Here is a 142803-nt window from a genome sequence, read left to right on the forward strand (position 1 = left end):
ATGAAGTCTTTGGTTCTCTGTCCATGCCCATTTATCATTGTTTTTAATACTGTGGTATCATCGAGACAACTCATGTCTTCCAGAAATTAGGGTTTTGAGCCATGCGCCTCTGGAAGTTCTCATACCTGGGGAGAAAGAGACCAAAGGAGCACATGACTTTATGCTTTTGATATAGGAAGCATGTTCAGATCTTTTGCAGTGTCCATGCTTAACTGAGTGATTTGAGCAGTTCCTCCGCAAAATGTTAGTTTCCTTCTTGTAGCCAGCCCAATAACCACAGGTTCCACAAACGTGGGTCAGGCAAATTTTAAAATAATTAATTGGGTTAATTCAAGCAGGTGTTTAAATGGTCTGACTTTGAATAGGACCAACAGGGAATCATTTTACCATTTGAGGATGGAACTGGCAGGGATGAACATTTCTGAGGGGTTTGGAGTCATCTGCGACTGGGAAACAGCAAATGACGAGGAGAAATTATACAAACTGTCCAGCATCTTCTGAGTGAACTGAGGAGAGAGAGTTGAGTTTCAGTGTCAGCTGAGCGTGTAGGTGCTCTTAGCAATGTCAAAATAAAAGTCCTGCACGTTCGCCATAAGTGGACAAAAAAGGAATAACTTGTGGGGGACTTTTATTGACACGAGGTAAGCAGAGAGGAAGTGGCTCTACAACAGACCCACGTTTGAAAAGTCTCTTAATACGATCCTTTAGATATTATCTCAACTTCCCCCAGTCATACTGGCCAACTGTTCTGCCCACCGGCACAGTAAGTTGAAATGGAATTGTATTTAACTCCTGGCTGCCCATGGACTGTTTTTGTGAAACCTAATACGATTGAACACAACGCTTTAGAAAGTCCAACAACCTCCTTCCCTCAGTAAGAGCATTGAAGATGGGTCGTGGCTGGGTCTTCCAGCATGACAACGACCCGAAACACAAAGCCAGGGCAACTAAGGAGTGGCTCCGTAAGAAGCATCTCAAGGTCCTGGAGTGGCCTAGCCAGTCTCCAGACCTGAACCCAATAGAAAATCTTTGGAGGGAGCTGAAAGTCCGTATTGCCCAGCGACAGCCCCGAAACCTGAAGGATCTGGAGAAGGTCTGTATGGAGGAGTGGGCCAAAATCCCTGCTGCAGTGTGTGCAAACCTGGTCAAGACCTACAGGAAACGTATGATCTCTGTAATTGCAAACAAAGGTTTCTGTACCAAATATAAGTTCTGCTTTTCTGATGTATCAAATACTTATGTCATGCAATAAAATGCAAATTAATTACTTAAAAATCATACAATGTGATTTTCTGGATTTTTATTTTAGATTCCGTCTCACAGTTGAAGTGTACCTATGATAAAAATTACAGACCACTACATGCTTTGTAAGTAGGAAAACCTGCAAAATCGGCAGTGTATCAAATACTTGTTCTCCCCACTGTATGTATGTATGGGGGACAGAGGAAAGGGTAGTCATTAAAAAAATGTCAACCGAGTGAGTCTATATAACTTGTGATTTGTTAAGCCAAATTTTACTTCTGGACTAATTTAGGCTTGCCTAAACAAAGGGGTGAATACTTATGTAACTACTTATTTAATTTTTTATGTGTAGTATTTTATTTTCACTTTGACATAGTATTTTCTGTAGATCAATGACCCAAAAAAAATATTGAAATCTATTTCAATCCCACTTTGTAACAGCAATGTGAAAAAAGTTGAAGGGGGTGTAGACTTTCTATAGGCACTGTAAATACACCCGTGTTGCTAGGACACAGCAATCAAAGCAAGCAGCTTGAGTATTGACTCATACATATTATCAAAGGAAGATTACTTTCACTGATTATGTACACTGCAAACCACCCATAATATTCTTCTAACTAACCTGCATGAAAGAGTCAACAGCGGACACAGTGGCACCTGATACAGGCGTCTGTTGGACCAGCTGCTCCAAAGGCTCAATAGATACACCGACTTGGGCCATGGAGGCAAGCTGAGGTACTGCCATCATTCCAAATGGATGCGCTCCACCCTCACCTATAGGAAGACAGCAGAAACAACACCATTTCATTTTCACCGCGACTGGCAATCAGTTTACCCACCTAGTTTTTTACCACTACATCACTGTGTAACACACACATACTGAAAAAACACCTTGTGACAACTGCTAATGTAATAAGAACTTTATTAGCTACATTTGATTGGTTGATACTCACCTGGTTTTAATTGAGATATTTTAAAGATGGCACTTGGTTTTTCGTTGGTGATGAAACCCAGGAGCTGCCAGACCTGCCCACTGACGGGGTCCGGGAAGGAGAAGTAGACGGCGCCACCCATCCCTGCAGGGAAAGGCACTGTGCCCAGCATGAACACCACTACATGGTTCACATTCTCATAGTCTGGTAGGTTGAAGACGAACTTGTCACCAGCAACCTGCTGGGCGTCGGTCTGGACCTAAAATACAATTTTGACTCCTACATGAGGCACAATCTGTTTCTGTATTTCAGCAGTTCGACCCTGCCACTTTTTTTTTGTAAACTGAGGAATTGGGGGGTAGGTAGAGACCAGTGGAGGGTGGTGGGAGGAGTTACAGGAGGACAGGCTCATAATAACTGGAAAGGAGTCGAACGTGGTTTCCATTTCTTTGATGTGTATGATACCTTTCCATTTATTCCATTCCAGCCATTACAATAATAATATACCATTTAGCAGACGCTTGTATCCAAAGCGACTTACAGTCATGCGTGCATACATTTTTTTTGTGTGTGTATGGGTGGTTCCGGGGATCGAACCGACTACCCTGGCGTTACAAGCGCCGTGCTCTACCAGCTGAGCTACAGAGGACCACAATGAGCCTGTCCTTATAGCTCCTCCCACCGGCCTCCTCTGGTAGGGACATCTTGATGTATCTCTATAGGGACAATTCATACATTTACATTTACATTTTAGTCATTTAGCAGACGCTCTTATCCAGAGCGACTTACTCATAGACAGCCATGCATGCTTGCATGTCCATGGACCTGTCATGGTAGTAGGAAATATACTTCAAAGCTATACATTTCCTGTTTATAATGACACAAAAAAACATTGGAGTACAATTTCGGTTATGATACTAGCTAGTTAGGGTAAGAAAAGTTATACAAGCTAAACTGCAGAGCCATGATGTACACAAAACATCTGTTTGGCTCTGCTAAACACATATCATAAAGCATTTATAACTAGCTATAGTGTTCAACAATCAATGGGTATATGTAGCCACGAGTATAAATGACCAGTGAACAGCAGGAATACAATAACACATTGTCCCTTCATATCAAATGTGTAGCTAGCTGTCATTTCAGTCCCAAGTTAGCTTGCTGCCGTTAGCAAGTTACATACTTACCAATCTACCAGCAACCAAACATCCAAACATTTTAATGTCCTTGGTTACTTTATATTTGGGTCAAGATGACTGTTTTACACTCAATCGATAGCACCAGCTGTGCCCATTCCACAAAACTCCCGAGAAATTAGTTAGCTAACTCAAACGTTTTGTTTATTGTATGGTCTGGCTCTGATCACGTGTTTACAAGAGCTTCCGGTTTGATTGACATTTCAAAATAAAAGCGCCCAGATAGAAAGTGATAGAATGTGATATAACGCTTGTGTGGTTCTAATACAGCGAGGGAAAAAAGTATTTGATCCCCTGCTGATTTTGTACGTTTTCCCACTGACAAAGAAATGATCAGTCTATCATTTTTATGGTAGGTTTATTTGAACAGTGAGAGACAGAATAACAACAACAAAAATCCAGAAAAACGCATGTCAAAAACGTTGTAAATTGATTTGCATTTTAATGAGGGAAATAAGTATTTGACCCCCTCTCAATCAGAAAGATTTCTGGCTCCCAGGTGTCTTTTATACAGATAACAAGCTGAGATTAGGAGCACATTCTTAAAGGGAGTGCTCCTAATCTCAGCTTGTTACCTGTACAAAAGACACCTGTCCACAAGCAATCAATCAGATTCCAAACTCTCCACCATGGCCAAGACCGAAGAGCTCTCCAAGGATGTCAGGGACAAGATTGTAGACCTACACAAGGCTGGAATGGGCTACAAGACCATCGCCAAGCAGCTTGGTGAGAAGGTGACAACAGTTGGTGCGATTATTCGCAAATGGAAGAAACACAAAATAACTGTCAATCTCCCTCGGCCTGGGGCTCCATGCAAGATCTCTCCTCGTGGAGTTGCAATGATCATGAGAACGGTGAGGAATCAGCCCAGAACTACACAGGAGGATCTTGTCAATGATCTCAAGGCAGCTGGGACCATAGTCACCAAGAAAACAATTGGTAACACACTACGCCGTGAAGGACTGAAATCTTGCAGCGCCCGCAAGTCCCCCTGCTCAAGAAAGCACATATACATGCCCGTCTGAAGTTTGCCAATGAACATCTGAATGATTCAGAGGAGAACTGGGTGAAAGTGTTGTGGTCAGATGAGACCAAAATGGAGCTCTTTGGCATCAACTCAACTCGCCGTGTTTGGAGGAGGAGGAATGCTGCCTATGACCCCAAGAACACCATCCCCACCGTCAAACATGGAGGTGGAAACATTATGCTTTGGGGGTGTTTTTCTGCTAAGGGGACAGGACAACTTCACCGCATCAAAGGGACGATGGACGGGGCCATGTCCCATCAAATCGTGGGTGAGAACCTCCTTCCCTCAGCCAGGGCATTGAAAATGGGTTGTGGATGGGTATTCCAGCATGCCAATGACCCAAAACACATGGCCAAGGCAACAAAGGAGTGGTTCAAGAAGAAGCACATTAAGGTCCTGGAGTGGCCTAGCCAGTCTCCAGACCTTAATCCCATAGAAAATCTGTGGAGGGAGCTGAAGGTTCGAGTTGCCAAACGTCAGCCTCGAAACCTTAATGACTTGGAGAAGATCTGCAAAGAGGAGTGGGACAAAATCCCTCCTGAGATGTGTGCAAACCTGGTGGCCAACTACAAGAAACGTCTGACCTCTGTCATTGCCAACAAGGGTTTTGCCACCAAGTACTAAGTCATGTTTTTCAGAGGGGTCAAATACTTATTTCCCTCATTAAAATGCAAATAAATTTTTGACATGCGTCTTTCTGGATTTTGTTGTTGTTATTCTGTCTCTCACTGTTCAAATAAACCTACCATTAAAATTATAGACTGATCATGTCTTTGTCAGTGGGCAAACATACAAAATCAGCAGGGGATCAAATACTTTTTTCCCTCACTGTAGGTAGGCTGTTTGTTTAAGAAGGAAAAAACATGTACAAAAATAAAGCACCAGAAACAAGAAATGTCTATAATCTAAGATAAATTATATTGTGATGGGACTGCAGAAAAAATACACAATTTGGGTCCATGAAAGTCTGAAAACAGAAATACTGAGGTGAGTTCCTTGATATTAGGAATTGAAGGAGCATTCAGTAGGAGTCTGTGAAAGGCTTCTTTGTTTGGCCTTTCAATCTGAGGATCTGTTCCAATCACTGATGCTCGGAGGAGAATGTTAGGGTGAATGTGAGCTATTCGTCTGTGACCTCTGGGTCTACTATATTCTTGGTTGGCTTGGAATTAATCCACATTTTAAACAATTGCCATTGAAGTCATGAGCATCCACCTATTATTGGCTTATTGGTCATCTAACATTGGGGTATATTGGGGAAATGTAACTTTGATTTTTTAAATTGACAAGTATTTTATTGAAACTGGTTGCACTGGGTTGAGTAATGTTTGTTGATATGTCAATATAGATTGAATAGCACCAATGCCTGCCACAATGAAACCATTATTGTCAGCCAGACCATAGTCACCAATAACTAATAACTGTCACCAAAAGCTGCCAAGGTAAACCTCCACACCCCTCACTGGACTTTTATCATTATACTCCATCAAACTCTATTGGATGATACTATAGCTTTCTCTTTCCATGAAGTCAAGCACTCCAGCATTCCAGTGATGTGATAGTTTAGAGTTGAAATAATCAGTTACAGACAAAATTGGATAACTGTGACTTGTGTCATGTGGCTCATCCTGTTCAGACTGGAGTTGTCCATTGTTGTCTTGTCTTCAGATCATTTCTCTGAAGAAGACTGCAGAAGACCCCTGATCCAACGGGAGTTCTACCATGTATGGATCCACATGGCCCACTAAGTGGACGAGGAATTGCCTGAACTATGTGAGTAATCTGGATACAGTGTTACCTCTATGTGTTTACATGTTCATGTTATTATCAGGCTTCAGACTACTACTGAATTCAGGAAATATCTATACTCTGATCAATGGCTCTGGTCAATAGACTATTGTGCTACATTTGGGACAACTTCAAGCATATGGATTGTCGAAACATTCATAACCTTCATAGAGCCTTTATTCAATATCTATTACGTGTGAAGTTGTTGAATAGTATGGCATACTCATAAGGCAGACATATTTCTATTATCTGTTTCTGCAATTAACTTTAAAAAATAAACTTAACATTAAAGTATGACAATGAAACAACTGTATGTATTAGTCTAATTGATAAATAACTTAAACAACATAAGTTATTTTTATGCGTATACCATTCTGAAAAGGTTATTTTGAATTCACAGAGTAGGCTTAGGCTAGGCTATGCTGAAGGTGTGGTTGTAGGATTACAGTGAGGGAAAAAAGTATTTGATCCCCTGCTGATTTTGTACGTTTGCCCACTGACGAAGACATGATCAGTCTATAATTTTAATGGTAGGTTTATTTGAACAGTAAGAGACAGAATAACAAAACAAAAATTCCAGAAAAACACATGTCAAAAATGTTATAAATTGATTTACATTTTAATGAGGGAAATACGTATTCCCAGCAATCCCAGAACAACAGCAAAGGACCTTGTGAAGATGCTGGAGGAAACAGGTACAAAAGTATCTATATCCACAGTAAAACGACTCCTATATTGACATACAGTGGGGAAAGAAAGTATTTAGTCAGCCACCAATTGTGCAAGTTCTATATCGTGGAGCTCCGCCCCATAGGGGAGCTCTGCTCCTATTGGTTTACCCACTGCCCTAAGGCAGCATCAGCCTGAGACAAAATTATGCACACACCTGCAGCCAGTACAGGTGTCCCTATAAGAAGGGATGCCTCCCCTCAATCAGCCTCCCTTTATCTTCAGCGACTGGACTAGACTGAAGAAGCCAAGAAGACACGAAGAGAAGACTCAGGACGAAGATAACGCCGTCGATTTCCAGTTCATCGACGTCGTCCTTAGAATGAGCACACCGGGAGATTTCCCATCCCCAAAAGCTCTTTTCAGAGCTCAATGCAGATGCTCCTCCATGGCGGCCGGCGACTCCCACGACTTATGTTTCGTGTGTTTAGGGTCCCTGCATGCCAAAGAGGGCGTCTGCAGTCCCCCTAACTGCGCCTCCTGCGCCCTCCTTTCTATAAAGGAGAGGAAGCAGCGCTGGGCGTTTTTTAGGGAGGATATCCCCCTAGAGGACGTGCTGTCAATTCTAGCCTCTGCTTCAGAGGCTTCGTCTGACGGCGCAGACTCAGGGGACGATAGGGATTATGAGGAGGAGGCTGACATTCCGATGGAACAGTCAGACCCCGTCCCTCATACGTTCAAGCCCCCCTTTCCTTTGGTTAGTGAGAGGGCTTGTAGTCCCTATGGTGATGACGACACGGGCTCTGAGAAATCAGAAGCCCTGTCCTTCGCCGCAGCATCTCTGAGATCGGATTTTCCGGGTCTCATTGAGAGAGCTGCCAGACGGCTGGAGATACCGCTGCCCCCTATTCCCTCCGCACCGGAGGTTGATTTAATGGAGGGCGGCCCTTACTCCAGGCCAAGAAGAGCGGCAGAGCCACTGGCTCCTGCCATGCCTTCATTGGCCAAGTACATCGAGGGCTCATGGGAGGCACCTTTAGTGGCGCGTTCGCCGGCTAAATCTTACCTCCCATTCACTAGGGTGGAGGGGAGGTTCCAGGGCCAAAGCAAGGGAATCCCCAGGTTAGAGAGCGCCATGGCGGCGTATCTTGTACCGGGTTCGAGTCCCTGGCCCTCTTCCCGAAAAGCCCTGTTGCCATCTCAGAAGGACCGTCTCTCAGCACAGCTGTTAGAGAAGTCCTTCAACCTGGGAGCCCAAGCTGTAGCAGCAGCTAACAACATTGCCCTCTTGGCGGCCGCTCTGTCCCGTTTAACCACAGGTAAGACAGAGCTGGAACCAGAGGAGGTGGAGGAGGCGTCCAGGATTTCTGGCGCCATCCTACACCTAACACAGGCATCGGCCGTCTGCTCGGGGAGGTCCATGGCCACCTCGGTGGTCGCGGAGCGACACCTCTGGTTGTCTTTGACAACTATGAAGGAAGCAGACAGGACGTCCCTCTTGAACGCCCCCCTCTCTGACGACGGGCTCTTCGGAGTCGTCGTCAAAGAGGCGACGGAGAGGTTTTCCAAGTTGGACGAGGAGAAGAAGCAGTTGGCCAGACACCTGCCATTGGCAAGGAGGTTAGGCCCTGCGCCGTCACAAAGACCATCGACTTCCGACCCCCAGAGTAGACAGGGGTCTACGGCGAGGCGGCGTATCCGGTGCCAGTCGGCGGCCGCAGGAGGCAGGAGAGCGGGCCCAGCAGCCACGGTGGCCCCGTTGCAGCCGGCAAGGGAAGTGGTGAGGACGCCGACCTGGGCCCCCAGGGGAGGCCACAAGAGGAGGCGCACATGACGGGACGCGGGGGAGCGGATGGAGGACACGTCATCTCTGATCGTGACCACTGTTCCCCCCCACCCTTCGGTTGAAGGGATGGGTGATGATGTTTATGCTGTTGCTGATGTGTTTAATAAAGAGTTGGCTCCACCTGACTTTGTCAAAAAAGAGCCCCTTTTCCATAATACGTCCGAGAGCGTTCAAATCTCACCCTCTCTCACCTACCACTCTAAACGCCGTTCAGCCCACCAGGGGTGCGTTGCTAAACAGGCAGTTAGAGTAGGTACACATAACACTTCAATAAGAAGTGCGTCACAGGGCAGACAGCAGTCTCTGTCAGATTCTGACATGATGACGCAGTCGCTATTTGGGGACGGCGCACTATCACAGACTAAGGTCTCTGTTAGTGCGATTCAGACCCATGCTGCGTTCACGGAGGGCCCGATTACCATGGTCACGAAGGTGCCCAGTGTATCGGCGCCCCCACTTCTCTCTGAACGCGCCAATACTCACCACACTGAGGGTAGTTCAGCCCACCAGAGGTGCAGAGTTGAACGCTCACAGGAGGTGAAAGGAGAAAAGATACCGAGACGCCGTCTTGGTATATCTCAAAGAGACCTCACATTACAGACTCCAAGGAGTATAGTAGTGAGTGCCTCTCATAGCAGGCTACAGCCTCAGTCAGGTGACATGAGGACACAGCCGCTGTTTGGGGATGGCGCACTATCGCAGACTAGGGTCTCGATTAGTGCGATTCAGACCCATGCTGCGTTCACGGAGGGCCGGGTTACGAAGGTTACGGGAATAACTGAAGTATCTGGGAGGTGCAGAGTTGAACACACACAGAAAGTGAAGGCTAAGAAGGTATCAAGGCGCCGCCTTGGGTTACCTCATAGAGACCTCATATTACAGATTCCTAGGGGTGTTGTAGTGAGTGGCTCTAATAGCGAATTGCAGGCATCTACGATGACGCAATCGCTTACTGGGGATGGTGCCCTGTCGCAGGCTGTGGCCTCGTTCAGTGCAATTCAGACCCGTGTTGCGTTCACGGAGGGCAGGAATACGACAGTTACGGGATTAACTGACGTTTCTGCCCCCTCTTTGAGTTCATAACGCACCAATGTTTCCTCTCCCTTTCATGGGAGGCCCGCCTTGGGCTGTTCCACCTCCTCAGTGTCGAGGAACAGCGGCGGCAAGGGCCATAGAGGAATACAGGTCCTTCCTACTGAATGTACCACAGCTTCGCGCTCGGCCGCTTTCTCTGCATTGCTGGCAGTGGCAGCGAAGCTGCACCCTCTCACGCTGGCTAGAACAGACGTTGCAGAAGGGTTATGCTCTCCAATTCCATCAGACCCCACCCCCATTCAGGGGAGTGGTGGAGACGGTGATGAAAACGCCCGTAAAAGTGGCCGCTCTGGTTTCAGAGATTACGGAACTTTTGGCGAAGGAGGCGGTCACAGTGGTTCCCCAGGAGCAAAGGAACAAAGGGCTATATTCACCCTACTTCCTGGTGCCCAAAAAGACGGGGGGAATGAGGCCGATATTGGATTTACGCATTCTCAACGAGAGCGTAACCAAACGGCCCTTTCGAATGCTAACGACAAAACGTCTGCTGGAGTGTGTCCAGAAGGGAGACTTTTGTACGAGCATAGACCTAAAGGACGCGTACTTTCATGTGCCGGTACAGCCGCGTCACAGGAAGTTTCTGCGATTCGCCTTTCAAGGGGTGGCGTACGAATACACGAGGATGCCATTTGGGTACGCCCTGGCACCTCGCACGTTTTCCAAGTGTGTGGAGGCGGCATTGGAACCGTTGCGTCGTCAGGGAATACGGCTATTAGCCTACCTAGACGACCTACTGGTTCTCGCCCCGTCAGCAGAGCTGGCGATCACTCACACAACACAGACAGTGATTCATCTCACACGTCTGGGGTTCGCTGTGAATTGGAAAAAGAGCGCCCCCTGGCCCAGTCATCAGATTGTCTACCTGGGGATACAGCTAGACACTGTAACGATGAGGGCTCGAATTTCGGACCCTCGAAGGGTAGCCTTGTTGCTAGCCCTGAGGAAGTGTCGTCCGAATCACACGGTGACGGCGCTGTCGATCATGTCACTCTTGGGTCTCATGTCGTCAGCCCACTCTGTGGTTCCGCTGGGACTCCTGCACATGCGCAGGATGCAGCGATGGTTCGCCCAACTAAGACTAGACCCAGTGCGTCAACGTCATCGGTTGGTGGTGGTTCCCCTCTCGCTCAGTGCAGATCTGAACTATTGGAGAAACCCGCGCGTTCTCACGCACGGAGTCCTGATAGGCAAAGTGTCTTCCTACATCCCAGTGTTCACAGATGCGTCTCTGACGGGATGGGGAGGGACATGTCAGACCCAAGCGATAGGAGGTGTGTGGCCTCCTTCGAGTCGCCACATCAACCTCTTGGAGTTGGAAACGGTTCGACTGGTTCTGACCCACTTCGCCTCTACCCTACGGGGTCGCGATGTGCTGGCCTGGTCAGACAACCGGACCACAGTAGCCCACATAAATCGCCAGGGAGGAGTCAGGTCTCCTGCTCTCCACAGGGCGGCAGAGGAATTGTGGCTGTGGGCTCACGAGCACCTTCGCTCATTGAGAGCAGCACACATTCCGGGCTACTTGAACGTAGGAGCAGACCTCATGTCAAGAGGGGGTCCTCGAGACGACGAGTGGTGTCTGCATCCGGACATTGTTCTCCAAATTTGGGAACAGTTCGGGAGAGCCGAGGTGGATCTATTCGCATCACGCGTGAACGCGCAATGTCCCCTATGGTTCTCTCTGAGGGAACAGGAGGAACCGCCACTGGGAAGAGACGCTTTTGCGCACCACCCGTGGCCGAGAGTTCTTCTGTATGCATTCCCTCCGCTGTCCTGCATTCTCCCACTGTTAGCCAGGGTGAGGTCAGGAGGGCTGTCAGTGATACTGGTAGCCCCCGATCGCCCAGGGGCTCCTTGGTTTGCGGAGATGAGTCAGATGTTGATTGCGCCACCTTGGCCAATTCCACATCGACAGGACGCGCTGTCTCAGGCGGGGGGCACGATAGGGCAGTTGCCCATAATCGGCCAACCACTGAAGGCCTGGCTGCTGAGAGGGACAGGCTAGAGCGCCGTGGGTTATCTGATGCGGTGATCAGGACCATACAGGGTTCACGTTCCAGTTCCACTTCTAAGATGTATGCCAGTAGATGGAACGTGTTTTCACGATGGTGTGTCACACAAGGTGTAGACACCATGAGTTGTCAGGTTGAGAGTATTCTCTCTTTCCTACAGCTCATGTTTGATAAGCAGCGATCGCCCGCCACCATTAAGGTGTTTGCAGCGTCGATTTCAGCTTGTCATGAGGGGTTTGGCAGAGACAATGTCTTTAGCCACCCTCTAGTGAAACGTTTCCTTTTAGGAACGCGGCGGCTTAGGCCAACACCTAGAGCCACGCTTCCTCAGTGGGATTTGGCTTTGGTACTCGAAGCGCTATGTAAGTCGCCGTTCGAGCCATTGAATCAAATACCCCTCAAGATGCTGTCTATGAAGACGGCACTGTTGCTCGCTTTGACTACGGCTAAGCGTGTTAGTGATTTGTGTGCTCTTTCGACGAGACCCGACTGCCTGGCCATTAATGGCGATCTGAGCAGAGCGGTGTTACGTCCTAACCCTGCATTTGTGCCGAAGGTTATTAGGAGTTCATATAGATCACAGACCGTGGAGCTGTGGGCTTTTTCTCCTCCTCCTCATAGAGAGAGGAGTGAGGAAAGGCTCTATCGCCTGTGCCCGGTACGCGCCTTGGCGTGTTACGTCGAGCGCACAGCAGTGATTAGGTCATCGCCTCAGCTGTTTGTGTGTCACGGTGCGGCTGCACTAGGGAGACCACTTTCAAAACAGCGTCTGTCTCATTGGCTTTGTGAGGGCATTGAGACAGTTTATGAGGCAGCGGGGCGACAATTGCCTCAGGGTATCAGAGCTCACTCCACTCGTGGAGTAGCAGCTTCTACTGCCCTTTTCAGAGGAACAGGGGTAGAGGATATTTGTAGAGCAGCGTCATGGTCGACGCCGTCTCCATTTATCCGTTTCTATCTCTTGGATATGTCTTCTAACTCTTTGGCTCAGTCTGTACTCAGCGTGGCTGAAGGGAGACTTTGAGTTAAATGGAGAGGAATGCAGGACTGTAGAGACAGGGTTTCTATCAGGTCCGCTTCTGATAGGACATATTTTTGGCATGACTCCTGACTGACAGGTTTCAGTACAGTAGAGGGCATGTATTGATCTGCCCACCAGTGATTCACTGGAGTGGGGCGGCATGATGAGGGATAATAGTAGTAACTTGGTTACGATGCTATTAGACCGGTCATGAGAATTTGACGGAATGTGACGTCATCTATCTGTTTGTTCAGATTAGTATGAATCATGTTCTGGGATCTGCCCACTAATCTCTGGGGTTCCATTGATTGAGTGAGGCGGCCTACCGTGTACACAATGTAGAGTGACACTTTGTGTCATTCCATTAGTGGTCGGTAGTATTGTAACAGGATATGAGGTACCATCTATCTGCTAGTACAGATTAGTATGGTTTATATTCTGGTGATCTGCCCACTAGTCATTGGTGTTGCCATTGGACTAGGTGGGGCGGGTTTTTAACCGATGACGCAGTATAGTGTGACACTTGTAGGGTGACAGTGGTTACAGCACTGCGGGAATTGTTTGCAGCCATTGCTAGGCCTGACCTTTTCATTTTGATGGGAAGTGTTGGGCTCGGCAGGGAGTACATTTTGGAGCGCTACGCTCCGCCTTAAACCAATAGGAGCAGAGCTCCCCTATGGGGCGGAGCTCCACGATATAGAACGATTAGTTACCGGAGTGTAACTCCAGTTCTATGAGTGGAGCGGAGCCCCATAGGACTTAAGGCCCTGCCGACCCTCTCTAGTCTCACTTAAGATAAATATCTCGGGAGGCTGATTGAGGGGAGGCATCCCCTCTTATAGGGACACCTGTACTCCTATTGGCTGCAGGTGTGTGCATAATTTTGTCTCAGGCTGATGCTGCCTTAGGGCAGTGGGTAAACCAATAGGAGCAGAGCTCCCCTATGGGGCTCCGCTCCACTCATAGAACTGGAGTTACACTCCGGTAACTAATCGTTCTCCCACTTAAAAAGATGAGAGAGGCCTGTAATTTTCATCATAGGTACACGTCAACTATGACAGACAAATTGAGAAAAAGAAATCCAGAAAATCACATTGTAGGATTTTTTATGAATTTATTTGCAAATTATGGTGGAAAATAAGTATTTGGTCACCTACAAACAAGCAAGATTTCTGGCTCTCACAGACCTGTAACTTCTTCTTTAAGAGGCTCCTCTGTCCTCCACTCGTTACCTGTATTAATGGCACCTGTTTGAACTTGTTATCAGTATAAAAGACACCTGTCCACAACCTCAAACAGTCACACTCCAAACTCCACTATGGCCAAGACCAAAGAGCTGTCAAAGGACACCAGAAACAAAATTGTAGACCTGCACCAGGCTGGGAAGACTGAATCTGCAATAGGTAAGCAGCTTGGTTTGAGGAAATCAACTGTGGGAGCAATTATTAGGAAATGGAAGACATACAAGACCACTGATAATCTCCCTCGATCTGGGGCTCCACGCAAGATCTCACCCCGTGGGGTCAAAATGATCACAAGAACGGTGAGCAATGTCCAGGCCCGTCTGAAGTTTGCTAGAGTGCATTTGGATGATCCAGAAGAGGATTGGGAGAATGTCATATGGTCAGATGAAACCAAAATAGAACTTTTTGGTAAAAACTCAACTCGTTGTGTTTGGAGGACAAAGAATGCTGAGTTGCATCCAAAGAACACCATACCTACATGGAAACATCATGCTTTGGGGCTGTTTTTCTGCAAAGGGACCAGGACGACTGATCCGTGTAAAGGAAAGAATGAATGGGGCCATGTATCGTGAGATTTTGAGTGAAAACCTCCTTCCATCAGCAAGGGCATTGAAGATGAAACGTGGCTGGGTCTTTCAGCATGACAATGATCCCAAACACACCGCCCGGGCAACGAAGGAGTGGCTTCGTAAGAAGCATTTCAAGGTCCTGGAGTGGCCTAGCCAGTCTCCAGATCTCAACCCCATAGAAAATCTTTGGAGGGAGTTGAAAGTCCGTGTTGCCCAGCGACAGCCCCAAAACATCACTCCTCTAGAGGAGATCTGCATGGAGGAATGGGCCAAAATACCAGCAACAGTGTGTGAAAACCTTGTGAAGACTTACAGAAAACGTTTGACCTGTGTCATTGCCAACAAAGGGTATATAACAAAGTATTGAGAAACTTTTGTTATTGACCAAATACTTATTTTACCCCATAATTTGCAAATAAATTCATAAAAAATCCTACAATGTGATTTTCTGGATTTTCTTTTCTCATTTTGTCTGTCATAGTTGACGTGTACCTATGATGAAAATTACAGGCCTCTCTCATCTTTTTAAGTGGGAGAACTTGCACAATTGGTGGCTGACTAAATACTTTTTTTCCCCACTGTAACCTGAAAGGCCGCTCAGCAAGGAAGAAGCCACTGCTCCAAAACCGCCATAAAAAAGCCAGACTACGGTTTGCAACTGCACATGGGGACAAAGATTGTACTTTTTGGAGAAATGTCCTCTGGTCTGATGAAACAAAAATAGAACTGTTTGTCCATAATGACCATCGTTATGTTTGGAGGAAAAAGGGGGTCGATTGCAAGCTGAAGAACTCCATCCCAACTGTGAAGCATGGGGGTGGCAGCATCATGCTGTGGGGGTGCTTTGCTGTAGGAGGGACTGGTGCACTTCACAAAATAGATGGCATCATGAGGAAGGAAAATTATATGGATATATTGAAGCAACATTTCAAGACATCAGTCAGGAAGTTAAAGCTTGGTCGCAAATGGGTCTTCCAAATGGACAATGACCCCAAGCATACTTCCAAAGTTGTGGCAAAATGGCTTAAGGACAACAAAGTCAAGGTATTGGAGTGGCCATCACAAAGCCCTGACCTCAATCCTATAGAACATTTGTGGGAAGAATTGAAAAAGCGTGTGCGAGCAAAGAGGCCTACAAACCTGATTCAGTTACACCAGCTCTGTCAGGAGGAATGGGCCAAAATTCACCCAACTTATTGTGGGAAGCTTGTGGAAGGCTACCCGAAACGTTTGAGCCAAGTTAAACAATTTAAAGGCAATGCTACCAAATACTAATTGAGTGCATGTAAACTTCTGACCCACTGGGAATGTGATGAAAGAAATTAAAGCTGAAATAAATAATTCTCTCTACTATTATTCTGACATTTCACATTCTTAAAATAAAGTGGTGATCCTAACTGACCTAAGACAGGGCATTTTTACTAGGATTAAATATCAGGAATTGTGAAAAACTGAGTTTAAATGTATTTGGCTAAGGTGTATGTAAACTTCCGACTTCAACTGTATTTGCATATTTGTAGCTAATACAAGACACAGCACCGAGTTTGCTACATTGTTGCACTCGTTTCCAGTATAAAGTGCAACGGGAGGGGCTTTGCGCGCGTCCTCTTCTAGCCAGGTTAATGATCTACGAGACAGGCTGCACCTGCACTACAATACAGTAACACAAACACCAAACTAAGCGCCCAGTGCAAAATTGTCATGGGTTTCCGTATTACTGTGGGTGTTCCACAGCTGTGTCATGAATTGTTACGATCATTCAAGTGCCCACTGCTTTTTTTCTTTGTATTAGTACGTGTTATTACTTTTCTATTATTTATATATTTTCTTTCTCTCTGCATTGTTGGGAAGGGCCCGAAGTAATAATGTCACTGTTATTCTACACCTGTTGTATACGAAGCATGTGACTAATAAAATTCGATTAGTCCAAAAGCTGGGCGCAAAATAATGTCATTGTCAGAGGCAGAGGTAGCGGCAAGCAGTGCGACTGGACTTCAATCATGCGCACAGCTCTGCACTCTGCGCTCTCTGACATTGTAGTGGCGTGTTGCCTAATAGAAACGTGAACCACGAACTTTTGCCCTCTCTTGTGTGATGAGAAACAAAAAAAGAACCACAAAGAAGTGACCATGTTTTCGCAAAATCCGATAAGTAGCCTTGCTAAATATGTTTCGAAGCCGTCGGCCGTGGGACTTGTTGAGGTTTGTATGGTTGAATGTCAGTCTTCTTGCGCTGTTAGGACCGTTGTCCCAGACGGAGAAACCGTAGACCATGGGAGCGTAGCAAATCAGGCTGATCTGAAGGTAAGAAGAAACCGGTCAGTTAGTGTTTAACTGTTTAAATGTATATTCCAATTTTAGATATACATGTATGGTGTTATACTGCACACAAAAATTATGAATTGATTTATAAATTATGAATTGATGTATTTGAAATCTGTGAAAATATTGTTTTGAGTCACGACAGTCAGACCATGTTGTGTGTCCATGTCACATCTATCCCTTGACCCTTTGGTTGGAGGTTATTACTGTACTGTACATAGAACGCTCTCTCTCAGTTTACATTCCCATCAACAAACATGGAGTATCTCAGTATTTGTTTAACAGACAGTGTGAGCTGGGGCTTTCCTCATAGGACATACAGTAAAATAATTTTACAAAATGTATTGCCCATATGTGATACAAGGCCACGAGTTCATATTCATCAGATGAGGTGGTGTTATTTGTTATTGTATGGTAGCCTGTAGTTTTACCATGTTAGAAAATGGCATTGGCGGTGTTCACAATGTCTGCCAATGCACCGAATGCTCCCTGGCCTCTCCTCTCCTCCACTTAGCCCGGCACTTGAGTGTCAGATCCAGATGAGCGTTGACTCTAAGCAGAGTCACATTGTTACCGTGTGAGCAGGGTTACTTATGGTCATGTGGTCCTGGACCTGTTAGTAATGCATTGGGCTTTCAACCCCTCTGTTTTACACCAGCAGTCTCTGATCTGTGCGCTCCATCCATTTTAACCCTAACCCTAGCCCTCATATTAAAGCCACACTCCTCCACCTCCACTCCAGAGTAGGTCACTAACAATGTTGACAATGGAGAAATCATTGTGAAGCACCCATGACCTAACTTGCCCTCTGCTTCAAGCCTTTTTAAGGGGCGGCCACAAATCCAAGTCAAGATTTCCTTCAGCTGATTGCAATAAATTTTTTATGGCATCCAGTATTTAAAGGGCTATAAAAAACGTTGCTGCTTTGACTTCTGAAAACACTGAGCCTACATATAACTGACATGATCAAGTATGTGCATCTCTAACTTTTCTCTCTCTCCTGCTCTCATCCTCTACCTCTCTTAAGGAGAAGGTGTGTCCCTGTGAGGCCTGGTGTCTCCAGAAGACGGCATATGAGAACCTGGCCTACGAGCCTGGGAGTCAGACTGAGCTCTACCCCCAACCCCGGGCCCTCTCCCGGGCTGTTTTCCATCTCTCTGGCCTCACCCCCAAGTCCTCCATCCAGGCCATCGAGAGCCCCATCGCTAGCCTGAAGGGAGTGGTGTCTGTCGACTTCTCCGCGGCCAGTGGCCTGGCTCAGGTGGACTATTACGCATCATCTATCTCTACCAGGGAGTTATCTCTGGAGATCCAGGCCATGGGCTACGGCATTGTGGACGTGGCTGGGGAAGAGGTGACTAAGATCGGGGAGACAGAGGCCACAGAGTCTCTGACGAGGATAAGGGTGGAGGGTATGACATGCCAGTCCTGTGTGCACTCCATCGAGGGACGGATAGGGACCCTGCCAGGGGTTCTGCACATCAAGGTGTCTCTGAGCGAGCAAGAGGCAGTAGTACGATTTCAGCCCCACACAGTGACATCTGAGGAGCTAAAGGAACAGATTGAGAATATGGGATTTGGCGCAACTCTTACAAACAAAGACACAAGTATCGATTGTGGGCAAGGGGAGACACCTGCGTCATCCTCCATCTTGGATTCACTGACTCAGACGTCAGTCATTGGGATTGTAGGGATGACCTGTAATTCATGTGTCCGGTCCATAGAGGGGAAGATCTCTGAGATGACTGGGGTGTGTTCTATAGTGGTGTCGTTAAATGAGGAAAAGGGAACCGTCACCTTTGACCCCAATCTGACTCAGCCAGAGGAACTAAGGGCAGCCATTGAAGGCATGGGATTTGATGCTTCACTCATAGGTATGCTTAATTATTTATTTCACCTTAGAAATGTAACAACAATCACAAACTGCACTTTCATAATCACACATTTCTTTCACGTAATATGGTGAGGGGGGCAGCACAACTGAGTACGTACATTGTTGTACAGAATGCAGAGAAATGGATTACTTCAACATTTCAAACCCACCAAATTGGCAGTCTGGCAGTGGGGGGTATACAGTAATACTGCTCTCAATGGACAATGCGGTTCAAAGCATTCCATTTCCATCCAGCCTTGCTATTGGTGGAGAGCAGGCAGCGCTTGGGCACGTCTCCTTGGAAACGAGACAAGTGTGCTTTCTAATGTGGCATCAAGTGTTCTTGAATTACCCAGACTTGGGGCCAGTAAAACAAGCTTATAAACGGATTATGAAACGGTTTGGTTCTTTTATTTCCCCCCCTACACTGAAAGCCCTCTCTCTCCAGCCATGCATAATCCATCCGACCAATGGTCTTGTTAATATGTTGTGTTCTTTTCTTCTAAAGAATCTGCTTCTGCAGAAACTCTACCAACTCCTCCACTTCAAAGACCAAAGACCCCCCTTTCCCCCTACTCCCCCAAAATGGCTCACAGTAGCTCTGACCTTACCAAGACTTCCATTAACGGTAGCTCTGGCTCTACCAAGATGGCCGCTGCCGGTGAGGAGGGGAAGGTTCAGAAGTGCTTCATCCGTGTGACAGGCATGACCTGTGCCTCCTGTGTGGCCAACATTGAGAGGAACTTACTCAAACACAGAGGTGGGTGATGTTATCCTTTAGGTCACTGTCATTACCCATAGAGTCACTAAGCAGAACGCTTGACCTGGCAGTACAGTTTCCATCATGAGGATAAAAAATGATTTTGTGGTGATGCCACTGTCGCTAGCTAGGGGTTAACTGCACAACATTGTGTGTGTGTGTGTGTGTGGTATGTGTGTGTGTGTGTGTGTGTGTTCCAGGTGTCATCTCAGTGCTGGTTGCCCTCATGGCTGGTAAGGCGGAGGTGAAGTATGACCCTGGTTTTGTTGATGCCAAGCGGATAACACAGCTCATAGAGTGCCTAGGCTTCGGTGCCACGCTGATAGAGGACAACGCTGTTATGGACGGGAAACTGGACCTCTCTGTGAGTCCTCTTGTTGGCTGAGACAACATGGAGAAAGAAGAAATACATTTCTATGCTTGGTTAAATACATGTTCTATGCTTTGATGTGTAGTCCAGTCCTACATCGGCCCAAAGTATTGTCTGGTACAGCTGCATTAAGTTTCAATTTGTTTGGCTCATCTCATGTGTAGGTAACTGGGATGACGTGTGCGTCGTGTGTCCATAACATTGAGTCCAAACTCACCAGGACCAAAGGGATTCTAGAAGCCTCAGTTGCACTGGCAACCAACAAAGCCCAGATCAAGTTTGACCCAGAAGTGCTTGGAGCTCGTGACATCATCAGAATGATTGAGGTACAGTGCCTTGCAAATGTATTCATCCCCCTTGGTATTTTTCCTATTTTGTTGCATTACAACCTGTAATTTAAATGGATTTTTATTTGGATTTCATGTAATGGACATACACAGTTGGACAATAGTCCAAATTGGTGAAGTGAAATTAAAAAAATAACTTGTTTCAAAAAAGTATAAAAAATAAATAACGGAAAGGTGGTGCGTGCATATGTATTCACCCCCTTTGCTATGAAGCCCCTAAATAAGATCTGGTGCAACCAATTACCTTCAGAAGTCACATATTTAGTTAAATAAAGTCCACCTGTGTGCAATCTAAGTGTCACATGATCTGTCACATGATCTCAGTATATATACACCTGTTCTGAAAGGCCCCAGAGTCTGCAACACCACTAAGCAACGGGCACCACCAAGCAAGCGGCACCATGAAGACCAAGGAGCTCTCCAAACAGGTCAGGGACAAAGTTGTGGAGAAGTACAGATCAGGGTTGGGTTATAAAAAAAATATCCGAAACTTTTAACATCCCACGGAGCACCATTCAATCCATTATTAAAAAATGGAAAGAATATGGCACCACAACAAACCTGCCAAGAGAGGGCCGCCCACCAAAACTCACGGACCAGGCAAGGAGGGCATCAGAGAGGCAACAAAGAGACCAAAGATAACCCTGAAGGAGCTGCAAAGCTCATCAGCGGAGATTGGAGTATCTGTCCATAGGACCACTTTAAGCCGTACACTCCACAGAGCTGGGCTTTACGGAAGAGTGGCCAGAAAAAAGCCATTGCTTAAAGAAGAAAATAAGCAAACACGTTTGGTGTTCGCCAAAAGCCATGTGGGAGACTCCCCGAACATATGGAAGAAGGTACTCTGGTCAGATGAGACTAAAATTAAGCTTTTTGGCCGTCAAGAAAAACGCTATGTCTGGCGCAAACCCAACACTTCTCATCACCCCAAGAACACCATCCCCACAGTGAAGCATGGTGGTGGCAGCATCATGCTGTGGGGATGTTTTTCATCGGCAGGGACTGGGAAACTGGTCAGAATTGAAGGAATGATGGATGGCGCTAAATATAGGGACATTTTGACTTGAAGAATGGGCAAAAATCCCAGTGACTAGATGTGCCAAGCTTATAGAGACATACCCCAAGAGACTTGCAGCTGTAAAAGGTGGCTCTACAAAGTATTGACTTTGGGGGGGTGAATAGTTATGCACGCTCAAGTTTTCTGTTTTTTTGTCTTATTTCTTGTTTGTTTCACAAAGAATATATATTTTGCATCTTCAACGTGGTAGGCATGTTGTGTAAATCAAATGATACAAACACCCAAAAAATCCATTTTAATTCCAGGTTGTAAGGCAACAAAATAGGAAAAATGTCAAGGGGGGTGAATACTTTCGCAAGCCACTGTAGCTACCTATAACTTGACTTTGCTGTCATGTCTCTTTAAATGTAGTTGTTGAATTTGTTTTTTCCATCACCAACCCCTTGTTGTTGTCCAATAATTGTTTCCAACACCTATGCATTCACATTGTGCAATTACAGTGTTGGTACATATTCTTACAACTGTTATACCTCTGTCTGTGCCAGGGGCTAGGCTTTGGGGCGTCTCTAATGAAAGCTGAAGGCTTTGGGAACAACCTGGATCATGGGGAGGAGATTCAACAGCAAGTATTTGTTTTGGTAGTCTTTAGATTCTGACTTGAGATACGTGTTCTTGAATCAACCTTGATTTGTTTTAACACACTCTCCTCTCTGCATGCGTCCTGTGTGTGTGTGTGTTTGTGTGTGTTCCAGGTGGAAGAACTCATTCCTGTTCAGTCTGGTGTTTGGGGTGCCAGTGATGGGTTTGATGATCTACATGATGGTGATGGACAGTCAGCACGGGGAACACGGTGGCTCTATGCCCGAGGAGCAGAACCTTCTCCCAGGCCTCTCCCTCCTCAACCTGGCCTTCTTCCTCCTCTGTACACCTGTCCAGGTACAGTAAGACCCTACCGAGCCCTACTACTGATTATCTACTGTATGTAGTAGTCCATGATATAATACCTGTAAGTCACATTTATCGCTCTCTCGCAATCTCTCTGTCTCTCCTCTGTCTCTCTTTCTCTCTCTCTCTCTCCTCTGTCTCTCTTTCTCTCTCTCTCTGTCTCTCCTCTCTCTCTCTCTCTCTCTCTCTCTCTCCTCCTCTCTCCCTCCCCCCACCTCCTACTCCTCCATCAGATCTTTGGGGGTCGTTATTTCTACATGCAGGCGTACCGCTCGTTGAGACACCGCACGGCTAACATGGACGTCCTCATCGTCTTGGCAACTTCCATCGCCTACGTCTACTCAGTTGTGGTCCTCGTCGTGGCGATGGCAGAGAGAGCCAATCAAAGCCCTGTCACCTTCTTTGACACCCCGCCCATGCTCTTCGTCTTCATTGCCCTGGGCCGGTGGCTGGAGCACATAGCAAAGGTACCTACTCTACTGTACTCTACTCTACTCTATTATACTCTATTATACTCTATTCTACACTACTCTTCTCTACTCTATTCTATTCTACTCTACTATATTCTACACTACTCTACTCTACGCTATTCTACTCTATTCTACACTACTCTATTCTATTCTACTCTACTCTACTCTATTCTACACTACTCTTCTATTCTACTCTACTCTATTCTACTCTACTCTACTCTATTGTACTCTATTCTACTCAATTCTACACTACTCTATTCTATTCTACTATACTCTATTCTACACTACTCTACTCTACTCTACTCTATTCTACTGTACTCCACTCTATTCTATTCTACTGTACTCTATTTTACTCTATTCTACTCTACTCTATTCTACTCTATTATATTCTGCTGTTCTCTACTCTATTCTACTCTACTCTATTCTATTCTTCTATTCTACTCTATTCTAATCTATTCTACAATACGCTACTATATTCTACTATATTCTACTCTATTCTACACTACTCTATTCTGCTCTACTCTATTCTACACTACTCTATTCTACTCTATTCTACTGTACTCTGCTCTATTCTACTCTATTCTATTATATTATACTCTTCTCTATTCTACACTACTCTACACTACTCTACTCTTTTCTGTTCTACTCTATTCTACACTACTCTATTCTACTCTACTCTATGCTACACTACTCTATTCTACTGTACTCTACTGTACTCTATTCTATTCTATTCTATTCTATTCTACACTACTCTACTATATTCTATTCTACTCTATTCTATTATTTTCTACTTTATTCTACTCTATTCTATTCTACTCTACTCTAGTCTACTCTATTATATTCTACTATATTCTACTCGACTCGACTCTATTCTACTCTACTATATTCTACTCTATTCTAATCTATTCTACACTATTCCATTCTACTTTATTCCATTCTACTCTACTCTGCTCTATTATATTCTACTCTATTCCATTCTATTATATTCTACTCAATTGTATTCTACTCACTCTACTCTATAGTATTCTACTCTATTCCATTCTACTCTACTCTATTATTTTCGACTCCATTCTACTCTATTCCATTCTATTCTACTCTACTCTACTGTACTCTAGTCCATTCTACTCTACTCTACTCTATTCTACTGTACTCTATTCCATTCTACTCTACTCTACTCCATTCCATTCTATTATATTCTACTCTACTCTACTTTACTCCATTCCATTCTATTCTATTCTATTCTACTCAATTCTAATGGCAGTGTTTCCCCTACCATTAGTTATGCGGGTTGCATTCCACTTTCCTTTACCTGGACCACAGCTAAAGGAGTTTTGGTTGGTAGTACTCCTGTTCCTCTCAGCTTTATGGATGGTTGATCACCAGGGGGTTATTGTAGGTCATAAGCTGAAGGCTTATCCTGAGGCGGCTGGTAATTCCCAGGTTTAATCAACAGCCTCTCACCTCATTGTCTCTGTCTGTGTTTCCTGTTCCTGTTCTGCAGAGCAAGACATCTGAGGCACTGGCCAAGCTGATGTCACTGCAGGCTACTGATGCCACTGTGGTCACGTTAGGTCCTGACCACTCCATCCTCAGGTGAACACAAACCCAGACCCATTTTCCCACAGTGAACACTTGTGAAAAATACATGTATTTTATATGATGTTTATTATTATTATATTGGCCTCATTTAATCAAACCTGCCTTAGCCATGATTTCTCTACAATCTGTTTATAGCTGTGTCCATAAACTATTCTGAGAATATTTCACCGCAATAAATCTGTACTGTGTCTGTGCTGTGTGTGTGTGTGCATACGTGCGCGCGCGCGTGTGTGTGTGTGTGCTTGTGTCTGTACTGTGTGTGTCAGTGAGGAGCAGGTGTCGGTGGAGCTGGTCCAGAGAGGGGACATAGTGAAGGTGGTGCCTGGGGGAAAGTTCCCCGTGGACGGGAAGGTGATCGAGGGAAGCTCCATGGCAGATGAGTCCCTCATCACAGGTAAGAGCCGTTTTGTTGGGGAACCAATGGGCCAAAGCGGTTTACTGTCATTATGGTCCTTTTGTGGTCTATTGGTGGTTGACTGTGGTCATCAGTGTTGTAGTGAAGGTAAAGGCATGTAAACGCCGGTTACGCACCTTCTTTTATTTAGCGCTAGCAAAATACCACTAAATGACCCATCTATCATGGAAAAATTCATTGAAAAATATAGGTAGCATTACTTTATTCCCTGCTAACGGTGATCAGCGTTTACCTACTTATTTTCTTAACACTACATCACTGGTAGTCATTGTGGTAATTTAGTGGTCTATATCGGTGGTTGTTGGGAATCATTGTGGTTCTTTGGTGGTCAATGTTCTCTCTGTGGTCAGGTGAGCCCATGCCTGTGAGTAAGAAGCCTGGCAGTTCAGTGATAGCTGGCTCCATCAACGCCCACGGATCTCTACTGGTGCAGGCCACCCACGTAGGAGCAGACACTACCCTCTGTCAGATAGTCAAACTAGTGGAGGAGGCACAGACATCCAAGGTAAACAAACCACTTTATGTCCAAGGTCAAGACTACATGTCTTTGATTGTAGGATACAGCTACCTGTGTAAATATAAGACAAGAACACAAGCTGTAGGTTGCAATATAATCAGTTATTGATGATATTTTCAAAGTATCTGAAACATCTATTTTGTTGGACTAGGCCCCCATCCAGCAGTTTGCAGACAGACTGAGTGGCTACTTTGTCCCATTCATAGTCATTGTCTCAGTGCTAACACTGCTGGTCTGGCTGGTGATCGGCTTTGTCAACTTCCACGTTGTGAAGGAGTACTTTCCTGTGAGTAACCACAAGAGCTTATCAAACTCTTATCAAAGCCTTATGGCCTTATGTACTTTCTGAATGAATGAAGAGATCAGTCCTGAATGATAGTCTTAGTGTGTGTGTGTGTGTCTGTGTGTGTTTGTGTGTTTCCACCTCACAGGGTTACGATGAGAACATCCCCAAGACAGACGTTATTGTCCGCTTCGCCTTCCAGGCCTCCATCACAGTCCTGTCCATCGCCTGCCCCTGCTCTCTGGGCCTGGCGACCCCGACAGCTGTAATGGTGGGCACGGGGGTCGGAGCCCAGAACGGCATCCTCATCAAGGGAGGGGAACCGCTGGAGATGGCCCACAAGGCAATCCACCTCTATTTACTTCCTCCCAACCGAAACATGCTTCCTGTAAACTTCCAGTGTTTTCCAAACTGTAGTGTGGGCCGGGTACAGGGTAGAGTCGGTTATGGTGACTTAGTGTGAAGCTGTACATGTATGATAGGCATTTTCCACTGCTAAAGCTACCACCAGTAACACAGAAAGGAAATGACAGTGTTTTCCGCTTCCTCCTTTCCTCCCCGTTCAGATCGGTGCGGTGATGTTTGATAAGACGGGCACCATCACTAACGGTGTCCCGCGGGTGACGAGGGTGTTGGTGCTGTGGGAGAGGGCACGGCTGCCCCTGCGTAAGGTCCTGGCACTGGTTGGCACAGCGGAGGCCAGCAGCGAACACCCACTGGGGATTGCTGTGGCCAAGCACTGCAAAGAGGTGAGGGTATTTCATTTATATTGAAAAAAATATAAACACAACATGTAAAGTGTTGGTTCTATGTTTCATGAGCTGAAATAAAAGATCCCAGAAATGTTTCCATACGCACAAAAAGCGTATTTCTCTCAAATTTTGTGCACAAATATGTTTACATCCCTGTTAGTGAGCATTTCTCCTTTGCCAAGATAATCCATCCTCCTGACAGGTGTTGCATATCAAGAAGCTGATTAAACAGCATGATCATTACACAGGTGCACTTTGTGCTAGGGACAATAAAAGGCCACTCTAAAATGTCACATAACACAATGCCACAGATGTCTCAAGTTTTGAGGGAGCATTCAATTGGCATGCTGACTGCAGGAATGTCCACCAGAGCTGTTGCCAGAGAATTTGAATCTACCAGAAGCTGCCTCCAACGTCGTTTTAGAGAATTTGTCAATACGTCCAACCGGCCTCACAACCGCAGACCACGTGTAACCATGCCAGCCCAGGACCTCCACATCCGGCTTCTTTACCTGCGGGATCGTCTCAGACCAGCCACACGGACAGCTGATGAAACTGAGGACTATTTCTGTCTGTAATAACGCCCTTTTTTGGGAGGAAAACTCACTCTGATTGGCTGGGCCTGGCCCATGGCTGCGCACATGCCCAGTCATGTGAAATCCATAGATTAGGGCCTAATGAATTGATTTCAATTGACTGATATCCTTATATGAACTGTAACTCAGTAAAATCGTTGCATGTTGTGTTTATATTTTTGTCCAGTGTATATCTACCAGGTATCTGTGCCTTAGCTGCTGTATAAACACAGACAAGTCATTCTCTTTACCCTGGATAGCTTCTCCAGGTCGTTGATATAAATGACAATGAATGTTCTCAGTCAACTTACCTGGTGAAGTAAGGGCTCAAAAGAATTGAATAAAGAACTAATGTGTGTATGTGTTTGTCTGTCTTTGTGTGTGTATGCGTCTGTCCGTATGTATATCAGGAGCTGGAGACAGATGTGCTGGGTTCCTGTAAGGACTTCCAGTCGGTGCCAGGCTGTGGGATCAGCTGTAAGGTGTCTAACATTGAGAAGGTACTGCTGGAGGGTGACCGGGGCTCCTGTCATACCCAGCAGGTCACACTGCAGGGGGCCACGACTGACGAGAGCAGCCTGGTCGGTGACACCGTGTCAGTGTCAGGTCAGTGTTGCTTTACAACATCACGGTTTTTACCGCTTTACTTTGTGGTTGTACTCATGATTTAGTTCCATTTGACCTCCTCTCCTGATGAGTGTGTGAGAGAGACAACAAGAGATAGAGAGAGATATGGAGACGGGGAGAGAGAGCGAGAGACTGTAGAAAGTTGCCTAGACTTGAAGTCCACTCCATTGCTAATAATGTTTTGTGTGTTGTCCAGGTGCCTCTGCTAGCCCCTCCTATTCGGTCCTGATCGGGAACAGAGAGTGGATAAGGCGGAACGGGCTTCATGTAGGAGCTGACGTGGACGACGCCATGTCCAGCCACGAGACCAAGGGGCAGACAGCCATCCTCGTAGCTATAGATGGTACAGTCTCTGTCCAATGACAGACATTTACATTTTTGTCATTTAGCAGACGCTCTTATCCAGAACGACTTACAGTTAGTGCATTCATTGTAAGATAGCTAGGTGGGACAACCACATATCACCATCATAGTAAGTATATTTTTCCTCAATAAAGTAGCTATCAGCAGTCAGTGCTAGTAAGGGGAAAAAGTCAAGTGCGAGTGTTAGTTCACAAAAGGTATAGTTTTTGTTGTTGTTTTTTTGGTCCAACAGAGGAAAAGCCTCCACATCCCACTGGGTCAGGTTATGGACACATACTGTAATAGTCCTGAACTGTGTTCCAACAGTTTATCTATGACCCTCAGGACTGTGTCATACTCTAACAGTGGTTTATCTATGACCCTCAGGACTGTGTCATACTCTAACAGTGGTTTATCTATGACCCTCAGGACTGTGTCATACTCTAACAGTGGTTTATCTATGACCCTCAGGACTGTGTCAAACTCTAACAGTGGTTTATCTATGACCCTCAGGACTGTGTCATACTCTAACAGTGGTTTATCTATGACCCTCAGGACTGTGTCATACTCTAACAGTGGTTTATCTATGACCCTCAGGACTGTGCCATACTCTAACAGTGGTTTATCTATGACCCTCAGGACTGTGTCATACTCGAACAGTGGTTTATCTATGACCCTCAGGACTGTGTCATACTCGCAACAGTGGTTTATCTATGACCCTCAGGACTGTGTCATACTCCAACAGTGGTTTATCTATGACCCTCAGGACTGTGTCATACTCCAACAGTGGTTTATCTATGACCCTCAGGACTGTGTCACACTCCAACAGTGGTTTATCTATGACCCTCAGGACTGTGTCATACTCGCAACAGTGGTTTATCTATGACCCTCAGGACTGTGTCATACTCGCAACAGTGTTTTATCTATGACCCTCAGGACTGTGTCATACTCCAACAGTGGTTTATCTATGACCCTCAGGACTGTGTCATACTCCAACAGTGGTTTATCTATGAGGTACATATACTGAACATGGGCTATGTTTCAATCCCCAGCATCAACCTCACCTTTCCGTGTTGTGGACATGTTCCATCTCCTCTTCCTGTGCGCTAGGTGTACTGTGTGCCATGCTGGCCATAGCAGACACAGTGAAGCCAGAGTCTGCCCTGGCTGTCCATACGTTACTCAGCATGGGGATAGAGGTGGTCATGATCACTGGGGACAACAGACGTACTGCTAAGGCTATAGCCACACAGGTAAGAGAAGGAGAGAGACGGCAGGCGTAGCACCTGGGGATGTGTGAAACGTGCTCCTCATTCTGAAGTGTCGCCACTTGTACCGACAAATTGTTCATTTTCTTGTGGTGCCGACTGGTAAGACGATTCGGGAGGGCGTGTGTTAGCAAGAGGGTTTGTAGCTGAGTCAGGAGGAAGCGGTACTCGCTAAGCAAGCAGCGTGGCGTTCATTACACACACGTCTGCATTGTGTCTCTGTCCCTCCTCCAGGTGGGCATCAGGAAGGTGTTTGCGGAGGTACTGCCGTCCCACAAGGTGGCCAAGGTGCAGGAGCTGCAGGAGAGGGGTCTGAGGGTGGCCATGGTGGGCGACGGGGTCAATGACTCGCCCGCCCTCGCCCGCGCCGACGTTGGCATCGCCATAGGGACGGGCACCGACGTGGCCATAGAGGCAGCTGACGTGGTGCTGATCAGGGTGAGGAGCAGAGTGGGGTTGGGGATGTTAACTACATACTAGTTACTTGTGTTGTGATCTACTTGAAAGGGAGAGATGAGGTCTACAGGCTGTATTTTCTGTCCCAAAGGAACTTTAGTTGTTTGAGTTTTTTCTCCTTTGTACGTAGAATGATCTGTTAGACGTGGTGGCCTGTATTGAGCTGTCCAAGAAGACTGTTCAGAGGATACGCATCAACTTTGTCTTCGCTCTCATCTATAACCTGGTAGGGATTCCCATCGCCGCAGGTGAGTATCAAATCAAATCAAATTGTATTGGTCGCATACACATATTCAGCAGATGTTATTGCGGGTGTAGCGAAATGCTTGTGTTCCTAGCGCCAACAGTGCAGTAGACTGTGTGTGTGTGTATTTGTATTTTGTATTTATTATGGATCCCCATTAGCTGCTGCCAAGACAGCAGCTACTCTTCCTGTAGGTGTCTGTGAGATGCCTGTGTGCATGTATCCATGTAGTAAAGCTGGGTTGTGCACTGTACTCCTCCAGGTGTGTTTCTTCCCGCTGGTCTGGTCCTACAGCCATGGATGGGTTCAGCAGCTATGGCTGCTTCCTCTGTGTCTGTGGTCGTCTCTTCCCTCCTGCTAAAACTGTGAGTGTATGCCTCTGCCCCTCTGTCTGTCCGTCCTTCCATCTATCTCCCTATCGATTTTATTTCAACCAATCAAACTTGCCCTCCATACTTTTCAACATTCCAGATGGGAACTTTTACTGGACGTCATGCGAGCATTTTCATATCACTTTTCAAGTACCTCAATCTCTTCACTGTAAACTCGGTCCATTGAGAAGCGTTTCCATAGTAACCCGAGTAAAGCAGCGGTTGCCTGTAGAGCCGCCCAGGGCAGTGTGTCCATGGTGTCTCTGTTGCAGCAGCAGCCCACTCACTGAACACTACCCAGACTGAACACAGTGCACTTTGACCTCTCCGCTGTTAACGATTTGGAACCACTCCAACGCCCTCTTTATCTATCGCAAACAATGTAAACGTCTCCATCTTTCTCTCCTTTTCGGTTCCTTACATACCACTTAGTTTTATGTGATGTTTGTCTTACTCACTCACACGTTATTTTGCGTATATAAACATGGCACTTGTCCGTTTCAGGTCAAGTCTCTGTCTCTAACACTTTTCTCCCCATCCTCTTACTCACTCTCTTTTACTAAAACTAACCTCAGTCCTCTCCTGCCTCCCCCTGCTCCAGGTATAAGAAAACGTCAATTGAGACGTTTGAGTTCCGGGCCCAGGGGAACATGAAGAGCCTGAGCCCCAGCCAGGTGAGCACCCACGTGGGTCTGGATGACCGGCGACGAACCCCTCCCTCCCTCCGCGGGGCCTGGGAGCGCCTGAGCCAGGGCAGCCGCCTCTCCGTGCCCATCTCCCTCTCCAGCCAGCCGGCCAGCCGAGGTCCATCCACCCACTCTCTCCAGGACCAGGACCGCTGCTCCCTGCTGGACCATGAGAAGGAAGTGGGCCTCATAGTGTAGCAAGGTGCCAGGGAGAGGAGGTTATGTCGAAAGGGAAACTACCTGTCCTATGGAAATCGTCTGATGGAAAGGTCCAAGGGAAACTGTCCACATTCCTTAGTCGTATCCTATTAATTATTATGAGGAAATGTTATTAGTTTTCAACTTTTGGAGGGTGATTGTCATGTGTGGTGTGCCTACCTGTTGTCTGTTATGAGTGTGTTCTAATGATACATTTGTCTCTCCTTTGTCCCTGTAGTCCTTACTGTACAATTACCAAATATATTTCAGTAAAATCCACCAATGTTTCTGCTTTCTACTTCTCTTGCCTTGCTAGCCTATCTCATCACGCTTTTACAATACATCTCCAGCAACATGTACATTTAGGCCTATAACTAGGCCATACGTGTATAATCACCTTCTAATTCAAAGCATTGTGTTTGTAGAACCTCATTGGAAAGACTTCTACTACATCTTCAGAGCTAAAGAGATACATCATTCTGTGTCAGTGAGAGAATTGATCATTCATGTTGCATGGCCTGTCATGTCTTCACACTAGTGGTAGTAGATGGCGAGGACAGGGAATAGGTTCCACCCCTGAAGTACTCCCCTAGGGTGCATCTCAATAGTCTGCATTGGCTTCCTCAACTGTCTATGTCATCTGATTTACATGAGAGAACTGAGATGAATTTGGATTCCTTAGAAGATGTGATTTTCCCCTCTCCTTTACAAAGTTCAGGGTAAGGAGTGGGGTTACCAATCACTGTCTACGTTGCATGATAATGAGGTCCACAAAATGCTCTCATCTTTCATTCAGTAAACTGAGAAGGCTTCTTCTGCTATTAAACTTGTATGTCTATTTCTAAACGATGTTACATAACTGGTTTAACCGGTAGGTGGGCAGCTGCAGGTAGCCTGCGAGAAGAAAAAACAGGATTTTAGGCACAACATTCAGAGAAACACATTTGGACAATATTCCTCCTATTCATGAAAACATTGCACTCATACATGCAGTTGTTTTAATAAACTACTCTGCGGGGGTGGGGGAGGGCGAGACTCTCCCTGATAAAGAAGAGGGGCTCAAGAATGCGGTTTCACAGAAGATGCTCAACTGAAACCGTCCGCATTGTCTCCTCATTCCACTTGTTTTGTTGTGCACTGATTCAAAAACAGAACATTTACACACATTGTCGCAGACTATTTCAGGAAGGCTAGAAGGTAAGTGATTGTAAATTGGTGGAGTTTTTAGGTTATTAACAAGTATTTGCGGAGAGCATTTTTAATTATATCTAAACAGTAAGCTATGCCTTTAAGTCTCTGGGTTGTTTGACATAATTGACCATCCAAGTCATTCGATATAGCCTATTCAGTTATTTCAATTGGATGTGCATGACTAACACTGTCTTCCAGTACGGTCTCCCTCTGTTGTTTGGTCAGTGTGGATGCAACATAATGTTCTGGTGGTTATTAGGTTCTAGGTGACCTGTGCAGAATTCATCATGACTGGTGTGGCGAAGGCATGTCATAACTGTCTGTCTAAAATGGCCAGTAATGGTGAGTGAGACACACACGCACACACACACACACAATGTATTCAGTAACATGAAGAAACTGAATTGCACTGTGGGATATCATGGATGAAATGTTTGGTCCTCTGTAGCTGCACTTTCAATAAAAGCGTCTGCTAAATGGCATATATTATTATTATATATTAAAATAGTGTTGTTGATCACTTTATTAGCACTTCTGATGTGGGCAATAGATACAAATACAAAATATGTTACAATTTCCCCCAGTCTCCCCTAAGTCAGTACATGACACTCAACCAATTTCCCCCAGTCTCCCCTACTAGCTGTGCAAGGAAATTCCAAGGTGCATGACCAGGTTTGAGGATGTGTTTCAACAAAAGTAAAGGACAGTAGGCTAATGTTATGGGTAAAGTAGGAAACCCAGGTTTTAATAGGGTATAAAATATAAATGTGTCATGAAAGGAGTGTGGATATCTGGCCCAGCGAAGTGGTTTTATGCGTTGACTGAAGGGGGGATAATCATTCTGAGTTTTTTACACCACTGGTTTAAGCTGGTCTCAGGAAGAAATGTAAGAGTCGTCGTTGTCCGAGACACTCAATATGTGGTCTCGAGACCGGACTCATCTCGAGTACAACACCGGCAGTGGCGGTTTTACACGGAGGCCGGGGGAGGCCCCGTGCCTCCCTGGAAATGTCCCTGGCCACCCCTGTGGCCACCCCGTGCTGACCAAATAAAAAATTATGAATTTATAACTATTTTACACGCGAGCGCCAAAAGCGGAACTAATGCAACGCTCTACACGGCAACGTTCTACACGGGTAAATTAGAGTGGCGCACCCGAAGGTCGAAGGTAAGCAAAACGATTTAATATCATAAGTGACTTGTTGTTCTTGCACATAGCCTACATGTTCCTTTTGTTCCTCACACATAAATCAAATCAAGTTTTTAAATGTCTGGTCTCGATTTGTTTAGAAATGTAATCATATCTAAGCAAACTCATCGAAGCAGAAGCAAATATCCAAATGTTAGTAGGCTATCCTTGCTAGGTCTACACAATGTTGTGATGTTAACCACGTAACTTCATCCGTCTTGGCTGTTGCATCGCGATAACAAATACATTTTTAGTAAAGTAATCAACAGGTTATCTGCCAGTGTTAAGTAGGGAGGGATGGTTAGGTAACAAAATGTAATGCATGCCCCTACGTTTTTTCTTCTTCTAATAGTTATCATGAAACGAGGAAGGGACATAAAGTCATTTTTTGCCCCAGCAAACAAAAAAGTTAGATAGAGTTTATGATTTTATTCTTTTGAATTATCTCTGCCAAACATCTATGTACTACAAATCTCCAAGCTCCACAGATGTTTTATGGCATCCACTAAACCTCTTTAGATATTTGTAAATTATACAGTGTGATACCTTTCAACGAAAGTTTATTTTATTTTTTACCAACTATGATTTTTCCTTTTGAAAACAAGCAAAGCAAGAAAAAAAAGAAACAAAATCACTCCAATCATTGCACACTTGTGTCGTTCAGACTTTGCAGGTCCAGCTTTGACATGATGATCTAACTAACACTAATATTGTAACTAATATTGTAACTGAAATATGTATGATCCTATGATGAGCGATTGCTTACTTCCCTTTCACTCTTAAAAAATTACTGAAAAAAAATGTGTATAAAAAGGTATATGTAGTATATGTTTGTTTAGTGAGCATTCATGCTGTCATTTTTTCCTAATGTGAACTATGGTGGAAATGTGCTGTCCTAAATGGACTTGCCCATATATGTTGTAAAGCCTTTTTTTTGTACACCTGCTCATCAACTGACAGTGAAGTACACAAAGACACAGACACACACACACACACACACAGACACCTGTAATATTCTTGTTTTCATGTTGTTGCTGATATCCATCAGTGTTGTTCATATTGCTACATTGTGTTGACATGATTGTTGCTTTTAAACGAATGTTAACTTAATGTTTATTGTCTGCATCCTATTGGACTACTGGATGTTAATGTGTAACACGTTTCCCTGTTTATGTGCTTTAGCAATACTGTATGTCAATATGGTCATGCTAGTAAAGCCTCTTTGAATTGAATTTCTTTTCTGATTTGGTTTATTTTACCTAAATGGATACAGGGTAGTGTGTTTTGTTTATAAATCACTCAGAAAGTTTTCTTTCTTAAAACAAAATGTGGAATCAACTGTCCACAGTAGTGGGGCTTCCATAAATAGGAAATGGCACATTGTTGTACCCTTTGTTGTATCCTGGAGTTTTGTTCACATTGAATATGAACCCTGTATTTGTACTTTTTATTTTATTTTTTTATTTTTTCATTTTTATGGCACTATCTCTCTTGCATCTGCACTCTTGTACAAAATACGTGTTATAATAAATGTCATATGATTTTAAAGTAAAATAAAGTTTATAATCTTTGAATATCATGTGTTGCCAGTTTTTTTATGTGTGCCCCCCTGATTAAACACTGGCCCCTCCTTGGCCCCCCTAGTAAAATGTGTCTAGAACCGCCACTGAACACCGGATAGTGGTAATGGTAGTTTAATAAGAGGTTCGATTCAGATTCAGAAAACTTTAATGTCCTCAAGAGGCAATTCATTTTGCAGCGGTCAAAGTGCATACAAAGGAGATCACATATTAAAATTGAAAAACACAACAACAACAGAAAAAAAAAGCTATGGATATTTACACAATTTACTAACAAGTACTTGTTTGAGTGGAGCTGGTTAATGCTTTGCATGTATTTTTCTGGACAGATTTATAACAATTTCTTTTTTTCTAGCCTACTTTGTGGTGGGACTTCTGTTCTTTCTTGCCGTTCCTCTCACCATGGCGTTTGTAGGTAAGACCACAAAATTAGAATACTAGAACGGACATGAACCTTCTTATGATGGGATAAAGGTCAGCCATTTTGGTCAGGGAGTTGTTCAACCATGGTGATAAGATAATGTGTAAAGAAATTGAAGCATTTATCTACACTGTATGTTTGTTAGCTAGCTAGCCAGACAATTTTAGAGGAATGATTCCATTAATTTTTCAGATTAACTGCCAATATGCCAACATTCCATTCAAACAATGCAGTCAAACCACAGCCATACATTGGCTGAAATCAGTTGATGATACTGTAGGACTTAGACAAGTTGTAAATGCAACAAAGTACTGATATTGTGTCATATAATAGCACTCACAGCTTTCTGAGAAAACCAACACTGTTGACAATTATGGTTGTTTACATATAATTTGGAGGCTACTTATACAGAACATTTGCATAAAACCAGTATAAACTGTAGTTAGAATTACTAGTGGCAGCCATCCATATGGACTGTATGTACATCATTTAAATTATTAATTTGATTTAATGCAATCCCCCCTCCTGCAAATCGTAAATGTGTTTATCTGTTTAGCTTTTTGGTCTCTGGATATACCAATATTCTCAACTCCAGAGCATTTAAAAAAAAACTCCCTTAGGTCTATTTCCGTGGGATCATGTCACTTGCTTTCTCTTTAAAATGTAATGTTGGCTTTCCATGAAAAGTATTCAGACCCCTAGACTTTTTCCAAATTTTGTTAGGTTACAGGCTTATTCTAAAATGTCTTAAATTGTATTTTTTCCTTATCAATCTAAACACAATAACCCATAATGACAAAGCAAAAACAGGTATTCTTGGGTATGATGTGTGCAAGCTGTCATCAAGGCAAATGGTGGCTATTTGAAGAATCTCAAATATAAAATATATTTTGATTTGTTTAACACTTTTTTGGTTACTACATGACTCCATATGTGTTATTTCATAGTTTTGATGTCTTCACTATTATTCTACAATGTAAAAAATAGTAAAAATAAAGAAAAACCCTTGAATGAGTAGCTGTGTCCAAACCTTTGACTGGTAGTGTATATATTTTTAAAACGGTATAGGAGGGCTCAGTACTTAAATGTATTCAATAAATTAATTGTTTAATCTAACATGTACAAGCAGGAATGCATGATACATATATTTTGATTTGCAGTAGGCCTACCTAAACCAGGGATTGGCATGAACTTTGGGTTGACAATTAGGCTAATGTTGCTATAATTCTACTGTCAAAATAGGGCTCCAGAATTGCAGATGTATTTTGTTCCATAAAGATTAATTTGCGTAGGTGTACATCTTTTTTGTGTTCAAATAGGCTATCACATAGGCTTATTCACTTGGGGCTAATCACAGAGGAAAGGGAAACCAAAACCACAACAGTAAATTTGCCTACTGTTTTTTTTTCGCAGGATTATATTTTGAAATGTTGCGTAGGCTAGCTAATTACTGAATCTTTCTCTTTCTTCGCTTCTCTCCAGCTAGGCTACTCCGAGCGCGCAGGGAGAAACAGGGGCAGGCAGGGCAAACACTTTCATCCAGGAATCAGGAACTAACTGTTCGACCAAATTATGGTTTTAGCTGACCCCAAAATAGAAAGTGTTGAGTGAAGTGACCAGCCAAAATTTGTAGCTCGCACATCCAAGCGTGGAAGTAGGCCCAATTTCCACCTCTCCACTTTATCTACCAGCTCACGTTTGTTTCCTATGTTTTAGGCCTAGTGCTTAGGCTATATGACGCATTATATATACCTTGCTTTGTTTGACAACATTATTTGAAAGGAGTTGAGGGTTATAAGAGTTGGGTAAAACAGGGCAGCGGGTCATAAGATATGTTGAATATTTTACGCATGTTACCGCCCTAGACTATAAGCGCAGCAGCGCAGTTAATACTGTAGACCAGGGTTCTTCAATTCCGGTCCTGGAGGGCCGAAACACTTCTGTTTTTTATTTCTACCTGGTAGTTAATTGCACTCACCTGGTGTCCCAGGTCTGAATTAGCCCCTGATTAGAAGGAGAGGATGAAAAACAGAGGTGTTTCGGCCCTCCAGGACCGGAATTGAAGAACCCTGCTGTAGACCTATGTGGATTGCGACATTGTCACGGTTTCGGCCGAGGCTGCCTCTCTTCCTTGCTCGGGCAGGCTTCGGCGTTCGTCGTCTCCGGAATACTAGCTGCCACCGTTGTATGTTTCTATGTTCGTTTGGTCTTGTCTGGATTATGTACACCTTTTGTCATTTAGCGTCATTAGTGTCCTATAAGTTCTCGTTGTGTTTGTCAGGTGTTGTGTGTGATTGTTTCGCTGTCGTGTTTGTGCTTCAGTATACCGTTTGCTCGTTGTAGCTTTCCTCCTCTGTTTAGGAGAGTGTTTATTCACACATGTTTAGTGCGCCTTTTGTTTACGCCTGCGTGCGGAGTTACTCGCCTCAGGGCTTTTGGCTCGTGTATTTTGTTTGTGCCTTCACTAAAGTATTTTGGACTTACTTACTGCGTCCTGCGCCTGATTCCAACACCACACCCACCTACAGCAACACTGACAGAATCACACACCTGCCGAATGGAATCAGCAGGAGCCGCAGCAGCACAGGAGACGTTGGAGGATCGGGTCCGGGAGCAGAATGACCAGATCCTGCGGATCGGGACCGCCCTGCAGGATGTGATCAACACTCTCCAACGCTGGGAGACCCGAGGGACACCCCCAACGCCACCTTCCCTGCCATCCCCATCAGCAAGTCAGCCCATTCCCGCTCCGGAACCCAGAGGAATTCGACTCTCGCTCCCGAGGGCCTACGATGGGACCGCTGCCGGGTGTCAGGGCTTCCTTCTCCAGGTGCAGCTTTACCTGGCCACCGTGCACCCGGCGCCCTCGGGACACGAGAGCGTGTCCGCCCTGATCTCCTGCCTTTCCGGCAAGGCGTTAGAATGGGCCAACGCAGAGTGGAGGAGGATAGACGCTACCACCATCACATACGCTGAGTTCTCCCGCCGCTTCAGGGCGGTGTTTGACCATCCACCGGAGGGGAAAGCGGCGGGGGAGCGTCTGTTCTGCCTCCGGCAGGGGAAGAGGAGTGCCCAGGAGTTCGCGTTGGAATTCCGTACTCTAGCGGCGGATGCAGGGTGGAATGAGCGGGCCCTCATCGATCACTACCGCTGTAGTCTACGTGAGGACGTCCGTCGGGAGCTGGCCTGTCGGGACACCAGCCTGTCTTTCGACCAGTTAGTCGACATGTCCATCAGGCTGGACACCCTGCTGGCTACCCGCGGACGTCCCGAGGGAGGTCCGTCCATTTCACCCTCCAGCGCCTCCGAGCCGAGCCCCATGGAGCTTGGGGGCGCTGGCGCTAGAGAGAGGAGGGGTCGGAGTACGAGGGGGTCCATCTCCTGCACCAACTGTGGTCGGGGAGGACACACCGCGGCTAGGTGCTGGGGATGGCCTCCTAGGGGAGAAGACGACAGGCCCCGCACTGGGGAGTCCTTCCAGGTGAGTAGGCGCCCCACTCACCCAGAGCTCTCTGTTGCGCACTTCTGTATACCTGTGCGTTTTCCACAGGTAGCACCTCATTCCCAGTATAAGGCGCTGGTAGATTCAGGCGCGGCTGGGAATTTTGTTGATAGGAAATTTTGTTTAGAGTTAGGGATTCCCCTTCTTCCGGTTGACGTCCCCTTCCCCGTTCATGCCCCAGATAGCCGTCCATTGGGATCGGGCTTGATCAGGGAGGTCACGGCGCCACTGAGGATGTGTGCGCAGGGGGGTCATCAGGAGATGATCCAGCTATTTCTGATCGACTCGCCTGCGTATCCGGTGGTGCTGGGCATGCCCTGGTTGAGTACCCATAACCCGTCTATTTCGTGGCAGGAGAGGGCTCTGATGGAGTGGTCTGCCCAGTGTGTGGGTCGATGTTTAGGCGTTTCCGTAGGGGCTACCTCGGTGGAGAGTCCAAACCAGGTGCCCGCATTGCACGTTCCCCCTGAGTATGGGGATTTGGCTATTGTTTTCAGTAAGTCGAGGGCGACGCAGTTGCCTCCCCATAGACAGGGAGATTGTGCGATAGACCTCCAGGCAGGAGCTGCGCTCCCACGGAGCCATGTGTATCCTCTGTCTCAGGAGGAGAAGAGAGCTATGGAGACTTACATAGACGAATCTCTGAGACAAGGATACATACGGCCTTCCACTTCCCCTGCGTCCTCGAGTTTCTTTTTTGTGAAGAAAAAGCATGGAGGATTACGCCCGTGCATTGATTACCGCAGTCTCAATCAGATCACGGTGAAGTACAGTTATCCACTTCCGCTGATTGCGACCATGACGGAGTCATTGCACGGGGCGCGTTTCTTCACTAAATTAGATCTCAGGAGCGCGTACAACTTGGTGCGCATTAGGGAGGGCGATGAATGGAAGACAGCCTTTAGTACCACCTCGGGCCATTACGAGTATCTTGTCATGCCATACGGGTAGATGAACGCTCCTTCAGTTTTCCAATCATTCGTGGATGAGATTTTCAGGGACATGCAGGGGCAGGGGGTGGTCGTGTACATAGATGACATTCTCGTGTACTCGTCTACCCGAGTCGAGCATGTGGCTCTGGTGCGCCGAGTGCTGCGGAGGCTGTTGGAGCACGACCTGTATGTCAAGGCAGAGAAGTGTCTGTTTTTCCAGGAGTCGGTCTCCTTTTTGGGTTATCAGTTGTCTGCGTCAGGGGTGAAGATGGAGGTAGACCGGGTGTCAGCCGTGCGTAATTGGCAAACGCCAACCACTGTGAAGGAGGTGTAGCAGTTTTTGGGGTTTGCGAATTACTACCGGAGGTTTATCCGGGGTTTTGGACAGGTGGCAGCTCCCATAACGTCTCTTTTGAAGGGGGGTCCGGTGCGCTTGCAGTGGTCAGCCGAGGCGGACAGGGCGTTTGGGAGGCTGAAGGACCTGTTTACCTCGGCTCCGGTGCTGGCGCATCCGGATCCCTCTTTACCATTTCAGGTAGAGGTGGACGCGTCAGAGGCCGGTATAGGAGCCGTGCTTTCGCAACGGTCCGGCACGCCACCTAAACTCCGCCCCTGTGCTTTTTATTCCAAAAAGCTCAGTCCGGCGGAGCGAAATTATGACGTAGGAGACATGGAACGCTGCACATGTCCACCTGCAGCGGGCCCTCCGTCGTCAAAAGGCGAGCGCCGATCTCCACCGCAGTGAGGGACCGGTGTACGCACCTGGTGATCGAGTCTGGCTCTCTACCAGAAACCTGCCCCTCCGCCTGCCCTGTCGGAAACTGGGTCGGCGGTTTGTGGGGCCGTTTAAAGTCCTGAGAAGATTGAACGAGGTGTGTTACAGATTACAACTACCTGTTGAGTATAAAACTATTAACCCCTCGTTCCATGTGTCTCTTCTCAGGCCGGTGGTAGCTGGCCCACTCCAGGAAAATGAGATCATGGAGACTCCTCCGCCCCCATTGGACATCGAGGGGGCACCGGCGTACTCCGTGCGGTCCATCTTGGATTCGAGACGTCGGATGGGGGGTCTCCAATATCTGGTGGAGTGGGAGGGGTACGGCCCGGAGGAACGGTGCTGGGTGCCGAGGAGAGACATTTTGGACCCGTCTCTCCTGACGGAATTCCATCGTAGTCACCCGACGCGCCCTGCTCCGCGTCCTCCTGGTCGTCCCCGAGGCCGGAGTCGGCGCACGTCTGGAGCCACGCGTCAAGGTGGGGGTACTGTCACGGTTTCGGCCGAGGCTGCCTCTCTTCCTTGCTCGGGCAGGCTTCGGCGTTCGTCGTCTCCGGAATACTAGCTGCCACCGTTGTATGTTTCTATGTTCGTTTGGTCTTGTCTGGATTATGTACACCTGTTGTCATTTAGCGTCATTAGTGTCCTATAAGTTCTCGTTGTGTTTGTCAGGTGTTGTGTGTGATTGTTTCGCTGTCGTGTTTGTGCTTCAGTATACCGTTTGCTCGTTGTAGCTTTCCTCCTCTGTTTAGGAGAGTGTTTATTCGCACATGTTTAGTGCGCCTTTTGTTTACGCCTGCGTGCGGAGTTACTCGCCTCAGGGCTTTTGGCTCGTGTATTTTGTTTGTGCCTTCACTAAAGTCTTTTGGACTTACTTACTGCGTCCTGCGCCTGATTCCAACACCACACCCACCTACAGCAACACTGACAGGCATGTTGCAAAATTAATATGACTATTGTGATGCATAATTGCCATGGTAATTTGGAATGTCCAGTCAATGAGCATTATGATTAATAGGCCTAGTCATTCTACAGATCAGATGCTTTATGACAGAAAAAAAAGTAGTTAAAGTTAGTTAGAAGCGCTAATTTTTCTTTAGAAGACTTTGCAGCCCAAAGGACACTTACATAACCCGGTATGTGAGGGACCTAACGTATCCCTTTGCCAACTCTACTCTTGCGCCTAACGGTTGAAGAATATCGGTATATCCAGAGACCAAAAAGCTGAACAGATAAAAACATTTTTGATTTGCAGGAGGAAGGAATTGCATTGAATCAAGTGTTGGGTTCAATTTTTCTCATAATTGGATCTGTATGTGATGAATAACTTAGAAGGAATGCATTAATGAGGAGCATAGGTTTGTACTATACTGATATAAATTGTTTCACATAACAGGCTGTGATTCATGTAAGGAACGTTAGGGGTAGGACAGATAAGACTGTATTTCTTACAGATACGAACACTCTCTCTTTGTTGTCTGTGAAACCGTCCTTGAACGTGGGTACATGGAGTACAGATTGGAGGGGTGTCTTTTGGGTGCTGACTCCACAGGTTATTATGATAGCAACTTATGCCTGGGAACGGTGGAGCGCCAAGGGGTGAAGCGCCAAGGGGTGGGACTAACCCGTGCACCAACGGATTGGCTGAGTAAAGTCTAAACCACACTCAGTCCTTTACTCCGACCGACCGACCGACCGACCGACCGACCGACCGACCGACCGACCGACCGACCGACCGACCGACCGACCGACCGACCGACCGACCGACCGACCGACCGACCGACCGACCGACCGACCGACCGACCGACCGACCGACCGACCGACCGACCGACCGACCGACCGACCGACCGACCGACCGACCGACCGACCGACCGACCGACCGACCGACCGACCGACCGACCGACCGACCGACCGACCGACCGACCGACCGAGATATGACAGAGAGAGAACCAGATATGACAGAGAGAGAACCAGATATGACAGAGAGAGAACCAGATATGACAGAGAGAGAACCAGATATGACAGAGAGAGAACCAGATATGACAGAGAGAGAACCAGATATGACAGAGAGAGAACCAGATAGGACAGACTGACCCTAGCCCCCCGGCGCATAGATACAGGAGACTGAGACAGGTGGGGTTTGGGGAGATGCAGGTATTGGTTTTGGTACAGTATTGGTTCTATCTAGTTATGTTGGCAAACTAATAGACTATTGATGATGTTTTCCCCTGCAGGTGTGAAGTCTATAGACGACTGCCCTGTTCAGCCAACGATTCCTCTCTACCTGCTGGTGGGTGGGGTTGTTGGCAGCGTAAAGGTAATGTCTGCGTTCCAGATCATAGGTTGTAATGTGTCAGCAGGGTAGTTGAACAGGTTCCAAACACTTCCAGGCTGTAAAAATGGTTGAAAGTGCACAACAATATGTAAGGAAGCCAGGCAATGTCACTCTAGTGTTCACCCCAATCTGACCCGTGACCTCTGACCCTGAACCTTCCAGGTCACGCTGCTCGTGTATGACACCACCCGCATGAGGTCGCTCATCTCCAAGTCGGTCGTCATCGGCGACGACGATGCCGACGAGTATCCGTGGCGACAGAACGCAAACAAGTACTACGTGCACATCGCCCTCAGCCTGTTCCTGTTCGTCTGGTTCCTCCTGGGGAACTACTGGGTGTTCTCTGTGTTCCAGCCCAACTTCATCACACCCTTCCACCAGCCACAGGACTACTGCAGGAAGTCTCTGTACCTGTTTGCTGTGTTTGTGTTGGCGCTCAGCCACACCGTGCTGGTTCTACTGCTCTGCTGTGGGGTCTGTCTACGCGTCTGCTCTCAGACCAGCACCAGGGACGACTATGGGGATAGTGATGACGACTGAGTGACTGACTGGCTGGCTGGATGATTGATTCAGAGAAGCATACAGATGTAGGATCTTAATTTGATCATCCTGTTGTTGCAGGAATTGTCCTGCACAGCAGGAAATGCAAGCTTGTAGTGAATTTGAGGTTTAAAAAGACTTCTGAAGTTTGTCATTTCCACTGAAATTTCAGACTTGATTTTCCCTTACAAAAAATGTACTGTATTAACCCCTAAAAATGTTTCCATTAATTATAATCCACATAATAATTTACAATTCCTGTTGCTGCAGGATTATTTTCCTGCTGTAGCAGACTGGCTCAAATTAAGATCCTACATCTTTACAGAAGGATTGTATAGCACTGGGGCATTGCAGTTAGATGGTTCTGTAGTTAGTAGAGTAGTGGGGCGTTGCAGTTAGATGGTTCTATAGTTAGTAGAACAGTGGGGCGTTGCAGTTTGATGGTTCTGTAGTTAGAAGAGCAGAACCACAGGTGAGGTTGAGTGTGCAACGTTGGGGAGATATGAGCGCAGCGAAAGACTCTCACCTTAGCGTATCTAACAGAAGTTATAGGCCTGTATAGGTGACCTAGACACATTAGTCATTCTGATGGCAGCTCCAAAACAAATCTGTGAGTGTTACATGTATCATATGCAACCACACAGGTGGGCCTAGGAGCCTATTGATAACCTGATTGCAACATGTGTGGGTGTTTTTGTGCAATGTAATTGTCATTTTAGATATTATGTTACACAAATGATGCATGTACTACAATTCTACAACTGTTTCATGTATTTTGTAGGGTCTGAAATGCATTTACAAAGCATGTTTTATATACAGTTCCAGATCAACATGTGGGGACAGATGTGAGCATGTACAGTATATTGTGTTTAACTCAATGTAGGATTTTTGCACTAATATTTATTAATTCATGTTTGCACTTTCTGTAATATGTTCAATCATTTTGTTTGTCAGGAGCCAATGTGCACTGTTACATTAGGCTATTGACTTTGAGGAAGATCAGTACAGCAGTACTACTGCACCATCTAGTGGTCAGATCAAGTACTATGAAAGCGTAATCTCATGACAGCTCTTTATTTAGTGTAATTATAATCTTTAGTGGGTGTGATTAATAATCTCTCAATTGAATTGGTATTCAATTTTTATCATAAGGACATTTTAATGCAAATAAATAATACATTTTTCGGAAGTCTTAAATAGTCATTCATTCGTTACATTTATCTTGGAGCGCAGTAGCTAAACATTGATATGTCCACCCAAATTAATTTTGGACGTGCCTCTAAATCTGATTGGTCAATTCGAAGACGCCTTCTGACGAGCTGTCAAAAGAAACGCCAATCCTTCACGCCATTGGCTATGCGCGCCCCATCTCTGCCCGGGTTGGTCCGTGCTATCTGGGATCCTTGGGACGTCCCTACCCGGTAAGGTAAATGTTATGATTAGGGTTAAGGGTAGGGACGACCCAAGGATCCCCGATAGAAATGGTTGGTTGGTGCTGCTACGTCATCAGAGGCGGTCTCACGCATGTGTGTCTGTGAGCTTGAGCGGTCGAAGTGTCAGCAGCGCCCGTGCCGAAGAACCGTAGCTAGCTACAGGCAGCGGCAAAAGAAAACCAGCTACAGTCCAGTGCTAGTCCCGACCACCGCAAGGACACAGGGCACATGAACAGTAGAATGGCTGCGTCTTCGAACAGGGTAATGCTGGGGCCTCTCGTTGCTGCCATCGACCAGGGAACGAGCTCGACGCGGTTCCTGGTGAGTTACAACCCGCGCAGTCGCATTGAATGGTTCTTCTCGCTTAACGGTGAATGTCCTTTAAATAACCTAGTTAGACACCCGGTTGATTCCGTTATAACTCTCCGATCTCCTTTTATAATGTCGCCTATATAGTCGTACACATTCTATTCTAGTCCTATCGACGGAATGTTTGTGCTTTCTGGATATTTATTGTTTAGTAATCGTTCATTCATGCACGGACACGCAGGCCTGTAGTGGGACTAGTTAAGTGATAGTTCACTCAGTTTTCCTAGCTAATTGATAAATTCTATAAGGGTGGTGTCCAATCTCGGTTGTTGCAGCCACTAGGCCTAAATCCGCAACTGGCTGGTGTGGTTGCAGGCTTTTTCTCCAGCCGAAATACTTGATTAAACACTAAGAATAGTTGAATCTGATGTCAATGTTTTGGCTGGAGCGAAAGCCTGCAACCACACACACCAGCCCTTTGTGGATAGGACCACCCTGTTCTAATGTGTAGCCTATAGAAGTGCTGAGTCTGTCATTCATTCATTGTGCAGACCAGCACATCCTCCAGTACCAGAGGTTTGTGTAACAGTAGGCTTGGAGGGACTCTCTCCCTCACTCTGTCCCAGTCTTCCTCCCCTGCTGCTATTCCCCTATGGCATCTTCTCACCCCACATTGAAACCAGCTGTTGTCCTACGGAAGCCGGTTTGGACCAGAGTGGACACGTTTTGACAGGTCACCCCTAAAATCTCAAAATGTTACACTAGCACTCTGAAGGGAAGGCAGGAAAGGAGGTGTGTGTGTATCATAGGGAGGAGCCACCCGTGAAAGCTAATGACTAACAAGGACACTTTGATTTGTTAATGAGCTATCAGTGTTATTGTTGTCATATTTCCTGGAGAGGTATCTGCTGTTGAGGATACTACTGTGATGGGCAATGGAGCTGTCTGCCTGTCTGTCTCTCTCGTCTCCCTTAGTGCTGTCCCCTCTTCTCTACTCTCCCACAACTGATACATGATAACTCTGTGTGCTGTCTCTCCTGTCTTTGTCCGTCTCTCCTGTCTTTGTCCGTCTCTCCCGTCTTTGTCCGTCTCTCCCGTCTTTGTCCGTCTCTCCCGTCTTTGTCCGTCTCTCCCGTCTTTGTCCGTCTCTCCCGTCTTTGTCCGTCTCTCCCGTCTTTGTCCGTCTCTCCTGTTTTCAGCTGAGTTCTTTTTCAGTTTCACTCTGCGGTCTAGGTAGCAGAGATACTTTTGTCCAGATGTTCACTCCTGTTCTCTCGTCTCATCCCCAGGTGTTCAATGCTAAAACAGCCGAGCTCCTCAGTCACCACCAGGTTGAGATCAACCAGAGTTTCCCCAAGGAAGGGTCAGTACATGCAGCTGTGTTGCCTCTACAAATCCCCTATTAGTTCCATTCAAACTGGATGACCTGTAACCTCTGACATCTATTAACCTCTGACCTTTAACCCTCTTATCAGGTGGGTGGAGGAGGATCCCAAAGAGATCCTGCAGTCTGTGTACGAGTGTATGGAGAGAACCTGTGAGAAACTCACCCAGCTCAACATCGACATCTCCAACATCAAAGGTAAGACACACACAACACACCCACACACACAAATGCTTCCTCATAAAACATACTACAGACTGTCACTTTCACTCATCAAACTTGAACCTTTCTAGCCATTGGAGTGACCAATCAGAGAGAGACCACGCTGGTTTGGGACAAAGAGACAGGCGAGCCCCTCTACAATGCTATCGGTGAGTGTTCACATCTCCTTCCTCATGACCTAAAGCTGTTATCTAAGGCCTGGAAGGATTTTAAAGACACAGGTTGTGTTGGTTGTGTGCAGTGTGGCTGGACCTGCGGACCCAGTCGACCGTGGAGCGACTGATCAACAAGACACCTGGGAGAAACAAGAACCATTTGAAGGTGAGATGCCGGGGAACACAGACTGCAGATAACCATGTTTTCATCAGGCCCAGCTTACCCGGAGATAACCATGTTTTCATCAGGCCCAGCTTACCCGGAGATAACCATGTTTTCATCAGGCCCAGCTTACCCGGAGATAACCATGTTTTCATCAGGCCCAGCTTACCCGGAGATAACCATGTTTTCATCAGGCCCAGCATACCCGGAGATAACCATGTTTTCATCAGGCCCAGCATACCCGGAGATAACCATGTTTTCATCAGGCCCAGCTTACCCGGAGATAACCATGTTTTCATCAGGCCCAGCTTACCCGGAGATAACCATGTTTTCATCAGGCCCAGCTTACCCGGAGATAACCATGTTTTCATCAGGCCCAGCATACCCGGAGATAACCATGTTTTCATCAGGCCCAGCTTACCCGGAGATTACCATGTTTTCATCAGGCCCAGCTTACCCGGACGTTAAAGACAAATGTGTCAAAGAAACAATCAAACTATCTGAAGTAAAACAAAAAAACAAAAAAAGTTCCACCTCTCTGAAGTATATGTCCTAATTGTCCCCCCTCTCTGCTCAGCACAAGACGGGTCTCCCCATCAGTACGTACTTCAGTGCTGTGAAGCTTCGCTGGATGATGGATAATGTGGACGAGGTCGCTGAGGCAGTCCGGACACACAGAGCCATGTTTGGCACCGTCGACTCCTGGCTTATCTGGGTAAGACGCAGACACCTCTTTAGATATGGTTTATGATGACTGTGTGTGCGTGTTAAGGATAGGAAAGGCCCACAATGGCCGTCTGTATACTCCAAGCCAAGTTGTCCTCTGTTGTGTTTCTGAGGAAATCTTACGTGTCCAGTATTTTCTCTGTTTGCCCCCCACAATGTCTGAGAGGTGTCTGTGTTTGTTTCCCACAGTGTCTGACAGGTTTCTGTGTTTGCCCCCCACAGTGTCTGAGAGGTGTCTGTGTTTGCCCCCCACAATGTCTGAGAGGTGTCTGTGTTTGCCCCCCACAATGTCTGAGAGGTGTCTGTGTTTGTCTCCCACAGTGTCTGACAGGTGTCTGTGTTTGCCCCCCACAGTGTCTGACAGGTTTCTGTGTTTGCCCCCCACAGTGTCTGACAGGTTTCTGTGTTTGCCCCCCACAGTGTCTGACAGGTTTCTGTGTTTACCCCCCACAGTGTCTGACAGGTTTCTGTGTTTACCCCCCACAGTGTCTGACAGGGGGGAAGAGTGGGGGAGTCCACTGCACAGACGTGACCAACGCCAGCAGGACCATGCTCTTCAACATCCACACCCTGGAATGGGACCCAGAGCTCTGCAAGTAGGTGGACATCTAATATGTACTGTGTACACCCTCATGCATACTGGACATATCCATTCAGTGAGACAAACCATATCCTCTGTTTACACTTGTTCCTGTTTTGACACGTTCTTTCAGATATTTTGATATTCCAATGGAGATTCTCCCAAAAGTGAGGAGTTCCTCAGAAATCTACGGCTTAATGGTAAGTCCCCATTGTCTCTGTCTGAATGTCTGTGGGTTGGGAGGAAGGTGAATTATGAAGTGTTGCACTGTCTATTAAACATGCTTATAATTACTATGGAACTGAATCTGTGCTTAGTTGTGCTTTTATCAGTCATAACCATTTATTCATCATATTCGGAGAGCATTTAGTCTGTTTTTCCTAGTCTGTACTTGTTTGAGGTGTTGTCACAAGCATTATTTTGTGTGCCCCCCTGTTGTCTATAGAAAATATGTTCTAGCCTGGTGAGTATTGGGGTCTTCATCGACGTCCTCATCACTGTTATCGCTATGTCAGATCATGATCCCCAGTCATCTTGCTTCTCTGTGTCAAAGTGACTGAACCATCCAAAGGTGCATTTCCAAGCCATTGATTGAGATAAGACAATGGTTAGATGTGTTGAGCAAGACTTTTAAAGGCTTTGAGACTGATATATCTATTTTCAGGGAGTTAGGCCTCACCCTAAAATTGACCTATATTGATTTTTTCCCCCCTTTATTGTATAGGATATTAAACATTTAAAAAGATGAAACAGATTTTCATGGTACACATATATATATATATATATACACAAAAGTATGTGGACACCCCTTCAAATTAGTGTATCCGGCTATCTCCATAGCCAAACATTAGCAGTAGAATGGCCGTACTGAAGAGATAAGTGACTTTCAACATGGCACCGTCATAGGATGGCACCTTTCCAACAAGTCAGTTCATCTAATTTCTGCCCTGCTAGAGCTGCCCCGGTCAACTGTAAGTGTTGTTATTGCTAAGAGGAACCGTCTAGGAGCAACAACGGCTCAGCCGCGAAGTGGTAGACCACACAAGCTCACAGAATGGGACTGCAGAGTGCTGAAGCACGTAGCGCGTAAAAATTGTCTGTCCTCGGTTGCAACACTCACTACCGAGTTCCAAACTGCCTCTGGAAGCAACGTCAGCACAATAACTGTTTGTCGGGAGCTTCATGAAATAGGTTTCCATGGCTGAGCAGCCGCACACAAGTCTAAGATCACCATGCGCAATGCCAAGCGTTGGCTGGAGTAGTTTAAAGCTCGCCCCCATTGGACTCTGGAGCAGTGGAAACGCGTTCTCTGGAGTGATGAATCACGCTTCACCATCTAGCAGTCCGATGGACGAATCTGGGTTTGGCGGATGCCAGGAGAACGCTACCTGCCCCAATGCATAGTACCAACTGTAAAGTTTGGTGGAGGAGGAATAATGGTCTAGGGCTGTTTTTCATGGTTCAGGCTAGGCTCCTTAGTTCCAGTGAAGGGAAATCTTAACACTACAGCATACAATGACATTCTAGACGATTCTGTGTTTCCAACTTTGTGGCAACAGTTTGGGGAAGGCCCTTTCCTGTTTCAGCATGACAATGCCCCCATGCACAAAGCGAGATCCATACAGAAATGGTTTGTCGAGATCGGTGTGGAAGAACTTGACTGGCCTGCACAGAGCCCTGACCTCAACCCAATCGAACACCTTTGGGATGTGCCTGACCTCGCTAATGCTCTTGTGGCTGAATGGAAGCAAATCCCCATAGCAATATTCCAACATCTAGTGGAAAGCCTTCCCAGAAGAGTGGAGGCTGTTATAGCAGCAAAGGGGGGGACCTACTCCATATCAATGCCCTTGATCTTGGAATGAGATACTCGATGAGCAGGTGTCCACATACTTCTGGTCATGTAGTGTATTTGTAAAACATATCTTGAGTAGTCAGGTCAGACTGAAACAGATACAGACATTCACAAAACCCTCCTGGATAAGCTTGGAATTGTACAGGATGGGCGTGTGCTTCCTTCTCTGCTCCTGTCGTGGCATGCGCGCCGCTCCGCTACTGTGGATGATGCCGGCATACGCCCTACACCTTATTGCAATGCCACACACCTTGCCCAGGTGTTCAGTGGGCTGCTGTCTACTTCCTGTCTGGCTACTCCTCTTCCTGTTGACGTGTTTCTACAAGCTGTTCCGTAAATCTCTTCACTCTTCTACTCAGTTCCATTTCGGTCGGCTCAGTTCCATTTCGATCCCTAGCCCCTTTTGGTGATTTGTGGGTTATATTGAGTTCAATGGGAGTGAAGATATTTTACTCGTGTGCCTTAAACCATTTGATTGTCTCCAAGACAACTGCATTCCTCTGTCTCCTTCATGCTCTTTGATTGGCTGTATTGAGAATGTATGTTCTTTTTTTTAGACTGTGGTTTGAGAAAAGGTGCAATTTGCTGTTGGCTATAGCACCATACTGTATAGTAAAACACTTCTACAGTCTGTCTGTACACAAGCAACACTTCTACGACAGCTTGAAACATCAAACTGGTATGGCGTTTTATACAGTGAAGGGTCTTGCTTTGCTGGGTCTTGTGGTTACGGAGTTGGCCAGAATTAAAGCTGTGAAGCTGTTTCATATTGCTAACATGTTTTGTTTCTTTGACAGAAATCGGGCTCTCTTAGTGGCATACCCATCTCAGGGGTAGGTTTTGAAACATCCTGTCTTACTCAACTCAAGGTCTCCTTATTACATTTCTGGATGTTATGAGGAGTGATTGGCACCTGTTCCCATCAATCTGAAGGGTCTTTGTTTGTTTACAGTGTCTTGGGGACCAATCGGCTGCTCTTGTTGGACAGATGTGCTTTAAGGAAGGGCAGGCCAAAAACACGTAAGACTTCTCTCCATAGGTTTGTCATAGCTGGTGATACAGTGCCTTGCAAAAGTATTCATCCCCCTTCGCATTTTTCCTATTTTGTTGCATTACAACCTATAATTTAAATGGATTTTTATTTGGATTTCATGTAATGGACATACACAAAATAGTCCAAATTGGTGAAGTGAAATGAAAAAAAAACTTGTTTAAAAAAATTCAAACAAATAATTAACGGAAAAGTGGTGCGTGCATATGTATTCACCCCCTTTGCTATGAAGCCCCTAAATAAGATCTGGTGCAACCAATTACCTTCAGAAGTCACATAATTAGTTGGATTGCACACAGGTGGACTTTATTTAAGTTTCTAATGACCATCGAGAGCATCCTGACTGGTTGCATCACCGCCTGGTATGGCAACTGCTTGGCCTCCGACCGCAAGGCACTACAGAGGGTAGTGCGTACGGCCCAGTACATCACTGGGGCAAAGCTTCCTGCCATCCAGGACCTCTATACCAGGCGGTGTCAGAGGAAGGCCCTCAAAATTGTCAAAGACTCCAGCCACCCTAGTCATACACTGTTCTCTCTGCTACCGCACGGCAAGCGGTACCGGAGTGCCAAGTCTAGGTCCAAAAGACTTCTCAACAGCTTCTACCCCCAAGCCATAAGACTCCTGAACAGCTAATCATGGCTACCCGGACTATTTGCACTGCCCCCCCACCCCATCCTTTTTACGCTGCTGCTACTCTGTTAAGTATTTATGCATAGTCACTTTAACTCTATCCACATGTACATATTACCTCAACTACCTCAACTAGCCGGTGCCCCCGCACATTGACTCTGCAACGGTACCCCCCTGTATATATAGCCTCCCTACTGTCACGTTATTTTTCTTCTGCTCTTTTTTTTTCTCAACACTTTTTTTGTTGTTGGTTTATTTTTACTTTTTTTGTTTAAAATAAATGCACTGTTGGTTAAGGGCTGTAAGTAAGCATTTCACTGTAATGTCTGCACCTGTTGTATTCGGCGCATGTGACCAATAAAATTTGATTTGATTTGATCTCAGTATATATACCCCTGTTCTGAAAGGCCCCAGAGTCTGCAACACCACTAAGCAAGGGTCATCACCAAGCAAGCGGCACCATGAAGACCAAGGAGCTCGCCAAACAGGTCAGGGAAAAAGTTGTGGAGAAGTACAGATCAGGGTTGGGTTATAAAAAAATTTATCCGAAACGTTGAACATCCCACGGAGCACCATTAAATCCATTATTAAAATGTAATAAGAATATGGCACCACAACAAACCTGCCAAGAGAGGGCCGCCCACCAAAACTCATGGACCAGGCAAGGAGGGCATTAATCAGAGGCAACAAAGAGACCAAAGATAACCCTGAAGGAGCTGCAAAGCTCCACAGCGGAGATTGGAGTATCTGTCCATAGGACCACTTTAAGCCGTACACCACAGAGCTGGGCTTTACGGAAGAGTGGCCAGAAAAAAGCCATTGCTTAAAGAAAAAAATAAGCAAATACGTTTGGTGTTCGCCAAAAGGCATGTGGGAGACTCCCCAAACATATGGAAGAAGGTACTCTGGTCAGATGAGACTAAAATTGAGCTTTTTGGCCATGAAGGAAAACGCTCAAACCCAACACCTCATCACCCCGAGAACACCATCCCCACAGTGAAGCATGGTGGTGGCAGCATCATGCTCTGGGGATGTTTTTCATCGGCAGGGACTGGGAAACTGGTCAGAATTGAAGGAATGATGGATGGCACTAAATATAGGGAAATTCTTGAGGGAAACCTGTTTCAGTCTTCCAGAGATTTGAGACTGGGACGGAGGTTCACCTTCCAGCAGGACAATGACCCTAAGCATATTGCTAAAGCAACACTCAAGTGGTTTAAGGGGAAACATTTAAATGTCTTGGAATGGCCTAGTCAAAGCCCAGACTTCAATCCAATTGAGAATCTGTGGTATGACTTAAAGATTGCTGTACACCATCGGAACCCATCCAACTTGAAGGAGCTGGAGCAGTTTTGACTTGAAGAATGGGCAAAAATCCCAGTGACTAGATGTGCCAAGCTTATAGAGACATACCCCAAGAGACTTGCAGCTGTAATTGCTGCAAAAGGTGGCTCTACAAAGTATTGACTTTGGGGGGTAAATAGTTATGCACGCTCAAGTTTTCTGTTTTTTTGTCTTATTTCTTGTTTGTTTCACAATAAAAAACATTTTGCATCTTCAAAGTGGTAGGCATGTTGTGTAAATCAAATGATACAAACCCCCCAAAAATCAATTTTAATTCCAGGTTGTAAGGCAACAAAATAGGAAAAATGCCAAGGGGGGGTGTGAATACTTTCACAAGCCACTGTACTGTAAGATAGTTTTGAGATATTCAAACATCAGTGACTATCTTTCAGATATGGAACTGGCTGCTTTCTACTCAGAAACACTGGAGCCAAGGTAATTTTGTTCCCTTATTATTTTATTTTTTTAAAGATGTGGAACATTCCTCTGTGACATCACCCGGCCTAGAAAGGCATTTCTTAACATTTGCCTGTCTCTTGAAATTTCAGTTTTAGCTTATCTGTTTAACTGCTTTAACTGTTATCTCTTCGATCTCTTGCAGCCTGTCATGTCGGACCATGGCCTACTAACCACGGTGGCGTACAAACTGGGTCGAGACAAACCTGCCTGCTACGCACTAGAGGTAGCCATGGATCATGGATTCAACTTGTACAGCACTGTTATGCAGTCATTTCTGACCTGCTTGGTCTGATCCTGTCAAGTTGTTGTCAGTTCTATTTTTCTTGATTGGTCCTTTATTCCCCTACTGATCTATGATTGGTCGTTTCCAGGGCTCGGTGGCCATAGCGGGGGCTGTGGTTCGCTGGCTGAAGGACAACCTGGGGATCATTCAGACTTCCACAGAGCTGGGTAAGGAGGAAGTCCTGTCCTTCACAACACTAGTAGAGGGGTGTGTTCCAGAACACCTGTCCTCCATACCTCTCTCTCTTTTCTTCTCCTTACCTCACTCTCTTCTCCTTACCTCTCTCTCTCTTCTCCATACCTCTCTCTCTTCTCCATACCTCTCTCTCTTCTCCTTACCTCTCTCTCTTCTCCATACCCCTCTCTCTCTTCTCCATACCCCTCTCTCTTCTCCATACCTCTCTCTCTTCTCCTTACCTCTCTCTCTTCTCCATACCCCTCTCTCTTCTCCATACCTCTCTCTTCTCCATACCTCTCTCTCTTCTCCATACCTCTCTCTCTTCTCCATACCTCTCTCTCTCTCTTCTCCATACCTCTCTCTCTCTTCTCCATACCTCTCTCTCTCTTCTCCATACCTCTCTCTCTCTCTTCTCCATACCTCTCTCTCTCTCTTCTACATACCTCTCTCTCTCTCTTCTACATACCTCTCTCTCTCTCTTCTACATACCTCTCTCTCTCTCTTCTACATACCTCTCTCTCTCTCTTCTACATACCTCTCTCTCTCTCTCTACATACCTCTCTCTCTCTCTACATACCGATCTCTCTCTCTCTCTACATACCGATCTCTCTCTCTTCTACATACCGATCTCTCTTCTCCATACCGCTCTCTCTCTTCTACACACCTCTCTCTCTCTCTCTTCTCTATTTATCTCCTTGGTTTCTCCATCCTCAGAGAAACTGGCGGCTTCAGTGGGCACGTCTTACGGTTGTTACTTTGTCCCGGCGTTCTCTGGTCTGTACGCCCCCTACTGGGAGCCCAGTGCACGAGGGTGAGTACTAGAACACCTTGAATTCAGCATAGTTTTACTTTAAATCAGCTCATTCTCTGTCTCTTACATTTGGTAAAGAAGGAACGGTAAGTCAAGAAGTGTAAAATAAAGTTTCTCTCTCTCTCATACACAGGATAATCTGTGGTCTGACTCAGTTCACTAACAAGAGTCACCTGGCCTTCGCTGCGTTGGAAGCTGTCTGTTTCCAGACTCGAGAGATCCTGGATGCGATGAACCAGGACAGTGGCATCCCTCTGACCCAGCTCCAGGTAGACGGGGGCATGACCTCCAACAGACTACTGATGCAGCTGCAAGCTGATATACTCTGCATCCCCGTTGGTAAGAGACTCTCTCTCTCTCTCTCTCTCTCTCTCTCTCTCTCTCTCTCTCTCTCTCTCTCTCTCTCTCTCTCTCTCTCTCTCTCTCTCTCTCTCTCTCTCTCTCTCTCTCTCTCTCTCTCTCTCTCTCTCTCTCTCTCTCTCTCTTCACACACTATGTTTATGATAATGTCCACGATGATGGTGATGAGGACAATGAGGAAGATTGTGTTGTTTGTAGTGAAGCCCTCCATGCCTGAGACCACTGCCCTGGGGGCGGCCATGGCTGCGGGGTCAGCAGAGGGGGTCAGTGTCTGGAGCCTGTGTCCTGAGGACCTCAGTGAGGTCACCTCTGAGAAGTTTGAGCCACAAATCAACCCTGAAGGTAAGGGTCATGTAAAGCACTGTTACCTTATTTCAATACTAGCAGTTCCTTTTTGTTTGAACACAGACATAGGTCAAAAGTATTTGTCTCTATCAACTCTGAAGGTAAGGGACATGTAAAGCACTGTTACCTTATCTCAATGCTAGCAGTTCCTTTTTGTTTGAACACAGACATACAGTACCAGTCAAACGTTTGGACACTGCACTTGAAGAAACTTTCAAAGTTCTTGACATTTTCTGTATTGACTGACCTTCATGTCTTAAAGTAATGATGGACTGTCGTTTCTCTTTGCTTATTTGAGCTGTTCTTGCCATAATATGGACTTGGTCTTTTACCAAATAGGGCTATCTTCTGTATACCACCCCTACCTTGTCACAACACAACTGATTGGCTGAAACGCATTAAGAAGGAAATACATTTCACAAATTAACTTTTAAGAAGGCACACCTGTTAATTGAAATGCATTCCAGGTGACTACCTCATGAAGCTGGTTGAGTGAATGCCAAGAGTGTGCAAAGCTGTCATCAAGGCAAAGGGTGGCTACTTTGAAGAATCTAAAATATAGTTTGATTTGTTTAACACTTTTTTGGTTACTACATGATTCCATATGTGCTATTTCATAGTTTTGTTGTCTTCACTATTATTCTACAATGTAGAACATAGTAAAAAGAAAGAAAACCCCTTGAATGAGTAGGTGTGTCCAAACGTTTGACAAGTACTGTAGGTCAAAAATATTTGTCTGTCTCTCTATCAACCCTTGAGGTAAGGGACATGTAAAGCACTGTTACCTGATCTCATTGCTAGCAGTTCATATTTGTTTGAACACAGACATAGGTAAATATATCTGTATGTCTGTCTCTCTGTCTCTCTATGAACCCTGGAGGTCAGGGAGCCTATGGTAAGGACAATATAATGAACCCAGCAAACAACTCTGCAAAATGTTTGCTGTTGTTTCCATGTAAATGAATGGGATGATGTATTTATTTCTGTCTTGCTTTCTCTCCCCTTGTATTCCTCTCTCCTTCTCTCTCTTTCTCTCTCCTTCTCTCCTTCTCTATCCCCCTGTATTTCTCTCTCCCTCTCTCCTTCTCTCTCCTTCTCTCCTTCTCTATCCCCCTGTATTTCTCTCTCCCTCTCTCCTTCTCTCTCCCTCTCTCCTTCTCTATCCCCCTGTATTTCTCTCTCCCTCTCTCCTTCTCTCTCCCTCTCTCCTTCTCTATCCCCCTGTATTTCTCTCTCCCTCTCTCCTTCTCTCTCCTTCTCTATCCCCCTGTATTTCTCTCTCCTTCTCTATCCCCCTGTATTTCTCTCTCCTTCTCTATCCCCCTGTATTTCTCTCTCCCTCTCTCCTTCTCTCTCCCTCTCTCCTTCTCTCTCCCTCTCTCTCTCTATTGTGCTCTGTAGAGAGTGAGTTTCGATATGCTCGCTGGAAGAAGGCCGTACAGAGAGCCATGAACTGGGAAACCACTGAACCCATCTCTAATGGAAATGGTAGGAACTGTTCTCCACTTTAATACTGACCGGTTTAATGTAGGCTGGTCCATAATAGCAAAGTGTATAATTAAAACAAGGGACAGTAAGACTGACTGAACAGTGACACCCCTAATAAATACAATGACAGACTGGGTGGCTGTTCCAATTCCTAAAAACACAGTCAACTTCTAAGCTGAAGGAAAAAGTCCAAGTCATTGTAATCTAGTGCCAATATTGTTGTTGAGCTGTAGCCTGGTCCCAGGCCTGTTTGTGCTGTCTTGCCAACTCTTGTGGTCATCGTCACCCCAATGACCATAGGAGTTGGCAAGACAGTACAAACAAACAGATCTTGGACCAGGCTAGTTAAGCTGGACCCAGAGGTGGTAATTCTGTGTCCCACTGTGTTTCTCTCTCCTCTGTCTTGCTTGAATTGGACCTGGGTTTGGACATCGTCCAGGTGAAACTAGTATCTTCAGTAGTGTCCCACTGGGCTTTTACATTCTGGGTAGCATGTTAATGTTAATTGGAGCAAAATACATCGCAGGTCAGTGTCCGCTTTAGTGTGGATGTGCTGAGAGGAAGTGTGTTTGTGAGAGATGTACTTTGTATGAGCAAGGATGAATGAATCTATGTGAACATCATGATAGGGGTGTGTGTGTGTGTGTGTGTGTGTGTGTGTGTGAGAGAGAGAGAATTGCTAGTGTCAGTATTGTGTTTTTGAGTTGAGTTTTAAGGATAGGCTAGTACCTACTACCTACCATGTATCATACAGACTAGCTTTTAGTTGATCTGGGGGATAAAGTGGCCTGTTTGAAGTGTTTCTGTGTGTGGTTGATCTGGGGGATAAAGTGGTATGTTTGAAGTGTGTGTGGTTGATCTGGGGGATAAAGTGGCTTGTTTGAAGTGTTTCTGTGTGTGATTGATCTGGGGGATAAAGTGGCTTGTTTGAAGTGTTTCTGTGTGTGGTTGATCTGGGGGATAAAGTGGCTTGTTTGAAGTGTTTCTGTGTGTGGTTGATCTGGGGGATAAAGTGGCTTGTTTGAAGTGTTTCTGTGTGTGGTTGATCTGGGGGATAAAGTGGTATGTTTGAAGTGTGTGTGGTTGATCTGGGGGATAAAGTGGCTTGTTTGAAGTGTTTCTGTGTGTGATTGATCTGGGGGATAAAGTGGCCTGTTTGAAGTGTTTCTGTGTGTGATTGATCTGGGGGATAAAGTGGCCTGTTTGAAGTGTTTGTGTGTGTGGTTGATCTGGGGGATAAAGTGGCCTGTTTGAAGTGTCTGTGTGTGTGGTTGATCTGTATCCTGTGCTCTGTCTAACTCTTGTCCTAACACCGTTAGACAGACTAGCTAGCTCTCCCAACCTGCTCCTACTGCAACAATCACATGCATTGCCTGATAGTCTTTCCTGCAGTAACACCATAGCACCTGCTAGCTCTTCCTTCCAAGACTTGGCGAAACTACCAGGTTGCTTTCTTGCATCAATTGCATGACATTACCCTCATACCCTGTAGTTTCAAACTTTGGCATTCATAGCAAAACAGCCCCTCGTGTGGCTTGGTGGTATAACACTCTTTCTCTGTTTTATGTTTTTACCCTCCCCACAACCAGGCCACAAGTAGACTGTGGCCCATGATGCATTGCGGTGGATGAGAAGAAGGGGCGGGTCCAGGAAAGGACACATCCTGCTATTCTCCAGTTTTACCGGACCACCGCCTCCCCGTTCCTTTGGTTGAATGGCCAAAACACAAACATTGTCAACGCTCCAATCCAACTGTTGACCTGGAGCCCAGGGGCTGATGGGAACTGTAGTGTGGAATGGACCCAGTATGAATAAATCTGGTGTTTAGGAATGATGTTGTTCTTCTCCAGATCCTAACTGCCACTGCTCTTCCTGTGTGACTGAGTGAATGGGGGGTGTACTGTCTGACTGTGGGTGGTGAATATGGGATGGATTGTGTATGCAATGTCTTTCCATGTCATTTTTGGTTCCTTCTTTTTGTCAACGATCAGTTTATCTAAGGACAATCACTAATATAGTGCTATTCACGGAACACCAAATTATTCCTAATCTAATCCAAAAACAATCTGTCAATTCTAACATTGGCCTGCCCTCCTGTCAATCTCACACCTCCCTCACTTCACTGTTGTGCTTGAACGAGTTCTTTCAACGTTATCTTGGAAATGTAGCCTAATGTTGCTAAGGGCCCTCACAATCAACTGCAATGCGGGATTTTGGAGCACTTTATAGATTTAGTTCTGGGTTTTCCTAGTATGTAAATGGCCTAAGAGATAAACCTTTTATAACCCTGTTTGGTTGAACACACTGCCTGCTGAGACTGTTCGGGTTGGAGAGCAGAACTTGAATCTTGTGGCCCCAAGAAATGGTAATGCCTTCTCTTGCATGGGTTATTGTAAAGGACTAGTCTTAAGTATCTCGCTGTACAAATTGTGTTGGTTACTTTTCTAAGTTGCCATGTATATAGACAGACTGATGGTTAAAGATGTAGTTGCCCCTATGCACTGATCTGGGGTTGGTAATGTTCCCCCCATGGAGGACTGGGGTAAGGTAAGCTGATCCTAGATCTGTGCTCTGGGGCAACTTAACTTCTGTCCCATATGGTACCCTATTCCCGATGTAGAGTATTACTTTTGACCAGGACCCATTTGGGAATCAGCCTGAGTAAGGGACCCATTATTTATCTATGATTTCATGTACTAAAAAGAAGTGACCGTCTCTATGGCAACGGTAGAAGTGACCGCCTCTATGGCAACGGTGGAATACTACTGTAAATTTGGCCAATGGATGCCTTTGAATGCGTTGTCCAGAATAAGTGTTTCAAACATGCAAACACATGAAGTGAAACTGATATGAAAGGTTTTGGGTTGGAAAACATCAGACATTAAGGTCTGGATTCAATCTGTATCGCGGAAGATCCGCGTTATAGCTCGATTAAAATTTAAAGGCAATGTTCGCGGAGACTGCATTCACGGGTTAGCTCAATCGCAAATTAACTTTACATTTTAACGCGGATCTTCCGCAATATGGATTGAATCCAGCAAGGCAGCACAATTCTTGCTTCTGACTACTGTGTCTCGAGTCTTTTAATATATTTGCAAGTACTTTACATTCTTACCCTTTTAATATGAAGTAAAATGGAGACCAGTATTGTTCAAGGGAACTTTCAAGCCACTCGAGGATCAATTGAGGTCTTTGGTTACTATTGTCATCAAGTATGATTATGTAGCTATACCCTATACTGTGGATATGTATATTTCTCATGTGTATATGTGTGAGATTAAAGACCAGTTGTCCAAAGGTCAGCCTGTACAGACCTGCATATCAGGGTTAGGAAAATGACATTCATTTTGAACTTCTAATACTGCTGATGATTTTGAATTAACATAAAAAGTGTTCTGGCATTTGAATAAAAAATAAATAAAATGCATTGTTCTTTATTTCAACCCACATTTTAGTATCAGAATTACAATGTTGAGTGACAATCTACAGGATGACAAATATAGAATTGATACTTGGAATCAAATTATATCACGATACTTAACCATAACTATTTCAAGCACAGGAGCTGGTGGCGTTCCAGGTAACTTAACACAAAACTATTAATCACCAGTCATTTTTCAAACCGTTTACTACAAAAAAATAAACACGTTTGCATTGACTTTGTTGTGAATAAGACACTCAAGGTAAGGTGTACTAAATAAACTGGCACAGAGCGCAAGTTAATCCTTTGATGTGGTCTGCTACAGTCCTTCACCACTATCCTCGCCTTTGGCCTGTTGGCGGCCATCTTGATTTCCCAGAAGGCACTGGGAGAAGCCCTGTGTGATGACATCAGTGTCTCTTGGGCTACATTCCAATATCCATCCTAGCATACTACAGTACTTAGAATGCATGCCCAATACATTGCTTCATTCTAAGTGGTATGCTAGTGTGGATATTGGAAGAGAACCTTGTTGAAGCTGCATCACCGTACTCTTGAGTGGCTTCCTCTCCTTGTCTCCATTCCTTTATCAGTGGTTAGATGAACAACTGCAGTGGGTCTCCTTCATACCACTCAACGGTTTTCCCGGCCCTATATTCAGGTCAGAGTGGACGTAGGGAAGTAGACCACTCAAGAGGATGTAGCTGCATCCTACATGAGCATGTCTGTCTCCTCCTCCAGAGAGGCCTCGCTCATCACCTCAGAGTCCTCGCTGACCCCCTCGTCACAGAGAGCGCCCCCCGCCGTCCTCTTCACACCCCTCTGCTTCGACAGGGCGAGCGCGTAGCGGATGGTGTACATGTTCCAGTCACAACTGCACAGGACACAGACAAACGAACACCACCACATTCCACCCTGTGTTACAGGTACACACAGAGGTCTGTAACAGTCTGTACCGAGACAGAGAAAAACAGTTTAAAAGAATAAGAGATGATGTGTAATATATTTGGACTTACAGTTTTGAGAGATCCTCGAAGTGCCTTTGAATGCTCTTCTGCAGAGACTGAATGGTGGGTAGAATAGCCCCAGATCTGTTCACCACAAAACAGTATTTAGCATTCTGCCCTCTGCTGTGGCTTCACAATACTTTGTGGGCACTTTCTCTAAATAACTCTACAAGATGTCATTTCTCCTCTCAGTAAATGTTGAACTGGTTTTGATAAGGAAGATAAGCCTGTTATTTCTATGCTATGGTTATTGGTGTGTTTGTACCCACCTGGTTTTGAGTTTCTGTCCATGCTGTGTGAGGAGAGACTGGGCCCAGCTCAGGTAGAACTGCAGGTGACCACACCGCTCCAGGGCTGATGCTATGAAGCCTAGCAGTTTCTCTACGTACACGTCAGGCAGGGAGCCGCACACCACCGCGACTAACACACACACACACACACACACACACGTGAAGTACACACAGACGCTGAGGACATACTGATCGCGTGTGACTACGACCATGATAATCTACTGGTCTTTGGTTACAAAAAACTAACTCTTACATCCGCCAAGACCCAACCTCTCATTTTTACAAACAAGTACAGATCGCAGCACTTTTGACCAGAAATGAAAGTCACATGACACCTTCACAGAACTAGAAATACCCATGAGCACTCACTCTGGTGGTGTGGCACGGCCTCCAGGACTTCCTGTGTGAGGGCGGTCTCGTTGAGGCGGAACGCCAGCACGATGGCAGCTGCCCACTCGGCCTGGCGCAGCTGGCGGCGGACGCTGACGGGGGTCACGTCCAGGTCAAGGTCGTAGGGGTCAAACACCAGCGCCCCGTCCAGAGAGTAGGTCAGCAGGCCCTCCGTGGAGGTAGCAGCCCAGCTACGACCTGGGAGGGGAAAGAGAGAAGAGAGAGAAGAGAGGAGGGAGGGGAAAGAGAGAAGAGAGGGAGGGAGGGGAAAGAGAGAAGAGAGGGAGGGAGGGGAAAGAGAGAAGAGAGGGAGGGAGGGGAAAGAGAGAAGAGAGGGAGGTAGGGGAAAGAGAGAAGAGAGGGAGGGAGGGGAAAGAGAGAAGAGAGGGAGGGAGGGGAAAGAGAGAAGAGAGGGAGGGAGGGGAAAGAGAGAAGAGAGGGAGGGAGGGGAAAGAGAAGGGAGGGGGGAGGGGAAAGAGAGAAGGGAGGGAGGGGAAAGAGAGAGGGGAAAGAGAGGAGGGAGGGGAAAGAGAGAAGGGAGGGAGGGAGGGAGGGGAAAGAGAGAAGGGAGGGAGGGGAAAGAGAGAAGGGAGGGAGGGAGGGAGGGAGGGGAAAGAGAGAAGGGAGGGAGGGGAAAGAGAGAAGGGAGGAAGGGAGGGGAAAGAGAGAAGGGAGGGGAAAGAGAGAAGGGAGGGAGGGGAAATATAGAAGAGAGGGAGGTGAAATAGAGAAGAGAGGGAGGGAAGGGGAAGAGAGAAGAGAAAAGCGTTAACATTTGACATGGCATAGCCGTGGAACAGAACGATGCACCAGGTGGACTCTTCAGAAGAACAAGCTCAGATAAGACACTTGTAATCCTGATACTAACCAGTAGGAGAGAAGCGGAGAGAGCTCACTCTGATTTCAGGCTTGAAATGGCGAGAGCTCATGTCTCCTTTCCTAACCCCGGGCAGACTGAGCTCTACCCCGTCACCATCGCCCACCCCCTCATCCACCAGCGCCAGACTCCCAAACTCCGTCATTTTCCTCCGGTCCAAGAACTCCTGAAGGAGCCAGAACACACACAAGATCAATCTCACGCAACACATCTGACTAGAAGAGTGCTAGCCACCATTCTACAAGCACAGTATTTATACTATGAAGGTCTGCTCATTCAGAAGTCCATATGGACTGATAGACCAATGCTTTGTAGGTGAACCTGGGGTCAGTTCTGTACCTCCATGGCATCAAGGGACAGGTTGCACGAGATCTCAAACTTCTTCATGAGGATCTGTTCTCTGATGTTGTAGATGCAGACAAACTTGGACTGGCCTCCAGCCAGGATGGACTCCCCGTCTGCAGAGTAGCACAGCGACGTGAAGGACCTGGAATACACAGTACGGGTGGCCACACTTAATGCCTGAAGGGAAACTTGTGAGGTAATTGCTAAGACGCTGATAGGGAAATTAACAGTTGGTCAAATAACCAGAACACTGGCAGAAACACACACACATTATTCCACTCACTTGCCCTTGGCGGACTGTTTGGCGGTGATCTTGTCGGTCTCCTTGCGTCCCATCTCCAGGTCGTGGCGTCCGCTGACCGAGCCCGTCTGATTGGCTGACTGGGGGTTCCAGAAGGAGATCTCTCCGTCCAGCGTGGCTACGGCCAGCTCCTGACCATCCGGTCGGTACGACACTGCCAGTCCTGGACAACCAATCGGAGAGAGACATTCATTCAGTGTTTCCCCTACTACCATTACTTCTGATGAATCCCCAATCGACTCTACACTCAGCCCCACTACTACTAAGTGTCTGTCTATAAACAACTAACAACTCTGGATTAAGATTAAAATGATGAAGAAATGCTAATTTAGCAGGAAACTATCCCATTAACATGACCGTCAGTCAGAGAGCTGTGGAAGGGACTGAGCGGAGACTGAGGCGGGGCTTACCGTCAGAGGTGAGACGGAGCGTCTCTTTGGTCTGCCAGCTGTCCATCATGTCCCAGAGGCGGACCGTTTTGTCCCATGATGCACTGGCCAGGATGGACTGCACCGGGCTGAAGCACAGACAGCTCACCGGGCCCTCGTGGCCCCCCAGGACCTCCAGCAGGCGTCCCGTCTGCATGGACCAGATGAAGACCTCGAAGGAGTCCTGGGCCCCAGCGCTCACCAGGTCCCCGCTCGGGTCCACCGCCAGAGACGAGAACTGGGCCGGCCGCGGAGACGTGAACGTCCGGAAGTTACGGTACCTGGAGAGATGCAGCAGTTACAGACAATCAACTATCAGTATGCTCCACTCATTTACCATAGAGTCTGTTTCTCTATGAAACATTTCAAGTGCATGCAAAGGGAAAACATGTTTCTGGGAAGGTTTCTACAATGTTGCATGCCTAGTTTGTTGCTGTCTTAACTGGACAGGTGAGTATTGTGCATGTCTGTCTTCAACAGGTTTGTGGTGTGTAGGTGTGTTGTGGTGTGTAGGTGTGTTGTGAAGCTACCTTCACCAGGTGTGTTCTCTTACCTGTGCAGGTCGAAGGCTCGGACCGTTCCATCCAGGGAGGCGCTGACGATGACAAAGCCTCTGGAGGTGAAGGTGACGTTAGTGACAGAGCTGGTGTGTTCTGTGAACGTGACGAAGCACAGGCCGCTGGTCGTGTTCCACACTTTCACCTGAAACACAGAACGCCGTCAGCATTCACATGCCTGTTTGAAAACACAGGAAAATCCTGCTGTTGTTACCTAATTATATAATAATTTTGGGGGTGCTTATATTTGTCGTGTTACACACTTGTACAAGTGTTTCTTGCATATCCCAACTCCCTGAGACACCTGCAGGTAATGGGGTCACGGCCAGGTTCACCATTTTCCTGACCTCGGTATTCCAAAAACGTTGTATCATTCAGCCAACACGTGGTTTGGCACTACAGAACAACTGAGACACAGCAGCTACCGGGCCATGGAGAAAAATGTATACGAACTCACTTTCCCATCATCCCCTCCTGTAGCGATGTACTGTCCGTCGGGGGAGTAAGCCAGGGCGGCCATGTTGTTGAAGTGTCCCTGCTGTTTGAACACGTAGGATTCACTCTGCCACTCCCACACCAGCAGCTGGCCCAGACCTGGACAACACACACAAGGCAACATGTCACATGGGTAATGATTATAGTTTGTTCCTTTGTTAAACATTGCAAGCTTGGATGTGGTATTTGGTTATGTTAATTGAGACACCATGAGACCATACCTGAGCAGCCAAAGCCTATCCAGTCACCAGAGCTGTTCATGGACACTGTGGCAATCCTCTGGTCTGAGATACTGAGAGAACACATGAAAACATACAGGCTCAGTTACTGCTACTAGCCAATAATACTAGTACAACAAAACCTAATTGTCCTAACAACTTATGATGAATGACACCCACCAGCAAGAACTGCAGGCTAGGGGTCTGAATGAAACTGGTCATTGAGTGGTTCAACAGTTGAGGAGTTAGTGTGTGTGTGTGTGTGTGTGAACCCTGACCTTAGGGAGTGGATGAGGTTGAACTCGGGCAGTTCGTGGAGATGGAAGATCCCCGAGGCGAACCCAGTCACCAGGATGTGTGTGGGCTTGTGGAACGCTGCAGCCGTCAGGTTGTTGAAGTCCCCCTCCTTGTTGAAGAAGTGTCTGGTGGAGACAAACACAACAGGCAGTGTCCAATCAGAAACCAACCTCACATTGGTAACACTCAGTTGGCCCCAAAACAAATCAATCTTTATTTGTAAATCTCTTGGTTAGAGTTGGTTAGACTCATACTTCAACATATATGTGAGATGACATACTTGCTCCTCTGTTTGTATCTGACGTTCTTGGTCCCCTCCTTCTCTTTGGGTCCTTCTCCTTTCCCTCTGATCACCTCTCCTCTGGGCTCTTCCTCCTCTCCTTCTCCTCCCTCCTCATCTCCTCTCTCCGCTGGTAGCTTTGTCTTCCTCAGAACCAGCCCGTCCAGCTCGGTATCACTCTCCCACACACACAGCGTCCCGTCCTGGCTCACTGTGTACAACTGGGACACACACATATTCAGCAGGTCAGTATGGAAACATGTACATACACCTAAAGGGATACTTCTGGGTTTTGGCATGCTAGCAGATACCCATAGACTTCCAGTCATTGTGCTAACGCTAGTTAGCATTGGCTCGCAAACCTACCTCTAACGTCCTTCATACTGGACACAGAGACATAAAAATGGTCTCCACTAGTTAATCTGACTCTGGGGAAGTAGATAAATGGCATCATTACCAAAATCCTTATGTATCCCTTTAACTCAAATACTATAAATGATGCACAACCACACACAGGTTCCAATCTGCAAACACACACAGGGCACATAGAGAAACCCAGAACATGTTGGACACAGAGAAGGGCTGAGGGGGAAACAGAGAGAGAACACTCACATCTAAACTGTCCTTCTCGAAGAAGCAGCCCACCATGATGTCCTTGTGTCCCCCCAGAGAGTAGTAGATGAGGTTGGACCAGCGCTCGGCTCCAAACACCCAGGTAGACATGTCTTTGCTGCCCACCACGAAGCACCTGCATGGGGGAAACAGAGTTAAGACAGGGGTTCTCTCTCTACTACTACTACTATATAATGAAGGGTCACAAGACAAAACTGTATACTGGGGATGCTAAACTCCAATGATAGGGCTCGGCAGTGTTTGCTGGTTTTTCATTGACAGGTGACATGAAACAGACCATAACGAACAACACATTGTATAAATGTTCTAGGTGGGCCAGTGACTCACTTGGAGTCGTCGGTCCAGTCGATGCAGGTGGTCTCATCGTAGGGTCCATAGTAGCTCTTGTCCAAGACAAAGGCATTGAACTCCCGGTTCCTCCCGGGAGCATGATACATCAGTGCTACATTCTCCTTGGTTACCACAAACTTCCTGAGCACCGGGAAAGAGTCACAACAACAGACATTAGGCTACATCAGTTGATGTAATGATATAGCAATGCAGTGTGTGTGTGTCATAATGTGTGAGGGACTGACCTGCCATCAGGAGAGAAGCGGATACTGGCCACAGGTTTGTGGAAGTGGAAGTGATGCAGAACAGCCCTGGTGATCAGGCTGACCAGCAACGCTGCTCCATCTTCATCCACCAGTATAGCCAGGTTCCCATCAGGGGAGAGGCCGACACAGGTGATGTTCTTGGCAGTGGACACTGGCAGTGTCTCTGACTTGTTGCTGTTAGAAAGAGAAAATGATCAGTTCTCCAAATGCAATAAGTTAAAAATGTATTTTAATCAACACAGTGTTGTAAAGGAATCTAGCTAGCTATTACATGTAGCTAGTGATCAGATACCAGGAATCCTGTAATCAGATGCCATCTTACTTTTTTAGATCAAAGACAGAGATGCGGTTTCCCACCGGACTTATCACAGAGTTGCCATCCTTGGAGAAACTCAGATTCCCATGACGATACACAGCTCCCAACAAATTGGAAAACTAGAGGCAGAAATTAGAAAGATTAGCTAACTAGCTAGCTAAAAAGCTAGCAAGCAGATAAACTCTACTAAGTGATATAAAGTATCACTTACCCTGTAAGCAAACTTCATGTTGGTAGTTGTTCCCTATATTTCTTATTATTTAAATGATCATAAACATTACAGAAAGAGTACATTCATCTCTTTCAAGCATGCTCCACATGTGTTGGTTGTGAAGGCATGTTGACAGTAGTCATTTGCGTGTAAGATAAGGGCAACTTCCGAGTTGAAAGTTGTTAGGGAAATCTACAGAGCCCTCTAGCGTCTAGGAGGATAAATGCACGTGAAAGTGAAAAGTGAAAAATATTATTTTGAGACCATACAAAACTCCTCGAGGTGACTTTTATAAACTGGTATGTTACACAATTTAAATTGCCTCCTATATTGCCATAAATATCCGTGGGAAACCTATAACCTTGAGTCATAAGCAAAGCTTTTGTAGCTTTACATTGTGCAGATGGATAAACATGTAGAGAATGTTAATCCGATTATAAAGTAGGTTAGATGGTGTTTACTCATGACAGATGAACATATTAGGAACAAACACTAAACAATCAGCTCCCTGCAGACAAAGTGCACATTATCTACCTAAAGGCTTGTCAAAGAACGTTGATCATAAGATGTCATTGTGCATCAGAACTGAATGCAGTCTGCTGCATACACCATCCTGTCTGCCCCAATAATTCATTCACAATAGATAGTCCCCATCTACCAGACAACAGAGAGAGGGGGGAGAGAGAGAGGGAGAGAGAGACAGAGAGAGAGAGAGAGAGAGAGAGAGAGAGAGAGAGAGAGAGAGAGAGAGAGAGAGAGGGGGAGAGAGAAGAGAGAGAGAGAGAGAGAGAGAAGAGAGAGAGAGAGAGAGAGAGAGACAGAGCGAGAGAGACAGAGCGAGAGAGACAGAGCGAGAGAGACAGAGAGAGACAGAGAGAGAGACAGAGAGAGAGAGAGAGAGAGAGAGAGAGAGAGAGAGAGAAAGAGAGAGAGAGAGAGAAAGACAGAGAGAGAGTGAGAGAGAGAGAGAGCGTGAGAGAGAGAGAGAGAGAGAGAGCTAGAGAGAGACAGAGAGAGACAGAGAGAGAGAGAGAGAGAGAGAGAGAGAGAGAAGAGAGAGAGAGAGAGCGGAGAGAGGAGCGTGAGAGAGGGAAACGGTCTACAGAACTGATTGAGAAAAACATAATTTTTCAAAGGAATGATGGCGTTCTGGTGGAATACTTTCTGGAAGGAACGGAGCTGGAAGTGTTCTCTCATGTCATGCAGATCATTGATCGTATCGGGGATATCTTGTCACCAGAGCCCACCATAGAGCCCGAGCTTGAGGGAGATGATGACGAGGATGATGAAGAAGAAGAAATAGATTATAGCTCTGATGACAGTGAGGAAGACACGTGTGCAGCTAACACATTAAGGTATGGTGAGGTGGTACAGGGATCATCATCATCATCATCACCACCACATAGGTCACTGTACTCTGAAGTGGGAATTGGTGAGGTGGTCACAGAAAAATCAATGATGACCCTTGTAATGGGGCCACCATGGCTGCTGCCAGCGATTCCATGGTACAAGAGAGCGGGACAGCAGGAACTACAGCCAAAAATCACAGCGGGATTTTTAGTCACTTCACTGGACAATGGTGACCAGAGAGAGAGAGAGAGAGAGAGAGAGAGAGAGAGAGAGACAGAGCGACAGAGAGAGAGCGAGAGAGAGCGAGAGAGAGAGAGAGAGAGAGAGAGAGGGGAGAGAGAGAGCTAGAGAGAGACAGAGAGACAGAGAGAGAGAGAGAGAGAGAGAGAGAGACGAGAGAGAGAGAGAGAGAGAGAGAGAGAAGAGAGAAAGAGAGAGAGAGAGAGAGAGAGAGAGAGAGAGAGAAAGAGAGAGAGAGAGAGAGAGAGAGAGAGAGAGAGAGAGAGAGTTATCTGGGGGGAGCAGTGGGACAGACTGAAACGCAGCAGAGCCCCTAACCAGAGCCCCAGTCACAGTCGCCTCGCTGGCCCCTAGGACTGGCCCCTAGGACGGGGACAGAGCTGCCCTCGGAGTCTCCGGTTACCAGCTAGGAGCTGCTCTGGCCCCCTCAGAGACCTCCAGAGCAACAGAGACAACCTTCCCATCCAGAACCAAAGCCTGGACCAAGCACACAGAGTGACCCAGAGACAGATCTTCACATAGAGCAAGGTGGGAAGCTCCTACAAGGTATTTCAATATGGTTGATTAGAAATGTTAATCAGGGAAGTCTTAAATTGATGTGGTATGATTTTTGTATCTTGACATTATTGAATTATGAAGAAGATAGACTCAGTCAGATAAACTCACAATAATGAGATATTTTGATGCACTTTGACACATGCACATGTCTTATTTATGTCTAGTTGTGTTTATTGTAGATGAATAAAAACAATAAAAAAAAAAAAAAGATTTATTATCACATGTTCTTGGTATTATATGCTGTTGTGTGCGAGTGCGATCGAGATGTATGCGAAGCAGCATATTTTTGCAGGCTCATTGCATACCAACAACTACAGTGCAACAAGTTCTAAACACAAATTAGAGCATCAGGCCTAGCTGGAAGTTGATTAATTAGAATACAAATGTAAATTCCTCAAAGTCGCTCTTCTCATGTAATGCCATGTTGCCAACCATTGATTGTCCAAAGTGGGCAGCAGTGTATCAACAAGCCTCTTTTTTATTGGACAAAAAGCATTTGTGTCTCATCAAGAGAGCTGTAATTATGGGGGATTGTTGACAGAAAAACAACTATTGATAAACAATTGAAATGTTTTGTCTATGTTCACTAGCACCAGTTTCTGCATAACTGGAATAGGAAGTGACATCATCAATGGAGGGGACGCCACAGGAGACAAAGCTGGGGACTGGGGTGTCCACTGGTCAACCTGTAAAAGGGGCGGGACCTAACACATTCACCAAGCCAAGAGAGAACCACGAGGAACCTGAGGAAGAGTGTGAGGAGGAGGAAGAGGAAGAGGGGTCAAATGGTGGTGGGCGCCAGAGTGGTGGGCGGCAGTCCCCTGACGAGAAGCCTGGCAGCAAAAATGCTTCAAAGTACAGCACCGTGTCCTACAGGAAGATACGGAAAGGGAACACCAAACAGAGGATTGATGAGTTTGAGTCCATGCTAAATACATAAACCTGATGTCAAGTATGAGTTTATGAACTTTTTGCCCTGACTTTGTGTCATAATAAATCTTTGTATATTAAAATGTCCAATAATTGCAAGAAATGCTTTTTATACAGTTCATAGGATATAAATATTCTGTATGTTATAGGTTAAGTTGAATAATCTACAGCGGGGGTGTCAAACTCATTCCATGTAGGGCCTGGTTTCTGCTGGTTTTAGATTTTTCCTTTCAATTAAGACATTTTACATTACATTTACATTTTAGTCATTTAGCAGACGCTCTTATCCAGAGCGACTTACAGGAGCAATTAGGGTTAAGTGCCTTGCTCAAGGGCACATTTACGTCATTTAGCAGACGCTCTTATCCAGAACGACTCACCAATTGGTGCGTTCACCCTATTACAAATTTTTTTTTGGGGGGGGGGGGGGGGGGTAGAAGGATTACTTTATCCTATCCCAGGTAATCCTTAAAGAGGTGGGGTTTCAAATGTCTCCGGAAGGTGGTGAGTGACTCCGCTGTCCTGGCGTCGTGAGGGAGCTTGTTCCACCATTGGGGTGCCAGAGCAGCGAACAGTTTTGACTGGGCTGAGCGGGAGCTATGCTTCCGCAGAGGAAGGGGAGCCAGCAGGCCAGAGGTGGATGAACGCAATGCCCTCGTTTGGGTGTAGGGACTGATCAGAGCCCGAAGGTACAGAGGTGCCGTTCCCCTCACTGCTCCATAGGCAAGCACCATGGTCTTGTAGCGGATGCGAGCTTCAACTGGAAGCCAGTGGAGTGTGCGGAGGAGGGGGGTGACGTGAGAGAACTTGGGAAGGTTGAAGCATTCTGGATGAGTTGTAGGGGTTTAATGGCACAGGCAGGGAGGCCAGCCAACAGCGAGTTGCAGTAGTCCAGACGGGAGATGACAAGTGCTTGGATTAGGACCTGTGCCGCTTCCTGTGTAAGGCAGGGTCGTACTCTCCGAATGTTGTAGAGCATGAACCTGCAGGAGCGGGTCACCGCCTTGATGTTGGCGGAGAACGACAGGGTGTTGTCCAGGGTCACGCCTAGGCTCTTCGCACTCTGGGAGGAGGACACAGCGGAGTTGTCAACCGTGATGGCGAGATCATGGAACGGGCAGTCCTTCCCCGGGAGGAAGAGCAGCTCCGTCTTGCCAGGGTTCAGCTTGAGGTGGTGATCCGTCATCCATACTGATATGTCTGCCAGACATGCAGAGATGCGATTCGCCACCTGGTTATCAGAAGGGGGAAAGGAGAAGATTAGTTGTGTATCGTCAGCGTAGCAATGATAGGAGAGGCCATGTGAGGATATGACAGAGCCAAGTGACTTGGTGTATAGGGAGAAAAGGAGAGGGCCTAGAACTGAGCCCTGGGGGACACCAGTGGTGAGAGCACGTGGTGCGGAGACAGCTTCTCGCCACGCCACTTGGTAGGAGCGACCGGTCAGGTAGGACGCAATCCAGGAGTGAGCCGCGCCGGAGATGCCCAGCTCGGAGAGGGTGGAGAGGAGGATCTGATGGTTCACAGTATCAAAGGCAGCAGACAGGTCTAGAAGGACAAGAGCAGAGGAGAGAGAGTTAGCTTTAGCAGTGCGGAGAGCCTCCGTGACACAGAGAAGAGCAGTCTCAGTTGAATGACCAGTCCTGAAACCTGACTGGTTTGGATCAAGAAGGTCATTCTGAGAGAGATAGCAAGAGAGTTGGCTAAAGACGGCACGCTCAATAGTTTTGGAAAGAAAAGAAAGAAGGGATACTGGTCTGTAGTTGTTGACATCAGTGGGATCGAGTGTTGGTTTTTTGAGAAGGGGAGCAACTCTCGCTCTCTTGAAGACGGAAGGGACATGGCCAGCGGTCAAGGATGAGTTGATCAGCGAGGTGAGGTAGGGGAGAAGGTCACCGGAGATGGTCTGGAGAAGAGAGGAGGGGATGGGGTCAAGCGGGCAGGTTGTTGGGCGGCCTGCAGTCACAAGTCGCAGGATTTTATCTGGAGAGAGAGGGGAGAAAGAAGTCAAAGCATAGGGTAGGGCAGTGTGAGTAGGACCAGCAGTGTCATTAGACTTAGCAAACGAGGATCGAATGTCGTCAACCTTCTTTTCAAAGTGGTTGACAACCAGATGAGGGGAGTTCTTTACTAATTAGTGGCCTTAATTAATCAATCAAGTACAAGGGAGCAGCGAAAACCCAGACACTTGGCCCTCTGTGGAATGAGTTTGACACGTGATCTACAGTATTTGCTGTAAACTGGTGTTCAAGTGTGTTTCTTTCGTAGATTGTTCTTAAATGTTGTTTCAGTGATCCCGTGCCGAATACTACAGTGAAACATCTCTTTCCACTCACACAAAACAACACCAAACTGAATCTGATCATCATCATTCTCATTCCAGTGTATTCTATAAGACCATCCTGAAGAATCAGACCAAGAACATAGATTTGGAAGAACAGTGAGCTAACTGCAAAATTTACTTGGCCGATAATTATTCTGTGACTTCTAGACTCACTCTAGATCAGACTTACAGTAAATGAGTTGATGTTGACAGACCTTGGGAAAAGAAGGTCTACATTTACAAAAATATACTTTACATATACACTAAGTGTACAAAACATTAATAACACCTTCCTAATAAAGAGTTGCACCCTCCCCACCACCCCTTTTGCCCTCAGAACAGCCTCAATTCGTCAGGGCATGGACTCTACAAGGTGTCGAAAGCGTTCCACAGGGATGCTGGCCCATGTTGACTCCAATGCTTCCCACTGTTGTGTCAAGTTGGCTGGATGTCCTTTGGGTGGTGGACCATTCTTCATACACACAGGAAACTGTTAAGCGTGAAAAACCCTGCAGCGTTGCAGTTTTTGACACAAACCAGTGCGCCTGGCACCTACTACCATACCCCATTCAAAGGCACTTAAATATTTTGTCTTGCCCATTCACTCTCTGAATGGCACACATACACAATCCATGTCTCAATTGTCTCAAGGCTTAAAAATCCTTCTTTAATCTGTCTCCTCCCTTTCATCTACACTGATTGAAGTGGATTTAACAAGTGACATCAATAAGGGATCATCTTTCACCTGGATTCACCTGGTCAGTCTATCATGGAAAGAGCACTCAGTGTACTTTACATTTACGGACACAAGGTGGCGCTTGGGATCTAGATTAACTAAGGACCAAACAGCAGGCTGTGTGTGTGTGTGTGTGTGTGTGTGTGTGTGTGTGTGTGTGTGTGTGTGTGCGCGTCTTCACATATGGTCTCCCTTCCTGTCCCCCCCCCCCCCCATTGATAATGCTCATTAATTCTCAGTCCCATGGTCAATATCTGTGTGTGAGATAGATAAAGACAGAGAGACAGAGAGAGACAGAGAGAGAGAGAGAGCGAGAGCGAGAGCGAGAGAGAGAGAGAGAGAGAGAGAGAGAGAGAGAGAGAGAGAGAGAGAGAGAGAGAGAGAGAGAGAGAGAGAGAGAGAGAGAGAGAGAGAGAGAGAGAGAGAGAGCGAGAGAGCGAGAGAGAGAGATGAGCCCATTTTGCAATGCAGTATTGTCAGACGGCAGCATAGTTGAGGCTAGACCGCAGTACCACCATCCAGTCAATGAGACATAGAGCCGCGGGAAGTAGGGTGGCTGTTAAATCACAATAACAAAAATATTAACAAATACAAAAATGGTGCACTAGGCCCTTATTACTCCTGTATGAGCGGGAAAAAACACTAGTCAGCAGAGCTGACCCCACAGCACCGCCACCACAAAGCATCTTTCAGTGGCGATGATAGTGCCGTTGGCATTGTAACATAGTGATTGATTGAATTTCAAATTTGAACTACAATGTGGAGGCGTAGATGAAAGTGATTTGTGTGTGAAATTGATCTAAATGTAGCTGATGTCACAGATTAGGGTAGATTGGAATGTGACATTTAAGCCTTCATTAATATTAATATAATGTTTTTCATTCTGACCTTACTGCCTGAGGGATTCATGCAGAATTCACATACTTATCTAAAGAAATGAAAGGACCTATCATGGGCCAATCATGCTCATTAAGAAAGGTAGTGTAAATAAACATCATAGGTCTAATTAGTTGTTTCGCTCCATTCTAATCTTGATTTAGCTGTTATGACCTGGTGAAGTATGACAATTAGATTAATTGCCATTGCTAATTTGTCCCTCAGAAGTTTTTTCTGTGCTTGTAATTAAATGACTGCCTTATGCTGCACGGTGTCGTTACATTTATTTGATGAAATGTTCCAAAGCTAACTCTGTATTCGCCTTAGCATATTGTCAACAATAGAGCCCTTACTTGTCTCTTTTTGAGCAGTGTAGTGCTTGTATTTTATTGAATCCTCTTGGCTGAGACTGGAGAAGGAGAATGCAATGCACATTGTCCGGTTTCATTTGGTGTTGACTAGATGGGACACAGCTTTTGTCAAATTTGACTTTTCGTAGCAGGTTAGGAGAATTAATGTAGCTTGTTAGAATAATTAGGTTAAGATTAGGAAAATGGTTAGGGTTAGGGTTAGCTAAAATGCAAAAAGAATCAACTTTTGACGTTAATTTGACAAAAGCTGTATCCCTTCTAGCATGACCGTTTCATTTGACTAGATGCAAATGTCAGATAATATGGCTGCAGGCTACCTGTTCATTCCATGATGAGCTCAGTTGGGATTCTTCCTGATGTAGCTGGGGGTCACAGAAGGTACCAGGTCACATTCAGCACTCTGGTGGTCTGGGGCCATGCTTGACCTTTAGAGCAGTTGCACAGGACACCATTCCTCCAATGCATAAATAAGAATATCCTTTATATGCTACAAAAATATTATTCTTAACATTGGCTACAGTATGGATACAAAACTCTGACACAGATGACCTTCTACTGCTATACATTTAGCCACGGTAACCAATTCCCACTAAAAAAAAATTATACATTACACACACCTGTTGTGCTTTGGTACTCAATGAGATACAGGTCAAATAAAGAGTTTTATCTCATCTGTAGACCTATGTTCAGCTAGCCATAGAGACAGGGATAGTTACAGTGACACTTCTATGTCATAGTGTTCACACCACCATCATTAACCGAGCAGGGGGAGCAATATGTGAGGGTCTAATTAGCTTTCTGTGGCAGCAGGGTGGCTAACATGATTGGTTCTTCTCATACAATTTCTTTCTTTCTTTCTTTCTTTCTTTCTTTCTTTCTTTCTTTCTTTCTTTCTTTCTTTCTTTCTTTCTTTCTTTCTTTCTTTCTTTCTTTCTTTCTTTCTTTCTTAAATGTATTCATTTATTTATTGTGGAAGAGGAAGATAGTGATGCTGAAATACCACTGCTTACCCTGGGCTTTTGATTCTCACATGCTCTGAACAATGTTCATTGTCTCTCCTGAGGGAATTTCAGTTTGGTTTTTATTTTAAGTTGTATAATATTTCCTGGAAGTTACTTCAACATGTCATAATTAAATAGTCACTACATTACCTAATAATAACAACACAAACTGTGTTTATTTGAATTCAAAATCAAGACAACATCTTGCCATGCAGCACGCTGTTCCAGTTCCTGCTAGTGCTGGCGATTTCCACTTAACGAGCTCTTAATCCAACATACAAAACAGCATGATCTCTGGTGACATCAACGAAGACATTAAACCATGATACGTGAGAACTGTTGGGGAAAGGGTGGTTTCAGGGCAAGACTATGTGACCAGTCCTACAGTGGTTCTAGGATTTTACAGCTCAGGACTCTTTTTAGATTTAATATGGAGATGAACAACAGCCTTACAGGAGACCTTGTGCTATCACAGAATGTGTTCGTTTTAACAGCTTCCTATCTGTTTTAGAGAGCTCTCTACATTGGCAGTCCGTGCTATGTGGAATCCTTGGGACGTCCCTACTCCCCACATTGAAGTTAAAATGTAAAATGGTTAAGGTTAGGGTAGGGGTTAAGGTTAGGTTATAGGGTAGGGACGACCCTACATTGGCTCTAGATTACAGTTCTGAGCATCCACCAACTCTCAGAATGGCAGACCATAATATTTGTGAGCCTTCAGGCCCATGCAGTAAAGCACCTACGTACAAGACTTATGCCATGGGGAAAAAAACGTTGTTTTGGTCATTGTTGTCATGGTTTGAAGTCCAATCACACACTGTATGAATGGTTGGCAGTCTTGGCCCATTTCCTTCTTCAAGTAATAATAATAATAATAATAATAATAATAAGTATGTGTGTTTGAGATACAACCGTAAAAAATACAGTCGTTTCACCATGACCCTTGACACTGAACAATCTTCAAGATTGGAACAATACCATGAACTTCTAATATAAAGTCCTAGTCTGGGTACCAGACTCTGTAACATTCCACTCCTTCTACTCTGTATCATGCACCATTTGCCAAATGACACGGTGTAGGCTACAAGGACAAGTAGTGGAATGTAGCTGAACAGAGATTGGCAACCAGGCTAATAGTCCTTCCAAATGGCCAAACACCTGAAGGATATTTGTTGGTTTACACAGATACCTAAGCCAAGATGGAAGGCAGCCTTCATTCTGTGTTTCTGTTAACTCCATGGCGACCAGTAAAACAGACCTGTGTGGCAGTCAAAACGCTGTAGAATATTCATGACAGGCCTGGAAGGGAGAGATTAGTGAAACACCTAACCTGGTGGCACAGGGACCAATGGTCTTCCTCTAACCCTGAGTCACCTCCCACCTCTGTGGGGCGGCAGGGCTCTGAGTAGGCTTGCAGTGAGGATGACTCAATAACCCAGGAATACTAAGAACCTTCCATTGTGTAAAGATAATAGATAATTGAGCTTACCCAATTCTGTACATTCCGTCTCTTCCTCCTCCCCAATGATGTAATAATACTGGGGTAATTTGGAAGGTGAGCCGGCCTGCATTTATCCAGGCCATCCACAGCCTGACGATAAGAACCAGATAGTGCTGCATATCAATGCTCAAGCAGGAAGCTCTTTCTCTGGCATTTGAAAGGACACCTGTCACTCAGTCTGTTCAGGAAAATAAGATGATTTTCTCTTTATTTTCCTATGTCCTATGTTATTGCCTTACCTCCATAACTTGCTACATTTGCACACACTGTATATATATTTTCTGTTGTGTTTTTGACTTTATGTTTTGTTTTACCCCATATGTAACTCTGTGTTGTTGTTTTTAATCGCACTGCTTTGCTTTATCTTGGCCAGGTCACAGTTGTAAATGAGAACTTGTTCTCAACTGGCTTACCTGGTTAAATAAAGGTGAAATAAAATACAAATAAAAAATCAGCAGTAGAAACAATAACAAAGCGAATCCCCGCCCCTGGTTCGGTACAAAGCTGAGGACTGGGTTGAAGAAATGTCACCACTCTCAAATTCATAGACAGAGCTATGGATGCAAGGACTGACCATCCATGATATCAACATTATAGTTTTAACCATGTTTTGAGGGTAAATAGTGTTTGTTTACATTTTCTTTGTTTACAAACATTGGAATAAAACAAGCTTCTATTTTCGGTTCTGATGGGGTACGACAGTTGAACTAAGCTCATGAGGCATTTATAAGTTATATTCTTCAAGAATCAATGGGTATATATCATTAATTTATAAGTCCAAAAATGGATGTAGCAACTACTGATTGCCCCTTTAAGAGTGACGTTTTGGTTTATAACAGTGGATGTCGAAAAATGTTGCTTTGTTATCATATTAGCCTGTATGGATGGTATTCAGCATCATACAGAGATCTCCATCCTACTGACGTGGATGTTCCATACAACGTGCTGTTGGGACATACTCTGCCATCATACACTGCAACTCATTCCATCTCTTCAGTGAGACACTAGTTTCTCTTGTCCACTGAGGTCCTGCCCTTCCAACCGGCCAGCGTCATCCCAGGATTTCTGTCTCCCCAGAGCACTTATGTGTGGAAACACCGGGGAATGAATGGCCCCCATGTCATCTCTCCCATCACTGTTCTCCCCACGTAGAGAATCAGAGACTGTTGCACTCTGGGTTAAGGAAATCAACACTTCAACTACTTTCCTCACTCCATGTTTCTCCCTCAAATATTTTCCACAGTTTCTCTCCACCCCTCTCAACAATGTCCTCTTTGAGACCGGGGGCGTGCGGGGTTCAAGAACTCACTCAAACCCATGACTGTTCCCCCTGTAACTACTGTAACACCAGACTGAGTGGGCTAGCTAAATGACAGATAGATATGAAGGGATGGCTCCAATACTGCCCAGGCGCCGTTCTGTTTCCTCCCACTCATTTTTGAATGAATTTAGCTGCCATGTTGTTTTTGACAGATTCCAGAACTCTGAGGCTGCAGCATTCAGCTCTCCTTTGGCCATCATGCGGCATCCATCAGTGCTGCCTTATGTCTTATCTGTTGCAGCAACTAGCAAGGCAATGCAGTTTCGACAACCTCTCAGTGCTCTTCTGTACTACAATGTGTCTTAGAGCAACAGTGGTGACCTTGCTATGAATAGCTTCAATGTAGTGGTGGAGATCACGCCTTTGTCACATTGTGACGTCAGCAACTCTAAGACCCTTTGTGTACAGAAGAACGCCCACCTCAACAATGTACTCCCACGGGGGCATAGCCAACTAGTTGTACTTCGAACAAAGGTGGGCCAAGGGCAGAAGGCCTGGGAGCTATGGAGAGCCATTTTGGCTCATAATAACAGAGGTGCTACAAATGAACAGCTATCATTCACACTGAAGACCAAACCTCACAATACTGGCGCCAAAATGGACGACTCTTCTTTTTCAAGTGATGAAAACTGTTATACTCGTGAGATAAAACCTTCTTACAATGAACATTTTACAGTTTTGATAAATTTTTCGGATCAACCCTTCCGTTAAGAGTTTATGGCATGACAGGCAGTATGATTATGTAATATTGTCCTGAATCTGCAGCTGTAGTAGTCTGCTATAGAGAAGACACAAAAAATATACTGCACAGATGCAGAGAAGCCGATAAAGCAGCACTGTTGAATTCCTGCAGCCATTCCCTAATGCCCTTTTCTAGTAGTGTGCACCAGTCAGTCAGACATCACGGTGCACACCAGTCAGTCAGACATCACTGTGCACACCAGTCAGTAAGACATCACTGTGCACACCAGTCAGTCAGACATCACGGTGCACACCAGTCAGTCAGACATCACGGTGCACACCAGTCAGTCAGACATCACGGTGCACACCAGTCAGTCAGACATCACGGTGAACACCAGTCAGTCAGACATCACAGTGCACACCAGTCAGTCAGACATCACAGTGCACACCAGTCAGTCAGACATCACGGTGCACACCAGTCAGTCAGACATCACAGTGCACACCCGTCAGTCAGACATCACGGTGCACACCAGTCAGTCAGACATCACAGTGCACACCAGTCAGTCAGACATCACGGTGCACACCAGTCAGTCAGACATCACAGTGCACACCAGTCAGTCAGACATCACGGTGCACACCAGTCAGTCAGACATCACAGTGCACACCAGTCAGTCAGACATCACGGTGCACACCAGTCAGTCAAAATCACAGTGCACACCAGTCAGTCAGACATCATGGTGCACACCAGTCAGTCAGACATCACAGTGCACACCAGTCAGTAAGACATCATGGTGCACACCAGTCAGTCAGACATCACAGTGCACACCAGTCAGTCAGACATCACAGTGCACACCAGTCAGTCAGACATCATGGTGCACACTAGTCAGTCAGACATCACGGTGCACACTAGTCAGTCAGACATCACAGTGCACACCAGTCAGTCAGACATCACAGTGCACACCAGTCAGTCAGACATCACGGTGCACACCAGTCAGTCAGACATCACAGTGCACACCCGTCAGTCAGACATCACGGTGCACACCAGTCAGTCAGACATCACAGTGCACACCAGTCAGTCAGACATCACGGTGCACACCAGTCAGTCAGACATCACAGTGCACACCAGTCAGTCAGACATCACGGTGCACACCAGTCAGTCAGACATCACAGTGCACACCAGTCAGTCAGACATCACGGTGCACACCAGTCAGTCAAAATCACAGTGCACACCAGTCAGTCAGACATCATGGTGCACACCAGTCAGTCAGACATCACAGTGCACACCAGTCAGTAAGACATCATGGTGCACACCAGTCAGTCAGACATCACAGTGCACACCAGTCAGTCAGACATCACAGTGCACACCAGTCAGTCAGACATCATGGTGCACACTAGTCAGTCAGACATCACGGTGCACACTAGTCAGTCAGACATCACGGTGCACACCAGTCAGTCAGACATCACGGTGAACACCAGTCAGTCAGACATCACGGTGCACACCCGTCAGTCAGACATTTGTAGGTCTATTCTGCCCTTCTCTAATCACGCTGCTGCCGACCTGCTGCCTCCAGAAATGGAGAACGTTAGTGGTCATAATGGCAAGAAGATTTGTCTGATTATTCATTACAATTACTGTAATTGCCTCTGGCCTCGCTCACGCAAGGCTCTTTAAGAGTGGCGCTGGATGGATCTCATAGACTTCCACTGCAAACGCACCAAGTAATATGAACAGAGGACTTAAATCCTGACATTCAAATCTCACATTGACCTTTAGGAAAGCCTGGTTTTGTGTGTGTGTGTGTGTGTGTGTGTGTGTGTGTTCCAAAAGTCTGCTAGCAGTGGTCCTTCCATACTAGTGCTTGTATGTCTGAGCCATTTTGGCCAACCTGACATCTTGTCTCCCCACTCTCCCCGACACATGGCGAGTGTTCAGAGCTGAGGACCTCTATCCGCCTGGTCTGCCCACCCAGTTTCATTAGCAGCCCACATGATTATTCCAGGATCACAGCGCTTGCTATCAAACTGCAGTTCAAATTAGTTCAGGATTAGAGCTCCTCGTCCAACAGCCCCAGGTTGCTTAATTGCATTATACCGTCTGTTGATCACCTAGGAATACCCATTACCTATTCCCCTGGTGCAGGAGAGAGTCCCATGGATTAACACTGGGCTGGGTGACAGGGGGCCAGGGATATTAAGGGCCCTTTATGCAGAGCGAGCCACAGCCACTTGTTCCCTGTTCAAATGAATGAAATCAGCCCCAATGAAACTATAACAGATATCCAAAAGCTTTAGATGGATTTGCGGTTTACACCAATTTGCTTGAGGCAATCAGACTGAACTGAATGACGGAGGTGGTTTCAGCTGGTTGTGGGGTTATTATAGCTGGCTAACTAAATCTATACATGACATTCCTCTTGGAGAAGATTAGGTTGTATGTGGCCAAATGATGAGGTCCTGCACCCAGTGTAGAGAAGCTTATCTGTACCAGTGATCGATAAATCTATCCTTCCCTATTGCAGGATCATCTAAGCCCTATATGCTTCACTCTGACCGGTGTCTTCCATACCTGTAGCATTATAGTGATGCTATACACAGGTGTCATCTCTCATATATACAGTACTGTATGTTGACTGCTCATCAGAACCTGCTCCATGGAAGGCTGCCATATGAATAGATTTAGTGCAAGTGATTTGGCCCTGTTTGTTACAGTTCAGTGGTTATAATGTAGGTAATAATGATCTCAATGCTATGTGTAGTACAGCTCAGGCTGAGTACAGTTCAACATGCAGCCGTTTGCTGTATTATTTTTCATCATACTACTAAGTTCCCGATATGGGAGAATTCTCATGCAAGCTTATTATGCTCAGAAATCTGAATGGCAGTAAGCAGGATTTTTTTTAAACAAGGGTTTGCCGTGAAAACACACAAGAAAACAATGTTATGTTAGCAACCAGATACATTTAATTAGATAATCGCAGTGTATCTCGGAAAAGCTTTTGAGATCGACTTACAGTGTTTGTTGAAAATAGAGGAATATGAATCTAGGAATATGAATCTCTTTCAATCTGGATAAGGCTGGAATTTCATCCAAGCAGACACAAGCAAACATAGACAAGGTTGGCCCTGGCTGTCAAGGCATTGTACTGAAAACTCCCATGTGACAAAAAACTGATACACATGGTTGGATTCAGTTACAGTAACAGTACACAGCGGAAACCTCTGGAATGATTTTCTCAGCCTTTTTAGACAAAACAACAACACACGCATGCTAAGAAGACCAATATTAAGAAACATTCAGAAGACCATCAAAAATTTAAATGTTCCTTTTATCCTTTCGCAAAATACACATTTCCTTTAAAGATTTTCTAGAATATATATCTTTACATGCTTTATAATAACTGCAACATTAAGACAGTTAAAATATGTCAAATATAGAGGAATTAGTTGGAATAGGCTCAATTCATATGACGTCATACCGTGTTTGAAAGCAAGGCACAGATCATACATTCCCCTTCAACTGCTTCACTCTATAAAACTGTAAATAATCAGCAGAACTGCAAGTATTAACTTAGTAATAGTACAAATACAAGCTCAGGTGCACTGCAGACAGAGAAAAAAGAAATTTCCATACAACACTCAAAGGCACAATTTGTAACTTTCTGCAAATGTAACTGGTTAACTCCAGTTTACAAACAAATGCAGCGGCAGCACATTGGACTGGAAATTAAAGCTCCAAATTGTGCCTTTAATCCTATCTCATCACCACTCATTCCTCTAACTATCTTATCAAGTTCACCTCATTGGAAGATGGTAAGAGTGAATAACATTAAAATGAATAAATATCTTTAATTTAAAAATATATATAATGACGTAGCAATAACAGCAATAGTAAAAAAGCATTCATTCTGCCATGATTTTAAAAACAGTAAGGATAAAGCTGGAGTCAGTTACTGAAGGTGCATTATACATATCAGTGTAGGCTAGCAGGCAGCAGATATAGAAATATCTCTGGCACCGGTGTGCCAGGAAAAAAGCCTTATTATAAACCGGGTAGTTTGGTCCTGTGTGCTGATTGGCCGAAACAGAATATCAGCTGTGTGTATATCAGACAATATACCACGGGTATGATGCAAAAATCCATGTTCACTGTTTTATTTATGTTGGTAACTTAACCAGTTTATAATAGCAATAAGGCACCTCAGGGTTTTGAGGTACAGTATATAGCCAATATACCACGGCTAAGGGCTGTATCCAGGCACTCCGCTTCGCGTCGTGACTAACAGCCCTTAGCAGTGGTATATTGGCCATTATAAACTGGGTGGTTCGAGCCCTGAATGCTGATTGGCTCACAGCCGTGGTATATCAGACTGTATACCATGGGTATGATAAACATTTATTTGTACTGCTCTAATTATGTTGGTAACCAGTTTATAATAGCAATAAGGCACCTCGGGGTTTGTGGTATATGGCCAATATACCACGGCTAAGGGCTGTATCCAGGCACTTCGCGTTGCGTCGTGCCTAAGAACAGCCCTTAGCCGTGGTACATTGGCCATATACCACAAACCCCGAGGTGCCTTATTGCTTAATTATACAATGGCACTGCAGCGAGGAACAGTGAGTTAAAGTTACAGTAACATGCTGAAGTCAGAAACGAAGAGGTGGAAACGTTAAGCTTGAGTATGAATAAACTGCATGGTACTGTAATGCCAGTTGTCCACTAAGAGGCGGAACTGGTTCTTGTACTGGTGAACTGGCATAAGAACCACGTCCAAAGTACAGTTCCAGTGAAATGTGGACATCCATAAATCACCGATAACATCAATAAGACTGAACAATAAAAAATATATTACAAAGCCATATAACTGGAGCATAAAAGGCGAAGCAATGATGAGATTATATAAAAACAGTATGAACAGTGAGTTACAGAATTATTCAGAGGCACTGATTGACTTTGTAGTAGTGAGAATCCAGTGTCATGGAAAACTGGCCACATACTCCCTGTCTCCCTCCATGAAAATATGAATTAAAAAAATTATTATAAAAAATGTCTAACATCAAACTACATTTTACATTTACATTTTAGCCATTTAGCAGACGCTCTTATCCAGCGCGACTTACAGGAGCAATTAGGGTAAAGTGCCTTGCTCAAGGGCACACTGACCTTTCGGTTACTGGCCCAACGCTCTTAACCGCTAGGCTATCTGCCGCCCTTATCTAGCTTCAACTTCACAATAAAACACTCAGGGTTGACACATATTAATCTTTAAATTAGGATAAAAATCTAATTTGTACTCTTGTTGTTTACAATACTTATCACCCTATGACTTCTCCCTATCACTGCAACGTTGAACCATAATGACACCAGGTCCAGGCAGTCTTCTTCTTGGCATCCCTTCCATCCATCCCTGCCATCCCTGTCATCCTTAGTACCACAGCTCTGGTTAGTGTGGTGGTACGGTGTAGTGGTGGTGGTAAGTTGTGGTGGTACGGTGTGGTGGTACGGTGTAGTGGTACGGTGTGGTGGTACGGAGTAGTGGTACAGTGTGGTGGTACGGTGTAATGGTACGGTGTGGTGGTACGGTGCGGATGGGTTCCCCTCACACCCCTCCTCCACTGCGGTCCACAGACACAGGTGCCCTCAGGTCCAGGCTCTCCTCAGCTGTCTTCATGAGGATGGCCAACCTGCTGTCAGACACCTGGCCCTTCTTCACAGCACTCATCAGCTGGGAGCAGGGAACAGAGGGAATATAGAGGATGAGGAAACTGGATGTAATGCAAGGTATCAAACTAATGCAACGAGATACGCTGTGTGCATGTGTGTGTGTGTGTGTGTGTGTGTGTGTGTGTGTGTGTGTGTACAGTGCATTTGGAAAGTATTCAGACCCCTTGACTTTTTCCACATTTTGTTACGTTACAGCCTTATTCTAAAATTGATTACATTAATTTTTTCCTCATCAATCTACACACAATACCCTATAATGACAAAGCGAAAAAACTAATGAAAAACAGAAATACCTTATTTACATAAGTATTCAGACCCTTTGCTATGAGACTCGAAATTGAGCTCAGGTGTATCCTGTTTCCAATGATCATGCTTGAGATGTTTCTACAACTTCATTGGAGTCCACCTGTGGTAAATTCAATTGATTGGACATGATTTGGAAAGGCACACACCTGTCTATATAAGGTCCCACAGTTGACAGTGCATGTCAGAGCAAAAAACAACCCATGAGGTCGAAGGAATTGTCCGTAGAGCTCCGAGACAGGATTGTGTCGAGGCACAGATCTGGGGAAGGGTACCAAAAAAAATATGCAGCATTGAAGGTCCCCAAGAACACAGTGGCCTCCATCACTCTTAAATTGAAGAAGTTTGGAACCACCAAGACTCTTCCTAGAGCTGGCCGCCCGGCCAAACTGAGCAATCGGGGGAGAAGGGTCTTGGTCAGGGAGGTGACCAAGAACCCGATGATCACTCTGACAGAGCTCCAGAGTTCCTCTGTGGAGATGGGAGAACCTTCCAGAAGGACAACCATCTCTGCAGCACTCCACCAATCAGGCCTTTACGGTAGAGTGGTCAGATGGAAGCCACTCCTCAGTAAAAGGCACATGACAGCCCACTTGGAGTTTGCCAAAAGGCATTTAAAGGACTCTCAGACCATGAGAAACGAGATTCTCTGGTCTGATGAAACCAAGATTGAACACTTTGGCGTGAATGCCAAGTGTCACGTCTGGAGGAAACCTGGCACCATCTCTATGGTGAATCATGGTGGTGGCAGCATCATGCTGTGGGGATGTTTTTCAGCGGCAGGGACTGGGAGACTAGTCAGGATCAAAGGAAAGATGAACGGAGCAAAGTACAGAGAGATCCTTGATGAAAACCTGCTCCAGAGCGCTTAGGACCTCAGACTGTGGTGAAGGTTCACCTTCCAACAGGACAACGGCCCTAAGCACACAGCCAAGACAACGCAGGAGTGGCTTCGGTACAAGTATCTGAATGTCCTTGAGTGGCCCAGCCAGAGCCCGGATTTGAACCCGATCTAACATCTCTGTAGAGACCTGAAAATAGCTGTGCAGCGACGCTCCCCATCCAACCTGAAAGAGCTTGAGAGGATCTGCAGAGAATGGGAGAAACTCCCCAAATACAGGTGTGCCAAGCTTATAGCGTCATTCCCAAGAAGACTCCAGGCTGTAATGGCTGCCAAAGGTGCTTCAACAAAGTACTGAGTAAAGGGTCTGAATACTTATGTAAATGTGATATATTTCAGTTTTTTATTTGTAATAAATTTGCAAACATTTCTAAAAACATATTTTTGCTTTGTCATTATAGGGTATTGTGTGTAGATTGATGAGGGGGGAAAAACAATTTAATCCATTTTAGAATAAGGCTGTAGCATAACAAAATGTGGATAAAGTCAAGGGGTCTGAATACTTTCCGAATGCACTGTATTTGTATGAGGCAGGGATAGAGATGCATTATAATGCTGGAGCAGGATCTAAACTCCAGGGGTAGTCTGGTCGTGTCTGGACAGAGCACTAATACTACTAACACTGATAGTAGTAGTAGTAGTAGTACACCGGTTTTACAGTACCCCAAACCATTTTGGGATTTTTACTTTACCATGGAAAGTCATCTCCTGTCAACAGTTCTTATAATAAAGGTATTCTATGGTCCTCAGCATTATACTTCCTAATTGATCACATGATGACTACTAACAACCTGGAAGTACTGTAGATCTATCTCACCCTCATTACCTGGAGGCATTGTCATATGTTTCAGCCTCTAATGATCTGTATCAGGTCAGGAGAGAACATACTCCCAGTTAGGCTTTCACACCTACAGCTCCCTTCATAGGAGGGTCTGTCATGCCTTGCCACTCGCACAAGGGAAAAAACACCCAGCGAACAGAATCACCTATTCTCTATTAATTGGAATGTTGTAATCATGTAAAACTAATGGGAGCATCTACCTGTTCTGTAGCTGAGTGTTGGTGTGTGTGTGTGTGTGTGTGTGTGTGTGTGTGTTTGGGGGGGGGGGGGGTTGGGTAATTTATCCTTCTCCCTGAGGAGTGTATTATCATGTTCTCCAGCCTGGTCTGTTTGTTTAGCTTCTCACGGTAAAGAAACAAAGAAAGAAAGAAAGAAAGAAAGAAAGAAAGAAAGAAAGAAAGAAAGAAAGAAAGAAAGAAAGAAAGAAAGAAAGAAAGAAAGAAAGAAAGAAAGAAAGAAAGAAAGAAAGAAAGAAAGAGAGAGCAAGAGAGGAGAGAGAGCGAGAGAGAATATTGACCATGGGCCTGAGAATTAATGAGTCCTCTTATTAGTGGAGGGAGGACAGGGGACACACACACAAATACATACATACACACAAAAAACACCTACCTGTAAAAACTCATTCAGCTCCACCTGTCCATTCTTGTTGAGGTCCACTTCGTTGAGGATTTCATGGAGAGCGTTCTCATCAATCTGAACACTGATGTTCTGGGAGGGGGAGAGAGACCAGTGAGATAACATATCAGGAAATTATGTTCTGAGAGCGGGAGAGAGACCAGTGAGACAAAATATCATGAAATGATGTTCTGAGAGGGGGAGAGAGACCAGTGAGACAAAATATCAGGAAATTATGTTCTGAGAAGGGGAGAGAGACCAGTGAGACAAAATATCAGGAAATTATGTTCTGAGAGGGGGAGAGAGACCAGTGAGACAAAATATCAGGAAATTATGTTCTGGGAGGGGGAGAGAGACCAGTGAGACAAAATATCAGGAAATAACGCCACACCTCTTTTGTTAGTTGCTTAGCAATGGCCTTTGCACACAGTTTACATGAGCCCAGTCTGCACACATGGAAAAAGATTCCAAAGAGAGATGGGAAAGTTTCTCACCTGTAAGACCCTCTGAACGTCCACTGTGGTGATGAAGCCTTTACTGTCTTTGTCAAACTTGTGGAACCGGTTTGTGTACCTGTCAATCAGACAGAGCTATTAATGCAATCATCATCTCAAATCGTGGCAACATCTCAAGGGGAGTGACTTAAGAAGGTCAGATGGGAGGGAGCAACTGCCTGAATTGAGATTGACCCCTTGGTATATCAGGGGTCCATCTCAATCCAGTCAGTTGCTCCCTTAGAACACGTGTCAAACACAAGGCCCGCGGGCAGAATCCGGCCTGTGACACATTTCTATCTGGACCCGCGCAATGATTTGGGTTGTCAATTCATTTTGTCCCGCTTCCATACAGCCACAGTGCGCTGCACTATAAGTCACAGCAAGCACTGTCAACGCGCTGCACGCCAAACGGCAGTGCATTGCCACATAGCGCCTGTTCCAGACCCACACAGCCAGCCAGTGAGCTGTATCATGTCATCACCAATGGCACTGACCAAATCTTCTACCGGACCCAAAGTTTATACGTGTTGTAGGCTACATGTCCATGCCACGTTTCGGTTCCAACGAGTCATTGCTGTAGTCTACAGAAAATGTAATCTTGGTCGTCAAAAAGTTATAAGATAAAGGATTCACACGTGGGTATAAATGACTACTAAAGGACAATAGGACACACAAGCGAGTATAAATGAGTGAACAGTTGAGTCATCTACTTTATGAAATTACAGCCTGATGCACGCTCACGTCGGTGAATTCAACATCAACTGCATTGCGTTCGTGTGTCCCGTTTCCAGCGCGCAGCCGAGGGAAAGTGTCCAGACACATGCCACAGTCCTAGCTAGGCTACTAACATGTTGCAGTCTGGCTTCGGTTTTTAAAGCTTGACAGTGAATAACCAAAAAACTAAACCTGCAACAAAACACCATGCAAAGGAGAAACATGTAGGCCTGTTACAGTGTGGTGGCATAATTTGGGGTGAGCTGTTGTCACTTCTCAAGAGATATGTTCTGTGTTGGACTGTGATGTTATGCCTTTCATAGACTCCTGGTATGTGTGCACCCTAACACAAGGCCATTGTGTTCCGGAACTGTTGCTTGTATAAAATAACTGTTGTGTTAACAATATGATTGTATTATCACCTCACACTATATAAAAGGGAGATTTAACCATCTCCCCTCCAAGTTCTTCCCAGACTGAGATCAGAGACAGCCTTGCAGCTGCTGGTATGCATTAAAGATTTTTCTATTATACAATTAAATAGTCTCTGCCTTAATCTTTGGATCGAGTTTTCCACAACAACAGCAACACTTGAGCAGTAGGCTAGGCTGACTACTCATCTACAAGACATTTTGAGTGCACCATACAGCAATGCTGCATTCAACCGCACCGATAATCCATGCAGTGCAAAAACATTAAACACATGTTTTAAGTTTAAATGTTACAACAACCTAGCTACATTTTTGTTATTTGGAGTTTTTAAATACTTTGTGATGAGGGTCGCAGCATATTATGCACATCTGCAAGCATAGCAGCAGGCTGGACAAATATTACTGAGCTCTTCTTTTGTTTTAATATGTTACAAATGCTATATACAGCATCCTATGTACATACAGTGCCTTTTGAAAGTATTCAGATCCGTTGACTTTTTCCACATTTTGTTTCGTTACAGCCTTATTCTAAAATTGTTTTTTTATTTTTTTTATCCTCAGCAATCTACACACAGTACCCCATAATGACAAAGCGAGAACAGGTTTTTAGACATGTATTAAAAATAAAAAACAGAAATACCTTATTTACATAAGTATTCAGACCCTTTGCTATGAGACTCGAAATTGAGCTCAGGTGCATCCTGTTTCCATTGATCATCCTTGAGATGTTTCTACAACTTGATTGGAGTCCACCTGTGGTAAATTCAATTGATTGGACATGATTTGGAAAGGCACACACCTGTCTATATACGGTCCCACAGTGGCCTCCATCATTCTTAAATGGAATAAGTTTGGAACCACCAAGACTCTTCATAGAGCTGGCCACCCGGCCAAACTGAGCAATTGGGGGAGAAGGGCCTTGGTCAGGGAGGTGACCAAGAACCCGATGGTCAATCTGACAGAGCTCCAGAGTTCCTCTGTGGAGATGGGAGAACCTTCCAGAAGGACAACCATCTCTGCAGCACTCCACCAATCAGGCCTTATGGTAAAGTGGCCAGACAGAAGCCACTCCTCAGTAAAAGGCACATGACAGCCTGCTTGGAGTTTGCCAAAAGACACCTAATGAGTCTCAGACCATGAGAAACAAGATTCTCTGGTCTGATGAAACCAAGATTGAACTCTTTGGCCTGAATGCCAAGCGTCATGTCTGGAGGAAACCTGGCACCATCCCTACGGTGAATCATGGTGGTGGCAGCATCATGCCGTGGGGATGTTTTTCAGCGGCAGGGACTGGGAGACTAGTCAGGATCGAGGCAAAGATGAACGGAGCAAAGTACAGCGAGATCCTTCATAAAAACCTGCTCCAGAGCGCTCGGTTCACCTTCCAACAGGACAACGACCCTAAGCACACAGCCAAGACAACGCAGCAGTGGCTTCGGGACAAGTCTCTGAATGTCCTTGAGTGGCTCAGCCAGAGCCCGGATTTGAACCCGATCGAACATCTCTGGAGAGACCTGAAAATAGCTGTGCAGCGACGCTCCCCATCCAACCTGACAGAGCTTGAGAGGATCTGTAGAGAAGAATGGGAGAAACTCTCCAAATACAGGTGTGCCAAGCTTGTAGTGTCATACTCAAGAAGACAGTACTGAGTAAAGGGTCTGAATACTTATGTAAATGTGATATTTCAGTTTTCTATTTTTAATAAATTAGCAAACATTTCTAAAAACCTGTATTTTCTTTGTCATTTGTCTTTATGGGTTATTGTGTGTAGATTGATGAAAAAACAAACAATTTAATCAATTTTAGAATTGGCTGTGACGTAACAAAATGTGGAAAAAGTCAAGGGGTCTGAATACTTTCCGAAGGCAATGTAAGTGGACATTGTAAAGGGCCATATTTTTTCTAATAAAACAATGGCTTGTTTGGGCCAGTTGTATGCACGTTTGTTTTTGTAAAAAAACATAATAGGCTGGACGCAAATTCGTTTTTTTTGTTTCAATATGGCCCTGGCGCTGATTGAGTTTTACACCCCTGCCTTAGAGAGTAAAGTAGACTGGAAGTAGTGTAAAGTAGACAGGAAGTAGAGAGTAAAGTAAACAGGAAGAAGAGAGTAAAGTAAACAGGAAGTAGAGAGTAAAGTAGACAGGAAGTAGAGTACTTTGCCACTTCCTGTGTGTCCAGTGTGATCTCTGAGGTCCCGGTCAGCTGCTCAGAGCGGGACCTGTAGCCCATCTCAAGGTACAGGAACTTCTTAGCAGCTTCCAGCTCCTCCTAAACAAACCATGGTAGCGAAGATAAGTTACAATACATGACCAAAAGTATGTGGACACCTGCTCGTCAAACATCTCATTCTAACATCATGGGGATTAATATGGAGTTGGTCCCCTCTTTGCTGCTCCACTCTTCTGGGAAGGCTCTCCACTATATATTGGAACATTGCTGCGGGGACTTGCTTCCATTCAGCCACAAGAGCATTAGTGAGGTCGGGCACTGATGTTGGGCGATTAGGCCTGGCTCGCAGTCGGCGTTCCAATTCATCCCAAAGGTGTTCGATTGGGTTGAGGTCAGGGCTCTGTGCAGGCCAGTCAAGTTCTTCCACACCGATCTCGACAAACCATTTCTGTATGGACCGCGCTTTGTGCACGGGGGCATTGTCACGCTGAAACAGGAAAGGGCCTTCCCCAAACTGTTACCACAAAGTTGGAAGCACAGAATCGTCTAGAATGTCATTGTATGCTGTAGCGTTAAGATTTCCCTTCACTGGAACTAGGGGGCCTAGCCCAAACCATGAAAAACAGCCCCAGACCATTATTCCTCCTCCACCTAACTTTACAGTTGGCACTATGCATTGGGGCAGGTAGCGTTCTCCTGGCATCAGCCAAACTCAGATTCGTCCGTCGGACTGCCAGATGGTGAAGCGTGATTCATCACTCCAGAGAACACGTTTCCACTGATCCAGAGTCCAATGCCGGCGAGCTTTACACCACTCCAGCCGACGCTTGGCATTGCGCTAGGTGATCTTAGGCTTGTGTGCGGCTGCTCGGCCATGGAAACCCATTTAATGAAGCTCCCGACGAACAGTTATTGTGCTGACGTTACTTCCAGAGGCAGTTTGGAACTCAGTAGTCAGTGTTGCAACCGAGGACAGAGGATTTTTACGCGCTAGGCGCTTCAGCACTCGGCGGTCCTGTTCTGTGAGCTTGTATGGCCTACCACTTCACGGCTGAGCCGTTGTTGCTCCTAGACGTTTCCACTTCACAATAACAGCACTTACAGTTGACCGGGGCAGCTCTAGCAGGGTACACATTTGACAAACTGACTTGTTGGAAAGGTGGCATCCTATGACGGTGCCACGTTGAAAGTCACTGAGCTCTTCAGTAAGGCCATTCAACTGCCAATATTTGTCTATGGAGATAGCACGGCTGTGTGCTCGATTTTATACACCTGCCAGCAACGGGTGTGGCTGAAATAGCCGAATCCACTAATTTGAAGGGGTGTCCACATACTTTTGTATATATAGTGTATGTTCTTCATAACTTTAATCATAACTCATTTAAGTCATAATTCATGAAAAGGGATCATAGCTAACTGTAACAACAACTTATAAAGTAAAAGGAACTCATGCATCGTGTACTAAACCTGTAAAGAGCAGGACAACAGGAATACCAGAACTGGGGGAAAGTTCACACACACCCCCCTGGAGGGGGAAATCCAGGAAGGGCGTAGCGCCTACTATTATACTCTGATCTAACAGCGGCTCCAGCGCTCCTATAAAACGGAATAGCAGCACATGGATTTAGGGTTGGCCCTACTCAAATCAAAACATTATTATTAGTCCAGTGAGTGAGAATGAGAGAATGCATTGTAGTCACTGAATCATTAAAACAATGGTTGTATTAAAACAGGTCCTAAGTCTTTACTGGACAGGAAATCATACAAAGATGGATTTAAAGATAGATATTAAGGCAAGTTGTTATTTTTAAACATAAAAAAGTATTTCTTTGTTTGTATATGTTATTTAAAAGGTGTTCTAAAATACTTTCTGTAACACTGCCAGACAGTCATTTGAACTACAGTCTAGAAGACGGGAACAACAGTTAGTGACGTACCGTCCTCTTTTCATCACTCCAGTCCAGCATCTTTCCCATGATCTCTACGATGCGTGGCAGTGCCTCATCAGCAGCCTGCACGTTGAGGAAACCCAGCCGTGTGCGCCTGGCGATCACATCGATGGCTGTACAAGCATACTCCTTAATGGCATACCTCACCTGGAGGAGGGTGGGGGGAGTGTTTCAATTGGATAGATAATAGAACATAATAGTCTATGGTCATGATGTGTGTGTGTGTGTGTGTGTGTGTGTGTGTGTGTGTGTACATAAACATGCTGTTTTTTACAAATCTGATGCAGTATTCTGTAGTAGCCTTACTGCACCTCACTCTCAATGTAAGGGAATTCAGAGACCAGTCTCTTCCCTACGATGGGCCACCTCTTCCCAGTGACCCGCGCCATCTTGGCCACGTCGAATGCCTTCCCCCCGTACGTCGCTGCCAGGTGCTGGGCAACCTGTGGAATTATGGGAAACATGGCACTATTCAATCAAAACCGCAATCCATGTTTGAGGTTTTACCAAGACAAAATGGCATTGCACTGTGAGAGGGCATTGTGTGGGGTCATATAATCAATGAAACAAGGTTTAGGGTGACACTTTATGATTGAAGACCAGTTAATGGTTTTGTTTGAATATGACCAACAGCGTTTGCCAAAGACAGTATTGAGAGAGTATTGTGAAACGCAGCAGGCAGCTGTTAAAAGGCAACTCCTTGTGGATCGATACGATCTTTCAGCACAGCTCCAATGTTTTGGATATGCTGAGGTGGGTGATGGGTACATACAGTTATGTCTATGATTTATCATGTGTTTGGACCAAACAAGGGGTTATTGCTATTCAGATGGTTGGCTTAGCTCTCTCAACAAAAGGTCAAATGCTGTCAAAATATGAACACTGACCTTTTGGAATATTATAGAAAAAAACCTAATGGTGGGGAAGGCTTTCTCTAATGAGAAGTTAACATAGATAGGAAGTGGAGCCTACCTGGTACAGATGACTTCTAAAACCTTGAAAGGGAAGTACACTGGTCTGGTCTAGAGCCTTCAAACTCAACTCTGGACCTCCAAGCCAGTTCCACTACCTTTTTTCATTGTTCCCCTCTAATCAGGGACTGATTTAGACCTGGGACACCAGGTGTTTGCAATTAATTATCAGGTAGAACAGAAAACCAGCAAGCGCCGGACCTCGTAGGGTAAGAGTTGAATACCCCTGGTCTAGAGCCTCGGATCAATATCCCTGTGTACTGCTGTCTTGTAACGCAACATCATCTCAACATTTTCAACCTTCATCCAACCGTTAACCAACGTTACATGTTCTGATATATGATATACAGTGGCTTGCGAAAGTATTCACCCCCCTTGGCATTTTTCCTATTTTGTTGCCTTACAACCTGGAATTAAAATTGATTTTGGGGGGGTTTGTATCATTTGATTTACACAACATGCCTACCACTTTGAAGATGCAAAATATTTTTTCTTCTGAAACAAACAAGAAATAACACAAAAAAACTGAAAACATGAGCGTGCATAACTATTCACCCCCCCCCCCCCCCAAAGTCAATACTTTGTAGAGCCACCTTTTGCAGCAATTACAGCTGCAAGTCTCTTGGGGTATGTCTCTATTAGCTTGGCACATCTAGCCACTGGGATTTTTGCCCATTCTTCAAGGCAAAACTGCTCCAGCTCCTTCAAGTTGGATGGGTTCCGCCGGTGTACAGCAATCTTTAAGTCATACCACAGATTCTCAATTGGATTGAGGTCTGGGCTTTGACTAGGCCATTCCAAGACATTTAAATGTTTCCCCTTAAACCACTCAAGTGTTTCTTTAGCATTATGCTTAGGGTCATTGTCCTGCTGGAAGGTGAATCTCCGTCCCAGTCTCAAATCTCTGTAAGACTGAAACAAGTTTCCCTCAAGAATTTCCCTGTATTTAGCGCCATCCATCATTCCTTCCATTCTGACCAGTTTCCCAGTCCCTGCCGATGAAAAACATCCCCACAGCTGATGCTGCCACCACCATGCTTCACTGTGGGGATTGTGTTCTCGGGGTGATGAGAGGTGTTGGGTTTGCGCCAGACATAGCGTTTTCCTTGATGGTCAAAAAGCTCAATTTTAGTCTAATCTGACCAGAGTACCTTCTTCCATATGTTTGGGGAGTCTGCCACATGCCTTTTGGCAAACACCAAACTTATTTTTTTTCTTTAAGCAATGGCTTTTTTCTGGCCACTCTTCCGTAAAGCCCAGCTCTGTGGAGTGTACGGCTTAAAGTGGTCCTATGGACATATACTCCAATCTCCGCTGTGGAGCTTTGCAGCTTCTTCAGGGTTATCTTTGGTCTCTTTGTTGCCTCTCTGATTAATGCCCTCCTTGCCTGGTCCGTGAGTTTTGGTGGGCGGCCCTCTCTTGGCAGGTTTGTTGTGGTGCCATATTATTTCAATTTTTTAATAATGGATTGAATGGTGCTCCGTGGGATGTTCAAAGTTTCGGATATATTTTTTTATAACCCAACCCTGATCTGTACTTCTCCACAACTTTGTCCATGACCTGTTTGGAGAGCTCCTTGGTCTTCATGGTGCCGCTTGCTTGGTGGTGCCCCTTGCTTAGTGGTGTTGCAGACTCTGGGGCCTTTCGGAACAGGTGTGTATATATACTGAGATCATGTGACACTTAGATTGCACACAGGTGGACTTTATTTAACTAATTATGTGACTTCTGAAGGTAATTGGTTGCACCAGAACTTATTTAGGGGCTTCATAGCAAAGGGGGTGAATACATATGAACGCACCACTTTTCCGTTATTTATTTTTTAGAAGTTTTTGAAACAAGTTATTTTTTTAATTTCACTTCACCAATTTGGACTATTTTATGTATGTCCATTACATGAAATCCAAATAAAAATCCATTTAAATGACAGGTTGTAATGCAACAAAATAGGAAAAACGCCAAGGGAGATGAATACTTTTGCAAGGCACTGCCTGTGTAACCATAGTGCAATTGACATGGCCTTAGGGAGAATTATAGATCCAAAATGGTGGCTAAAGACTGAAGGTCTATGGGAAGGGTCTGTCCCCACCTCATTCTCCAGGCCGTAGTCCTGCACCAGTCGGATGTACAAGGTGGGGGTCCAGTCTTGGCCCCCCTCCAGCACCAGACCCACTGTCTTACTGGGCCCGCCCCCCAGCCTGTGGGCTGCAACCGCTGCGTCCAGGGTCTCCTCCGCCATGGAGCGGTATGTTGTCCACTTCCCACCTGAGGTGATGGGATCATCCACGTTACACACACCAGATACGATAGGGGTAGCTTAGCGGTTAGTGCATTGGGCCAGTCACCGAAAGTCGCTAGTTCAAATCCCTGAGCCGATAAGGTGAAACATCTGTCGATGTGCTCTTGAGCAAGGCACTTAACCCTAATTGCTCTCTGAGGGTGTCTCAGGGGGAGTGGGATTTGCAAAAAACACATTTCCAATTCACACGTGTATAATACACACTTGTAGATATATGAAATAGGACAAATACAAACACCCACCAAATTATCATTATTATTAGATACATGGCCAGACAGAATACAGGACATGCCCTATCAAATTTGAGCAGGAAAAAGTCTATAGGCTAAGGGCTATTGATGGCTACTAACACACTATAAACTACTACAGGTATATAGCACTGAATCAGGATACAACTTGTTTTAGAGTAGGCACTGACCTGCAATGGTGACCAGGCCGCTGTCGCTGACGTTGACTATGTGGTTCCTGCAGATGGACTGGGTGTCTTTAGAGTTGGGGTCAGTGACCAGAGGACGGATACCACTCCATGCTGCCAGGACGTCTCCTCTCCTCACTGAGGACCACAGGGAGAGGACAGAGTCAGTATCGCACACAAGATTCTGCTAAATCAAATGACCACATCATATCATATCTTATCAGAGGTCCTAGAACCAGTCAGAGAACACAGTGAATCTCATCTGCATGTGGTGACAGAGATCGTTACCTGAGGCACAGAGGCATCGGACAGGTATTACATCAAACGGCAAACCCATTTCAAGCTAAACAATCAGAAAATCAAGCCTGTAGTGTCTCCAGCATAATTACTAGCTGCTGTGCTGTTTGAAAGTCAACGTTACGTATCCTCTACATCAGGGCTGAGGTAGTTTGGGGGTTACGTATCCTCTACATCAGGGCTGAGGTAGTTTGGGGGTTACGTATCCTCTACATCAGGGCTGAGGTAGTTTGGGGGTTACGTATCCTCTACATCAGGGCTGAGGTAGTTTGGGGGTTACGTATCCTCTACATCAGGGCTGAGGTAGTTTGGGGGGGTTACGTATCCTCTACATCAGGGCTGAGGTAGTTTGGGGGTTACGGACCCTCTACATCACGGCTGAGGTAGTTTGGGGGTTACGGACCCTCTACATCAGGGCTGAGGTAGTTTGGGGGGGTTATGTATCCTCTACATCAGGGCTGAGGTAGTTTGGGGGTTACGGACCCTCTACATCACGGCTGAGGTAGTTTGGGGGTTACGGACCCTCTACATCAGGGCTGAGGTAGTTTGGGGGGGTTACGTCCCCTCTACATCAGGGCTGAGGTAGTTTGGGGGGGGGTTACGTACCCTCTACATCAGGGCTGAGGTAATTGCGGACTTCGTTCAGGATGAAGTTGATGTCTTCCTCCCTGGGGATGGGATGGGCGGTGACGTCAGTGGGCGTGTCCGTTGTCCCGGCGATGGTCATCTTCTCCCAGGGCAGGAAGAAGATGACACGGCCGTCGCTGGTTGCCGGGTCCAGGAGACCCATGTTGTCAGGACTACAAGAACAGGGCAGAGGGAGGAGGGGCTATGGATATGACAACTACATTTAGGAAGACCTGGTTGGTCAGCGCTGCTGAATTGAAATTCCCTCATTAAAAATAAAGGACACTTTTCAATTCATGAGTTGAATTTAAATTCATGACCTAAGTTTAACTGGTTGTGAGGGTGCTATTGTCCCTGGTGTGAAGGTGTGACAGAGTGTTGCTGTCCCTGGTGTGAAGGTGTGACAGGGTGTTGCTGTCCCTGGTGTGAAGGTGTGACAGTGTGGTGCTGTCCCTGGTGTGAAGGTGTGACAGTGTGGTGCTGTCCCTGGTGTGAAGGTGTGACAGTGTGGTGCTGTCCCTGGTGTGAAGGTGTGACTGTGTGGTGCTGTCCCTGGTGTGAAGGTGTGACAGAGTGGTGCTGTCCCTGGTGTGAAGGTGTGACAGAGTGTTGCTGTCCCTGGTGTGAAGGTGTGACTGTGTGGTGCTGTCCCTGGTGTGAAGGTGTGACAGAGTGTTGCTGTCCCTGGTGTGAAGGTGTGACAGTGTGGTCCTGTTCCTGGTGTGAAGGTGTGACAGGGTGTTGCTGTCCCTGGTGTGAAGGTGTGACAGAGTGGTGCTGTCCCTGGTGTGAAGGTGTGACAGGGTGGTGCTGTCCCTGGTGTGAAGGTGTGACAGGGTGGTGCTGTCCCTGGTGTGAAGGTGTGACAGTGTGGTGCTGTCCCTGGTGTGAAGGTGTGACAGTGTGGTGCTGTCCCTGGTGTGAAAGTGTGACAGAGTGGTGCTGTCCCTGGTGTGAAGATGTGACAGTGTGGTGCTGTCCCTGTACTGTACCTGTAATAACCAGGGATAACTATGTGAACCCCAGCACTGGGCTGGCAAATGTTAGTGTTTTTCCCGTCGTCCATTTTCCTCAGAGAGTCAGTGAACGGTCCCGTGGCGTTGATGACACATTTGGCTCTGACGTCAAATTCATTTCCTGTGAGAGATCATAACAGTTTCAATCAAAAACCACCGTCATACTGTGTCTTTGTGTGTGTGTGTGTGTGTGTGTGTGTGTGTGTGCATGCGTACCTGTAATAACGTCCCTGCAGCGCGCCCCACAGACCTTCTCCTTGCCCGTCACTGCGTCTGTCTTCTTCAGCAGGTGGACCACCTCTGTGTAGTTAGCGATGGCAGCACCATGTCTGGCTGCTGTCAGGGCGATCGCCAGGTTCATACGAGCATCATTATGCTGTCCTGGGTGGGGGGGGGGGGGTGAAGGGGGAGAGACGATAGGTCGATAGTGGGTCGAAGAGAAATAGAAACAAGGAAGTAAGATTTCTTTAAAGGTGCTCTATGCAGAAATTGTTCCGCCATTTCCTGGTTGTGAAAAATCTGAATAGTTCGCCTAATTCCAGTTTATGTGCCAAAACAAGCAATTATAGTGTAGAGAATCATTGTACCATCTAAACCGCTGTGAAATATATTTTCCATAAACAAAAATATTGTATTTTCAGCTGTTTGAAAGTAAAAAACGCAAAAAACTAAACTTAAGAATAGAATCATAGAAATAGCACACATAGAACAGATCTACTGCTTCTTAGACTTGGTTTCAATGAGAATTACAGATCTATAACTCACATTTCTATGTGAATTTGGTCGGGTTGCCCAAAAAGTTAAATAGTATTGGAACGGCGCCTTGAAGTGCAGTGTGGCTGTGGTGTATCTAATGTGTGGGAATCCCTTGCAGGGGCATTTGGTTCATTCCTGCCCTCAGGGCCCGGTCCTCATCCATGCTTCCTGGTGCTACTCAAATCACTAGAGTGAGAGAGCTTGTGAGATGGGAAAGAGAGGTGACAGGGCTAGTTGTGACAGCCAGGGTTGGGGTGGGCTGGAATGGGGTCGGCTAGGGTGGGATAGGGTGGGCAGGGCTGGCCTGGGGTGGGCTGAGGTGGGCTGGAGTGGGGCTGGGGTGTGCTTGGCTGAGCTGACGCCTCACATTAGGCAGCAGAAGGTATGACTGGAGACCTGGTTGGTATCTCAAAATACGGTACGTCTAACAAACCAGTTCATGGTTGCTTGCTGAAAAAATCAATTACACAATTGTGCAGAATGAATTAGTAAGAATGAGGACTCCTGTCTTTTGTGTGTGTGTGTGTGTGTGTTGGACCACACTGGTCTCCTGGGAAATGAGTAACACTGGTGCTGTCTAAGATCCCACCCGGCAGGCCGAAGAAGAGGAGGAGACAGAGCAGGCTGGCAGTCAGACCACGGTACTGCTATCCTCTTCTCTGAGCCGCGGTAGCAGAGAAGGTCAGCTTCTGAAATGTCACGGCCGTGATTGTTCCAGACGGAATAATTGGAGAGAAAAGACCCCCTCTGCCTCCTGGGGGGAGGGGTACAAACCAACCCAACAATGCTGCTTCAACCCAACACAAAACCCCTCCGAATATTCTCTCTGTTAGCTGGTAGACAGACAGTACTCCCAGAGACAATACATACCCATACATTCCACCTGGAAGAAATGTTAAACTAAAAATATGTTATGCAAATTACAAATTAGCAATAATCTAAACGCATTCAAATAAACAAAATGCTACAAAAAAAATATCAACATGCCTCACTCTTTTCCTCAGAAAGTCAAGTGAGTGAATGTGACGAACTGCTGCTCAGATATCTGGCCTGATATATTCTCCCCCTCAGAGAAGAGCTTTCCACTCTTGGAGGGACCCAGTAGAATCTAAATGTAGACTGACTGATTCAGACAGCCTTCAGACACAGAGTTGGCTGCTGTTGGTGTGAAAAAGAGAGGCCTCCAGTCAACTAACGGGACATTATCTGCACAGAATACACCCAGATAGAGCAGGAACATATGATTGGTCGTCTCCGTGGCCACGCACACACTTCACAGCCTTGGCCCAAGGCACATAGAGCGCACAAGCTGCTCGCAGACGCATTGGTTCAGGCATCAATGGACTTATGAGATCTGATGGCCACCGGCTCCCTTGTGTCTTGTCTTGTTGTTGACTTGGGTCACATTTAAATCACACCCACAGTAAGGAAATAAAATGTTGTTACTGTTGGGAAAAAGGCATTATTTTTATGAACATGAATTTTGTTTTGTTTATTAACAGTGTGGGCTAATATGAATTCTTAATGTATGGCGCTAGACATGTACCGGCGCTAGACATGTACCGGCGCTAGACATGTACCGGCGCTAGACATGTACCGGCACTAGACATAGCCCACTTAGCAAACAGAAGGGAAGCCTCTTGATAAATGAGAAGGTTATTACCATCCTATAGGAGCATAACTGACTGAAGTGTTAGTATGTCTAGCAATTCATTTACATTTACATTCTAGTCATTTAGCAGACGCTCTTATCCAGAGTGTAATACATTTTGGAGCAGTTCCCCGGACCCATATTAAACCTAACCCTGGACTAAAAAGCCCTTTGAATGAAGATAACAATGAGAACTACTCACCATCATAGTAGACGATGGCTCCTACCAGCTTGTCTTTCTTCAGCATGGGGAAGAGTTCCAGGGCCTTGTTCTTACTGAGCACATAGCTGCTCTTCAGACACTGGCCTCCAGCCACCAGGTCGTACATCTTTATACCAGCCCAGTAGTATGGCAGCTGCCACCATCTATACACAGATAGTACAGTACAGCATCTTTATACCAGCCCAGTAGTACGGCAGCTGCCACCATCTATACACAGATAGTACAGTACAGCATCTTTATACCAGCCCAGTAGTACGGCAGCTGCCACCATCTATACACAGATAGTACAGTACAGCATCTTTATACCAGCCCAGTAGTACGGCAGCTGCCACCATCTATACACAGATAGTACAGTACAGCATCTTTATACCAGCCCAGTAGTACGGCAGCTGCCACCATCTATACACAGATAGTACAGTACAGCATCTTTATACCAGCCCAGTAGTACGGCAGCTGCCACCATCTATACACAGATAGTACAGTACAGCATCTTTATACCAGCCCAGTAGTACGGCAGCTGCCACCATCTATACACAGATAGTACAGTACAGCATCTTTATACCAGCCCAGTAGACAGAGTACATTCAGCCATTACATTTACATGTTGGTCATTTAGCAGATGCTCTTATGCAGAGTGACTTTCAGTCAGTAACCATTAGAGGTAAGTAACCATTAGAGGTAACCGTTAGACGTAACCATTAGAGGTAACCATTAGACGTAACCGTTAGAGGTAACCGTTAGAGGTAACCATTAGAGGTAACCGTTAGACGTAACCATTAGAGGTAACCGTTAGACGTAACCATTAGACGTAACCATTAGAGGTAACCGTTAGAGGTAACCGTTAGAGGTAACCGTTAGAGGTAACCATTAGAGGTAACCATTAGACGTAACCATTAGACGTAACCATTAGAGGTAACCGTTAGAGGTAACCATTAGAGGTAACCATTAGACGTAACCATTAGACGTAACCATTAGAGGTAACCGTTAGAGGTAACCATTAGAGGACACCTGGTATTGCTGTCTGTTATACAGAATGGCCATCTGGCTTGTATCCGGTTGAACAACCACCAACCACTCATAACATTTTCAGTTGACAGGGTGTAACTCTCATTCTACTAACTGTATGGACTCGTGTCTTACTTGTAAACAGGGAGCATGATGGGTAGTGGGGCAGACAGATGAGGGGCGATTTCTAGCAGGTTGGAGCGCTCGTGGAGAGCCTCTTTCACCATCATGTACTGAGAACAGGGGAAAGAGGGGTTTAGAGGTACAGTAAAATGGCTAGATATCATCTAACACATAATACAGTGCATGTTGGTAGAATAGTATGAGTATGTAATACAGTGCATGTTGGTAGAATAGTGTGAGTATGTAATACAGTGCATGTTGGTAGAATAGTATGAGTATGTAATACAGTGCATGTTGGTAGAATAGTATGAGTATGTAATACAGTGCATGTTGGTAGAATAGTGTGAGTATGTAATACAGTGCATGTTGGTAGAATAGTATGAGTATGTAATACAGTGCATGTTGGTAGAATAGTATGAGTATGTAATACAGTGCATGTTGGTAGAATAGTATGAGTATGTAATACAGTGCATGTTGGTAGAATAGTATGAGTATGTAATACAGTGCATGTTGGTAGAATAGTATGAGTATGTAATACAGTGCATGTTGGTAGAATAGTATGAGTATGTAATACAGTGCATGTTGGTAGAATAGTATGAGTATGTAATACAGTGCATGTTGGTAGAATAGTGTGAGTATGTAATACAGTGCATGTTGGTAGAATAGTGAGAGTATGTAATACAGTGCATGTTGGTAGAATAGTATGAGTATGTAATACAGTGCATGTTGGTAGAATAGTATGAGTATGTAATACAGTGCATGTTGGTAGAATAGTATGAGTATGCTCGTAGCATTAACACAATACGAGACTAAAGAAGGATTATTGGAAACACCTAGTGCCCTAAAACCCTCTGAATCTTCCAACCTCTCAATCTCTTTTCAATGACAAATGTCCACAACGGGGGAAAACAAAGCAATGTGATCACAGAGGGAACCAACTGTCAGGCAGCATGGGAGAAGCGAGCCGTTTACCTGTTCGTAATCTAATTTCATGATGGCCTTTTGGAGGTAACGTACTCCCCCGTGGATGAGCTTGGTGCTGCGGCTGCTGGTCCCCGATGAGAAATCATTCCTCTCCACCAGGGCAGTCTTAAGGTCTAGCAGAGCAGAGACACAGAGACAGATCAAGACAAGACTAGGATTTAGACTCAGACTGGCTGAAATGGCACCCTATTCCCTATATAGCGCACTACCTTCAACCAGGGCTCTGGTCAAACATAGTGCACTATATAGGGAATAGGGTGCCATTTCGGACGCACCCTCAGAGTCAGAGCTATTCAGGAGGCTTTTGCTAGGTTATGACTCCCATGTGCTTCTCCTGTCGTATAATATTCATGAAGGGAAAATGGCAGGGCATGCATATTGCATTGAGGGCCTCATAATATTGGGAGAAGAATAGCCTCGACTCTCCTGCACATTGACTGAACTGAAATGTAATTGACCCCCAACCCAAAAAGGTTTTCCCAAAACGGTGCAGTTCATTGGGGACTCACTGCGTGTGACAGCGTCTAAGGCACATCCGGAGCCTGTGGCCCCTCCCCCTACGACAAGGACGTCAAACTCCTCAGTGTCTTGCAGGGTGGAGAGCTGAGCCTGTCTGGTTGGGAGCTCATCTTTAAACGGCTGCTGTAACTCCCCCTCCGCCGCTACATACGCCAGCCGTGCCTGGACAACATGCAGTACATACACAGTTAAATCTATTTTAGTGAAGGCATAGTCTTTTGTGACAGACTGTGAACATAATCAAGATTTGGTTCTGGGTTCAGAGATTAGTGAAGGCATAAAGCAATGCCTTAAACCTTGGATAATCTCCTCTGGGATAGATGTGTCTACATTGTCACAACAACATTGTCACGACCATAGATATCTATGGTCACAACAACAAAATCAGGTACGCATATTGTTAAGGGTTGTACCCGCAATCATATTCATACAGAAAGACCCCTGCTTGTAGTACTTCGATAATAACAATGATTCCTGGTGTCTGATATGCAAACGCACAAAATAACTCGAGGAAAAAAGAACAAAGTCAAATCAAGTCTGTTCTGAACTCAAGGATCATGGGGACAAGCAAGTCAAGGATGGCTGCCATAATGAAACATTTTATTCCTTTTTCTATTTAACATTTTATTCTCTAAATGATTACATCGAGCTGCTGCGACGCCACTTGGTCCATTTGACTTGCAAATCTGTGAATGAAACCCGGGCATTTGTAATTTAGGACCGTAACAGCAAACAAGATCAAATAATTAGTGTCTATTTCCATGGACGTGCATATTTAAACACCCACAGACAATTAAGTGGCAGTCTGCCCTGCAATCACGTTGAGTACATGGAGTCAGTGAGACAGTGGATGTCATGCAAATGTCCAATCGCCCACCGCCAGAAAACAAAAAAACGTTCAAGCTGAAAGAGAGAAAGAGATTGTGCCCTTGTCACAGAGGAGACCAAGCAGACATATTTATCCAATTAGCAGTAGAATCTCAAGGGTTAGTTAGTGATGGCTACCGTCGTCCGCATGCATGATTGCAGATTATTATTATTTATTCGGAGGCGTTTGACTTTTGCTTACCCATTTATTCTTGTTTGGGAGGAAGGTTGGGGGACAAGATATCATACCAGGATACAGAAATAAAAGTTCACATTAGGACAAAGGGTCACACAAAGGCTCAGATGCTTTGGACAAGTGACCTGGTATGTTACTTGTAATAACATACCATTGAAATAGAAGGTATACTGTAAGTCGTATTTATATCTGAGGTTCTGACTAGGTTCAGAGGTCAAGATGCACCTGTTTCTCTCTTTCTAACGTTACCCGCGTGACTCCTTGGCTATTTCAATCCCTGGTCTACAGTGATGCAGTGGTCTCCTGGTCTCAGAATGGTTTGTGCTGTCAATATAGTCATTATCACGTCAAACATGTTCGGCACAAACTGATCTGGGACCAGGCTAATGCTTGTTCACACTGCAGTTGCCCTATGAATAATATCAAGTGATGCATTGCCATGGAAACATCATGGAGGGGTATTTTTGCCAGTTCCCTAGAGTTTCAGACGCTATGCTACATGATCCACACGAGCTTCATCAGATTTGATTAAATGAAAAATAATCAGGACTCCCATTGCACCTCCGTTTGTTTGTTTGTCGCCGAAATAGTGTTGATTATTTCAGTATACTAATCAAACATCATAAGTCATGTTCCCTTACTTGTCTGAACGTAAATGAAATAAGACATAAGAACTACTCACGTCACATAGCTAAAGTCCATCTTACCACTCCCGAAGGCAGTTTATGGCAAATTGAGACAGAAATTGAGCTATTTTATGATCAGGGTTTGTCCCATTGACTGTCTTCATATTCAGGTCAACTCTACTCTACACAGCAGTCCCATTGACTGTCTTCATATTCAGGTGAACTTCACTCTACACAGCAGTCCCATTGACTGTCTTCATATTCAGGTCAACTTCACTCTACACAGCAGTCCCATTGACTGTCTTCATATTCAGGTCAACTTTACTCTACACAGCAGTCCCATCTAAGCAGTATAGTGTTGAATAAAAGTGGAACACATTCCTCAGTCTAGATAAGACATGCCCAGATGCAGGCTGACGTTTACTGTCATGAATCTTGTCCTGGAGGCAGAACTGAGTGAATTCCGCTAGATGGGCCAGCTGCAAAGTCAAAATTGGCTATATTGTAAAAATTCATGAAAAAAATGTGCTCTATTTGGTCTTACTTTCAGGTTAGGCTTAAGGTGTGTGCCAGCTAGTGACCACACAGCTGCCTCCAGTACATTAGTCTTCCCAATAAATGCCAACCTGCTGCCCAGATGGCCGTTCCCTAGTAGACTCACAGGAGCCTGCCCTGCCATTGTCAGATGCTCTCCCACTCTCGTTACTATACGTAACCTGCAGCAGAGGGACTCTGAGGTGTCATTTACAGGTCCTGACTTTAGAAACAGACAACCACAACCTTGGCAACATAAGATCAGATTAGAAAACGTTAATGTCCTCAATGCAGCATACAAACTCAACATCCATACAAGTATCAGAAAAACGAGTTTACAAAACGACAACACAAGCAGATTGTGTAAAATGCAACCTAACCCACTAAATAATCTCAATGTCTCAAATCTCCCAGGCCTACCTGCGTCTTTCTGTATTCCGACAGTTGTGACAGGCCCAGAAGAGCAGCGGCCGCCCCAGTCCCGATGATAGCTGTCCCTTTCAAGGCCTTCCGGAACGCCATTGATGCTGGTCCTGCAGCACAACACACAGAGCAGTGGACTGAGTTAGATACACTGGGTTATATTGCAATGACATGACAGGTGATCATGTGGAGAGGGCGTGACCCGAGAGCAAAGAGCCAATCGGCTAGGGCCAGGTGCTCTGACAATCTGCTTGAAGACACATCATTTTCAATCTATTCTAATCTTTAACGGAGCAAACATCAGAGTTGTTTATGCATGCACACCAGCAGCTCTTGTTTCGCTAGGCCAGAGGTAATGATTTCCCTCATAGGATGACTATGAGAATAAACATTTTCATATGTCATTTTCTTATCTGTCATGAATGTAGACAGGGAAATCCTTTTGGATGAGACATTAAAGCTGCATGATGTGTTTATTACCTGTGTATTATGTGTTTATCAGAGGGATCATAAAATAAAATATATGATTATAAGAAAATAAAAAAAGTTTATGTAGCAGGAGTATGACACCATCTTGTTGATCCAGTGAATGTGTTAGAGTGAGGCAGGTAGCCTACTGGTTAGAGCGTTGGGCCAGTAACAGAAAGGTTAAACAAGGAATTTAACCCTCATTTGCTCTATACTACAATGGCTGATGAATGGGGAGGGGTCTTATAGCCCAGTCCATGCAGAGAGACAAGTCAATGATTGGTTTCAGAATGGCATTACTTCCTGGTGACACATCTCCAACATAACACACCAGGGCCATAGCCCACATGGCTACACGCATCTCCACCCAACACACCAGGGCCATAGCCCACATGGCTACACGCATCTCCACCCAACACACCAGGACCATAGCCCACATGGCTACACGCATCTCCACCCAACACACCAGGACCATAGCCCACATGGCTACACGCATCTCCACCCAACACACCAGGACCATAGCCCACATGGCTACACGCATCTCCACCCAACACACCAGGACCAAAATCCACATGGGAGCAGCCGTTTCTTCAACTGAATGACAAAAAATGAAGAAATGACACAGAGAACCTCATGAGGAAGAGATATGATTACGCGAGAGACAGACGCCACCATCCACATTAGATACAGTAAATCACTCTAAGACACAATCTTAGCTTGAGACTTATAGTTAGTGGAAACAAATACACATATAATAACAGTGACATCAACTCAAATGAAGGTTACACAAACACGACAATGTCAATTTAGAGGCCAAACTAACTAAGCATTTTTTTTCCAATTCTTAAACATTGCATTATGAAAAACAATATGTAAATCCATCCCCATTTCGGTGATACTGGCTATCCAATGCAAAGGCAACAGGAATAAATTATAACTCTATTTCACACTGTTTCTATTCTATACAACGGTGTAAAATAAAACTGAAATCCGTATCATTATCGTAGAACAGAAAACGTTTATGAAGGCGCAGTGGAGAGAGGGTTCTAGCAATGGATACAATGTCGCATTGACGTTCCGCATGATATTGTCTGGCTCGCTGCCAGTCGTTTAACTTTTCATATTATCAATAGAACAATAAGGAAAAGGCACAAAATATGTATCTAAATCGTTCACTTACTGATTTATATGTTTAATTGATGATAACAGCGCCAGGGCGTAAACTGAGAACGGTGATACAACTCTTCTTTGACAGCCAGGAGAACCAGGAAGCAGAGATTAGTTGACTGACATATGGGTAAACCAATGGGATGACACGATTATCCAATCATGTTTAAGAGGGTGTTGCTATAACAATGAGGTTGGTGCACCACTTTTCCTCTGGAATCCCCATCCTCAATAGTGCGGGGTCACTATTGTGCAACTAGTGTCACCAGCCGTAGTCATGATTTTACATGATTGTTGTTTAGTATCTTTTTACATACCACTATATTTAGGCGTAGGACACTGTAAATGCAACTATGCATATCATTAAGTTAGTTGTGAATTGAGGTGAGATTGTAATTTTTTTTGCCTGCAATGCCTTCTTTAGGCATATCGCCAAACATATGCGTTAATGTGTATTATTATGTGATGTTTTTTTATCATTCTTGTATGATGATGTCTAAAAAATGTTTTACATTATATTGTATTATATTCTGTACTCTATCATGCGTTTACAGTTGTATCTGAAACATCCATCCTTGGAAGGGATTGGTGCGCGTAATGCTCGATGACGTTCAGTGTCATTGGCACGTGGGCAGCGGTATTCCGACTCCGAGCCACATAAACAAAGGCACATTGTCTGTGTCACCCGCGGCCAGTCTAGTAGCCAGTTGGAGAGGTGCATGGCCATCTGCCCCGTTCTCTTCACAATACTGCATTTGCAATTGGATATGGATACAGCGGAGAATATGTAATCCTCTAATGGTGCACCGGGTGACACTTTAAGGTATTGGTTTAATTGTCTTATACTGTTGAAAACGAAATATACATTCTAACATTAATGTTATCAGAAAGTAATGACCTGCTTATAAATTAATATCTTTACAGGTTTGTAATTTTGTGACAGATTTGTTCGATTATTTTTTTAGCAGGGAGCAAAATCGAGTGGATATTATCATAACTCCAGAAAGTGATTCAGACATTTTGTCTTTGAAAAGAGTCATACAACTGAAGGTAAGACTACAAATAATGTTGGAGACGTTGCGCCTATTATATGCAATGCTTTTGCTGTTGGCACTTGTTCTAGAGAGTGGTGACGGTATAGGTTAATCATATACGTCTCGTGCGCTTTTACGCAAGCATTCTAATTTTCATGCGATGCATCTGCATTGGATGGGATTTGGCTTGACGAGGAGATCGATTGATATAAGCATATGTCTCCCTCTCTCATTGTAGCAGCTATGCCGTGCGTCCAGGCTCAGTACGGATCGTCACCTCAAGGAGCCAGTCCCGCTTCGCAGCAGAGCGCAAGCAGCTTCCACGCCGCTGGAGAGCACCACAGCCACAACTGTGACTTCCTAACGCCCGAGTTTGTCAAGTTTAGCATGGACCTGACCAACACAGAAATCACATCAGCCAATACCACCAATCTTCCAAATGTCGGTGCTTTCGTGGACAGCTACTGTAACAATTCCAGCTATGACGTCAAGCCCCCTTGTCTATTCCAAATGCCCCATCCGGGGGAGCAGTCATGCATCAAAGTTGAGGACATCCCCATGTACCACCAGCAGAGTCACCACCACCAGCCGCATCAGTCCGATGAGATGGTCACTCCCCCTGGGTCTGTTTACTACAAACCCCCCTCTCCACACACACAGACCTTCCAGAGTCCACCCAGCCACTCGTGGGATGATTCTGGATCTCTGTACAGTTTTCACCAGGACTACTTGGCGGTGGCGCACAGGATGGACCAGCGGAAAAATGCCATATCCAGATTCTCCTTGTTTTCTTTCAAGCATCCCCAAAACGGTAGTCCTTTGTCGACGTGCCAGATGAGATTTGATGGGTCCCTCCAGGTGTCTGTGAACCCGGATACCTCAGGCAGGTATCATGGCTTGGAGAGCCAGAGCATCTTTGGTTCCAGCGCCCTAAGGAAACAGCACAGGGTGGGTTCCCCCTATTCGTTCCAGCTCGGTCACGGACATCACTATATGGATAACCAAGCACCGTCACCTCCTAGCCAAGGATCACCCACCAACACGGATGCTTTATGCGCCGTGTGTGGGGACAGTGCCGCCTGTCAGCACTACGGCGTGCGCACCTGCGAGGGCTGTAAGGGATTCTTCAAGGTGTGTTTCATGAAATATCTGCGGGGATTGTTATACATTTAGAACTAACGGTCAACTAACATGCCTTATAAATGTATTGTAATATTTAGGCTACTGATTCATTGGGTTGTTTGTTGGCTCCTGATACAATGCTTAATCTGGAAACCTCTTCGTCATGGCAACTAATTAAAATCCCTTCAAAATCAAGAACCTTCATCTCCTTGCCTTGCCAATAGAGGACTGGGAGAGGGTAGAGGGTCCCCAGGGAACTTCATATTATGAGTGGCCACGGAACTATATTTACCCACTGTCTGCCTCGTCCGCTGCTATGATGCATTACGCAGCTGGGAGAGAATGGGGCAGACTGCAACGCCATGGCTATTCATTTCCCATTGTCAATATCCGTGGCAAAAGTATTTTAATGGCCATCTTTGTTCAATGTATCAAAGCTTCAGGTGGCAACGCATCAAATGGCAATTAATGTGTCCTCCTCTGTGTTTCTTCGCAGCGCACTGTCCAGAAAAATGCCAAGTATGTGTGTTTAGCTGGGAAAAACTGTGCAGTTGACAAACGCCGGAGAAACAGGTGCCAATACTGCCGTTTCCAAAAGTGCCTTGTAATGGGAATGGTGAAAGAAGGTAAGGTTTGTTTTACTTCTTATAACGCACAACTTTACGCATCTCCTTTAAATGTATTTGCACATTATTTTTAAGCAGAAAGCGTGTAGTACGATATGTTTTTCAAAGCATAATAGTAATTATTAAACAAAACAACTTAATTTATATTCTTCATTATTCAGTCGTCAGGACTGCCAGTTTAAAGGGTCGACGGGGCCGGTTACCCTCCAAACATAAAATTCAAGACCCTTTGCCACCTGTCAGCATCCTTAGCGCGCTAGTGAGGGCCCATGTGGACTCCAACCCGTCCTTGTCTCGACTGGACTACTCCCGAGTAAGTACGAGCCTCGGTCATGCAATCCCCATCACTTTACGCACTAGTTCATTAATAAAATAAGTCATAAAATACACTGTTGAGCATTGAGTTCAACTTAACATCACCTTCTAGTTCCAGAATAATCATGACAGCCAAATCACCGGAGATGACACGCAACACGTACAGCAGTTCTACGACGTCCTGACCGTCTCCATGGAGATTATCCGCGATTGGGCGCAAAAGATCCCAGGTTTTACCGATCTGCCGAGACCGGACCAAGATCTCCTTTTCGAATCAGCCTTCCTGGAACTCTTCGTTCTGCGTTTGGCTTACAGGTATCTTATACAATAGCATATCAAAAAGTGCACCAACATAAATTGTCATTTTACGCACAACAATTACACGCGTATCCATTTGATCTTATTGCCAAGTCGGTATCCGAATCCTAATCATGCGATGCTATCATATTACAGGTCCAACCCTGAGGAAGGGAAGCTCATTTTCTGCAACGGATTGGTTTTGCATAGGCTTCAGTGTAGGCGCGGCTTTGGAGAGTGGATTGACACCATAGTGGAGTTCTCTGCAAACCTTCAAAGCATGAATATAGACGTTGCAACATTCTCCTGCATATGCGCCCTTGCCACAGTAACAGGTAGGTTAATAAAACCATATGTTCTGAATGTATGCGCCTAATGCCATTGGGTTACGTTTTGAAACGAATTGCACCCTGTCATTGTTACAGAGAGACATGGGCTGAAGGAGCCCAGGAAAGTAGAGGAACTTCAGAACAAGATGGTGAACTGTTTGAAAGACAAAGTGACTTTTAACGATGGAAGTGTCAGTCGACCAAATCACTTGTCAAAACTCTTGGGAAAGCTGCCTGAACTTCGCACGCTTTGTACACAAGGTCTGCAGAGGATATTCTACTTGAAACTGGAAGACTTGGTCCCGCCACCTGCGATAATAGACAAGCTTTTCCTCGATACTTTGCCCTTTTAGGTGCCATGTCAGATATGCGAGGTTAGGCGAGGTTAATATGGCCATTTTTTAGTTCCCTATATCACGCATTATGCATTTTCTCTCCATTTGTTTTTCACTGTTTTTGTACCTACCTCTTCATAAGAGCACTTGATCATGTTTATAGGCCTACATGTCTGCATTGCCAGACGAAAAAAAGAGACAACACAACATTTAAGATGTATTTAATTTAAACAGAATAAAGAGTTAGACAATATCACAATATCGTCGACTTCTGAAGAACATGGATGTCTTCAACTATTTGGTCTTGCTTTGAATTGTGAGTATATTAATTTGATAACTAACTTTTTTCGATAACTATGTTGTTGTATGTTGACACTGGATAATGTATATGGAACATATATGCCTGAACGTATACAGATTGATTTTTTATCAAATAATTTATGGGAGATGTTTTATGTAGGGCTATTTATTGTCTTGTCACACCTGGACTGTGGTACTATTGCATTTGAATTAATAACGTATACTGCTAAATAATCTAACGTTTGTAAATGTGTTCGTCATTTTATTTGGTCGGGGGCTTACAATGTCAGATTTTTCCATGCAAAATAAAATTCAGGCCGTTTATTACACATTTAAATGAAACATTATTTATGATGGCAATTTATAAGGATTTCTGACTTTATTTTAGTTGCTGAAATATCGTCATAAATCATCAAACACGATAACGGGAAATATGTTGTTAAATAGTAGCCTACTAAATAGTTTCACATTTTTCTTGTCCACAGATTTGTCTGACAATCATTGATTGATTATGGACTAGTGTAACAGATGTGATTCAAATATTTGTCATCATATGGTCAGAGGATACATAACCAGACCTAATGTAAAATGTTAACTATTCCCAACATAAATTCACAAATAAATAACATTTCTCCTACACTGTTTCCTCTCCAGTAAAGTGAATGTTATAGCCTATTTTTCTACGAAGTGTGATTTCTCCGGCAACAACAATACGAGGAAAGGGTCATTCTCCTCAGTAGAGATTGAGTTGAAGATTGACTATTGCTACGTGCTCTGTTATTACACATGGATTTATCATGAACCATAATTTCAATCAAATAACAATGTTATTGTTTAAAAGCGTCTGGTAAATGGCATATATTATAAAACCGACAACGGTTTGACAATATATGCCATTTATCAGACACTTTTTATCCAAAGCGACTTACAGTCATGCGTGCATACATTTTACATATGGGTGGTCCCGGGAATCGAATCCATTACCCTGGCGTTACAAGTGCCATGCGCTACCATCTGAGCCAAGAAAGATTAAATAAGACTCGCGTTATGGACGGTATGAACAAATTGCTGGAGTGTGTGATTTGACCTGTTATATAATAGTTTGCGTGACATTTCCAAACCAAACCCTCAGGATACGATTGGCATTAATGAAACACGCACACAAGCCAATGTTTTTCAGTGTTGGCGTGCAAGTAAACACATTGTGTCCTGAACTAAACATTTCACAGAAGAACTAAATAGCATTATATACATCTGATTTCAGCTCCCTATATGTGCAGTCGCTCTTCCAGGATATTGATAGAAAATGCCTATTGCACATTGGGGGAGGGCATATAGATGAAAACTGCCTCTTCTCAAATATGACATCTCTTCTGTCCTGTCTGGAAATGTGAACCATTGATTCTATAGCCAGTAAAAGGTCTTATAACAACGATTATACTCACAAGAGGGTTTAATAGGCTAGAGATCAATATAAACTCTGCTCTCTGCACCGGCCTGTCATGCAGGCTGAAATGCTAAGATAAAGTAATCAATATTATCTGTGAAATGTCAAATTTATGATAATGGTGTGGATGAAGAGTGGCAGGCAGGGCCTTCCCAGAAGGACAGGCTCTTGTTAGCATCAAACCCCTTACAGCCTACAACATCATGAATGGTAAAAGCGTGTGTGTGGGTGGGGGGGTTGGGGAAAGCAAAAGTCTTGATGTTGAAGGCTGAAGATTGGGGACGTTGCTGATATTCCAAACAGACCGTTCCATTCAAAATTGATTTAACCTAATCCATTATACAATAATCAGTTATCAACCACAACTTTTTCATGACAGCTATTTTCTAGGCTTGTGTGACCCTTCAAGTGCCATGCCATGCCATTCTGGTAAGGACGATAGCTTATCTCAGGAGTAAAACTCTATAGGGATTTCTAGGGGTCTGAAAACTTCTGTTGTGGTCTGTGTGGCCCACCTTGATCTCAGTGTAGAGCTGCCTTCAAAGCCCCTAAGCCCTTATCATGGCCAGCCCAGAATCCCCTGCACCCAGGCCACTGTAGTGTCCCTCCTCCATGTGGGAAAATACTATGATTTAATCTATAGCAGATAGGGAGGGAGAGCTGAACGTTAACAACCCCAGCCTCTATCCAAATCGATGTTCTGAGACATGAAACAAGATGAAAGTCTGGGGTGATGAATATGAGGAGCTTGATCAAGGTAAGTCAAGACATTAGAACCAGTCTTGCTTCTCAATGTTCTCAATGTTTAAGTTACCAAACCCCTACAAGCATTACAGTGTCTTTTCTGTGTAATTGCCCACTGGGATTTAAATTGGCTCAGCAAGCAACTGTGCATCCCTAGAGATTTCAACAATTAAAAAGTATTACCTCGCCCTGAGGACAAACCCCAATCTCAATGTGTACAGATCATTGTAGAAATTCTAGAACTGTGAAGACAACCAAGTTAATCCTCTGCGTGGCGCAGTGGTCTAAGGCACTGCATCTCAGTGCTTGAGACGTCACTACAGACCCCCTGGTTCGATTCCAGGCTGTATCACAACCACAACTGGCCGTGATTGGGAGACCCATAGGGTGGCGCACAATTGGCACAGCGTCGTCCGGGTTTGGCCGGTGTAGGCCATCATTGTAAATAAGAATTTGTTCTTAACTGACTTGCTTAGTAAAATAAAAACAGGGACGGACTGGGATCAGAAATCGTCCTGTGCATTTCTAACACCGGCCCATTTTGTCCCTTGAGGCCCCCATTACTAGCCAAATAATGATACCATTTAAAAATATATATATATTTATACAGGCCCACTGGGCTAAAGATGGACTAACCCATCTGGCATTTGCCAGAATTGTCCTATATGCAGTCCGCCCGTGCCACTTAATAATTTTAGTTGAGGATCAGAAGGCATCTTCAGATACTTTATAAACACAGACATCCTTACCTCTCTTATTACCACAATATTCATTTTTCTGACGATGAATTTTCAACCAAACAGCCATGGAAGGTTTTGATTATGGTTGGTAACCAAGGAGATGGCATAGTTTATAATTACTCTAGTGTTAATGGTTATCCAGACAATTGAAGATAATTGGAAAGGATTAAAATGACGCTTGATGGGCCAAATCCTACCTTGTAATACTTGATACACGGGAACGTTTGGGTTACCCGAGCTAATATGAAGTCAGGACACTTAAATAGGACACTTGAAATGTAATCACTGGATTGGACAACAGCACTTGGGGGAACTAGGGAGAATAGGCTGAATACACAAGCCCATCCTGTTTGACTGTCTGGTGTAAATAGACCCCTTCTTTCCCAAAATAATTATTGTTTTCAAACCCTTGATGTTCCGTTTCATTACAAGATAGAGATTGTAACAATTACATTCATTACATGTTTGCGTACTTCAACTGATATCCTGGGACTGTGTAGAAATTAAACTAATTCTAATTAATCGTTACCCACATTTTATATAGCAGGGTACCTGGTCAACGTGATGGGTTTTTCCACATTAGATGAATATGCATCACACAGTAAATGGAGAAGCCAACTCGCCAACCAATAGCCTCGATGTTTAATCTGCTTCTCATTTTGTACCTGTGTAGTTATGCACGTGCACGTGCACACACACACACACACACACACATACATCCCCCCCCAAAAAGCTCTATCCATTACAGACAGTGGGCTGGTGTGTATGAGGTCAAACACAGACCCAGAGTTTGTCCGTTTGTCTAATAGGAGGGCGGTCCACAGGGAGGAGTGATTCTATTTGACCAGAGGTTGGCCAGACTGCAGGGGACACAACCTCCCATATCTCAATCTGTATGCACAAGGCAGGATTCTGACCTGGCTCCATTAGGGAGCTCCCACTAATAGATCCTCCAACCTGCACTGCAGAGAAATCAGAAATCACATTGCCCCTGTGCTGCAGTGGAAAGGGGGACAATACTTTAGTAGCACAGCAAATCTACTTAGACCCTGTTAATTCATTGAGAAGAAAACATTTGGATTTTTAATAGTGACCTACATTTTCTCTCTCAGAGTGTATTATTGCACAGTGCAGGACAGATCCCCCCCCCCCCCCCCCCCCCCAGTGTCTCCCTATGGTTAGTGGTTTAGCAGTAGGATGCTACTAGGCATGGCCTGAGGCAGGTACAAGCACTGGGGTGTTCAACTGGCTAATGTATTCTGGTCAGTTAACCACACAGACATCACTGCTAATAGGCTTTATATCTCTCCAATGTCCAGACCAGCAGACCTGGCAGGACTGTGAAGCAGTAAGATCACTATGGTATTCAACTCATGGAGGCTGTTCTTCAGATTTAACAGTAAAATCAATGACAAATATAACTTTTGCCAACATGACTCAGGAATGACTAGTTCAGAAATCCACAAAAATATGTCTGCAGTGAGAACAGCACTTCTTGTAGCCCCTTTCTGCAGTCAAATGACCAAATTGCCCTCTAGTGGCCTCATGGGTGGAACGTTATAAATATTTTTCATAATTTCATAATTAAATAATATCATTAGTTTTTTAACTGCAGAAAACCCTGTGTTTCTTTGTAAATGGTTTTTTATATATTTCAGTCTTCTGTGATGTACAGTACCAGTCAAAAGTTTGGACACACCTACTCATTCAAGGGTTTGTCTTTATTTTTACTATTTTCTACATTGTAGAATAATAGTGAAGACATTAAAACTATGAAATAACACATATGGAATCATGTAGTAACCAAAATAGTGTTAAACAAATAAACATATTTTTAATTATTCAAAGTAGCCACCCTTTGCCTTGATGACAGCTTTGCACACTCTTGGCATTCTCTCAATCAGCTTCATGAGGTAGTCACCTGGAATGCATTTCAATTAACGGGTATGCCTTGTTAAAAGTAAAATTGTGGAATTTATTTCCTTCTTAATGCATTTGAGCCAATCAGTTGTGTTGTGACATGGTAGGGGTGGTATACAGAAGATAGCCCTATTTGGTAAAATACCAAGTCCATATTTTGGCAAGAACAGCTCAAATAAGCAAAGACAAACAACAGGCCATCATTACTTTAAGACATGAAGGTCAGTCAATCCGGAACATTTCAAGAACATAGAAAGTTTCTTCTAGTGCAGTCGCAAAAACCATCAAACGCTATGATGAAACTGGCTCTCATGGGGACCGCAACAGGAAAGGAAGACCCAGAGTTACCTCTGCTGCAGAGGATAAGTTCATTAGAGTTACCAGCCTCAGAAATTGCAGCCCAAATAAATGCTTCACAGAGTTCAAGTAACAGACACATCTCAACATCAACTGTTCAAAGGAGACTGCGTGAATCAGGCCTTCATGGTCGAATTGCTGCAAAGAAACCACTACTAAAGGACAGCAATAATAAGAAGAGACTTGCTTGGGCCAAGAAACACGAGCAATGGATATTAGACCGGTGGAAATCAGTCCTTTGGTAAAGTGAGTCCAAATTTGAGATTTTTGGTTCTAACCGCCATGTCTTTGTGAGACACAGAGTAGGTGAACAGATTATCTCTGCATGTGTGGTTCCCACCGTGAAGCATGGAGGAGGAGGTGTGATGGTGTGGGGGTGCTTTGCTGGTGACACTCTCTGTGATTGATTTAGAATTCAAAGCACACTTAACCAGCATGGCTACCACAGCATTCTGCAGCGATATGCCATCCCACCTGGTTTGGGCTTAGTGGGACTATCATTTGTTTTTCAACAGCACAATGACCCAACACACCTCCAGGCTGTGTAAGGGCTATTTGACCAAGAAGGAGAGTGACGGAGTGCTGCATCAGATGACCTGGCCTCCACAATCACCCAACCTCAACCCAATTGAGATGGTTTGGGATGAGTTGGACCGCAGAGTGAAGGACAAGCAGCCAACAAGTGCTCAGCATATGTGCGAACTCCTTCAAGACTGTTGGAAAAGCATTCCAGGTGAATCTGGTTGAGAGAATGCCAAGAGTGTGCAAAGCTGTCATAAAGGCAAAGGGTGGCTACTTTTTTGGTTACTACATGATTCCATATGTGTTATTTCATAGTTTTGATGTCTTCACTATTATTCTACAATGTAGAAAATAGTAAAAATAAAGAAAAACCCTTGAATGAGTAAGTGTGTCCAAACTTTTGACTGGTACTGTATATAAAGTGCGATATTGGGATGCAAACTCAAAATGGAATATATTTCAACTCTATATCTGACATGGTACAGGTGTCTTCTTTTTTTAAGCCCATAACCATGTGCGTGAGGTGTATACTTTTGTTTCAAAGTAGATTTGTTTAAGACTACCAAGAAACACTCTGTGTGACCCTGATTTGGCCCACTGCAGTAAAAGGTTAATTTGTCCTCCTCACAGGGAGACCCTGGTAAGGCAGGATAAATGGGGACCCTAGGTGGTATTCAACCCATGGATGTTGTTCTTTAGATTTAACCGGAAACAATGACAATATCATTGTTGCCAACATGACTCAGGAGTGACTGGATCAGAAATCCACATAAAAAAAATGTCTGCAGTGAGAACAGCACTTCTTCTAACGCTGTACCTGTTACAAGAACACACAACATATCTTGGGAGGAATCTGCCCATAAGCAATATGTACACTCTTAGAAAAAAGGGTTTCAAAAGGGTTCTTTGGCTGTCCCCATAGGATAACTATTTTGGGTTCCATGTAGAACACTCATCCTCTCTTCCTGGTTAGATAGAGGTGGTGGCTTGAAAGTGGTTGCTGATGCGTGAAAATATGTAGAGGCTATTTCTGCTTTGAGAGAATATATACGGAAAGCATAACTGAGATGCAGAAGAAACCTCTCTGAGATGTAAATGCCTCCAAAGCCATTGTGAGGGTGAAATACTCTGAATAAACTGTTTTGGAGTCAGCCTTTGCAGAGGGGGATAGTGTGAACTAGCAGGAGACGGGCCCTTTAGTAAAATAACACTGTCAGTGATTGACATGGCACACAATAGCCCCCATATAGGACATCAGTTTACATTCACATTCATGTTCTAGACATCAGTTTACATTCACATTCATGTTCTAGACATCAGTTTACATTCACATTTATGTTCTAGACATCAGTTTACATTCACATTCATGTTCTAGATATCAGTTTACATTCACATTCATGTTCTAGACATCAGTTTACATTCACATTTATGTTCTAGACATCAGTTTACATTCACATTCATGTTCTAGACATCAGTTTACATTCACATTCATGTTCTAGACATCAGTGATCAATGTTTCATTATGTGGCTAGGCACCCTACTGTAAAGAAAAGTGTTCTTGCTATAGATGCTACAAAACCACCATACCAGCATATACATATGCTATATAGACAAACGCTATAGATAAAAGAAAGAAAATAGAAAGAAAGTTGTTTAAACCCATTGCCAGTGGGTTAGGGTTTAAACCCATTGCCAGTGGGTTAGGATTTAAACCCATGGCCAGTGGGTTAGGGTTTAAACCCATTGCCAGTGGGTTAGGGTTTAAACCCATTGCCGGTGGGTTAGGGTTTAAACCCATTGCCGGTGGGTTAGGGTTTAAACCCATTGCCGGTGGGTTAGGGTTTAAACCCATTGCCGGTGGGTTAGGGTTTAAACCCATTGCCAGTGGGTTAGGGTTTAAACCCATTGCCAGTGGGTTAGGGTTTAAACCCATGGCCAGTGGGTTAGGGTTTAAACCCATTGCCAGTGGGTTAGGGTTTAAACCCATTGCCGGTGGGTTAGGGTTTAAACCCATTGCCAGTGGGTTAGGGTTTAAACCCATTGCCGGTGGGTTAGGGTTTAAACCCATGGGCAGTGGGTTAGGGTTTAAACCCATTGCCGGTGGGTTAGGGTTTAAACCCATTGCCAGTGTAACTCAAATACATAAGATAAGGGGAAAGAAATCCTTAGCCCCATAGTGTCCACCGTAGGAGGGGGAAACCGACGCACATGAAAAAGATTTTGATCTATCACTCCATCTATCTCAAAATACAGAGGGGGGAGAGAGAAATGAGTGGATTTAGGATGAAGAGCCTATCTGGAGGAATTCAGGCCTTGTTTGAGGATTATAACTTTTTCATTCATAGCCAAAAGCCAGAGAGAAGGGTGGTCTAATGCCTCAGGGGCCAGGGCCTATAGCACAGCTAACCACAGCTAACCACTGAGCTACAGTCCCCTGTAGCTCAGTTGGTAGAGCATGGAGCTTGCAACGCCAGGGATGTGGGTTCGTTTCCCACGGGGGGCCAGTATGAAAATGTATGCACTCACTAACTGTAAGTCGCTCTGGATAAGAGCGTCTGCTAAATGACTAAAAATGTAAATGTAAAAAAATTAGAGATAAAACTGAGCTCAACTGCAACAAAGTTAAAGTGGTGCAGTGGTCTAAGGCACTGCATCGCAGTGCTAGCTGTGCCACTAGAGATCCTGGTTCGAGTCCAGGCTCTGTTGCAGCCGGCCAGCAGGGATGTGGGTTCGTTTCCCACGGGGCGCCAGTATGAAAAAAACCATGTATGCATTCACTAACTGTAACTCGCTCTGGATAAGAGCGTCTGCTAAATAATGTAAAATTTATTTATTTCATTTATTAACCACAGAAACAGATGTTACTGGAATCACAACTGCCACATTGTTCATAAACAGAAATACAGCTCCAAAAACTGTCCCTTAGACACAGAACTAGGATAATTTTACCCTCCTCAATTCCTAATGGAAAAATTAGGGAGGAAAATACAAACCTGACCACAGATCAGTGTCTGCCCAGGGACAACTTTGACCTATTTTGTTGCAGACAAAAGAGCGTCTTCGTCATGGCAAGAACCAGCAAGCAGAACACTAGACAAGTCTGACATCTAGTGGCGAACTAGGAGCAACAAAATCGACGTCAGTTCAGTGCGCAAAGACAGAGAGGAAGAGGTGAAGCGAGAGAATTTACTCTGCCCAAAATCTGTCCGCGTGAGATATGCCCTTTTTTGTATGAGGGGTCTATAAGAGAGTGTCGAATTAGGTGAGGCTTATTTGGTCGAATAGAAGTTTCGTAATGTTTAGGCTGTTACAAATGTACTGATTTAAGTGGATGCACGTGGCATTCCGGCAACGATTTAGTTGTGCCTGTTGGCACACGCCCTCTCATTGGCTAGAATGGTCCCACCTGATCTCGCTTGCGTCATTGAGGAAATGTATATACATTGTTAAAGAGGTCACTCGGCTGTCTTGTCAATATAATATATCATCTTTGGTCCAGCTAACCTTTTCAGGCCTGTACTTTCCTTCCTAGCCTGAGGTCTAATCTGCGTATGGTGGAGTTCGTTTTACATGGCCCGGTGCTGTTAGTGAGGATTTCAGTTAAGGGCCAATGGAATGGTCAACAAAAAAAAACTCCGCCTACCCGGGCCATGTAAAACGAACTCGATCTATGAGAGAAGAGGGAGTGTCCAAAACTCCACCCCTGCCCTTCGCAGTTTATAAAAACAGATCGCAGTAACACACGCAGTTAAAACATACTCACGGAGACCCCATTATAGGTGCACTGTGAGAGGTTATACTACGAAATAATACTTTTATTTTTCTACGGAAACGAAGACAAACAGAATCAAAATGGTAAGACCTTTCTTTTTCCAACATTGCCTTTGACGCATCGGTTGTAATAATTTAAGGGTTTAGAGTTATATGAAATAGGCTACATTTCTAATGTTTCTATAGTCAATATTGTATAGTATAAACATTACTGTCTATAATACTCCAAGGTACAGCCTCCACTACGGCTCATCTGTTTTTATAGAATATTATTTCGCTCTGATAACATGGTGCGTCATGATAGGAGTATCCATTTTGCTGCGCGTTCAACTTAGCGCGCCGTTTTGCTTTTCAATTCGAACACGACTGGCGCAGTATACGAAACTATTACTAGAATGTATTTAATTGTTACATTTAGTCACCTGAGCCTTAATTGGCCTCACGTTTCCTATCAATAAATATGCTCACATGTATCTGCATTTATTATCAAAATGTTGTCATTTGGCGCTTGAAGCAGCTTCCTGCCATTTTGAACGGTTAAAAAGGAGTTAACCGTTTCCATATGCAGTGGCCGTGGGGCCAGTGTGGTTATGGGTGTGTTTGTTTGTTCTGCTGGTTTTAAATGCTGATGTGGCTCCCACGGGTCCGTGTGTATTCTGATGGGTGACTGTAGGCCTAGTCAGCTACTATTCCTGTTGCTCTAGTCTACTGCGCAATACTGGGAACATTCTGCCAATGTGGTATTATTCAGTAGTCAGAGCAAATGCCAACGAATACTAATGAACCACAAATATACCATCTACTGGAGTATTGCAGATTACATCTACAATGATTTTAAAAATTGTTTAAACATAATAGATTAATTGTATCAGTTGTGTCCCAATGTAACATTTCCCCATCACATGTTGCCACATGGATGTTTTTAGGACATGGCTCACATTTTATTACCTCACATCCTGCCCATATGACTTAATCATAAAATATGTCAAGAAATTAGACAAAGACCTCTCAGAAATATTTTGACTATGCATACATGCTTAGTCTTGATAGGGGCAACCTTCAGTAATCTGAAAGTGAAATCCGAGGTTAGGAGTGGTGCAGAGCACAAAGGATAATCATTTCTGAGTAGCACATGGCTGAGACTGTCTGATCATGAGGTTAATGTCTATACTACTAAATGAGGGTAAAAGAGCCTTAATTTATAATCCATTCCAGTTCATGTACTAGCACGTTACTCAGATCATAATGCAGTGTCTTCAAAAAAACAGTACACTCACCTTTGTTCCTAGCTTTGCCCATGACTAAAGAAGATTACCATGGCATGGGGGAGAGTTTATTTTGTCGCATGCCATCTAATTTCAATGTTATGAAAGGAGTGACTATTTGTTTAGGTGTGAAGTCCAAGCCATATGTTCCCTGCATAACACAAGGCCCTCTTTGCACTTTAAAAAAAAAATATAACCCCCTTAGGGGACAGAACAGGAAACTGGAGGGGGCGGGGGTTGCTTACTAGCTACTGAACAAGCGATTAGTCCACCAGCCATTTTGGTGCCAAGCGTCTCGGCGGACTTGCAGTAGCACAAGCAATATGTTAATCTAAACTGTACTCTACAGTCTATCGCCATTACCATGAGCTCAAAATACAGGAAATGGATACCATATAACCTAGCACTGTACATGTCACTGGGCCTGTATCTGGTAACCATTTGGTAACATAAATGGCCTGTTACGCCATGCGCAAATAGTTACCGAATCAACTAGCTATCACAATTACACATAGGCCTACACTAGGCTTACCTACAGGGTTTCAATTAGAGGTGTGTGGGGGGGGGGCTTTGCCGTAGAAAATCAGGGCAACCCCTGACAAATGCAACATGGTGGATGTTAGTTTCTTAAATCTGGTATGAACTAGGGCCTGCCTAAACATCAACTCTAACTGACCAAGCTAATGGTTCAGGACACCAAGTGGTTGTTCCCACAGAGAAAGGGGTCAGTGGAGTAGAATGGGGTCTGGAGGGGCGACCCACACAGAGGGGGGATGGTGAGTAATGATCGACACCTCCCTTTAAATAGCTGGCTGCAGTGCTGACCTAGCTGCCATACCCAAACTAGGCACACCCTCTCACATCCCTGAGCAATGTCACTGCTCCTCCCCCACCCATACCCAGCTTGTTCTGTCAAACTACAGGGCTGGAGAAATGGCTGTGTGAAAGTAGTTGCCCCAGTCTCTACATGCGCTGAGTCATAACAGTAGTAAATTAAGTGTGGAGGGTTGTAGAAACAAATGCAGAAAAAAATACCTTAAAATCACAAGGACCTCACTGTAGACATAGTTGGGTTGCTTTTGTAGATTCAGATCTAGATTTGAGGTGTTTCTTTCTGTAACGGTTCCTTAACTTCCCCTGACTATGGCAAAAAAAGAAACGCAACATGCAACAATTTCAGATATTTTACTGAGTTACCGTTCAGATAATAAATTAATTAGGCCCTAATCTATGGATTTCACATAACTGTGAATACAAATATGCATCTGTTAATCATAGATACCTTTTTTTAAAGTAGGGGCGGCGGATGAATGGCACGACAATGGGCCGCAGGATCTCGTCACGGTATCATTCAAATTGCCCTTGATAAAAATGCAGTTGTGTTCATTGTCCGTAGCTTATGCCTGCACATACGATAACCCCACACGATGCCATCTGCCCGGTAGAGTTAAAACCGGGAATCATCTGTGAAAAAAGTTGCATTAAATTTGAGAAACAAGCTATTTGTGCATACTAAAAATTTCTGATACAATTGACCTTGCTGCTACTGAAAGTTCAACCTAGCTTAAGGGAGATATTATTCCATCCTTCTACCAGAGGACAAAGCCTAGTTGGATGGTGTGCCTGTTCTCCTGTTACTGTGGCAGGTTCTCCTGTTTTTATAGTTGGGCCTTCCCAAATCAACACAATTCATAAGGACTGGCAACACATACAACTTTACGAGGTGCGTCCTTCTCTTGGCGCGTCACACTCATAAACTTCTCTTCCGTGACTTTCTCGCTCCCTATCTCCCATCTCTGTATAATAAGCAATTTTGGCCAGACAGGTGTTGTGCGTACGTATCCAGCTCTGGTGCGCTGGTATTTAGAAATGATAAGCTTGTTATTATCAGCTTCGCTCATCCTTGGAGGCGCTTTCCCCTCATCCTGTTCGCTGCGAGCTGGAAATATTTCAGTAGGGTGTGGCGGGACTTTTGGCCTTGCCTCAGACTCGTCAGCTCCTGTTAACATTGTCGATAGCTCATTGACGCGCTGAAGGGGTAGGGTTGCCTCTTGCCAACCCTCCCAGTTCGGCCTTTAGTCTAGTGAGGCCTAATCAGACTTTACCACCACTTTTTTTAATCACATTTTTATTGTCTCTACTGACCTCGGTCCAAGTTAGTATTCCAATGAGGGTGAGATATCGAGGGGGTGTATCTCAATCTAAAGTGGCTTCCTCTCATCAAGCCAGTGGAGCCTAAATGAAAGGAAGATGAGAGTAGGCCATAATAAACTATTGGGATGCACCTTTGGTGTAGTGTGATAACACATTCAGTTATTGTTTCTTTTGTTAAGGCTGTACAGTGTCTTATCGACTGGGTGGCGTCACTGCAGCCTAGGCTCAACTATGCTGCCGTCTGCCAATACTGCATTGCAAAATTGGCTCATCTCTCGCACAGGCACATGACCTGCTGTTTGGTCCTTAGTGAATCTAGATCTCAAGCGCCACCTTGTGTCCATAACATGTGTACACTACATGGCCAAAAGTATGTGGACACCTGCTCGTCGAACATCTCATTCCAAAATCATGTTGGTCCCCCTTTGCTGGTATAACCACCTCCACTCTTCTGGAAAGCCTTTCCCCTTGATGTTGGAACATTGCTGAGGGAACTTGCTTCCATTCAGCCACGAGCATTAGTGAGGTCGGGCACTGATGTTGGGCGATTAGGCATGGCTCGCAGTCGGCGTTCCAATTCATCCCAACTGTGTTTGATGGGGTTGAGGTCAGGGCTCTGTGGCAGGCCAGTCAAGGTCTTCCACACCGATCTCGACAAACCATTTCTGTATGGACCTCGTTTTGTGCACTGGGGCATTGTCGTGGTGAAACAGTATAGGGACTTCCCTAAACTGTTGCCACAAAGTTGGAAGCACAGAATCGTCTAGAATGTCATTGTATGCTGTAGCGTTAAGGTGTCCCTTCACTGGAACTAAGGGGGCTAGCCCGAAACATGGAAAACAGTCCCAGACCAAAGTCACAGAGCTCTTCAGTAAGACCATTGTTTGTCTATGGAGATTGCATGACTGTGCTTGATTTTTATTCACCCGTCAGCAATGGGTGTGGATGAATATACTGTATGTAAAGTACACTGAGTTTACAAAACACCTTTTCTAATATTTAGTTACACCCCCTTTTGCCCTCCCAACAGCCTCAATTTGTCGGGGCATGGCTCTACAAGTTTTCAAGTGTTCCACAGGCATACTGGCCCATGTTGACTCCAATGCTTCCCACAGTTGTCAAGTTGGTTGGATGTCCTTTGGGTGGTGGACCATTCTTGATACACACAGGAAACTGTTGAGCGTGGAAAACCCAGCATACGTTGCAGTTCTTGACCCAAAGCAGTGTGCCTGGCATCTACCATACCCCATTCAAAGGCACTTAAATATTTTGTCTTGCCCATTCACCCTCTGAATGCCATACATACACAATCCATGTAAATTGTCATGAGGCTTTAAAATCCTTCTTTAACCCATCTCCTTCATCTACACTGATTTAACAAGTGACATCAATAAGGGCTCATAGTTTTCACCTGGTCAGTCTGTCATGGAAAGAGCAGGTGTTGTTCATGTTTTTTACACTCTTGATAGATCAGTTACATGGCCTCAGACTAGGTTAATGGCTATGTCAATACCGGTAGTCACCCGTTAAGATGTGGCTAGGCTTCTGAGATGGTAGCTGCATACAGTTCAGTATTAAAGTAGGGCAGATCTGACTCACTGCAGAGTTAGCTAAGCCATGCTAGGAAGAACAGTGCAGTCATAGTCCCATTTCAACACACTGCTAACAAATTGGGTCACCGTGCAAATATACACACAACTCATAACTTTGGCTCGTAACTCTGGCGGCTTGCTCATTTGTCACTCAGACATGGGCAGGTTCCGTTTATTTCCTCTGTTAGTGTAGAGCAGTGGTTCCCAACCTTTTTCCATTACTGTACCACCAACTGAATGTTGCTCTGCCTGAAGTACCCCCTCATGAGCATTTTACCAGTAAAAGCCTATAGTCTTATGAGTCTTCTCAAGTACCCCCTGTGTATAGGCCAAGTACCCCCAGGGGACCTAGTACCCTGGGTTGGGAACCACTGATGTAGAGTGCTACCACTTGGTGGTGAGAAACAGCAGTAATACAAGTGTGAAAATAGATGCCCAAATCCTTAATCGACCTCAAATAAACTCCTATGCGTTGAGTGGTTTGTCAGGGTGCTCCACTGACTCAATTTTCCATTGGCGTCATTGAAAGCCAAGTGTTTTTCCATCATCCAGTGCAGACTGTGCCGCCAATGCATCGGACCCTGTGGTCCTCTGTAGCTCAGCTGGTAGAGCACGGCGCTTGTAACGCCAAGGTAGTGGGATCGATCCCCGGGACCACCCATACACAAAAAAATAATACTTTTTGCACGCATGACTGTGTCGCTTTGGATAAAAGCGTCTGCTAAATGGCTTATTATTATTATTATTATTATATTATATTCAATGTGTTAATGTCTTTTATCCCTGTTCAAAGAAACCATAAATTAATTGTTTGACTAACCCTGTGTTTTCTTGTCTCTCCAGCGTGAGTGTATCTCTGTGCATGTGGGTCAGGCTGGAGTCCAGATGGGCAACACCTGTTGGGAGCTGTACTGCCTGGAGCACGGGATCCAGCCGGACGGCACAATGCCTAACAACAAGGCGGTCGGTAGCACTGACGACTCCTTCACCACTTTCTTCAGCGCCACGGGCATCGGGAAATACGTGCCCCGCGCCATCTTCGTAGACCTGGAGCCCACTGTCATTGGTTAGTATTTGAGGGACCATGCAGAGAAAATGCACTGACTGATTGACACTGGGGGATGTGTAGGAAGAGCGCTTCATCAATATGGTGGTACAGTTCAAAAGAAGCATCAAGAACAGACTAATTAACCCTGGTCTGTTCCCCTTTCTCAGATGAGGTGCGTACAGGTACCTACCGCCAGCTGTTTCACCCCGAGCAGCTGATCTCAGGAAAGGAGGACGCAGCCAATAATTACGCCCGTGGCCACTACACTATAGGCAAGGAGATCATCGACCAAGTGCTGGACAGGATCCGTAAATTGGTGAGGGGAAACCGTCAGATTTGATAGATTCAATGGTGATATTAGGATAACTCATGGATTTTTTTTGTGTGAATGTCTGATGAGAAAGGGTTTTAGCCTTGACTTAATGTGTCTTATCAGAGCTAGAAAACATGTCTGTTTTCTGTGTCTTGACAGGCTGACCAGTGCACAGGGCTCCAAGGTTTCCTGGTGTTCCACAGCTTTGGAGGAGGTACCGGCTCTGGTTTCACCTCCCTGCTCATGGAGCGTCTCTCCGTTGACTTCGGGAAGAAGTCCAAGCTGGAGTTTGCCATCTACCCTGCTCCCCAGGTGTCCACAGCTGTAGTGGAGCCCTACAACTCCATCCTCACCACCCACACCACCCTAGAGCACTCCGACTGTGCCTTCATGGTCGACAACGAGGCCATCTACGACATCTGCCGTAGAAACCTGGACATTGAGCGCCCCTCTTACACCAACCTCAACAGGCTCATCAGCCAGATTGTCTCCTCCATCACCGCCTCTCTCCGCTTCGACGGTGCCCTCAACGTGGACCTGACAGAGTTCCAGACCAACCTGGTGCCTTACCCCCGCATCCACTTCCCCCTGGCCACCTATGCCCCCGTCATCTCAGCCGAGAAGGCCTACCACGAGCAGCTCTCTGTGGCTGAGATCACCAACTCCTGCTTCGAGCCCGCCAACCAGATGGTAAAGTGCGACCCTCGCCACGGCAAGTACATGGCGTGCTGCCTGCTGTACCGCGGAGACGTGGTGCCCAAGGATGTCAACGTGGCCATTGGCAACATCAAGACAAAGCGGAGTATCCAGTTCGTGGACTGGTGCCCCACAGGTTTCAAGGTGGGCATCAACTACCAGCCACCCACCGTGGTACCAGGGGGTGACCTGGCCAAGGTCCAGAGAGCTGTGTGCATGTTGAGCAACACCACAGCCATCGCTGAGGCCTGGGCGCGTCTTGACCACAAGTTCGACCTAATGTACGCCAAGCGGGCATTCGTGCACTGGTACGTGGGCGAGGGCATGGAGGAGGGAGAGTTTTCTGAGGCCAGGGAAGACATGGCTGCCCTGGAGAAGGACTACGAAGAGGTGGGCATCGACTCATTCGAGGAGGACGGGGAAGAAGGAGAGGAGTATTAGGAGAGGAGGAGTTCAAAGGAGGGATGGGTCCTCTGTTGGCTTACGTATCACTGAGAGATAGAACTGCCTTTTACTTGACCATGAAGTGGGGAATGGCCTGCTCCTTCCATTGTTGTCTAACGCCATCAATCATGTTTTCTTCACCAAAGACACCACGTCCATTCATGTCTGACAATCTTTTCCTAGAGGGTTGACTATGGAACCATACAGAACCTTGAAGATTAAGCTGTCTCCATGAACATAATGTTTCCTTTAAGTTAATGATACTTCTGCGCTTTCAGATCTATCCTAAACACTAAAGTTACTGCCAAACAAAAAACTAGCAAACTAAACCCCATGGTGTTGGGTCTTAATGAATGTAATTCAGTAACTCTCTTGGAGGATTATTTTGCATTGCATGTTAAGCTACCCCAAAATAATTTATTGGTTTTATCCCTATACAGATTCTATTATTTTCTTTGCCATGGCTGTTATTTTAAGAGTTATCACATCAGGTTACTGTTGTGGCTGTAGCCCCTCCTTTGTAAATAAAGTTGTTTTATCTCAGTTCATCCTGTTTTCCCTCCTTTTTCAGTGGTTAAAATCAATCACAACTGCCTCTCAGTCCTGACCTGAGGTTTCATTTATAATTTCACTAAATTACTATTAAAGGGCAACATTATAAAACATCAGTCTCTGCAATTGAGCACACAAATGGACTGGTAAGTAGCCGAGCAGTCCTGGGATATAAATGTAGCAGCAGGGTGCCTTGAAAGAAGATTATGGTCGAGGTAACGCATTATCTCAATTGCATACTCCTGGTGTCATCTTCTCAACCCATTGGCTACGAGAGCCAGAGGTCCCTGCCTTCTGACCTGCTCCTCAATGTGTTGTGAGGAGAATCTTATCTTCACAGAGACTGGTAATGGGGAAGGATTTTCCCCATAATGTCATTTATTTTATTTAGATTGTTTACAGAATATCCTAAAGGTGACAAGTGGAGACATGGATAGTAAACTAATTTCGACTATTGAGACTCACCTCAGTAAAGTTGAGTCCACTGGGTGGTGCTCTGGTTTAATAAAATACTTGATTTTTCCAGCGGAAGAGGCGAATCGAGAAGTTTTACTCAGCCCACTAAAATAAGATCAAAGTGAGGACTTTTGTATGGAGGTCAATAAGTGTCGAATTTGGACATCAAAACCTTTAATTACTAATTTGCTACGTGATGTTTATTTGATCGAATATAAGTTTCGTTATGGTTAGTCCCGTGGAGCTCAGTTGGTAGAGCATGGCGCTTGCAACGCCAGGGTTGTGGGTTCGATTCCTACGGGGGACCAGTATGCAAATGTATGCACTCACTAACTGTAAGTCGCTCTGGATAAGAGCGTCTGCTAAATGACAAATGTAAAATGGTTAGGTTGTTACGAATGCACTGATGTAAGTGGACGCACTTGGCATTTCGGCAACGACTACAAAAATACTTGTCACATGCTTGTAAACAGGTGAGTACACGTAGCACTAGCCTAACAACCGGCAGATGGCAATATTAAGTCGTTTCCTCTTATCATTCAAAGGGAAACGCTTACTTATGGGCACGAGAGAAAAAACTTACTCATGGGCTCCCGAGTGGCGCAGCGGTCTAAGACAAGTGCTTGAGGCTTCACTACAGACCCCCTGGTTCGATTCCAGGCTGTATCACAACCGGCCGTGATTGGGAGTCCCATAGGGCGGCGCACAATTGGCCCAGCGTCGTCCGGGTTTGGCCAGTGTAGGTTGTTCTTAACTGGCGTGCCTAGTTAAATAAAGGTACTAAAATAACTTGTATTCGCATGGCCAGGGACGGCCTGTTCAATAGGGCGATATGGGCGACGCACTGCCAAACGGGAAAAGGAAGGGATTTTTTTTCTAATCAATTATATCACGGCAACAGTAGTTATCAGTGTTGTAATCTGATCTGACTGCCACTAAATGTCAAATCAGGCTAAAGTCGTGCTTCAAATGGCCCCGCCCGTTTTTGGGCGATTTCAGTCAGGTTGAAAATCGCCCAGAAGTCTCTCATAGCCTGTCATGTAAAATCTATTTTTTTCAAATTTTAAAGCTTTCAATACATTCTCTATGGGTGTCTGTGGGCTTGCACTTACGCGCTTTCGTCATACGTGACGTAACCATGAACGTAACTAAGCAAATAGCGGCTAGCAGCGTCTCTTTGCGACCTGCAGTGTGGCGTTATTTTATGTTTTTAATTTGTACACTTAGTGGCGTTATTTTATGTTTTTAATTTGTACACTTAGTTTACAAACATTCTGCCAACCATGGATTTCGAGTGGTGGGTTTTGGACTGATCTTGTTGATCGTGTACATACCCGCTACGAACGGACTAAATAATGAAAACGTTGCTGGCAGCGGAATCCAATACAGCTGGGAGACTTGGCTGGATGACAGAGTCCCGGACAGAGAAGTGGAGCCGGCCGGCTTCACCCTGGTCGGAGCGGACCTCGATCTGACAGTCACAGGGAAAATCGATCCTGGTAAGAGAGCGACTCTGTACCCCCGAGCCCCGACATTGAACTGCTTTCTGTGTCACTGTGACCTTACTATCTGCCCCGTGAGTTCCCCCAATTGTTTGTTACCGTTGTGTACTGTTGATAATCACAAGTTTACTGGAGAACTGAGACCAAGTAGAGACTTTGGACAGGGTGGATATGCACAAGATTTTAGTCAGACCAAGCTATAACATTATATATTTACTACGACAGTACATTCAACCAAAAGCTAATATAACAAAGGCATCAGAGATTATTTATAATCTGTCACAGAAACTGGAATCCATCTCCCCAGATCAGTCAATAAATGCTTCTGGTATTGACTTATATGCTGCCCCTGTCTTCATGTTGTTGCTGGACATATCTTTTTAAAAATGTGTGTAGGTCACCTAAATCATCAGAAAAATTGCCCCTCCTGAGAATTTTTTCAGGAGCCGCCACTGCGCATGGCAATAGCCTCAATGCCGCTGCCCATGCGGTCACAGACGCTATAATGGCACGGATACAAAGATAAGTCCTTTGGCCTGTTCGCGTATATTGATCCCGCCTGCCTTCCATCTTTGAGGTCATGTATTTCCATTGTTAGTGTTCACTTGACTATCTTGTCAATATAATAGACAATCTTTGATTGGTACCGCGTTCGAAACAACTTGGAACTCGGAAAAAAACGATTTGAACGGTCATCCAACTCGGAATTCCAACTCCGGCATCTTTCAAGAGCTCCGGCTTGAAAATCACTTCCCACTTTTGAACGCGGCATTAGATCACAGGCTGCGTCATCATTACGCGTTTTATGTACACGGAAGTAACCAGCAGAAAACAAAAAACAGGACGCAGACAGAAGGTAATTTCTATATACAACGCTAACAAACGTAAATGTCCCCATATATTTTCACCACACGTTTATCAATATCTCTATCAGATAATATTGGCTAATCAGGATTGATCTGCATGCTGACTATGCTGTTATCTTGTAGATCGCTTGTATTCTCCTACCGGTGTGTGCCACGTTACCAAACAAAATCCTACACTTTTTTAAAGGTTTAGTGAAAGTATATTTGCTTATGGTGTTGCCACTGCTGTAAAGAACCAATACACATCATTTCGGCAGATTACAACCAAGAGTCGCTGTAGCGCGGTTAGGCCAGTAACCGAAAGGTGAAACGTGCCCTTGAGCAAGGCCAGTGGCGGCTCCTGAAAAAATTCTCAGGAGGGGCAATTTTTCTGATGATTTAGGTGACCTACACACATTTAAAAAAAGATATGTCCAGCAACAACATGAAGACAGGGGCAGCATATAAGTCAATACCAGAAGCATTTATTGACTGATCTCAAAAGTGTTGGCTTACCAGGGTTGGTGGAGCCCTCAGTTTCATCTTTGCCTCGCAAAGCTAACTCAAACACTCCGCAAAACTTCACACACTGGATTAGCCGGCTGAGGATGTGGCGGTTCTTGCTAATGTCGTAGTAAATATATTTGTTATAGTGAATATGGAATATGATATGTTGAGTAAAATGTTGTGCTAAGATCTATTTAGGTCAGGAGCTGGTTATAAGTTCTGTTCCTATCCAATAACAATGGACAAAAGGGTCCTATCTTGTCAGCCTTGTCAGCAGGTGGCCAAGGACAACACCCACGCCATAGGCCTCTCAGTTCTTCCAACTCACGAGTTCTTGCTCTGAGGACACACACACACACAAACACACACACACACACACATCATCACTGTTAAACACACACACACACACACACATCATCACTGTTAAACACACACACACACACACACACACACAAAAATCCCCTCTCTTAGGCTGAACATTTGAAGACAGAGAACCCGACTCAGAGCCAATGCAACAGTGACAGTAGCCTGCAGGGGACCTCGCCCAACTCATCAGGACCAATCAGAAGATCAGAACTACTAGATTGAACCTACTTCATTTATTGCATAAAATGTCTGCACACAATGTTTCGGGGCTCTCTTCAGATAATAATAATAATAATAATAATAATATGCCATTTAGCAGACGCTTTTATCCAAAGCGACTTACAGTCATGCGTGCATACATTTTTGTGTATGGGTGGTCCCGGGGATCGAACCCACTACCTTGGCGTTACAAGCACCATGCTCTACCAGCTGAGCTACAGAAAGTGGATACTCATGGATGCGCATTGCAATTGTAAAATGTCAACACAATTGGAGACACCACGTCATTTTTGGAGACATGTTATTGACAGTAAACTATTGTAGATGCGACTGCTAACTAACTAAAACATTTTAGCTGGCTAGCTAATCATCTTAGCTAAATGTGGGGCAAACAATTCAGTTATTTACCGTTAATTTGAGGGATTGGGGTGAAAGAAATCGAGTTACATAGTGATACTTTACGATATACTGTATTGACAATATCGCAATATTTTAGCGCTAGTTGGCTGTACCTGCACCAAAACACCATTATTGTTCCTTCATAGCTTGTTCTCAATCTTTTCACATTGGGAGCCAATTTGTTTTCAGCACTTTTATTTCCATGACTGATCAAAACTCGTTCTCATGGCTTTCTGATCCCTCTGCAACAGACATATGGTGCGCAATAAAATCACAGTATCGAATCGCAATACGTATAGAATCATGAGACTCGCAATGCTGATGCATATATCTTATCGTGAGGTTCCTGGCAATTCCCAGCCCAAGTTCATTTTTAAGAGTTTGACGAACGGGTCCGTGAACGCGATTCCAGATATATTTACCTCTGAATAAACTGCCCTTATTACACCATATCCACATCCAGTAAACTTGTGATTATCAACACTAACCTCATCGTTGTGGCGGCGGACAGCTAGCCTGTATCCCTCGTCATCCAGTTGAGTGAGTGGCAATGTCTTTTTTCGTTCGTACCAATTTTTGGAAAATCCTCGGGTGTAGGACTTTCCGCCTTTAGTAGAAACCTGTTGAATTATTAAATTTGGTCTGGGAGGTCCTAATTGTTTCGTTGCCAATTTATCTTCATTTGTTCGCCGACAAAAAGGAACTTCTTTCAAACAATCCACTCTTTTCTCAGTTACGTTCATGGTTACGTAACGTATGACGAAAGCGCGTAAGTGCAAGCCCACAGACACCCATTGAGATTGTATTGAAGGCTCTGAAATTTGAAAAAAATAGATTTTACATGGGAGTCTATGACAGAAGTTCTGGGCGATTTTCAATCTGACTGAAATCGCCCCAAAAGGGGGTGGAGCCATTTGAAGCACGACTTTAGCCTGATTCGACATTTAGTGGCAGTGTGGCACTGTGGCAGATCAGACGTATAGATTACAACACTGATAACTACTGTTGCCGTGATATAATTGATTAGAAAAAAAATCCCTTCCTTTTCCCGTTTGGCAGTGCGTCGCCCATATCGCCCTATTGAACAGGCCGTCCCTGAGCAAGGCACATACCCCTACTTTCTCCAGGGTCACCGTTGATAATGGAAGACCCTGGCCGTGACCCCACTCTCCAATGGTGTCTCAGGGAGAGTTGGGATATGCGAAAAACATTTACCAATTCACACATGCGTAAATAGGACAAATATAAGCACCCACCAAATGCTTATTATTATCAATCGCACAGGCGACAGTGAATTATTTATGACATAGATTTCATGTTGCAGTCTGTTTTTTACACAAATATATCCCATACTCTCTCTCTCCCATGGCTTTGCGCTTGACCTCTCACTTTCAATTCCACTAAACCCTGTGTCTTCCTTTACCTCTTATGCCCTCCATATCTCCCTCTCTCTCTCTCTCTCTGTCAGTCTGTGTGTTGAGCTATGCCCCAGAGAGGATGGGTCAGACCCTGTGTATCTGTTCCCGTGGCTCCATCACCATCGACAACAAAAGATACTACTTCATCCAGAAACTAGATGAAGGGTAAAACCGACCGCATCAGTAAAACACTTATCTATTCTACATGGCAGACGATCACCCCCCCCCCCCACACACACACACACACATGCAATTGTATTTCAGGGTTCTGTAACGTTACATCTTACTGATCAGGACCCTGGTTTTTGTCTACCTCTCCATTTTCTCCTGCGCTCTCTCTCTCGTCATTTACCGTCCCCCTTCCATCCCTCCCCTCCTCCCAGAGGGTTCAGCTATGTGGACCTGGTGGAGGGGGTGCAGGATGGGCGTTTCTACGCCCTGAAGAGGATCCTGTGCCATGACCGGGAGGGTCACCGGGAGGCCCAGACGGAGGTGGAGATGCACCGTCTCTTCAGCCACCCCAACATCCTGGGCCTGGCCGGGCACACCTTCATAGAGCGGGGGGGCAAGAGTGAGGCCTGGATACTGCTGCCCTACGTCCAGGTGTGTGCGTGTGTGTGTGTATTAGAGCCCGACCGTTGTTTAGTTTTGGGTCCGATACCGTTTTTTTTGTGGGGACAAAAGTTACTGATACATCTGCCGATATACTGTTTTACAGCGTGGAAATGAAAAAGTGTGTATGCCTGTATGTATGCGTCTATGTATTCATGCCTGTGTGTGTGTGTGGGCTCCTACAGAAGGGCAGTCTGTGGTCAGTGCTAGAGAAACTGAGGGACAAGGGCAGCTTCATGCCAGAGAGACGCATCCTAAAGGTTCTACAGGGCATCTGTTCTGGACTGAAGGCCATGCATGACAGAGACTACGCACACAGGTACAGGCTACTACTGCTATTACACACACATGATTGTGGTTAAAATTAGAATGAGGCTCTCCATCTCTATCCCTCTCTTTACCTCTCTCTCTCTTCCTCTTTATTTCTCTCCTCTATCGCTCTCTATCTCTCCCTCTCTCTCCACTATCCTCTCTCTCCACTCTCCTCTCCTCTCTCTCAGAGACCTGAAGCCTACCAATGTACTCCTGGAGGAGGATGACAGGCCTCTGCTGATGGACCTGGGTTCTATGAACCGCTCCAGGATGGAGGTCAAGGGGACCAGGGAGGCCATGACAGTACAGGACTGGGCAGCTCAGAGGTGTACTATATCGTACCGTGCCCCAGAGCTCTTTAACGTGGAGAGCCACTGCGTCATCGATGACCGCACAGACATCTGGGTAACGCACACTACAGTACTACCCCCTTCTCACTTTAGTTTTGGTCTGTGGAAACTGTCAGTATTGTACAAGAGATATAACATGGACCAATTTGTCATAACAGAGATTGTCTTTACCATTGGATTGTGCGATGCTGTTTTGACTCTAGCCATGAAGTCAACATGTTGAGTACCAGTTAGATTGGTATCTCTCTGTCTCCATCATGCCTGGTGTTTGTTGACCATGTAGAGACAGTATTCGCTCTCTCTCTCCAGTCTCTGGGTTGTGTACTGTACAGCATGATGTTCCTGGAAGGGCCCTATGACATGGTGTTCCAGAAGGGAGACAGTGTGGCCCTCGCTGTCCAGAACCCTGTTACTATCCCTCAGCCCTGCAGGTCAGTCCCCCCGGCTAGCTAACCCTAACCCAGTTACTATCCCTCAACCCTGCAGGTCAGTCCCCCCCGGCTAGCTAACCTTAACCAAGTTACTATCCCTCAACCCTGTAGGTCAGTTCCCCTGGCTATCTAACCCTAACTCTACCCTTAACCCTAGCTTCATGTTCACATCCCGGTTCAACCTTACCCCTCGCCTCAACCACAACCTACCCCTAGCCTCAACCACAACCTACCCCTAGCCTCAACCACAACCTTAACCCTAGTCTCAACCACAGCCTTAACCCTAGTCTCAACCATAGCCTTAACCCTAGTCTCAACCACAACCTTAACCCTAGTCTCAACCACAACCTTAACCCTAGTCTCAACCACAACCTACCCCTAGCCTCAACCACAACCTTAACCCTAGTCTCAACCACAACCTTAACCCTAGTCTCAACCACAACCTTAACCCTAGTCTCAACCACAACCTTATCCCTAGTCTCAACCACAACCTTAACCCTAGTCTCAACCACAACCTTAACCCTAGTCTCAACCACAACATTAACCCTAGTCTCAACCACAACATTAACCCTAGTCTCAACCACAACATTAACCCTAGTCTCAACCACAACATTAACCCTAGTCTCAACCACAACATTAACCCTAGCCTCAACCACAACCTACCCCTAGCCTCAACCACAACCTACCCCTAGCCTCAACCACAACCTACCCCTAGCCTCAACCACAACCTAACCCTAGTCTCAACCACAACCTTAACCCTAGTCTCAACCACAACCTAACCCTAGTCTCAACCACAACCTAACCCTCAACCTACCCCTAGGCTCAACCACATCCCTAACCCTAGGCTCAACCACAACCCTAACCCTAGGCTCAACCACAACCCTAACCCTAGGCTCAACCACAACCCTAACCCTAGGCTCAACCACAACCCTAACCCTAGGCTCAACCACAACCCTAACCCTAGGCTCAACCACAACCCTAACCCTAGGCTCAACCACAACCCTAACCTCAACCACAACCACAACCCTAGGCTCAACCACAACCCTAGGCTCAACCACAACCCTAGGCTCAACCACAACCCTAGGCTCAACCACAACCCTAGGCTCAACCACAACCCTAGGCTCAACCACAACCCTAACCCTAGGCTCAACCACAACCCTAGGCTCAACCACAACCCTAGGCTCAACCTTAACCCTAACCCTCATCCACAACCTTAACCCTAGCCTCATCCTCAACCACAACCTAAACCCTAACCACAACCTTAACCCTAGCCTCAACCCTAACCCCAAGTCACCATCCCTCAGCCCTACAGGTCAGCCAGTCCCCCCCTAGTTACTCTTCAATCCATCACCCTCTCAGCTTTCAAGGCTAGCAGACTAGAATGTATTGATTCCAAATCGGCACCTACCACCTAGGCACTCCTGCAGATCTAAAAGGATTGGATAGGTTGAAGCATTTTTTCATCTTGGCCTTTTTTAGGTTGTATGGAATTTATACAATTTATAGTATGTGTTTTTTCTCCAGTTACTCTGGTAGTTTCTCAGTATATATTTGTTCTCTAGTTACTCTGGTAGTTTCTCAGTATATATTTGTTCTCTAGTTACTCTGGTAGTTTCTCAGTATATATTTGTTCTCCAGTTACTCAGGTAGTTTCTCAGTATATATTTGTTCTCTAGTTACTCTGGTAGTTTCTCAGTATATATTTGTTCTCTAGTTACTCTGGTAGTTTCTCAGTATATATTTGTTCTCCAGTTACTCTGGTAGTTTCTCAGTATATATTTGTTCTCTAGTTACTCTGGTAGTTTCTCAGTATATATTTGTTCTCTAGTTACTCTGGTAGTTTCTCAGTATATATTTGTTCTCCAGTTACTCTGGTAGTTTCTCAGTATATATTTGTTCTCCAGTTACTCAGGTAGTTTCTCAGTATATATTTGTTCTCTAGTTACTCTGGTAGTTTCTCAGTATATATTTGTTCTCTAGTTACTCTGGTAGTTTCTCAGTATATATTTGTTCTCTAGTTACTCTGGTAGTTTCTCAGTATATATTTGTTCTCCAGTTACTCTGGTAGTTTCTCAGTATATATTTGTTCTCCAGTTACTCAGGTAGTTTCTCAGTATATATTTGTTCTCTAGTTACTCTGGTAGTTTCTCAGTATATATTTGTTCTCTAGTTACTCTGGTAGTTTCTCAGTATATATTTGTTCTCCAGTTACTCTGGTAGTTTCTCAGTATATATTTGTTCTCCAGTTACTTTGGTAGTTTCTCAGTATATATTTTTCTCTAGTTACTCTGGTAGTTTCTCAGTATATATTTGTTCTCCAGTTACTCTGGTAGTTTCTCAGTATATATTTGTTCTCCAGTTACTCTGGTAGTTTCTCAGTATATATTTTTCTCTAGTTACTCTGGTAGTTTCTCAGTATATATTTTTCTCTAGTTACTCTGGTAGTTTCTCAGTGTCTTATGGGTGTTTTGTTGTTCCCCTCCAGTTACTCTGAAGGCCTGCAGAACCTGCTGAGCTCCATCATGGTGTCCAACCCCCAGGAAAGACCCGACGTCAACTGGATCCTGGACCAGATACAGGACATGACGTGTTCCAGCCCCAACACCCAGACCAACATGGTATGATGCTCCTGATCGGGGAACCCTGGCAAGCCTGGTTCCTCTCTAGTTCCTCCATCTGTGGGTGATTAACTTTATGACCTCTGGACTGTTGTGATGGCGACCCTGACTTTGTCGGTTTTCTTCTACTCTTAGAAGCTCAGGGGATCCTACCCCAAACACACACACACACGCACGCTATTCTGCAGTTGAAACCACATAGACGCATGTCACAAGTCCTCACTGTCCTCCATATGCATGTGCAACAATATGCTCCTACACAGTGTTGGTCAACTCCACATCCAGCACCCCTTGTGGAAATTGAGAATTGCGTGGAGCCATTTTATGACTGCTAGTGAATAGGAAACCCCATGGGTTAAAATATCATCAGACACTACAGTTGAAGGGGGCACCGGACCAGGAAAAGGACCTATGGTAAATTCCAGACAGATGGTTGCCATGGAAACTTACTCAGCCATATCTGATATCAACTTCAAAGGGATTTTTATAATAACTTAATTCCAGACCTGGGTTCAAATACTTTTTCTGTATATTTGAGTATTTTCAAATCCGCAGGCCAAATTTTATTTATTTATTTGAGTATTTGAATGGTTATTTGTAAAAACCAAATAGTCGACCAAATTGTATTTGAAAGTATTTTCAAATACCTGGGTTAAATGCATGGAAGTGTATTTGAGTCAGTGTGTATGAGTATTTTCAAATACTTTCAAAGTGTATTTTCAAATACATTCCAATATTCAACTACTTGTTTTTTCAAATAAAGGTTATCTGAGTACTTGTTTTGAAATGTATTGAAAAGCAATTGAAATACCTGAAATAGTATTTTGAACCCACGTCTGCTTGATTCATCCTTATCACATCCGAATGTCTTTCAAGTCCATCATAACTGTATTTATTTTTTATCATCACATAATGCTATACTGTAACAATTTTCCATTTATGACACTCATTTAGGCCTGTATGTATTTTGCATTACCTCACATGATTCTGTTTTGAGTGTCAATAGGAAGATCAGTTAATCTTGTTTTTAGTCTCTCAGCAGGTTTTTCTCAGTTAACTCTTACTACAGTTGCTTGATAGGAACCTTTTAATGGTTGCTTTTAAAAATTATTATTTTTGTATGTGCATCTATTTAAGGATACATTGTTTATTTGTCTATGTATATGCTATATGAATATTTTGTAAATAGGCTAATGAAGTTGGAATGCAGGCATTATTGATGATTTAAATGGAACAATCCTGGAATTTGAGATATTGTGATAAAATAATAGGGTATTGGATAATACTTTAAATACAAATTTAGCAACACTGAAGGCTTTGCTTGTTTCTCATAAGATCGATGTTTAAATGCTTTATAGTTTTTATTTTTTTTACATTTGTGGTATAACTTAATTTGTTATGTATAAGAGGGCCCTTTTCCCAACATTTTAGAATTATGAGAGGCCTGACTGTCTTGAGGTTGTCATGTGGCTTTTATTCCACACGGGGGAGACCATGTCCTACAAGTTGGTCAAAGCAGACTGAGTCTGCCGGTGTCTCAAACGTTGTCTGTCTTCGCTTAGCCAGACCTGTAGATCTGAGAAAGGCTCACTCAATATGTGAACATATGCAAAACCTCTCTGAAACCAGGAAATAAAATGATAATGATTCTGATTGGTC

At 45.0% G+C, this 142803-nt stretch overlaps 8 protein-coding genes and 1 pseudogene across 14 annotated transcripts in view; 6 read left to right on the top strand and 3 right to left on the bottom strand.

Moving 5' to 3' along the window:
* Positions 1–3552, bottom strand: part of hikeshi (heat shock protein nuclear import factor hikeshi) — a 3678-nt gene extending 126 nt beyond the window's left edge. The window contains exons 1-5 of the mRNA XM_084152507.1: positions 3362–3552; positions 2196–2433; positions 1865–2016; positions 388–506; positions 1–125 (exon numbers count right to left, since the gene is read on the bottom strand). The exon at positions 1–125 is cut by the window's left edge and continues 126 nt beyond it. Of these exons, the coding sequence (XP_084008633.1) occupies positions 71–125; positions 388–506; positions 1865–2016; positions 2196–2433; positions 3362–3391 (594 nt within the window). The 5' untranslated portion in view covers positions 3392–3552 and the 3' untranslated portion in view covers positions 1–70. The remainder of the gene's footprint in view (positions 126–387; positions 507–1864; positions 2017–2195; positions 2434–3361) is intronic.
* Positions 3553–16622: 13070 nt separating this feature from the next.
* On the top strand, positions 16623–31357 carry atp7b (ATPase copper transporting beta). 2 transcript variants are annotated; one of them, XM_084152858.1, is made up of 21 exons: positions 16623–16944; positions 17990–18836; positions 19344–19595; positions 19796–19959; positions 20130–20291; positions 21876–21952; positions 22083–22266; positions 22509–22742; positions 24247–24338; positions 24611–24738; positions 25110–25264; positions 25428–25562; positions 25708–25902; positions 26126–26308; positions 27297–27492; positions 27710–27856; positions 28966–29108; positions 29358–29561; positions 29710–29827; positions 30086–30188; positions 30796–31357. In XM_084152858.1, exons 1-21 carry the CDS (start codon positions 16771–16773, stop codon positions 31076–31078), a joined length of 4176 nt encoding a protein of 1391 aa, XP_084008984.1. In that variant the 5' UTR covers positions 16623–16770; the 3' UTR covers positions 31079–31357. The 2 variants fall into 2 exon arrangements, with proteins under 2 accessions (XP_084008984.1, XP_084008985.1); XM_084152859.1 differs by lacking the exons at positions 28966–29108; positions 29358–29561; positions 29710–29827; positions 30086–30188; positions 30796–31357 and adding an exon at positions 28537–28561 and having other exon boundaries at positions 16686–16944; positions 27710–27893.
* Positions 31358–32462: 1105 nt separating this feature from the next.
* LOC311109854 (transmembrane protein 272-like) lies at positions 32463–44735 on the top strand. Its single transcript, XM_084152860.1, has 4 exons — positions 32463–32611; positions 35394–35453; positions 42903–42985; positions 43166–44735. The coding sequence occupies exons 1-4, from the start codon at positions 32557–32559 to the stop codon at positions 43541–43543; spliced, it is 576 nt and encodes a 191-aa protein (XP_084008986.1). The 5' UTR covers positions 32463–32556; the 3' UTR covers positions 43544–44735.
* Positions 44736–45062: 327 nt separating this feature from the next.
* Positions 45063–60726, top strand: LOC311109889 (glycerol kinase-like). Of its 5 annotated transcripts, none has more exons than XM_084152904.1 (20): positions 45064–45297; positions 46575–46648; positions 46761–46867; positions 46963–47040; positions 47133–47212; positions 47787–47924; positions 48422–48531; positions 48649–48715; positions 48961–48978; positions 51168–51203; positions 51323–51390; positions 53791–53833; positions 54000–54080; positions 54229–54307; positions 55032–55128; positions 55262–55467; positions 55687–55830; positions 57235–57321; positions 57761–57847; positions 58911–60726. In XM_084152904.1, the coding sequence occupies exons 1-20, from the start codon at positions 45205–45207 to the stop codon at positions 58919–58921; spliced, it is 1704 nt and encodes a 567-aa protein (XP_084009030.1). In that variant the 5' UTR covers positions 45064–45204; the 3' UTR covers positions 58922–60726. The 5 variants fall into 5 exon arrangements, with proteins under 5 accessions (XP_084009032.1, XP_084009030.1, XP_084009028.1 ...); XM_084152902.1 differs by lacking the exon at positions 58911–60726 and adding an exon at positions 56714–56728 and having other exon boundaries at positions 57761–57953; XM_084152906.1 differs by lacking the exon at positions 57761–57847 and having other exon boundaries at positions 45063–45297.
* A 13-nt stretch (positions 60727–60739) lies between these two features.
* On the bottom strand, positions 60740–68120 carry LOC311109887 (periodic tryptophan protein 2 homolog). Its single transcript, XM_084152900.1, has 18 exons — positions 67984–68120; positions 67779–67891; positions 67436–67630; positions 67188–67331; positions 66840–66975; positions 66228–66448; positions 65929–66072; positions 65654–65724; positions 65395–65531; positions 64934–65082; positions 64363–64661; positions 63935–64115; positions 63646–63793; positions 63298–63472; positions 62409–62627; positions 62019–62169; positions 61759–61833; positions 60740–61616 (listed from the first exon to the last, which is right to left on the bottom strand). The coding sequence occupies exons 1-18, from the start codon at positions 67999–68001 to the stop codon at positions 61454–61456; spliced, it is 2739 nt and encodes a 912-aa protein (XP_084009026.1). The 5' UTR covers positions 68002–68120; the 3' UTR covers positions 60740–61453.
* Positions 68121–84459: 16339 nt separating this feature from the next.
* On the bottom strand, positions 84460–109281 carry LOC311109599 (glycerol-3-phosphate dehydrogenase, mitochondrial-like). Its single transcript, XM_084152530.1, has 17 exons — positions 109200–109281; positions 107549–107661; positions 104896–105067; positions 104375–104499; positions 103415–103512; positions 102254–102417; positions 99861–100025; positions 99621–99765; positions 98608–98801; positions 97708–97842; positions 97080–97255; positions 94331–94462; positions 94008–94166; positions 92057–92169; positions 88751–88829; positions 88251–88349; positions 84460–85597 (listed from the first exon to the last, which is right to left on the bottom strand). The coding sequence occupies exons 2-17, from the start codon at positions 107648–107650 to the stop codon at positions 85472–85474; spliced, it is 2184 nt and encodes a 727-aa protein (XP_084008656.1). The 5' UTR covers positions 107651–107661; positions 109200–109281; the 3' UTR covers positions 84460–85471.
* A 502-nt stretch (positions 109282–109783) lies between these two features.
* LOC311109722 (nuclear receptor subfamily 4 group A member 2-like) lies at positions 109784–113874 on the top strand (annotated as a pseudogene). Its single transcript has 8 exons — positions 109784–109987; positions 110152–110236; positions 110459–111351; positions 111839–111968; positions 112130–112281; positions 112396–112598; positions 112737–112915; positions 113006–113874. The product of its transcript is annotated as a nuclear receptor subfamily 4 group A member 2-like (transcript).
* A 9085-nt stretch (positions 113875–122959) lies between these two features.
* On the top strand, positions 122960–131103 carry LOC311109616 (tubulin alpha chain-like). The gene is made up of 4 exons (XM_084152545.1): positions 122960–123129; positions 128900–129122; positions 129272–129420; positions 129577–131103. The coding sequence occupies exons 1-4, from the start codon at positions 123127–123129 to the stop codon at positions 130552–130554; spliced, it is 1353 nt and encodes a 450-aa protein (XP_084008671.1). The 5' UTR covers positions 122960–123126; the 3' UTR covers positions 130555–131103.
* Positions 131104–133870: 2767 nt separating this feature from the next.
* On the top strand, positions 133871–142797 carry LOC311109761 (serine/threonine-protein kinase 16-like). Its single transcript, XM_084152739.1, has 7 exons — positions 133871–133923; positions 136872–136986; positions 137205–137424; positions 137619–137752; positions 137934–138150; positions 138405–138526; positions 141012–142797. Exons 2-7 carry the CDS (start codon positions 136901–136903, stop codon positions 141148–141150), a joined length of 918 nt encoding a protein of 305 aa, XP_084008865.1. The 5' UTR covers positions 133871–133923; positions 136872–136900; the 3' UTR covers positions 141151–142797.
* Positions 142798–142803: the final 6 nt, after the last annotated feature.

This window comes from Coregonus lavaretus (genome assembly GCF_964263955.1).
Source record: "Coregonus lavaretus genome assembly, chromosome: 35".
Classification (NCBI taxonomy): domain Eukaryota; kingdom Metazoa; phylum Chordata; class Actinopteri; order Salmoniformes; family Salmonidae; genus Coregonus; species Coregonus lavaretus.

Coding starts and splice junctions, on each gene's coding strand:
- atp7b (XM_084152858.1), top strand. CDS start 16,771: ATGTTTTCGCAAAATCCGATAAGTAGCCTTGCTAAATATGTTTCGAAG. Junction 19,960..20,129: donor ACGGGAAACTGGACCTCTCT/GTGAGTCCTCTT, acceptor TCTCATGTGTAG/GTAACTGGGATGACGTGTGC. Junction 25,265..25,427: donor AGGAGGCACAGACATCCAAG/GTAAACAAACCA, acceptor TTGTTGGACTAG/GCCCCCATCCAGCAGTTTGC.
- LOC311109854 (XM_084152860.1), top strand. CDS start 32,557: ATGACTGGTGTGGCGAAGGCATGTCATAACTGTCTGTCTAAAATGGCC. Junction 32,612..35,393: donor GTCTAAAATGGCCAGTAATG/GTGAGTGAGACA, acceptor CTTTTTTTCTAG/CCTACTTTGTGGTGGGACTT. Junction 42,986..43,165: donor GGGTTGTTGGCAGCGTAAAG/GTAATGTCTGCG, acceptor TGAACCTTCCAG/GTCACGCTGCTCGTGTATGA.
- LOC311109889 (XM_084152902.1), top strand. CDS start 45,205: ATGAACAGTAGAATGGCTGCGTCTTCGAACAGGGTAATGCTGGGGCCT. Junction 54,081..54,228: donor CTGCCTGCTACGCACTAGAG/GTAGCCATGGAT, acceptor GGTCGTTTCCAG/GGCTCGGTGGCCATAGCGGG. Junction 57,322..57,760: donor ACCCATCTCTAATGGAAATG/GTAGGAACTGTT, acceptor GACATCGTCCAG/GTGAAACTAGTATCTTCAGT.
- LOC311109887 (XM_084152900.1), bottom strand. Junction 66,449..66,839: donor TCGAGAAGGACAGTTTAGAT/GTGAGTGTTCTC, acceptor TGTGTGTCCCAG/TTGTACACAGTGAGCCAGGA. Junction 65,725..65,928: donor AACCTCATCCACTCCCTAAG/GTCAGGGTTCAC, acceptor GTGTTCTCTCAG/TATCTCAGACCAGAGGATTG.
- LOC311109599 (XM_084152530.1), bottom strand. CDS start 107,650: ATGGCGTTCCGGAAGGCCTTGAAAGGGACAGCTATCATCGGGACTGGG. Junction 97,256..97,707: donor CGGCCTGGTCACCATTGCAG/GTCAGTGCCTAC, acceptor CCATCACCTCAG/GTGGGAAGTGGACAACATAC. Junction 94,167..94,330: donor TCCCTTACATTGAGAGTGAG/GTGCAGTAAGGC, acceptor ACCCTCCTCCAG/GTGAGGTATGCCATTAAGGA.
- LOC311109616 (XM_084152545.1), top strand. Junction 129,123..129,271: donor CCTGGAGCCCACTGTCATTG/GTTAGTATTTGA, acceptor CCCCTTTCTCAG/ATGAGGTGCGTACAGGTACC. Junction 129,421..129,576: donor TGGACAGGATCCGTAAATTG/GTGAGGGGAAAC, acceptor GTGTCTTGACAG/GCTGACCAGTGCACAGGGCT.
- LOC311109761 (XM_084152739.1), top strand. CDS start 136,901: ATGGGTCAGACCCTGTGTATCTGTTCCCGTGGCTCCATCACCATCGAC. Junction 136,987..137,204: donor ATCCAGAAACTAGATGAAGG/GTAAAACCGACC, acceptor CCCTCCTCCCAG/AGGGTTCAGCTATGTGGACC. Junction 138,151..138,404: donor ATGACCGCACAGACATCTGG/GTAACGCACACT, acceptor CTCTCTCTCCAG/TCTCTGGGTTGTGTACTGTA.